Here is a 124,930-nt window from a genome sequence, read left to right as displayed (position 1 = left end):
ACACATGAATGTTTATGGCAGATTGGTTTATAATTGCCCCAAACTGGAAGCACTCAAGATGTCTTTCAATAGGTGAATGAGTGTGCAAAGTATGGTACTCAGATGATGGAAAGAGCGATAAAAAAAGAATGAGCTATCCAGCCACAAATGTATATAGATAAATCGGAAATGCATATTTCATATTAAAAGCCATCAGTTTGAAAATGCTCTATTTTACATAACTTCATTGATGTGTTATCTGGATAATGCAAAACTGTAAAGAAGGTAAATATTGTCAAGGTTTGCATGAGAAGGTTGAAAAGTGAAACACGGGATATTTCAGGGCAATGAACCTTTATTCTGCATGATATTGTAATGGTGTGTTCATTACGTTATGCTTTAGTCAAAACCCATGAAACTCACAGAATTTTATGGCAGAAAAAGTGAATTTTAATGTATGCAAATTAAAAAGATAATGAAGTCTACTCTGCAAAATGGACAAGTGTTTAGCTTGTTTAGGGTGAGTGAGAATGGGTGTGGCTCTCCTACGACATGGAGGTAGAGTAAAAATCACCATGAGGGGATACCAGGCATCTAATGAACCCCCCTACAACTATCCCATTACCTAGATTAATAGTGATGTTGAATGGATGTCCTACAAAGGCATGATTGTAGCAAACTGTGAGAAGCATCCACCACTGTTTAGAGGGATTTTTCTGGTGAAAACTTCCTGCATACCTGTGAATCAGTGTGGACTACCATGCTCTTATCTGGTGCCTACTTACTGACTTATCAGCCCAGAAAAAATGGGTGTCAAATTCATGAGACATTAGTAAGGTTTTCCCTATGGTGAACAAGTGATCACTGGTTGAATGGCTACATAAGGAAAAAAGTAACCCTTCTGCTGCTGCTTGGCAATATGACATCTTTACCTGAAAATTCTTAGTGGAATATGACAGATATAGTTATTGACAAAGAGAAAAGCCAATTCTATATTTTAATGGGTTTTGGTACCATTTCCTTTTCTGTAACAGAGATAGGAGTAAGATGCACTGATGCTGTGAAGAGAACAAAATCTTCAAAGCCTGATGTACAGCTGCCAGGAGTAGGCTAATATTACAGTCATTCAAGATGGGATAGGAAAACACCAGCACAGCACTGGTGTTAAAGGGGAAGTAAGAAAAACCCTGAATGGGTTGAAATGGCATATAGAAGAAGAATCAAATGCAACATCATCACATGTACTTCAAAGAACTACCCATCATGATGAAGAGGTCCTGTTATTCAGACCAGCAATTCATTAATAGGGACAGTAAGTAGAATTCAAAACAGACACAGACTTTCAAACTTAACTTCATTGCATGTAATTAAAATCTCAGAGGAGTATAAAGTGACCAGATATGGGGATTTTTATGCATGATTCCAGTGCTCAAAAATCACACAAAAAATCGTATTTATAGTAATACAACTTAAGACAATATCTGATATTTCAGTGCCAGTATACATTATTCAGTGATGACATCTTCAAGACGACCCCAACAGAGTTCACTCAGTTATTTGCTGTGTATGGAGTAGCACTGGGTTTTTCTATGTTGTTGAATTATGCACTAACAATGAAAAAGTAAGAAGACACTTACAGATATGTATAGTAGAAAGTACCTGTGTTTGCACAGGAAATAAACCTCAACATTGTGAGATAAATCACTGTGTGTGATGGGTTCTGAGACTGCAAATACAAATACAACTTGAATCTACCAGATGAACAAGGAACAGGATGCTTGTTTTATTTTTCACAATCACTGTGGCAAAAAAAAAAATCTTGTTTGGGGGAGCATATCACCTTCATGCCTTGGAGAAGGAAATGGCAACCCACTCCAGTGTTCTTGCCTGGAGAGCCCCAGGGATGGGGGAGCTTCGTGGGCTGCCATCTGTGGGGTCGCACAGAGTTGGACACAACTGAAGTGACTTAGTAGCAGCATGAGTATATGACTATAGTTATTAATAGCTAACACACTAAGTGTTCATCCACGCAGTTTGGAGTTCTATTTCTGCCCTTAGAAGACATAAATGAAATTTTAAATGCATTATGAAGAAGGTAGAAGAAAAATTAGATGACTTAGTGGATTATGTTTAGAAAGTATGAGTCTATGGAAGCAAGGCAGAGGCAGAAGAAGATCAAAAGCTCCAAGACTTCCACCAGAAACTTGGAATGTTTACACATCAGTATTAAATGGCAACCACAAGATGAACAACAGAAAGTTGGAATTGCAAATTTCAACAGCTGATGGTAGTTCGTCATTCTTCAATTTGGAAAAAAAAAAGGTGAATAGGAAAACAATGAAAAATGATTGCCCAGATTCTTTGTACTCACACTCGAATATGGCGACCAACAGATAACATTGTCACAAAGATGATGACAGAATCTGTGTATACAAAATTATTAACAGATACTGCAAATATAAAACCAATCACCAGGTCCGTATACACTTGAGAGCAATCACTTATTGACTTAGAAGTAACCGTGCCAAACTTCATGGCAAGAAAGTAAAAACATGAAATCCATAACTGGCAATGAATTACAATAAAAATAAGTCTAAAAACATTTCAATGAAGTTAATGTTTGTATTATTTAATGAATCATGGACCAAATGTCTCAATGGATGTTTTTGACAGGACCAAATGTCTTGGGAGGACAAAGCATGTATACTAGAATCAAAAAATTAAGGAAGTTGCTGGTGATGCTGATAACCATGATTCTCACTATTGAAGTGGGAGGTTGTAGAAATGCAAAGGACGAGATTAGCATAATCCATGTTGTAACATATTAGATTTGGCAGCATCAGCATAAACTTGTGGAGCCAACTGAAAAGCTCCCGATGGCCAAAGATTGAACCATGTGAAACAATAAAATAAAGTAACGTTAGATTGTCCCTCAAGACATAAAATGAATGTGAATAACTTTCACTGATATAAATGACTGAATGAATAAGTAAAGGGAACACTAGTCAAACATCCTCTGCAGAATAAATCTAAATAATTTATGTAGATTGTCTCTTTTGCAAAAGGTGGAGCATAAATCTCCACTGAAGTGCAGGCTGAGCATTTTGACTTCCTTCTGAAGAGTACTGTGTGGACATGGGGAAAAGCGAGTAATTTTGCAGTAGTGAAACCTGATGAACACCATTATAGTCAAATGATCAAAGTCACCCTCAATAGTTATGTTGATAAAAGTACCCTTCATCAGATGTGCTAAGAATGATTATTTATCCCTGTGGTCTTCCTCCAGAAACCTAGGTGTGTCAGTTGCTCTGTCATGTCTCTTACGACCTCACGGACTGTAGCCCACCAGGCTCCTCTGCTCCTGAGATTCTCCAGGCAAGAATACCGGAATGTTGCCATTCCCTTCTCCAGGGGATCTTCCCGACCCAGGGATCAAAACGTAGATTTCCTGCATTGCAGACAGATTCTTTACCATCTGAGCTACCAGGGAAGCCCTCTGAAAATGTATGGCCTAGTATAATGATGAGAAAAACATCAGACTACCTCAGCTTAGGAACATTTTGGAAAATATCTAATCAACATTCCTCAAAACTGTGAAAGTTTAAAAAAAAAAAAAAAAGGAAAAAAGCGAGAAACTATCACACTAGAGATATCCTAAGGAGATATCAGAACTAAATGTATTGTGGTACCCTGAATGGGATGGATCCTTGAATATAAAAAGGTCTTAGGAAATACTAAGCAAGAGGTACTGGACAAAAAGTGGATAAAGTATAGACTTTAATTAAAAACAATATATTAATATTGACTCATTAGTTCTGACAAATATACTAATGCAACATGTTAATAATAGAGGAGGTGGAGTGTTGGGTATATGGTAACATTGTAGTGATGTCACAACTCTTCTGTAAATAATGAAACCATCTTGAAATAAAACATTTATTTAAATAATGAAGTTCCTCTCACTCTTCAACCATATGCTTTGTGGTTTCACAGCTCTAGGCTTTGTTTCAGTGCCACAGCTTGTAGGCACTGACTCCTTTTGATCAAGTGATGTCTGTTTTCATCTCATTCAAAGATGGATTATCCTGTTTATAGGATGTTTGAACAGATACAAAACACAGAGGAATCAATGATGCAGAAGCCAAGGAAACATCCCTATCATTGCCAAAGTATGTGGACATGCCAAGGTAAGAATCCATAACCTTCCACGATGCCACAGATTATACAGCTAGAATTTTCTATTGGTCTTTTAGTCTTAGATTTTTAATGGGAACTTTTAAGAACTAGAATTAGAATCTATTATTCAGAAAATTCATAACCTTATCCTGAAACAATCGGTTTACATACATGTCTCCCCATTAGACTGTGCAGTTGTTTATTTCTGCAACCTTTCTATTCAGTCTAGTTTCAGGCATATAATTATATGTTTGTAAATATTGTTACATTGAAAGTAATGAATCAGATCTGACTTGACCTAGGTTGAAGATTAAGAAAGTATTTTAATGCTTACTTTGTTGAAGTAAAGTTATAAAGACTGGCATCTGAGTTTTGCTTCATGAACTGATATATAACTGTTATAATATTTCAAACAAAATTTAGGAAGATGGATGGCTATAGTACTTAATCTTACTTATGTTCCTACTTTAGAGAGTAATTTTTAATATGATTCAATTCTTTTGATACTTTTGATATATTTTGACATATTTTTCCTTTTTGGGTGTCAATTTGATATATTTTTCCTTCCTGGGTGTCAGTCTCACTGAATATTATCTGTTTCCAGCCCAGATGTACATAAAGGTAAATGACAAATTTTAGTGGAAATATTTTGACTACTTGATTGTCTAATAACCACCCACTTCATTATTATGTGAATTATACTTTTGGAACAGAAGTGTTGACATAAGAATAATATTCATTCACCAGTACTGGTGAACTGTACAGAGTACTTTGGTGGTTGGTAGTGAGAATGGGGGGAAATGTTAAAATGATTACAAAATTCTAGTGATACTAATAAGTTCTGGTGATAACAGTTCTGGGGGTATAATGTACAACATGATGACTATAGATATTAATTCTGTACCATATACTAGAAAGCAACAGTGAATGTGCATCATAAAAGTTATCACCACATCTACACACAAAATGATAACTATGTGAAATGAGGACTGCATTACTATGGTTGAACCCATGTCTCATGTACATGTCTCCTGCATCGTAGGCACATTCTTTACTGCTGAACCACCAAGGAAGCCCTAATCATAGCCCAATGTATGTGTATATTAAATCACTCTGTTATAAACCTTAAACATAGTGTGATATGTCAATTATATCTTAATCAAGCTGAAAAAAATTTAAAAAACAATGAAATAAATACTTAAAAACCAAAACAACAACAACAAAAAAAAAACCCAGAAAAATAGAAAGACATTTAATTATTAGATAAAGCATACTGGTGTCTTAGACTTCCCTGATGGCTCAGCAGTGAAGAATCCACCTGCAGTGCAGAAGATACAGATGTGAGTTCAATTCCAGGGTCAGGAAGATCCCCTGGAAAAGGAAATAGCTACGCACTCCAGTATTCTTGCCTGGAAAATTCCATGGACAGAGGAGTCTGGCGTTCTATAGTCCATAGTGTTGCAAAAAGTAAAACATGACTGGGCACATACACACAATGATTCACCTCTTATTTTGAATTGATAAAACCAATTCTCTAAAGATAACTAAATATGTGTCTGTGGTAACATAATATGTATAGAGATTGTAGATTTCTTTCCATCGCATTAAGACAATGTGTACTCTCAAAGTTTGACATTTGTATTGTCAAGTACAAGTTGGCACTTGTCGTTGGCACTTGTCATCCACCTCCACAAGAATTAAATCATGTGTTGCTGCAGCTGCTGCTTTTCAACACATCCCAAAAAGAGTTTAGGGTAGATAGCAGAGTGCACACATCTCCTCTGTGCTCGAGTGACAAGTCTTCAGATAGTTAATATTTTCACGGTCCGGTTTTCTGAGCCCAATTCTTGTATTTCTCCATAGCTAGAAAAACTCTAAAATCTGTCACGGTGAGATGACTGTTTCTGTGACTAGCAAAGCTTCACAAGAATAGCATAAGTCTTTTGGAAAAAATACATGCTTGATTGCACACATTCCACCTTCACCAAAATCATTTATGTACTGACCTTCCCCTTGCCTCTTTGGAACAAGTTTTCAGAGCCATCTGAAATGCTCTCTGCTAGGCTGCAGTCCTCATTTTGCCCCAAAGGAAACTTAACTTGTAACTCTCGAATGTAGTGCATTTTTTTTAAGTCAACAGTTTGACATAGTTTCAAGTTTGTCTTAAATGCTTAAATGTTTTGCAAAGAAAAATTAATCATTATAGATAAGCCCAAATGTCCCAAATGGCATCAGACTGCTCTGAGAGTGACCAGCATTGCTGTGGTTACACTTGTTGCCACAGTGATAGGACTAACTGTCTGGGGTGAGTAAATTAAAGCTACACATTCAACTATAGAGATTAATATGTTTCCTTTGGAGTTGTTTTTTTCTTTTTTTTGTATTTCTCTGACTTTTTCAGAATCATTGTTCACATTTACCTAATATTCTCTTTCAATATTGTTTTATTTATGTTGGTATTAAATGACAAGGTTGATAATTTCAGTAATTATTCATCATTTCCCCCTATATACAGGAGGTAATAAATGTGATTTATACTCTGCTAGAAATTTTGTAATTAATCGGCAAACTGTGGGTCTGACAGTCACAGTTTGCTGAAGTTTTATATTTTGGCAAAAACACTTTGTTGAAAAAGATTTGCACAATGTGAGAGTTGGGAATTAAGTTTTACTTGTGGCAGGAGGAAGACTGACTCCTGGCAGGCCATGATTCAGAGAGCTCTGAGAAACTGCTCCAAGGAGGAGGGGGAAGAGGAGCTAGGTTATGCAGAAGTTTGGGGACAAAGGGTGGATAATCTGAACACCAAAAGATTATTGTTAATTAAAGAAAATCAGATATCTCAATTAAGGAATTTGGCACTTGTTTATTTGTGGGAAGATGCAAGAGTCTGGGCTCACTGAAATCATTCCTTTCATATGCATCTCAGCTATGTGGGGCCAATACCCAGTGTTTTCATATCCTCAGCTTCTTTGGGGCTCACTCTCACAGGGAGTGGCTTCCATCTGATGGCAGTTAGATATCAGGCATTCTCCTTCCTGAGTTCCCTTAGAGCTCACAGGCTCACTTTGGAGGGCTACAATCACTGATGATGGTGACATCTTTGTTTACTGATAAGGAAATATTTTGTTTCTCAGTTGGTAAACAATGTAAGTTTGACAGTCCCAATTCTATGAACTGAGGTTTTATATTTTGGTGAAAGTACTTAATTTTATGAAAGCTGATTTAGGAGAATGGCATTGAAACATATATAATATCATATATGAAATGAATCACCAGTCCAGGTTTGATGCATGATACAGGATGCTTGGGGCTGGTGCATTGGGATGACCCAGAGGGATGGTATGGGGAGGGAGGAGGGAGGGGGGTTCAGGATGGGGAGTACATGTACACCCGTGGTGGATTCATGTTGATGTATGGCAAAACCAATATAATATTGTAAAGTAATTAGGCTCCAATTAAAATAAATAAATTTATAATTAAAAGAACAACTTACAGTTTACAATGATGATATTTTGAAGTTTGACAAAATTTAACAGCTGCTTGAAAATTTAAGGCTGAGTTAAATTTAAGATTTATTGTAAAATGAGCTCTATTTCAACAAGAGCTACAGTCCTACCTATTATTGATTCAATTTGCTGCATCCTATCACATGTTAGGAGTTGTGACAAATATCTTACACTCACTAACTTTTAGCCTTCCATCAACTCTAAGTTAATTAAATATTTCCCCTTTTTATATATGAAGAACCTGAGGAAAAGAGAAGCTACACCACTAGTTCAAAACCACACAAAATTCGAATCTATTATACCAAACAGAACTGTTCAACTTCAGCTTCTTCAGTGTTAATGGTTGGGGCATAGACTTGGATTACTGTGATATTGAATGGTTTGCCTTGGAAACCAACAGAGATCATTCTGTCGTGTTTGAGAGTGCATCCAAGTACTGCATTGTGGACCCTTCTGTGGACCATGATGGCTACTCCATTTCTTCTAAGGGATTCCTGCTCACAGTAGTAGATATAATGGTCATCTGAGTTAAATTCATCCATTTCAATCCATTTTAGTTCACTGATTCCTGGAATGCTGACGTTCACTCTTACCATCTCCTGTTTGACCACTTCCAATTTGCCTTGATTCATGGACCTGACATTCCAGGTTCCTATGCAATATTGCTCTTTATAGCATCAGACCTTGCTTCCATCACTAGTCATATCCACAGCTGGGTATTGTTTTTGCTTTGGCTCCATCCCTTCATTCTTTCTGGAGTTATTTCTCCACTGATCTCCAGTAGCATATTGGGCACCTACTGACCTGGGGAGTTCCTCTTTCAGTATCCTATCATTTTGCCTTTTCATACTGTTCATGGGGTTCTCAAGGCAAGAAAACTGAAGTGGTTTGCCATTCCCTTCTCCAATGGACCACATTCTGTCAGACCTCTCCACCATGACCCACCCGTCTTGGGTGGCCCCAAAGAGCGTGGCTTAGTTTCACTGAGTTAGACAAGGCTGTGGTCTGTGTGATTAGATTGACTAGTTTTCTGTGCGTATGGTTTCAGTGTGTCTGCCCTCTGATGCCCTCTTGCAACACCTACCATCTTACTTGGGTTTCTCTTACATTGGACGAGGGGTATCTCCTCACCACTGCCCCTCCTGACCTTGAACATGGAGTAGTTCCTCTCGGCCTTCCTGGGCCCATGCAGCCTGGCACTCTCAGCTACTGCTCCTGACCTCAGATGTGGGGTAGCTCCTCTCGGCTGCTGCCCCTGACCTCGGACGTGGGGTAGCTCCTCTCGGCCATGCTACTGTGAGGTCTGTCACAGCCGGCAGGCTTCTGCCGTGCAGTCCATACAAGACCTTTTAGAACTAACACCCAAAAGATGTCCTTCTCATTAGAGGAGACTGGAATGCAAAAGTAGGAAGTCAAGAAACACCTGGAGTAACAGGCAAATTTGGCCTTGAAATATGGAATGAAGCAGGGCAAGAATGAAGCATTGCCAAGAGAATGCACTGGTCACAGCAAACACCCTCTTCAAACAACACAAGTCAAGACTCTACACATGGACATCACCAGATGGTCAACACTGAAATCAGATTGATTATATTCTTTGCAGCCAAAGGTGGAGAAGCTCTATACAGTCAGCAAAAACAAGACCAGGAGCTGACTGTGGCTCAGATCATGAACTCCTTGTTGGCAAGTTCAGACTTAAATTGAAGAAAGTAGGGAAAACCACTAGACCATTCAGGTATGACCTAAATCAAATCCCTTATGATTATACAGTGAAAGTAAGAAATAGATTTAAGGGCCTAGATCTGATAGATAGAGTGCCTGATGAACTATGGACAGAGGTTCATGACATTGTACAGGAGACAGGGATGAAGATCATCCCCATGGAAAAGAAATGCAAAAATGCAAAATGGCTGTCCAGAGAGGTCTTACAAACAGCTGTGAAAAGAAGAGAAGAGAAAAGCAAAGGAAAGATATAAGCATCTGAATGCAGAGTTCCAAAGAATAGCAAGAAGAGATAAGAAAGCCTTCCTCAGCGATCAATGCAAAGAAATAGAGGAAAACAACAGAATGCGAAAGACTAGAGATCTCTTCAAGACAATTAGAGATAGCAAGGGAACATTTCATGCAAAGATGGGCTCAATAAAGGACAGAAATGATATGGACCTAACAGAAGCAGAAGATATTAAGAAGAGGTGGCAAGAATACACAGAAGAACTGTCCAAAAAAGATCTTCATGACCCAGATAATCACAATGGTGTGATCACTCATCTAGAGCCAGACATCCTGGAATATGAAGTCAAGTGGGCCTTAGAAAGCATCACTACAAACAAAGCTAGTGGAGGTGATGGAATTCCAGTTGAGCTATTTCAAATCCTGAAAGATGATGCTGTGAAAGTTCTGCACTCAATATGCCAGCAAGTTTGGAAAACTCAGCAGTGGCCACAGGACTGGAAAAGGTCAGTTTTCATTCCAATCCCAAAGAAAGACAATGCCAAAGAATGCTCAAACTACCGCACAATTGCACTCATCTCACATGCTAGTAAAGTAATACTCAAAATTCTCCAAGCCAGCCTTCAGCAATACGTGAACTATGAACTCCCTGTTGTTCAAGCTGGTTTTAGAAAAGGCAGAGGAACCAGAGATCAAATTGCCAACATCTGCTGGGTCATGGAAAAAGCAAGAGAGTTCCAGAAAAGCATCTATTTCTGCTTTATTGACTATGCCAAAGTCTTTCACTCTGTGGATGACAATAAACTGTAGAAAATTCTGAAAGAGATGGGAATACTAGACCACCTGACCTGCCTCTTGAGAAACCTATATGCAGGTCAGGAAGCAACAATTAGAACTGGACATGGAACAACAGACTGGTCCCAAATAGGAAAAGGAGTATGTCAAGGCTGTATATTGTCACCCTGCTTATTTAACTTATATGCAGAGTACATCTTGAGAAATTCTGGGCTGGAAGAAGCACAAGCTGGAATTAAGATTGTCAGGAGAAATATCAATAACCTCAGATATGCAGATGACACCACCCTTTTGGCAGAAAGTGAAGAGGAACTAAAAAGCCTCTTGGTGAAAATGAAAGAGGAGAGTGAAAAAGTTGGCTTAAAGCTTAATTTTCAGAAAACTAAGATCATGGCATCTGGTCCCATCACTCCATGGGAAATAGATGGGAAAACAGTGAAAACAGTGTCAGAGTTTATTTTGGGGGCTCCAAAATCACTGCAGATGGTGATAGCTGCCATGAAATTAAAAGACGCTTACTCCTTGGAAGAAAAGTTATGACCAACCGAGATAGTATATTCAAAAACAGAAACATTACTTTGCCAACAAAGGTACGTCTAGTCAAGGCTATGGTTTTCCAGTGGTTATGTATGGATGTGAGAGTTGGACTGTGAAGAAAGCTGAGTGCTGAAGAATTGATGCTTTTGAACTGTGGTGTTGGAGAAGACTCTTGAGAGTCCCTTGGACTGCAAGGAGATCCAACCAATCCATTCTGAAGATCAACCCTGGGATTTCTTTGGAAGGAATGATGCTGAAGCTGAAACTCCAGTACTTTGGCCACCTCATGTGAAGAGTTGACTCACTGGAAAAGACTGTGATGCTGGGAGGGATTGGGGGCAGGAGAAGAAGGGGACGACAGAGGATGAGATAGCTGGATGACATCACTGACTCGATGGACGTGAGTTTGAGTGAACTCAAGGAGTTGGTGATGGACAGGGAGGCCTGGCATGCTGCAACTCATGGAATAGCAGAGTCAGACATGACTGAACGTTTTCCTAAGTGGAAATTCTCTGAGTCCCTAAGCTTATCATCCTTTGTCAAATTATAAGGCTAAAGCACTCTAAACAGATGTCCTCTCAATCAGTATTTTGTAAATTTATTTGCAGTTTCATATTATCCAATGCAATGGACATGAACTTGGGCAAACTTTGGGAGATGGTGAGGGACAGGAAAGCCTGGCATGTTGCTGTCCATGGGGTTGCAAAGAGTAGGCAAGTGAACAACAACACTGACAAATAATTAAAAGGCCAAGGCTTATATTGTAGGAATCTAACTAGTGTTACTTCTTTTCTTCATTTCTTAGTAAGTCACCTAAGCATATATTCCTGCAGTGACAACCCCCAGTGAGAGGTTCACTAGTGAGAATGGAACCAAAGATTGCAACTGCATGAATCCCAGGAAGCCACAGAACAGTGCAAACTTCATTAAGTAAGTGGTTTTATTTCATTGTGTTTTGGGGGAGGAAAACACCAGTTAACAAGAGAAAATGGTTCATCTGTGTGCATATGAGAACTAACAGAAGAAGTGGCTAGCTAAATGGTCAAAGTTAATTGTTTATATACCTATGCTTCAATAAGGAAAAGAATTGTTGCTTAGTCACTAAGTCGTGTCCAACACTTTGTGACCTCATGGACTGTAAGCTGCCAGTCTCCTCTATCCATGGAATTTCTCAGGCAAGAATATTGGAGCAGATTGCCATTTTCTTCTCCAGGGGATCTTCCCAACCCAAGGATCAAACCCACATCTTCTGTACTGGCAGTGGACTCTTTATCACTGAGCCACCGGGGGAAAGAAAGACAGAAGAAATGACTCTGATGGGAAAAACAATATGGGTTTTTGGGAAAGACAAGCGGGTTTTTTCAGAACACATTGGAACTAACAAAGTTTGTGACAGTGTCTATTTAAGCAGGCATGAGTAGTCTTTCCCTTTTCTTCATGGCCATAAAATTTCCCCAGAAAAGGAACTTAAGGTAGGTTTCCTATCAGTCTCTTTCATGGGAGTTGTTTTTACCCTAAAGAGGGGATTCATGGCAGCCTCACTTCTCAGAAGGTAACTGAGCGGGACCCCATGGGGTCTTCCTGGGTGGGACAGAACTTTCCCCAAATCCTCTGCTTCAGCTTCTCTCTGAAGGGTCTAGCTAATAGTATTTGATACATATTTCCAGAGGTGTTTTGTAGATGTTAAAAAACCTCCCCCTCTCCAACAAATGGAAGATGCTAACTACTTGATGACCTTGAGTACAGAGCCCCAGGCCTGCTGGAGCCTAAGAACTGGTGATGTTCACCCTTGTAACACTGCCCTGTTCCCTCACTGTTAGCCATCAGAGAACTATGCATGAGCTGATCACAGACCTTGCAACCTCCCTTCCTTATCTGGCTTCCAAAAGTCCTTTGCGAAAACCCTTCAGGGAGCTGTGGTTTTTTTTTTTTTTTTTTTTTTTTAGGGCAGAAGCCACCCTTCCTTGCATGGCCTTTCAATAAACCTTGCTCTGCTCCAGACTGATGCTTTGCTTTGCTTGACACGTGAACTGGAATTAACAAGATATGTTTACTTTTTGTCTGATAAGCAAAGCTCAGAGGAGGCTTCTTCCTGCATCTGTTCAATCTCAAGTTGTCTTTCAGCTTAAAATAATTCTCATATAAAAATGGAATATTTTAGGCTGGTGAATTCAGATCCTTTTCAGTATTTTGAAGATGGTTTTCTTATTGTAATTATTCACTTTGGTTCCTGGAACGAAAATTCCAGGAACTCTGGTTCCTGTTAATCTGCTCAGGTTCACTACTTTACTATACTGTACTGCTCACTTACATTGCAGCTGCTAAAACTCTTCAATACCACTGTCTTCAGCAGTCAACTTGCTGCTACTTCGAATGTTATAATTCTTACTAGTCAACAAACATGTCACTGTCTCTTCCTACTTTTCAAATTCTTAATTTATTAATTTGACATCACATACTTATTAGGCAAATATAAAATACTTGGTAAAACTGATACAATATTGTAAAGTAAAAAAATAATAATAAAAAAAGAAAAATATACTTGGTTTAATGATGAGATGGTGAAAAGCTTAAGAAAAAGTCCCTACCCACAAGATGCATATGTGTGTATGAGAAATAGTGAAGATATAATCAAATGCCCTTTTCATGTGAGGTTTAACTGATGAAACGTTTTCCTGTCAGAGGTCTAGAGTAGCTTCTTGTGTGAGGCATTAGAAACTTGAAAGGTTAGGTGAGCCCAGGATGTGGAGTGTGGTTAAGGATGATATGATAATAGATATTGTTTTGGAGAAAAGGGTTTGCTGCCTAACACACGTAAAATTCAATACTTGGCATCAGCTTTTGAGAGAAGGAGACGCTTTATCGTGAGGTCAACCAATAAGGAGATAGCAGACATGTCTGTTTATCTGTCTTCCTAATCTGAGTTTCAATCATGCTTCCATGAATTAGGGGAGGAGGGTTTTATGTGAAATTTCTGATATGGCATGTGTTGACTAAAGAAATATTCACAATCTGAAAGTCGAGAGTTATGTTTTATTCGGTGGGGATTTTTGGAACTCTGAGCCTGAGAGGCAGCATCTCCAGTAACCCTAAGAGAATTGCTCCGGGGAGGTGATTGGAGGGTTAGGATATATAGGAGTTTTGCATCAAAGGGCAGGTAATCAGGCAGTCAAAAGATTGCTGTTAAATAAAGAAATCCAGAAATCACAAGTTAAGGAATTTAGCCCTTTTCTATGTATTTGTTGCTGTTGTTCAGTAACTCAGTCATTTCTGATTCTTTGCAATGACCTTGGACTGCAGCACCACTTCCCTGTCCTTCACTATCTCCTAGAGTTTGCTCAGACTCATGTCCTTCATGTCAATGATGCCATCTAACCATCTCATCCTCTGTCAACCCCTTCTCATAGTTTCATTTAAAAACTTAATCATACACTACTTTGTATAAAATATGTAACTAAAGAGAACTTGCTGAATAGCACATTTAGTGCTCTGTGGTGACCTACATAGGAAGGAGATCCAAAAAAAAGAAGAGATATATGTATATATGGGCTTTCCAGGTGCTGCAATGGTAAAGAATCCGCCTGCCAGTGCAGGAGGCACAAAAGACATGGATTCAATCTCTCGATTGGGAAGATCTCCAGAGTAGGAAATGGCAACCCACTCCAGTATCCTTGCCTAAAAAATTCCATGGACAAAGGAGTCTGGCAGGCTAGAGTCTGTGGGGTCACAAAGAGTCAGACAAGACTGAGCACACACACGTGTGTATGTATAGCTGATTCACGTTGCTATACAGCAGAAACGAATACATTTCAAACCAATAAAAATTGATTAAAAAACAGTCATGAATCAGTCATGAGTACAAAACTCACTATTTTTAAAAAATATAGTGGGAAAAAGTTAAATTTTAAAAAGTCTCTTTACCCCTTCCTTTCTTCCCTCCCTTAGTCTCAGGAATTAGAGATGATCTAGATAAAATATTCTTGAGAAGGGTGTTAGAATATTTACATCTCAAGGTGCACAGAGAGAAATGCACGTTTCTCCTAGAAAATTAGCTTCCACTAACTGAATATGCGGACTTCCCAGGTGGCTTAGTGGTAAAGAATTCAGCTGCCAATGCAGGAGATGCAGACTTGATCCCTGGGTCTGAAGATCCCCTGCAGAAGGAAATGGCAATCCACTCTAGTACTCTTTCTTGGAAAATTCCATGGACAGAGGAGCCTGGTCGGCTAAAGTCCATGTGATCAAAAAGAGTTGTTCATGACTTACCATTAAACAACAACAGAAACTGAATACACAAAAACCAGTTTTAGGATGCTCAACGAGTTCCATCTCGAGCATTTGGGGGGCAAGATTTCCTTCAATTTCTAAATAGCCATTCTTGTCTCCAGGGGATATTCTCAACCCAGGGATCAAGCCCCCATCTTCTGCGTTGCAGGTAGATTCTTTACTGCCTGAGCCACCAGGGGGTTATGTTTCTAAATAGCCAATTCAGTTTAAATTTGAAAGTAACATCACTCACTCACACTCACATACCTCTCCTCAGATGAACTTGAATCAGCATTCAAGTTACCATAAGGACTTGCTAAGGAAGGTCAATACCAGGACTAGAGAGCAGGATTTGGACTCTCTCTCTATCTCACGCACACCCACATGCACACAGAGAGTTCAGATTATATGTGCTAATATACTATGATAAAAGTACACATAGTTGATTTTAGTTGCTTTCTTATATAACAGAGAAATTAAATGCAAAATTGCACATATTAGATATTTTTATTTTTATTCCATAAAATGCCTGTTCATTCTCTTTGCCCTTTTTTGCAAAAAAAAAAAAAGAGTGCCTATTTTTTCTTATTTATGTTTATTGTAAAATATGAAAATTAACCTTTCTCATAAGTTATAATCATTTTCTAAGTAAAAAGCCCACCTAAAGCTATAAGCTTTTGCATAGTTAGATGCCATGAGTTATGCTAAAATATATGTATAGTCTTGATGTTGAGTTGGGACTGTTGATGGCCAAAATCCTGGCTTTCTCTGCCCACCAAAGCCTAATAAAAAATATGGAGAGTTTGGAGGAGATAGAAAGGTGGTTTTAATTCCCAACCAGTGGAGAGGGCAAAACAGTAGGCTCATGCCTCAAAGACTGTGCCCCACTTCCCATGAAGAAGTGAAAGTGTTATTCACTCAGTCTTGTCCCGCTCTTTGCAGCCCCATGGACTGAAGCCCACCAGGATTCCCTCTGTCCATGGAATCCAGGCAAGAATACTGGAGTGGGTAGCCATTTCTTTCTCCAGGGTATCTTCTAGATGCAAGGACTCAGCTTGAAGTACAAATATTACTAATTTTCTGAAAATAGAAATGAATTTCTGAATATAGATTTATTTTCTGAGTATAGATTTATTTTAATGCTTTTTTTTTTCCCCAAGTTTTTCCTTTTCATGGTGATATGTCTGGAGGTCCTTGGGGCATAGAGATATTGGGATCATGGTAAACATTTTGTTTTACAAAGTTACTGATAAAGTATGCTGTGAAATGTATTATTCTGCATCAAATGTGACTCTGAAAAGGACATTTTATTTTTCAGAGTGGTTTTCCCCTAATGCCTTTTAGATATCTAAGCTTTAGTCTCTCTGTTTAAGTTTTTCTATCTCCTATCTATTTCTAAACTGTATGACCTTTCAGCTCAGTTCAGTTCAGTCGCTCAGTCGTGTCCGACTCTTTGCAACCCAATGAATAGCAGCACACCAGGCCTCTCTGTCCATCACCATCTCCCGGAGTTCACTCAGACTCATGTCCATCGAGTCCGTGATGCCATCCAGCCATCCAATACTCGGTCGTCCCCTTCTCCTACTGCCCCCAATCGTTTCCAGCATCAGAGTCTTTTCCAATGTGTCAACTCTTCGCGTGAGGTGGTCAAAGTACTGGAGTTTCAGCTCTAGCATCATTCCCTCCAAAGAAATCCCAGGGTTGATCTCCTTCAGAATGGACTGGTTGGATCTCCTTGCAGTCCAAGGGACTCTCAAGAGTCTTCTCCAACACCACAGTTCCAATGCATCAATTCGTTGGCGCTCAGCCTTCTTCACAGTCCAACTCTCACATCCATACATGACCACAGGAAAAACCATAGCCTTGACTAGACGGACTTTAGTCGGCAAAGTAATGTCCCTGCTTTTGAATATGCTATCTAGGTTGGTCATAATTTTTCTTCCAAGCAGTAAGCGTCTTTTAATTTCATGGCTGCAGTCACCATCTGAGGTGATTTTGGAGCCCCCAAAAAGAAAGTCTGACACTGTTTCCACTGTTTCCCCATCTATTTCCCATGAAGTGATGGGACCGGATGCCATGATCTTCGTTTTCTGAATGTTGAGCTTTAAACCAACTTTTTCACTCTCCTCTTTCACTTTCATCAAGAGGCTTTTTAGCTCTTCTTCACTTTCTGCCATAAGGGTGGTGTCATCTGCATATCTGAGGTTGTTGATATTTCTCCCGGCAATCTTGATTCCAGCTTGTGTTTCTTCCAGTCCAGCCTTTCTCATGATGTACTCTGCACAGAAGTTAAATAAGCAGGGTGACAATATACAGCCTTGATGTACTCCTTTTCCTATTTGGAACCAGTCTGTTGTTCCATGTCCAGTTCTAACTATTGCTTCCTGACCTGCATACAGATTTCTCAAGAGGCAGGTCAGGTAGTCTGGTATTCCCATCTCTTTCAGAATTTTCCACAGTTTATTGTGATCCACACAGTCAAAGGCTTTGACATAGTCAATAAAGCAGAAATCGATGCTTTTCTGGCACTCTCTTGCTTTTCCCATGATCCAGCGGATGTTGGCAATTTGACCTCTGGTTCCTGTGCCTTTTCTAAAACCAGCTTGAACATCAGGGAGTTCACAGTTCACGTATTGCTGAAGCCGGCTTGGAGAATTTTGAGCATTACTTTACTAGCGTGTGAGATGAGTGCAATTGTGCAGCAGTTTTAGCATTCTCTGGCATTGCCTTTCTTTGGGATTGGAATGAAAACTGACCTTTTCCAGTCCTGTGGCCACTGCTGTGTTTTCCAAATTTGTTGGCATATTGAGTGCAGAACTTTCACAGCATCATCTTTCAGGATTTGAAATAGCTCAACTGGAATTCCATCACCTCCACTAGCTTTGTTTGTAGTGATGCTTTGTAAGGCCCACTTGACTTCACATTCCAGGATGTCTGGCTCTAGATGAGTGATCACATCATTATGATTATCTGGGTTATGAAGATGTTTTTTGTACATTTCTTCCGTGTATCCTTGCCACCTCTTCTTAATATCTTCTGCTTCTCTTCGATCCATACCATTACTGTCCTTTATCGAGCCCATCTTTGCATGAAATGTTCCCTTGCTATCTCTAATTGTCTTGAAGAGATCTCTAGTCTTTCACATTCTGTTCTTTTCCTCTATTTCTTTGCATTGATCGCTGAGGAAGGCTTTCTTATCTCTCCTTGCTATTCTTTGGAACTCTGCATTCAGATGCTTATATCTTTCCTTTTCTCCTTGGCTTTTTTGCCTCTCTCCTTTTCACAGCTATTTGTAAGGCCTCCCCAGACAGCCATTTTGCTTTTTTGCATTTCTTTTCCATGGAGATGGTCTTGATCCCTGTCTCCTGTACAATGTCACGAACCTCATTCCATAGTTCATCAGGCACTCTATCTATCAGATCTAGGCCCTTAAATCTATTTCTCACTTCCACTGTATAATCATAAGGGATTTGATTTAGGTCATACCTGAATGGTCTAGTGGTTTTCCCTACTTTCTTCAATTTCAGTCTGAATTTGGTAATAAGGAGTTCATGATCTGAGCCACAGTCAGCTCCTGGTCTTGTTTTTGTTGACTGTATACAGCTTCTCTATCTTTGGCTGCAAAAAATATAATCAATCTGATTTCGGTGTTGACCATCTGGTGATGTCCATGTGTAGAGTCTTCTCTTGTGTTGTTGGAAGAGGGTGTTTGCTATGACCATTGCGTTCTCTTGGCAAAACTCTATTAGTCTTTGCCCTGCTTCATTCCATATTTCAAGGCCAAATTTGCCTGTTACTCCAGGTGTTTCTTGACTTCCTACTTTTGCATTCCAGGCCTGTATAATGAAAAGGACATCTTTGGGGGGTGTTAGTTCTAACAGGTCTTGTAAGTCTTCATAAAACCATTCAACTTCAGCTTCTTCAGCATTACTGGTTGGGGCATAGACTTGGGTAACTGTGGTATTGAAATGTTTGCCTTGGAGACAAACAGAGATCATTCTGTCGTTTTTTAGATTGCATCCAAGTACTGCATTTTGGACTCTTTTGTTGACCATGATGGCTACTCCATTTCTTCTCAGAGATTCTTTAGTAAGTTATTTTAGTTGCCCTCTTTATTCTTTGCTTAACCTTAGCTTTAGTGCCTTTATTTATGAAATGTGGAACATGAAGTTAATAATTTTATGTCATAAATGTCATATAAAGAAAAACATTTCATACATTCATATGAATAAAGAACTCAGGAAATTACTTAATTGTAGCCCTTAATAGTCAGAGAAGGCAATGGCAACCCACTCCCAGTACTCTTGCCTGGAAAATCCCATGGACGGAGGAGCCTGGTGGCCTGCAGTCCATGGGGTCTCGAAGAGTCGGACTCGACTGAGCGACTTCACTTTCACTTTTCACTTTCATGCATTGGAGAGGGAAATGGCAACCCACTCCAGCGTTCTTGCCTGGAGAATCCCAGGGATGGTGGAGCCTGGTGGGCTGCTGTCTATGGGGTCGCACAGAGTCGGACACGGCTGAAGTGACTTCAGCAGCAGCAGCAGCCCTTAATAGTAAGGACAGGGAAGAGTGGCGGGCTGCAGTCCATGGGTTTACAAAGAGTTGGACACCACTTGTGTGCTTAGTCATGTCTTACTCTTTGTGACCCCATAGACTGTAGCCCACCAGGCTCCTCAGTCCATGGGGATTCTTCGGGCAAGAATACTGGAGTGGGTTACCATGCCCTCCTCCAGGAGATCTTCTCAATCTAAGGATTAAACCCAGGTCTCCTGCATTGCAGGCAGATTCTTTGCTGTCTGAGCCACAAGGGAAGCCCAAGAATACTGGAGTGGGTAGCCTATCCCTTCTCCAGGGGATTTTCCTGACCCAGGAATCATACTGGGGTCTCCTGCATTGCAGGTGGATTCTTTATCAGCTGAGCTACCACTTAGCTACTGAGTAACAAAAATGACTATTTCTGGCATTTATCTCTTTGTCTGCAAAGAGTCAGAGGTGACTTACCAACTGAACAACAACAACAACAATCTCTTTAAAGACTATCAGTGGAGGAGGCGTTCATCTCTTAAAAGTGAGACAAAATTTTTTTTTAAAGAAATTGTTTACAAAATTAGTGCCAAAATTGATTTTGATATTCAAACCTTGTTTTCGAGTCTACTTCTTCTTTTTTATGTTTTAGGAAACCCTAGCCAAATCTTACGCCCTAATGGCTGGGTGCAGAAGAAAGGGAAATGCTGTAACTTTTTCAAAACCTATCAATCGTGGATCGATAGCCAAAAATTCTGTTCAACAATGAAATCACATCTCTTGGTGATCCAAGATAAGGCTGAGTTGGTAAGAGCTCATTTGCCATGAAAAAGGGGGGGGGGGGAAGCCCTTTTAAAACAAAGAGAAGAGCTTCTGTGTACTCAGTGGTGTCTGACTCTTTGTGATCCCATGGACTATAGCCCACCAGGTTCATCTGTCCATGGATTTCCCAGGCGAGAATACTGGAATGGGTTGCCATTTCCTTCTCCAGGGAAATCTTCCCAACCCAGGGATCAAACCTGGGTCTCCTGCACTACAGGCAGATTCTTTACCGACTGAACCACCAGGGAAGCCCAGAGAGGTACTCATCAAAGGCACTACCCATATCTGACAATATTCCTGGTATCTTGGGTAGGACAGATGGAGGCTCCTTAGTGTTATTATTTATTTTCCCCATAAACATCAGTCTTCTTCAAGACTGCACATTGGTAGGAAAAGGATAGATATCTCTCCTTTGGAAAGACATTAATTCCCAGTTTTTGCTTCAAATTCTCTTTGCACCCCTTCATCAGTTGCTGTTTATATCATCCTCATGAATTCCATTAAGTAGCAAATACCTTTACACAATATATGCAAGAATACTTTGGAAACCTTTCCATATTAATTTCCTACCTTAAGTATGTAGAAAACCTCTTCAACCTTCTTAAGATTTTCCTGAGTAAGAGGATAAATATCAAATTTTTTAAAGTCTGAACAAAGGTCAGAAGAAGCTGTTTTAATAGTGTAAGAGTTCATTTCCTCTGGATCCCTGTCACAGGATTTCTTACAGAGCAGTATACAAGATGGAATTTACTTCTGGATTGGATTGAACATTTCTCATCCACAAAATACGTGGAGCTGGCTGGATGGCACCCCATTAAATCTAACACTGTGAGTGTTTGGCATTTGAGTGTGTGTGTATGGCCAGTCATGTCCAACTCTTTGCGACCCTATGGACTGTAGCCTGTCAGGCTGCCCTGTCCATGGAATTTTCCAGGCAGGAGTCCTGAAGTGGGTTACACTCCAGAGGATCTCCCCAGCCCAGGGATTAAACCAGAGTCTCTTGCATCTCCTTCATTAGTAGGCAGATTATTTAACACTGCATCACCTGGCATTGGAGTACTTTTGGGGGAATTTAATAGTTCAACAGCCAATCCCTACTGGGGGCTGCCTGAACCTGCAGGGAGCCAACTTGTTCCTACAGAATGAAGACTTTAATCTTTGTTAGTGTGTAAATGATCAGGAAATTTGCCTTAGAGAAACAGACTCCTAAACTAATTTATTTTCATATATTCTGCTTTCTTTTAGCTTACAGATAATGCTAGAGGTATAAATGGAAAATCATAATCAATGCAAAATTCTCTAAATTTAAATTCTTATTACATATTTCTTCAGAAAAGAGGTTTACAGAATAATTCTTATTTTTTTTTAATTGGAGTACAACTGCTTTACAATGATGCGTTAGCTCTTGCTGTAGCACAGCATGAAATGGTCACATGTATACATATATCTCCTCTCTCACAGCAAAATAAAGATCTTAGAAGACTGCTATGATCTGCATGTTTGTATTACCCAAAAATTCATGTGTTAAAATCCTAACCACGATGTATTAATACACCATGATATATTAAGAAATAGGACCTTTGAGAGATGCTTAAATCATGACAGTGGAGCTTTCACAAAGGTAGCTTCCCCACCCCAATAACTGAGAAATATTAAGGAAGAAGTTATATGTAACACAACAGACAACTATTTGACTCTTTTCAAATTCTATTATCCCAATAAACAATATCTGTATCTATTTTATGTACCTCATTCATTTCTGTTTAAATTCTATGGGTAGAGAGTACTGAATCTTCGGGGATTCTGTGCTAATCCTCAAAACACAGGCAGGTTTGGAGTGCCCAGGGCAAAAACTTCTACTCTCATTATCAAGGCTTGGGGGATCATTAAAAGTTGATTTAACTACTTGAAAATTTGAAATGTTGTGGTATCTCTTAAAGAGATGTGATGTGGAGGAAATGAAGAAAGAAAATAGAGATGTTCGAGAGTGATACAGCAGCTTTATCAGGTTGGCTGAGGGGAAGTAAAAATTGCTCAAAAGAAGAAAGTCACCCAGCAAACGAATATTCTTAACCAGAGACTATTTACAATATCTTTTGTTAAAATTCATACTCTGTACTCACATATACCGCAATTTCTGTACACCCTCCACACTAAATTAACTTAAAAAATTTATCGTTGATTATTTTTAATGGCTATCTCCCAGCATATTTTTACTAGAAAATCAGCATGACCCTTTTTTATTTTTTAAATATTTTATTTTTAAGTTTTGTTGGAGTATGTATAATTGATTTAACATGTCCTATTAGCTTCAGACAGAGAAGGTGATGGCACCCACTGCCGTACTCTTGCTTGGAAAATCCCATGGATGGAGGAGCCTGGTGGGCTGCTGTCTATGGGGTAGCAAAGCGTTGGACACGACTGAAGTGACTTAGCAGCAGCAGCACCACCACCACCAGCAGCAGCATTAGCTTCAGGTGTATAGCAAAGTGAACCAGTTCTACATATATCCACTCCTTCTACCATTATATTTTTCATATAGAATGTGATGCTCTGCCACCCAAATGTAAACCTGCTTAGAATTATTAATTTGCTAATCTGATTCTTTGTGTATTTTCTGATTTCTAAGATATTTTGCAGCTTATTTGTTTAAGACAGGAAAAGTTGGTTTGAACATCATGGAAAACAGAATTTAGGGGAAGTTTCCTTCTTTTACGTTAAGGATAAAGAATCTGGGTATATCCTTATACACCGGCATTTACAGAAATGTTCTTGTTGAGGTGTCTATGTGAGTTTACAAATTTTAAAAGGGGGTTGATCTTTTGTAGAAGCAAAGAGGCTCATTACAAACAGTGAAAAAAGATTTTTGAAAAGTGTCATTTTATTCTGGCTCCTATAACAAAATACCACAGGCTGGGTAGCTTATAAGCAACAGAAATGTATTTCCCACAGTTCTGGAGTGTGGGATTCCAAGATAAAAGTACCTGAATGATCCTGTTTTGTTAAGAGGATTCTTCTTGGTTTGCAGCCAGAGCCTTCTCAACATGTTCTCACATAGTGGAAGGGGCTCGAGATCTGTCTAGAACCTCCTTTGTAAGGAAAGAATCGCATTCGTGAAGGTTCCACCCTCATGACTTAAGCATCTCTCAAAGGTCCTAATTCCTAATATATCATTTTGAGGTTAGGATTTTAACATATGAATTTTGGGGTGATACAAACATGCAGATCCTAGTAGTCTCCTAAAATCTTTAGTTTTCACATGATGGAATGGATTGGGAAACCAATGTTTCTTACATTTTAATTTTCATTTTAATTCCACATAGTAATGATATTTACAAATGACTGTTTAGGTTAGACAACTATTTGGAGGAACTCCTTCATTAAATAAATTGCTTTTAATGTGCATTTGCTCTCTAAATATTGCAATGTCTCACACCTCCAGATTGGAGAGTACACTCTTCCTAAGAAGAGAGAAAGCACAGAATACAGAGAGTTGTGCTTTTAGCAGAGTGAGAACAGATGTCTGGGAAAGAGTCCAGCTTTCATGGCAGTCACTAGCATGTTGCGTTTTCCTCTATAGATTTCAAGTTCTTGACGAGATTGAAGATGATGCTTGTGCCTTAATAACAAAGAAGGGGTGTTGTTGTTTTTTTTTTTTTCTTCTGAAAAGTGCCTCATTTAGAATTACTGGATTTGTCAAGGTGTCATTCCTTCATCTACACACAATGACCTCTGAATTGATCACAGGTATAAATCTTCCTGTTTAAAATAATTATACATTTTTGTGGAAACACTTTGTTTCTACAACAAATATTATGTGATAGTGCTGATAATAGTGTGGATGTGGGTCACTACCCATCAAGGCAATCAGCCTTGAGTTCTTGACTCTACCTGAGGACTGAAATGACATTTTCATAGTCATCTCTCATGAACGATACTAGCTGTTTCAGACAGAAACTACTGCTTTGTCTCCTCAAGAATTCTCTTCCTACACCTTGCTTTCACCATTAATGGAAAAGATTTTACTTTTTCAAAGACAAGCCACTGGATATTACATTTTCGAATTTTCTACCATTGAATCTACACGTTTGTCTGTGTCTTGTCTGTCACTTTTTTTCTCTCCATTTCCAAAAAAACCAAAAAAAGCCACACTTCTTTCTATCTAAATCAGATCTCCAAGTCTATGGTCAGGATTGCATCCACTTAATTTTTTTCAAGGAGATCCCTTCCTTGATTCTGTCTTCTTTACCCTCTCTCTTCTTATGCCTTCCTTTACGAGAAAATTGTTCATTAACCACATGCGTCTTTTGGTTTCCACCCAGTTTTCCTCATCCCTTTTAAGTCAAATTTCCTACAAATTTTTATGCTTGCCTTCCTCTTTCTGTTTCTCAGTCCACATTCTATAATGTAGTTTCTGCTTTTCCTACTATTGCACTGAAGTGTTCTCTCCACACTTTTGACAAAATACAGTCAGGACTGTTTACTTTCACTTTATCTCTCAGCAGTGTTGCTCATTGTTGACCCGGCATTCATTTTTGAAATATTTTTTAACTTTAGCATCTATGATGCAAAGTTTTCTTGAAATTCTCTCTACCTCTCCAACTATTCCTCCTCAGTATTTTCTGCAACATCTATTCTCTCGTCTGATCTCTTAAATAATGATATTCCTCAGAGTTCTTGAGGGTCCTCTATTACATGAAAATATTGGCTGAACTCATCCAGTCTATAACTTCAATTGCTATCAATTTATTTTATTTTTAGATAATTTTTATTGACATGTAGTTGATTTACAATGTGCTAGTTTCAAGTGTACAGCAAAGTGAATCAGTTATCAGTTCAGTTCAGTTCAGTTCAGTTGCTCAGTCATGTCCGACTCTTTGTGACCCCATGGACTGAGGCATGCCAGGCTACCCTGTTCATCACCAACTCCCAAAGCTTGCTCAAACTTATGTCCATCAAGTCAGTGATGCTATACAACCGTCTCATCTTCTGTCATCCCCTTCTCCTCCTGCCTTCAATGTTTCCCAGCGTCATGATCTTTTCCAGTGAGTCAGTACTTTGCATCATGTGGCTAGAGTTTCAGCTTTATCATCAGTCCTTCCAGTGAATATTCAGGACAGATTTCCTTTAGGATTAACTGGTTTGATCTTGCAGTCCAAGGGACTCTCAAGAGTCTTCTCCAACACCACACTTAGAGTTATACATATATTCATTCTTTTTTTAAAGAGTCTTTTTACATACAGGTCATTACAGAGTATTAAGTAGAGTTCCTTGTTCTATACAGCAGATTCTTATCAGTTATACATATAAAACAACTAATTTTATATGTAGTTGTGTGTATATGTTGGGGCTTCCCTGGTAGCTCTGTCATAAAGAATTTGCCTTCAATACATGCAGATTTGACCGCTGGGTCAGGAAGATCCCCTAGAGAAAATCCAGTCCAGTATTCTTGCCTTTGAAACCCCATGGATGGAGCAGCCTGGCAGGCTACAGTCCTTGGGGTCACAAAAGAGTCGGACACGACTGATCTACTAGACAAGGGTGTATATGTCAGCCACAGTCTCCCCAATTCATTGACCACTCCCAAACCCATACTTCTAGCCCAGACCTTATTATAGAGGATTGCCCATTGGACATCTCTATATACATCTACATCTCAAGACCCGTCAACTAATGAACTTAAACAGATTAGCTTAGTGGATTGGTAGCAACATGCTCACTCTAGTTCAAGCCAGAACTTTTGGAGTCAACCATGACTTCTTCCTTCTTCTCTCTCTCAATATTCAAAAAATTCATTTAAACCCTGTCAATTTTATCACACGATTATTTCTGGAGTCTGTCTCTATATAGACTTTATTAATCACCCAATCATCTTCGATTATTGCTCTAGCTTTTCTGTCTGCTGCAGTCCATTCTCCAAGTTGTCATCATGGTTTAGATTCTTTGAACCTCACATCCCCCACATTACTCACTACCTAATTTCCTTCAGTGGCTTTTCACTGTTTAAACCTTTCACCAACTTCTCCAGCCACTCTTTATTCCTCCCCCAGCTCCATGCTGGTAATGATGCAAGCACACTAATCCTGTTTCAGTTCCTCAAATGTGGCATGCTGTCTTTTGCCTCTAATCTAATCATATGTTTGCCTCAGCTCAACAAACACTGTTCCCTTTCTCACTCTTCTGTTCAACTCTTCCTTATTTTTCAGGTCACCAGTGAAATGTCATCTGCAAGAAAATACTTCTGTGACTATTGTCCACTCCAGGCTAAACTGTAAGGATTTCATATATATTTTCGTAGTTCCCTGTGCTGATTTTAATCTTAACATTTAAAATTTTTTTTTCCTTAACCATTGTTTAATTATTCATATTTCTTCATGTGCTGTAAACTCTGTAAAGTGAATAATCCTCATCATTGTGCAAACAAGATGTGTGATTCATACTGGTAGATAAGTACTTTTTATGTTGCTGCTGCTACTGCTGCTAAGTCACATCAGTCGTGTCTGACTCTGTGTGACCCCATAGACGGCAGCCCACCACGCTCCTCTGTCCATGGGAGTTTCCAGGCAGTAGTACTGGAGTGGGGTGCCATTGCCTTCTCCAACTTTTTATGTTATCAAGTATGTATTTGCTACATGTTCCCCAGCATCATTTTAGGCAGAGCTTCCCCTAGTTTTGATAAACAAAACCTGCATACAGAGAAATAAAGTCACTGCTGGTTTTTTTTTTTTTCTTTTTTGATAAATATCAGTGTTAGATTTACAGACTAATAAATAAAAATTTCCAGGTTTCTTGCTTGTTTGTGCTTTTAACCAAGAGGCTTGGAGCTGAGAGATTACTAATGTTTGCTGATTGACTTTAAATTCACCAACAGAACTATTTTAAGATCTTGGATCCATTAACAACAAAATTTAAAGATTATAAAAAAAATTTAAAATTTTATTTTAAATTCATATGTATAAACAGAAATAATTATAGCTTTGTAGGGAAAGAAATATAAAATGTTCAACTCAAAAAATTTAAATGCAAAGAGCATAAAACCATGCTTACTTAGTATAATAAGTGCAAAAATATGTACAGTTTTATTAACATGAACATTTGAGAAATGTCAAAAAAAATGATAAACGTTACAATTGAAGGGAAGAGGAGAAAGATTAAGAGATCTGAGGATCTCTTGTTTCAGTGATTTTTGAAACACTGATTTTGATGTAAATGTTTAAACATTTAAATATTAAAATATGAAAGAATTAGTCTGCACGTTGAGTATTGCCTTGGAAAGAAAATGAAAGTCACTCAGTCGTGTCCGACTCTTTGCTGTCCGATTCTCTTTGCTGTCCGACTCTTTGTTTGTTGTCTGTCAGACTCTTTGCTGTCCATCCGACTCTTTGCTGTCCGACTCTGCGACCCCATGGATTATACAGTCCATGGAAATCTCCAGGACAGAATGCTTGAGTGGGTAGTCTTTCCCTTCTCCAAAGGATCTTCCCAACCCAGGGATTGAACCCAGGTCTCCCGCATTGTGGGCGAATTCTTTACCAGCTGAGCCACAAGGGAAACCTGAAAATACTGGAGTGGGCAGCCTATCCGTTCTCCAGCAGATCTTTTCCACCCAGGAATTGAACCAGGGTCTTCTGCACTGCAGTCTAAGTATTGTCTTCAGTTCAGTTCAGTTCAGTCGCTCAGTCGTGTCCGACTCTTTGCGACCCCATGAATTGCAGCACGCCAGGCCTCCCTGTCCATCACCAACTCCCGGAGTTCACTCAGACTCACATCCATTGAGTCAGTGATGCCATCCAGCCATCTCATCCTCTGTCATCCCCTTCTCCTCCTGCCCCCAATCCCTCCCAGCATCAGAGACTTTTGCAATGAGTCATCTCTTCGCATGAGGTGGCCAAAGTACTGGAGTTTCAGCTTTAGCATCATTCCTTCCAAAGAAATCCCAGGGCCAATCTCCTTCAGAATGGACTGGTTGGATCTGCTTGCAGTCCAAGGGACTCTCAAGAGTCTTAGATCACACCAAAAACACAACTCCAAGAAGATAAGAGAATCAATAACTAAAATCTTACTAGTAAGCTACCCATAAGTATTGACTTACTATTCTGGGAACATATGTCCATAGATACCACATATTAATGGAGTTCATATTCCCATTTCCAAGTGAGACCTCTTTTTTTTTTTTTTTCAGCAAATTGAATGATAAGGTTTGAAGATTTATTAACAACTCTTGCTGTTGAGTCACTTAAATCCTGTCTGACTCTTTGTGACCCCATGGACTGCAGCACACCAAGCTGCATGTGGTTCTCCAGGCAAGAGTACTGGAGGGGATTGCCATTTCCTTCTCCTAAGTGATTCCTCTCAAGTCAAGTGCAGTGTCACGTGTTCACCCTCATGCAATGATGAAGTTATAGTTCTCATTTTTCTCCACTTATATTCAGTAGTGTTGAACACTTTGGGTTTCCCATTAATCACTGTAAAAATTAGCATGTTACTTTCCTGCTTTGTTTATGCTTATTAGTATATAATACATATATACATGTGTATCTTTATATTTACATGCATATGCATTAAAGCATAATAAAAATTATAATCAAGGATAAAAAAGTTTTCATGCTTAGAAGTTGGCTTCTCATAATTTGAGAAATTAAATGTCCAATCCTCACCATATTTATCTATTATTGCCCCCAGTGGCCATGTGAGAGAATATTTGTGACTTTATTAAAAAAACACCAAAACTCTCAATCTGTTTTTACAAAGTAACAACTTTATTTTAATACTAATTCATACACTTAGGGCAGGCTTTTAAAAAATCTAAGTCACTAAGTAATGAAAGAGCATTAGGTCCCATAAAAGCCATGAGTCATACAAAGGGATTTTTTGACATTGTTACTCTATTGTTAGAGAAGGCTGATACAATGACCATATAATTTTTTAAATTATAACTTGAAACAGTGTGTTTTTCTATTTGATTTTGGACACTCCAGTATTAGAAGGCTTACAGGTCTAATATGTGAGTATTGCAGCATCTATATCCTAGAAAATATGCATTGTTCTCATTTTGTGCTTCTGCAAATATGCGTGAACAGATTTATGTGTCTGAAGTTAAACTGTTGCTGCACTGGTGCTCTCAGAGGCCCAGATTCAGCTCTCTGACCAAACCAAAATGACCTTAAACTTCACCTAAAAAGCAATAAGTACTATAGAAGCAAGTGATGTTTTCACTGGGCAGATAATTGTCATCTTTGCCACCACGCACTTTTCCTCGTTTTGTCATGTGAGCTTACACCTGAGGTCTGTGCACCTCTGTCTGCATCCGAGTCACATACCAGCCCAGACTCTCTCCTGAATTCTAGAACTGTACATCCCACTTCCTGTGAAGCATTTCCCCCTGGAATTCCTGCCACCTCCTAAAATTCAGTAATTCCAAAATATCCTTTTCCTGCTGTGTCAGTTAGTAACCCCACTGTTCCTCTGATTGACTTCCTAAAGGGAAACATGGAATTTATTATTTTTTTTTAACATCTATTCTTCATCTCATTGTCTGATATTTTCTGGGAGTTTATCTCTGAAAGAGTTTCTGAGTTACTTCACTCTTCTCTATTCTTCCTACCACAATTTCTGACACTGCTCTTATCATTTCTTCTTTCAATCAATTGAAAAGACTTTCAGATAATTTCTTGACCCATCAAATATCTAGTATCTTTAGAGAAATAACCTAAAGGTACTAGAAGTTTAGAGCATCAGTTCCAAACTTCATTACTTCAGTTAGTATAGCAAATAATTCCCCCTGAATCTGGCCCTGGGTCTCCTTCCCTCTCTTCTTCCCTCCCCGACCCCCTCTCTCAGCTCCAAATCTTATTCTTTCCTCTCTCATTCTGGTGCTTCCAGACAATTATAGCTTCTCAATTTTGTAGCATTTGCTATCCTCATATATGCTTTTCACTCTGCTGCCAGTGTTTTTCCTGAAAATGTTCTTCCTTGAATATCTCCACTTTCGTAACTTGTCAATTAAAAAATATCTTCTCTAGGCACCTCTTTCTCAAATTTTGGACACTTTCTTTCTTGTGCTACCAGTGAACCTTGCATACTTCATATCCATTTGATATGGTAGTTCTTACACTGTTTGGTGATTCAATGTTTGAAGGTTCATCTATTCAGTGTCTGCTTTTCTAAACAAATTATAGGCAATGCTGTTTCTTGTCCCATTTATTCTATTCTAGTTTTCAATTAAAATAATTTTATTTACTCCTGATACAGGAGAACAATGAAGTAATAATACAGCACCAGCTGTTAAAATTAAGACCTTAAGAACAAAGTCCTGAGTTTTCTAAGGAACCATGCAATGGTTGGTTTTAATTAGGAAACAGATTTTCTCTTTTTGTCTTTTATGTGACTCTGTATGGTTCTTTCCCCTATTCATGTTGAGATTGAAATAATCAAATAAACATTTATAAACAATGGGAACGAGGAGAGAACACAGAGGAGAACAAAATGAGAATGAGGGTGAGAAGAGAGCTTAGTAAGATGGAAATTGATATGGTCGATAACAGAAGATGCAACAATGAGACTCTGCTAAGTTATTTTCCTAAATTCTTAGAAGTCCAGTATGTGTTCTCTTTTTACAACTATTTAAATTTCTATCAATGAGTATACATGAAGCACCCATAGGATGCAGAACACAGATTTCACAATTATTTCAAGAAAACAATGTTTTACAAAGAGATATTGTTAACCTTGAGTAAACATGAAGATGATATCTATTTTCTCAAACAGAGAGCAGTTTGTGCAGCAAGGTTTACATCACTTCCTCACCCACCTGCCCCCCAAATTTGTACTATTCATGATGTCCATCGCAAAATAGGTCCTTGGAATTGACAAATAGCACTCTGCAAGTTCAGAATTGTTTACTCATCACCTTGATTCTGTCACATGACAGTCTGAATGTGAAATCTTTTTATTATTGTTTCATCTTTTCTTCTATGTGTTCAGTGTGTAAAAGAGATTCACTCAACGAGTAAGTCAACATGTTATGCACTATTCTTGTGTTGAACTACACTACATTACTCATGAGTGAATCTCACAAAGTTATGCAAATATTGCAAAACTAAGAGAAAATCAACTAGGACTGATAATGAAATTAACAGTAAAAATATCAGAATTCTTACCTAACAAAACAAGCAATTTTGAATGACATTAGTCAATTCATATTATTAAATCTCTTGAAATGGCATCTAAAATTTTCATACATATTTTAATGTATTTCCTATCAGATTTGATTCTAAAAGCAATTTGGAACTTTTAAATACACTGTGGCATATATATCTTGAATGCCAAGAATCTAACAGATTTATAAAAATGGACTTAGAGGTTTTGAGTGAAATATCAATGAACATTTCTAAGCATGAATTTCATGTACATTTATATTAATATATTTCTTTCTGAAGGAATAAAAATTACATTTTATGTAAAATATGTTAAATCTAGGGTGTCTTAACTTTTTGATGTGCATATGTCTGGTTTGCTGCAAATCTATTTTCTAACTAAATGGGTACTGTACACAGTTTTGTGTAAATAGGCACATTCACCAATCCCAATTATTTTAAACCTGAAACAAAACACAAAGGGGAAAAAAAGGGGGCCACAGAATGAGTGGATACTGAAGAAAATTATCGTCTGCTCTCAGATCTTATTCTAACCCAACATCATATTATTTGAATATAAAGCAAACTGAATTCATATGGTTTGCCTGTCCTAAAACATAGCTTTATAAACTGTATGGTCCACGGAATTCTCCTGACCAAAATACTGGAGTGGGTAGCCATTCCCTTCTCCAGGGGATCTTCCCAACCCAGGAATCAAACCCAGCTCTTCCACACTTGTAGGCAGATTCTTTGCCTTCTGAGCCACAAAGGAAGACCGAGAATACTGGAGTGGATAGCCTATCTCTTCTCTAGGTGATCTTCCCAACCCACTAATCGAACTGGGGTCTCCTGCATTGCAGGTGGATTCTTTACCAGCTGAGCTACCAAGGAAGCCCTTAGACACTCAAAATATCAATAATCTATATGATGAAGAAGGGAATGATCTATTGCCAAGTATATTTTAAACTTTGCATAATATTCTAATTATTTAACATCTTTGAAAACTAATTTTTTTTTCACCTGTATTATTATGGAACAATACATATTACACCTCTCACAGTTTCTGTACAGATTGGATGGTACAATGATTATATGAAGCATTGTTTGGAATATTATAGGCATTAAATAATTTGTATAATATCTTGTGTTGCCATTTTGTTTCCGGGGCTCATTTTTTCTCCATCAAAGGGAAACTTCTAGGAGAACGGTGTGTATGGATTATAACTCAAATCTCTCCATGATGGGAAAGGTTCTAAGCCCCAGTTTCAGGTGTGTCAGTTATATACTCAGGACTTACCAATCCTGATTGTATAGCATTCCATCGATCCACTTCCAAGTCTGCTCTGGTTTTCGCCTCAAACAATCCAATATTGAAAATGGTCAGAATATCTCCTCAGGAAATTCTTTAATAAAGAATATTTATAGAATAAATAGCAAATGCTGTCTTCTCCTGAAATTTGCGGTCTAAGTCATTATCAGTTCAGTTCAGGTCAGTTCAGTCGCTCAATCGTGTCTGACTCTTTGCGACCCCAAAATCGCAGCACGCCAGGCCTCTCTGTCCATCAGCAACTCCCAGAGTTCACTCAGACTCACGTCCATCACGTCAGTGATGCTATCCAGCCATCCCATTCTAGGTCGTCCCCTTCTCTTCCTTCCCCCAATCCCTCCCAGGATCAGAGTCTTTTCCAATGAGTCAACCCTTCGCATGAGGTGGCCAAAGTACTGGAGTTTCAGCTTTAGCATCATAACTTCCAAAGAAATCCCAGGGTTGATCTCCTTCAGAATGGACTAGTTGGATCACTTTGCAGTCCAAGGGACTCTCAAGCGTCTTCTCCAACACCACAGTTCAAAAGCATCAATTCTTCAGTGTTCAGCCTTCTTCACAGTCCAACTCTCATATCCGTACATGACTTCTGGAAAGACCATCGCCTTGACTAGATGGAGCTTAGTGGGCAAAATCATGTCTCTGCTTTTGAATATGCTATCTAGGTTGGTCATAACTTTTCTTCCAAGCAGTAAGTGTCTTTTAATTTCATGGCTGCAGTCACCATCTACGGTAATTTTGGAGCCCCCCAAAATAAAGTCTGACACTGTTTCTACTGTTTCCCCATCTATTTCCCATGAAGTGATGGGACTGGATGCCATGATCTTTGTTTTCTGAATGTTGAGCTTTAAGCCAACTTTTTCACTCTCCTCTTTCACTTTCATCAAGAGGCTTTTTAGTTCCTCTTCACTTTCTGCCATAAGGGTGGTGTCATCTGCATATCCGAGGTGACTGATATTTCTCCCAGCAATCTTGATTCCAGCTTGTGTTTCTTCCAGTCTAACGTTTCTCATGATGTACTCTGCACAGAAGTTAAATAAGCAGGGTGACAATATACAGCCTTGATGTACTCCTTTTCCTATTCGGAACCAGTGTGTTGTTCCATGTCCAGTTCTAACTGTTGCTTCCTGACCTGCATACAGATTCAAGACGCAGGTCAGGTGGTCTGGTATTCCCATCTCTTTCAGAATTTTCCACAGTTTATTGTGATCCACACAGTCAAAGGCTTTGGCATAGTCAATAAAGCAGAAATAGATGTTTTTCTGGAACTCTCTTGCTTTTTCCCTGATCCAGCAGATGTTGGCAATTTGATCTCTGGTTCCTCTGCCTTTTCTAAAACCAGCTTGAACATCAGGGAGTTCATGGTTCACGTATTGCTGAAGCCTGGCTTGGAGAATTTTGAGCATTACTTTACTAGCGTGTGAGATGAGTGCAATTTGTGGTAGTTTGAGCCTTCTTTGGCATTGCCTTTCTTTGGGATTGGAATGAAAACTGAACTTTTCCAGTCCTGTGGCCACTGCTGAGTTTTCCAAGTTTGCTGGCATACTGAGTGCAGCACTTTCACAGCAACATCTTTCAGGATTTGAAATAGCTCTATTGGAATTCCATCACCTTCACTAGATTTGTTCGTAGTGATGCTTTCTAAGGCCCACTTGACTTCACATTCCAGAATGTCTGGCTCTAGATGAGTGATCACACTATCGTGATTATCTGGGTCGTGAAGATCCTTTCTGTACAGTTCTTCTGTGTATTCTTGCCATCTCTTCTTAATATCTTCTGCTTCTGTTAGGTACATACCATTTCTGTCCTTTGTTGAGCCCACCTTTGCATGAAAGGTTCCCTTGGTATCTCTAATTTTCTTGAAGAGATCTCTAGTCTTTGCCATTCTGTTGTTTTCCTCTATTTTTTTGCTGAAGAAGGCTTTCTTATCTCTTCTTGCTATTCTTTGGAACTCTGCATTCAGATGCTTATATCTTTCCTTTCCTCCTTTGCTTTGCACTTCTCTTCTTTTCACAGCTATTTGTAAGGCTTCCCCGGACAGCCATGTTGCTTTTTTGCATTTCTTTTCCATGGGGATGGTCTTGATCCCTGTCTCCTGCACAATGTCATGAACCTCCACCCATAGTTCATCAGGCACTCTGTCTATCAGATCTAGGCCCTTAAATCTATTTCTCACTTCCACTGTATAATCATAAGGGATTTGATTTATGTCATACCTGAATGGTCTAGCGGTTTTCCCTACTTTCTTCAATTTCAGTCTGAATTTGGTAATAAGGAGTTCCTGATCTGAGCCACAGTCAGCTCCTGGTCTTGTTTTTATTGACTGTATAGAGCTGCTCCATCTTTGGCTGCTGAGAATAGAATCAATCTGATTTCGGTGTTGACCATCTGGTGATGTCCATGTGTAGAGTCTTCTCTCGTGTTGTTGGAAGAGGGTGTTTGCTATGACCAGTGCATTTTCTTGGCAAAGCTCTATTAGTCTTTGCCGTGCTTCATTCCATATTCCAAGGCCAAATTTTCCTGTTACTCCAGGTGTTTCTTGACTTCCTACTTTTGTATTCCAGTCCCTTATAATGAAAAGAACATCTTTTGGGGGCGTTAGTTCTACACGGTCTTGTAGGTCTTCATAGAACCGTTCAACTTCAGCTTCTTCAGCATTACTGGTTGGGGCATAGACTTGGATTACTCTGATATTGAATGGTTTGCCTTGGAAAGGAACAGAGATCATTCTGTCGTTTTTGAGATTGCATCCAAGTATTGCATTTTGAACTCTTTTGTTGACTACTATGGCTACTCCGTTTCTTCTAAGGGTTTTCCGCCCATAGTAATAGATATAATGGTCATCTGAGGTAAATTTGCCCGTTCCAGTCCATTTTAGTTCACTGATTCCTAGAATGTCAACGTTCATTCTTGCCATCTCCTGTTTGACCACTTTCAATTTGCCTTGATTCATGGACCTGACATTCCAAGTTCCTATGCAATATTGCTCTTTAGAGCATCGACTTTGCTTCTAAGGTGTGTATTGTTTTTGCTTTGGCTCCATCACTTCACTCTTTCTGGAATTATTTCTCCACTGACCTCCAGTAGCATACTGGGCACCTACTGACCTGGGGAGTACCTCTTTCAGTATCCTATTATTTTGCTTTTCATACTGTTCATGGGGTTCTCAAGGCAAGAATACTGAAGTGGTTTGCCATTCCCTTCTCCAGTGGACCACATTCTGTCAGACCTCTCCACCATGACCTGCCCGTCTTGGGTTGCCCCGTGGGCATGACTTAGTTTCATTCAGTTAGATAAGGCTATGGTCCTAGTGTAATTAGATTGACTCAATTTCTGTGAGTATGGTTTCAGTGTGTCTGCCCTCTCATGCCTTGTTGCAACACCTACCATCTTACCTGGGTTTCTCTTACCTTGGGTGTGGGGTATCCCTTCACGGCTGCTCCAGCAAAGCACAGCCACTGCTCCTTACCTTGGATGAAGGGAATCTCCTCCTGCCGCCCTTGCTGACCTTCAACATGAGATGGATCCTCTAGGCCCTCCTGCGCCCGCACAGCCACCACTCCTTGGATGTGGGGTTGCTCCTCCCAGCTGCTGCCCCTGGCCTTTGGTGTGGGGTTCCTCCTCCCAGTCACCGCCCTGGCCTCGGGACGGGGTGGCTCCTCCCAGCTGTCGCCCCTGACATCGGAAGCGGGTTGACTCCTCCTGGCCGCCTAACCTTGTTTCGGACGGGGTATCTCCTCCCGGCCATCACCCGTGACCTCGGACGCAAGTTATCTCCTCCCAGCCATCGCCCCTGACCTTGGACGCAGGGTAGCTCCTCTCGGCCATTCCTGTGCCGTCATAGCCTGGCACTCTAGGCCGCTGCCCCTGACCTCGGAAGTGGGGTAGCTCTCGGCTGTGCCTAGTGTGCCGGCCGCCACCGCCACCTGCGCCTGAGCTTAGTGCACTGGCCGCCGCTGCAGCCTGCGCCACTACTGCCGCCTGAGCTTAGTGCACCGGCCGCCGCATGCCGCCGCCTGCTCATGCGCTTAGTCCGCCAGCCGCCGCCTGCGCCTGGGCTTGGTGCCCTGGCAGCCACCGCCGCCTGCGCCTGCACTTAGTGCGCCGGCTGCCACCGCCGCCTTCGCTTAGTGCGCCGGCCACCGCACGCCGCCACCTGAGCTTAGTGTGCCGCCACCTGCACATGCGCTTAGTGCGCTGAGCGCCACACGCCTCTGCCTGTTCATGCGCTTAGTCCGCCGGCCACTGTCTGCGCCTGTGCTTGGTGCGCTGGCCGCCGCCTGCGCCTGCGCTTGGTGCGCCCCGCCACCGCCGCCGCTTGCACCTGCACTTGGTGCGCTGGCCGCCACCTGCGCCTGTGCTTAGTGCACTGGCCGCTGCTGCTGCCTGCGAAAAACACAGACTTTCATATTTGGGAATGATTTCAGGGTGACTTTGCCTTTCTCTGGTTCATGACTCAATTCACAAGTTATGTTACTTTTGTAACAGCTTTTGTAGCAAATTGCATTGGGTAGCTTTCTCTCTTATTAACTTTCTAAGAGACATTACTTTGCCAGCTAAGTTCCGTCTAGTCAAGGCTATGGTTTTTCCTGTGGTCATGTATGGATGTGAGAGTTGGACTGTGAAGAAGGCTGAGCGCCGAAGAATTGATGTGTTTGAACTGTGGTGGTGTTTTTTAAAGCCAATCTGAAAATTTTTGTCTTTTAAGAGATAAATTAAAAATATTTACATTTTGTCATGATTTGTGTTATATTTGGATTTATCAATGTTGTGTTTTATTTATTTTTCATATTTATTTTTTACTAAATTCTGTTGGATTGGTATTTTTTATGTCTTTATTTCAATACCTTTTTAAAACATTTTTTATTCTTTCATGATTACCACTGAATTCTTAAAAAAACTATATATATATTCTAATTGTTAGATTGTCTATGTCTAAAGAATTCTTTAACTGTTTGGACAATTATTCTTTTCTTCAAGGCCTTCTAACTGGGTGCCATAATTTTTTTACATCTCCATAGTTTGTAATTTTATTTCTTAGGCTGAGTAGTCTTTTCTGCTTTTCTGTAATCAATCTTGTCTATTCAGAGAACCAGTTTTCCTCCTGTATATCCTCACTTATTATTTTGTTCTACTCTTTTTCTCTTATGCTCAGTCCATTAATTTAACAAATAAATAACAAAGCTTTTGTTCTGTTTCCATATCCATCTGATATTTCTCATTTCCCCCCTGCTTTAATTTCATAATTTATTATTCTATGGAATATAATGTATAACTTTGGATTTTCCCACCATTCTAATGTATTCATTTAAATATTTTTACCAGAATTTTCTACAAAATTAATGTTAATGTGGGTCAATTCCTCTTCTGTCTATTCCTAGTAGAGCAAATTGTCAGCAAATGTTAAATATGTCCCTATGCTCCTTAAGGTCTTTACCATTCTATCGCTTATCACCTCCGAAATTCTACATCTCTACTGTTTCTGTTTCAAGGCATTTCATATAGTACACTTTTGAATTTTTCTACTTTAGGCTTTTTTGTACCCCAGAATTCCTAGATCATCTTGGCTATAACAACTCATGTACTAATTCTCTCCAGCATCTCTGACAAACTGTTATGATTCTGCTTATCATTGCTTTCATATAGTCCCACAAAAGGCAACTTTTATTTGATATAAAACAGGTAGATTAATATCAGTTCATACTGAGAATTTTATTATAACTTTTCAATGCTGAATTGTGAAAATGGTTTAGTTTTTCTGAGTTTCATTGCTATAAATCCTTTTGAAAATGCTGTTGTTCCTATTGTTATTTAGTCACTAATTGGTTTCCAACTCTTTGTGATCCCCATAGTCTGTTGCCCTCCAGCTCCTCTATCCATGGGATTTCCCAGGCAAGAATACTGGAGTGAGTTGCCACTTCCTTCTCCAGGGGGTCTTTCCAACCCAGGCATTGAACCTATGTCTCCCACATTGGCAGGCACATTCTTTACCACTGAGCCACTAAGGAAGCCCTTGAAAGATACAGCCTAGGTGCTTATGTGGTTGAACTTCTTTGAAGAACAGCTGTGGTCTTTCTCATGGGCAGTAGTATTTAAATTGCTTTACATGGGGCCAAGGGAAAATGCCTCAGAGTGTAACTTGTTTCTAAATAGGAAGGGAAAGTCATCTCCTAAATGTTGCCTGATAACTTACCATGAGGGGTCATCTGAGGTGACCTGTGACATGAATGAGATCTGACTTGATATGAACTCTTTCTACGGTTTGAGTAAATATGAAAGCAGGACTCCCCTCTCTGCTTATCAGAGGGTCTTTTCTGGACCATTCTTATTCTCCACACCAGCTATAAGCTCTGAATATATAATTATGGTTCAAAAGCATTGGCTTACCAGTTCTTTCGTGGTGTTGAATACAGCAAGAGCTGCAGCATGAGAGGCACCGAAGTTCTGGCTTGCTTCCCAGGTGGTTGTGTTTTCAGAAAAACAGAAGCACTTTCCTAGGAAACCAATCCAGCCTTCCAGGCATGATATGTGTTCAGTGGAAGATTTTTATTTTTCAAATAAAAATGATTGAATAATATATTAAGTACTGAAGGGGTGGAAATCCCTTAATTTCAAACAGTTGTTCATTTGAATAAAATTCACCAGGTTAGCCTTCTGTCTGAAGGTATTAGACTTCATCATGCCTAAATATCTATACTCCTATTTTGCTAGGTTGAAAGAAAATTTGATGAATGCCCTTTAAGTAGATGCTGTTATTGCTCAAACTGGGGCTTGATGTACTTCTCAAGTGATATTTCTTTCGAGGAAGTCACTCTCATTTTCATGAACTTAACTATTATATATGTACTGATATTAGCAAACTGATATGTCCAACCCAGGCCTCTCATCAGGCATCTCCTCCATATAACAACCTAATAGATACTCATTCTCTCAACAACAAATATTCAGGAATACACATTATTTAGTATGGCCATTATATTAGATGCATATTTTTAAAAGCATATTAAAAGTGTATAAAAAAAGCATATTAAAAAGCAGAGACATCACTTTGCCAAGTGGTGTCTACAAAGGTCTGTATAGTCAAAGCTATGGTTTTTCACTAGTCATGTAAGGATGTAAGAGTTGGACCATTGAAAAGACTGAGCACCAAAGAACTGATGTTTCAAATTGTGGTGCTGGAGAAGACTCTTGAGAGTCCCTTGGATTGCAAGGAAGTCAAACCAGTCAATCCGAAAGGACATCAAACCTGAATATCAATTGGAAGGACTGTTGCTGAAGCTCCAATACTTTGACCACCTGATGTGAAGAGCTGACTCATTGAAAAGGACTCTGATGCCAGGAAAGACTGAAGGCAAAAGGAGAGGGGGTGGCAGAGGATGAGGCGATCAGATAGCATCACCAACTCAATGGACATGAATTTGAGCAAACAGTGCCAAAGAATGCTCAAACTACCGCAGAACTGCACTCATCTCACATGCTAGTAAAGTAATGCTCAAAATTCTCCAAGCCAGGCTTCAGCAATACGTGAACCTTGAACTCCCTGATGTTCAAGCTGGTTTTAGAAAAGGCAGAGGAACCAGAGATCAAATTGCCAACATCTGCTGGATCATGGAAAAAGCAAGAGAGTTCCAGAAAAACATCTATTTCTGCTTTATTGACTATGCCAAAGCCTTTGACTGTGTGGATCACAATAAACTGTGGAAAATTCTGAGAGAGATGGGAATACCAGACCACCTGACCTGCCTCTTGAGAAATCTGTATGCAGGTCAGGAAGCGACAGTTAGAACTGGCCATGGAACAACAGACTGGTTCCAAATAGGAAAAGGAGTACATCAAGGCTGTATATTGTCACCCTGCTTATTTAACTTCTATGCAGAGTACGTCATAAGAAACGCTGGACTGGAAGAAACAAGCTGGAATGAAGATTGCCGGGAGAAATATCAATAACCTCAGATATGCAGATGACACCACTCTTATGGCAGAAAGTGAAGAGGAACTAAAAAGCCTCTTGATGAAAGTGAAAGAGGAGAGTGAAAAAGTTGGCTTAAAGCTCAACATTCAGAAAACAAAGATCATGGCATCCGGTCCCATCACTCCATGGAAAATAGATGGGGAAACAGTGGAAACAGTGTCAGATTTTATTTTGGGGGGCTCCAAAACCACTGCAGATGGTGATTGCAGCCATGAAATTAAAAGACGTTTACTCCTTGGAAGGAAAGTTATGACCAACTTAGATAGTATATTCAAAAGCAGGGACATTACTTTGCTGACTAAGGTCCGTCTAGTCAAGGCTATGGTTTTTCCTGTGGTCATGTATGGATGTGAGAGTTGGACTGTGAAGAAGGCTGAACACTGAAGAATTGATGCTTTTGAACTGTGGTGTTGGAGAAGACTCTTGAGAATCCCTTGGACTGCAAGGAGATCCAACCAATCCATTCTGAAGGAGATCAGCCCTGGGATTTCTTTGGAAGGAATGATGCTAAAGCTGAAACTCCAGTACTTTGGCCACCTCATGCGAAGAGTTGACTCACTGGAAAAGACTCTGATGTTGGGAGGGATTGGGGGCAGGAGGAGAAGGGGACGACCGAGGATGACATGGCTCGATGGCATCACGGACTCTATGAACGTGAGTCTGAGTGAACTCTGGGAGTTGCTGATGGACAGGGAGGCCTGGAGTGCTGCGATTCATGGGGTCGCAAAGAGTCGGTCATGACTGCACGACTGAACTGAACTGAACTGGGCAGATAGTGAAGGACAGAGGAACCTGGCATGCTACAGTCCATGGGGTTGCAAAGAGTCAGACATTACTTAGGGACTAAAAAATAACAACAACAAAGTTATTCTCATGTTATATAGGAGGAAACATAGGATTATTTCATGTAAGATGTCTGAAATTACCCTTAATTCTGAGCTAAAGTGTGGAAGGCACAAGTACTATGAAACATTTTAGAGGAGAGTTAATATGAACATATTTGGGAAATGGACCATGACCTGCTAAAATTGTGGCCAGTGTAATTATTAGGATCACCAGAAAGATGATGTCTGTGATCATTTTAGAGATCAAAATTTCTTTTTATTTTCTTTTGAGTGTTCTTGTGATTCTATAATAAGATTGGAACAGATAACATCTCCTATAGAAAAATTATTCAGTTCTTTATTACTTAGAATTTGAGATTAATGTATACAAAGCAACCACATTTCTATATACTAGCATTTATCAATAGGATATTAAAATATAGCTTACCATTTACAATAGCATAAAATATTGAATGCTTATGGATTTATGTCTGACAGAAGACATATAAAACTTGTACATTAAAGATACAAAACATTACTGAAAGAAACTGAAGACATAAATAAATGGAAAGATATTGTCTTCATGATTCAGAACACACAGTAATGTTATGATGTCAATCTGCTCAAACTAATCTATACATTATCACAATCATACACAAAGTTCTCAGCGTGGTTTTTTTTTTTTTTTTTTTTGAGTAGAAGTAGGTAAGCTGTTGTTAAAATTCCTATTGAAATGTAAAAAGAACTAGAATAACCATGTTTGAAAGAGAACTAAATTTGAGCACAAGTATTACCTGGCTTAAAGACTTATGATAAAAACTACAGTTGTCAATATAGCAGGAGCAGCAGCAGAAATATACCCACACGTGTGCAGACACCAAATTTTTGGCAAAGATGCAAAGGAGGATAGTCATTTTGATAAAAAGTACTGGAAATATTGGATATCCACATACAACAAAAGACTTTTTAATTCGTACCACCTCCCATATGTAAAAACTAATTCAAAAAGGATCATATAAATAAATGTAAAAGCTGAAGCTATAAAAAGTTTCAGAGAAAACAGGAATTTTTGTTGTTGTTGTTGTTATTTTGGACTAGAGAAAGATTCAATCGAACCAAAAAACATGATGTCAAAAAATAATAAATAAATTGGACTTGTAGTAAAATTCTGCTCCTCAAAAAACAGTTTTAACAAAATGAAAAGTCAAATCAGAGACTGGAAGAAATATTTTCAAATTCAAAGTCTGATAAAGGTCTTGGGTCCAGAATATATAAAGAACTTGGTACTTAAGAAAACACACAACATAACAAAAATACAAACAAGGTGTAACAGACATTTCATGAAATAAGAAATATATAGATGAAATATATAGATGGCAAATTACCACATAAAAAGATGCTCAGCATTATTAGTCATAAAGAAAGTGCAAATTAAAGCTAGATTCAGAAACTACTACATATCTATTAGAATAATTAAAGTTAAAATGTCTGACCATAGCCAAGTATTAGTGAGAATATAGAAGAACTGGAACTCTCTCATTCATTGTTGGTGAAAACAGCAAGACCATTTTGGAAGGCACTGTAAAAATCTCTTGAAAAGATAAATATATACCTAGGATATGATCCATTATTTCTGCACATAGGTACTCCCCCAAGAGAAATGGAAGAGTATGTCCATACAGAGATAGGTACCTAAATTTTTATAGAAGCTTAATTTTAATAACCCCAAACTGTGGCTGAATAAATAAATAGTGTTTTATCTATATGGGGAACACTAGTCAGCAACAAAAAAGAAATGAACTACTGATACAAACAATGACATGGGTGAATTTTATAATAGTTATACTGAACAAAACAAGCCAAACTGAAATGAGTATATACTGTGTGATTCCATCTATATAAAATTCCATAAAATGCAAATCTATCTATAGTGTCAGAAATTTGATGTGTGATTCTTTCAAGGAATGCATGCTGAAACTAGCAAGAGAAAAATATAATAACGGGAAATGAGAAAATTTTTGGTGTTAATAAATATTTCAGTATCTTGAATGCATTTACGGTTTCTTGGATATTGTCATGTACATCAAAATCTATCGGGTTGTACACTTTATGTGCATTTTAATGTAATGTCAGTTTTCTCTCAATAAAGCTGTTAAAATAATATAAAAATCAGGTATCTTTAATTCACAGTATGTGTGTGTTTATAGTGTTTATAATCTCCCTTAGATACACAGCTGGAAAAAATTTGGCACAGGTAGGAGAAATGAAATGCTGACTCCCTCTGGAGGGTTAGGATTCAGAATTGAAAGCAGAAACTCACAAACTGTAAATTTGTTTATTTCACAAATAGAGCATAGCGCCTGTCACACCTGTGCTTCTTACCTGAAGATTGGAAATCTCCTACACTAGTCAGCCTTTCGTGGTCATTCATGTTTCTTTCTGAGTAAGACATACACACACACACACACACACACACACACACACACACACACACACACAGGCTGGAGTGAACAGGATTCAAGATTCCAGCTAGTATCTGAACTTGCTTCAGTAATCTGATGGAGGACAATCTCAAATGAGAATGCAAGTTAAGGCAATCTAAGATGAGAATATCATGTTAGGGAAATCTCAAATGAGAATACAACGGTAGTGTTTCAGTTCAGTTCACTCAGTCGTGTCCGACACTTTGCGACCCCATGAACTGCAGCACGCCAGGGCGCCCTGTTCATCACCAACTCCCAGAGTTCACTCAGACTCACATCCATCGAGTCCGTGATGCCATCGAGCCATGTCATCCTCGGTCGTCCCCTTCTCCTTCTGCCCCTAATCCCTCCCAGAATCAGAGTCTTTTCCAATGAGTCAACTCTTCGCATGAGGTGGCCAAAGTACTGGAGTTTCAGCTTTAGCATCATTCCTTCCAAAGAAATCCCAGGGCTGATCTCCTTCAGAATGGATTGGTTGGATCTCCTTGCAGTCTAAGGGACTCTTAAGAGTCTTCTCCAGCACCACAGTTCAAAAGCATCAATTCTTCGGCGCTCAGCGTTCTTCACAGTCCAACTCTCACATCCATACATAACCACAGGAAAAACCATAGCCTTGACTAGACTGACCTTAGTCGGCAAAGTAATGTCTCTGCTTTTGAATATACTATCTCGGTTGGTCATAACTTTTCTTCCAAGGAGTAAGCGTCTTTCAATTTCATGGCTGCAGTCACCATCTGCAGTGATTTTGGAGCCCCCCAAAATAAAATCTGACACTTTTTCCACTGTTTCCCCATCTATTTCCCATGAAGTGATGGGACCGGATGTCATGATCTTCGTTTTCTGAATGTTGAGTTTTAAGCCAACTTTTTCACTCTTCTCTTTCACTTTCATCAAGAGGCTTTTTAGTTCCTCTTCACTTTCTGCCATAAGAGTGGTGTCATCTGCATATCTGAGGTTATTGATATTCCTCCATTTCAGAAGAAATGTAGTAGCCATCATGGTCAACAAAAGAGTCCGAAATGCAGTACTTGGATGCAGTCTCAAAAATGACAGAATGATCTCTGTTCGTCTCCAAGGCAAACCATTCAATATCACAGTTACCCAAGTCTATGCCCCAACCAGTAATGCTGAAGAAGCTGAAGTTGAATGGTGTTATGAAGACCTACAAGACCTTTTAGAACTAACACCCAAAAAATATGTCCTTTTCATTATAGGGGCCTGGAATGCAAAAGTAGGAAGTCAAGAAACACCTGGAGTAACAGGCAAATTTGGCCTTGAAATGAGGAACGAAGCAGGGCAAAGACTAATAGAGTTTTCCCAAAAAAATGCACTGGTCATAGCAAACACCCTCTTCCAACAACACAAGAGAAGACTCTACACATGGTCAAGACCGAAATCAGATTGATTATATTCTCTGCAGCCAAGATGGAACAGCTCTATACAGTCAACAAAAACAAGACCAGGAGCTGACTGTGGCTCAGATCAGGAACTCCTTATTACCAAATTCAGACTGAAATTGAAGAAAGTATGGAAAACTGCTAGACCATTCAGGTATGACCTAAATCAAATCCCTTATGATTACACAGGGGAAGTGAGAAATAGATTTAAGGGCCTAGATCTGATAGATAGAGTGCCTGATGAACTATGGAATGAGGTTCATGACATTGTACAGGAGACAGGGATCAAGACCATCCCCATGGAAAAGAAATGCAAAAAAGCAAAATGGCTGTCTGGGGAGGCCTTACACATAGCTGTGAAAAGGAGAGAGGCAAAAAGCAAAGGAGAAAAAGAAAGATATAAACATCTGAATGCAGAGTTCCAAAGAATAGCAAGACGAGATAAGAAAGCCTTCCACAGCAATCAATGCAAAGAAATAGAGGAAAAGAACAGAATGTGAAAGATTAGAGATCTCTTCAAGAAAATTAGAGATACCAAGGGAACATTTCATGCAAAGGTGGGCTTGATAAAGGACAGGAATGGTATGGACCTAACAGAAGCAGATATTAAGAAGAGGTGGCAAGAATACACAGAAGAACTGTACTATATATATATATATATATATATATATATATATATATATATATATATATATATCTTCATGACGGTAGTGTATAAATTATTATAAAAGTTCCTCAGAATCAACTGCTTCCTTTTTAGCACATTCTATCCACAAATCATTATCAGCGCAGCTTGAGAAGCTACTAGAGAGGGCTGGCAGCTGAAATAATTCTTCCAATGGCTGGATTCAGTGTGAAGGAAGTGAGGTTCACTGGTTTATGAAGCCAGCAGGTTACGCCTTCATACCATGACCCTGACCTTCACATACTTTTAGTTAATTTGACCACTATAGCATCTTAAAAAGCAGAGACATTACTTTGCCAACAAAGGCCCATGTAGTCAAAGCTATGGTTTTTCCAGTAGTCATGTATGGATGTGAGAGTTGAACTATAAAGCTGAGCACCGAAGAATTGATGCTTTTGAACTGTGGTATTGGAGAAGACTCTTGAGAGTCCCGTGGACTGCAAGGAGATCCAACCTGTCCATCCTAAAGTAAATAAGTCCTGAATATTCATTGGAAGGATGCTGAAGCTGAAACTCCGACACTTTGGCCACCTGTTGCAAGGAGCTGACTCATTTGAAAAGACCCTGATGCTGGAAAAGATTGAAGGCAGGAGGAGAAAGGGACAACAGAGGAGGAGATGGTTGGGTGGCATCACCAACTCAATGGATATGAGTTAGAGTAAACTCCGGGATTTGGTGATGGATGGGGAGGCCTGGTGTGCTGCAGTCCGTGGGGTCACAAAGAGTGGGACATGACTGAGCGACTGAACTGATTATGGATCCCAGCTGCAGATCCAAGCCCCAAAGTTTTAAGGGCAAAATAGCAAGTTGTGAAACTGAAAGTTGCTCAGTCGTGTCTGATTCTTTGCGACACCATGGACTTAGTCCAAAGAATTCTCCAGGCCAGAATACTGGAGTGGGTAGCCTTTCCTTTCTCCAGGGGATCTTCCCAACCCAGGGATAAACCCAGGTCTCCCACATTACAGGTGGATTTTTTTACCAGCTGAGCCACAAAATAGCAATTCAGACTTCTTGAAAAGAACATGATTTTGCTTTAGTAATAATAATAATAACAGGAAAAAAATCTAATATTTATTGTGTTTCCTTGACAGTAAGTCTAGGTCTAAGCTTTTAACTTTTATGAAGTAATTTAAACTCACCATAACATCAAATAAGAGCTTATTATTATTGTTAATTTATAGATGAGATAACTTCTTTAATGCAGCAGAGAGGTTAAAACGTTTTCTTGAACTAACATAGCCAATTCCAGTTGAGCTCTTTCAAATCCTGAAAGATGATGCTGTGAAGGTGCTGCACTCAATATGCCAGCAAATTTGGAAAACTCAGCAGTGGCCATAGGACTGGAAAAAGTCAGTTTTCATTCCAATCCCAAAAGAAGGAAATGCAACAGAATGCTCAAACTACCACACAATTGCACTCATCTCACATGCTAGTAAAGTAATGCTCAAAATTCTCCAAGCCAGGCTTCAGCAATACGTGAACCATGAACTCCCTGATGTTCAAGCTGGTTTTAGAAAAGGCAGAGGAACCAGAGATCAAATTGCCAACATCTGCTGGATCATGGAAGAAGCAAGATAGTTCCAGAAAAACATCTACTTCTGCTTTATTGACTATGTCAAAGCCTTTGACTGTGTGGATCACAATAAACTGTGGAAAATTCTGAGAGAGATGGGAATACCAGACCACCTGACCTGCCTCTTGAGAAATCTGTATGCAGGTCAGGAAGCAACAGTTAGAACTGGCCATGGAACAACAGACTGGTTCCAAATAGGAAAAGGAGTACATCAAGGCTGTATATTGTCATCCTGCTTATTTAACTTCTATGCAGGGTACAGCATGAGAAACGTTGGACTGGAAGAAACACAAGCTGGAATCAAGATTGCCAGGAGAAATATCAATAAACTCAGATATGCAGATGACACCACCCTCGTGGCAGAAAGTGAAGAGGAACTAAAAAGTCTCTTGATGAAAGTGAAAGAGGAGAGAAAAAAAGTTGGCTTAAAGCTCAGCATTCAGAAAACAAAGATCATGGCATCCAGTCCCATCACTTCATGGGAAATAGATGGGGAAACAGTGGAAACAGTGTCAGATTTTTTTGGGGGGTGGGGGGGCTCCAAAATCACTGTAGATGGTGACTGCAGCCATGAAATTAAAAGACTCTTACTCTTTGAAGGAAAAATTATGACCAACCTAGATAGCATATTCAAAAGCAGAGACATTATTTTGCCAAGAAAGGTCCGTCTCGTCCACGCTATGGTTTTTCTTGTGGTCATGTATGGATGCGAGAGTTGGACTGTGAAGAAAGCTGAACGCTGAAGAATTGATGCTTTTGAACTGTGGTGTTGGAGAAGACTCTTGAGAGTCCCTTGGACTGCAAGGAAATCCAATCAGTCCGTTCTGAAGGAGATCAGCCCTGGGATTTCTTTGGAAGGAATGATGCTAAAGCTGAAACTCCAGTACTTTGGCCACCTCATGTGAAGATTTGATTCACTGGAAAAGACTCTGGGAGTTGGTGATGGACATGGAGGCCTGGTGTGCTGCGATTCGTGAGGTCGCAAAGAGTCGGACACGACTGAGCGACTGAACTGAACTGAGCATAGTATGGGGCAGAGGTTGGCTCTGATCATTTAACCATTTTGCTCTCTTCTATTGCTTCTCTCTGTTTAGGAGTGTTGCCACGAATGTGCTGATGTGCTAAGCTTCTCCTTCCAGATTTAGAAAGCACACCTCCCTCAGGTTCAACAACAACAAAAGTACTATGCTGTGAGAATTTTGCTCAGATAATGATCACCAAGTTATATTATTTGACAGAAGTGAGGATGAAATCATGGCAACCTGGATTTCAAAGTCACCTCCTGGAGAGGCAAGCAAACAGTAATGGGTTGGCATTTTTTCAAAGTTGGATTGTAAGGCATAGAGATCCCTCTAATTTTGTATGTTAAACTTTTTAATGTGTGAACATTATTTTGCATCCCCCAAACAATTATTTCAGGAGCTGGGCAGACTTTGTGTTTGTGTGCACATGTATTTGCATTAAAGAGAGAGAGAGATTGGGGAAACTGATGGCTAGATTATTTCAATCAAGACTTTACCTGGAGCACAAATTATTCCTAAACTTTACATGCTGTCTTATAACTTTATGTTTTGCTGGAGCACCACTCAGCTATTGCCACATTAGTGCTCTATTATAAATCACACCCTAAACCCTAAGCACTTACCAGCCTGCGCTGCATTGGTTGAGTACTGTCCCACAGAAGCTGGCAACCCTGCGGCTCTGCCTCATACTGCAGCTTGTCTCTTGTTATCTTTGTTATCCTCCTGTGCAGGTTGAGGCAGCAACAGCTGCTCCAGAAGCACTTCTCCTGGAGATGTCAGAGGTACAAGACACTAATCCTAGCCGCTCACCAAATTATGTCACTTGTTACTATCCCATTGGCTGGTGCTCCTTTCTGGCTGACCGCAAACCCATGGGAAGTACCCTTGACTTCTAGTGAAAGTCATACCACATGTTTACAAGGGCTTTTTGGGGGACACTTGTGCATGCTAGGTCGCTTCAGTTGTGCCTGACTCTGTGAGACCCTATGGCTCTTCTGTCCATGGGATTCTCCAGGCAGGAATACTAGGGTGGGTTACCATGCCCTCCTCCAGGGGATCTTCCCGACCCAGGGATCGAACCCATGTCTCTTACATCTCCTGCATTGTCAGACAGGTTCTTTACCACTAGCAATATCTGGGAAGCCCTTCTTGGGGACAGTAATCCATACAATGCAGCTCGCTGGAGCACTTACGGGGCTCTCCTGCTCAAATCTGCTTTATCTGCCATTGGTCTGCATTTGTGTTTTAAATCAGTCTTGAAACTTTTTTGTTTGTTTTTAAATTAAGGAGTTTACCTAAAGGATGAGGTGGTTGGATGGCATCACTGACTCAATGGACATGAGTTTGCGTAAACTCCGGGAGTTGGTGATGGACAGGGAGGCCTGGCATGCTGGTCCATGGGTTCAAAGAGTTGGACACGACTGAGCAACTGAAATGAACTTACATAAGAAAGCTGTTTTCAGCCTGTTGGCATCCTTTAGGGACAATAGTTATAGGCAGTTACTTATATAAGGTAAGGTTCATCTTTTTTCAAAATGATTTGCATATAAACTTTTCACATTTCTCCTGTATATTATCAATTTCCTTTCAAATTTATCTTTTGTTAAACAAAGAGTGACCAGAAACACTTAATAATGGACAGATCATAAGCTTAACTTTATCACAGAATCATCCCATTACATCCATCTGGTTATATAATTTTGTGTATGCTCATTTTGGAGAAGGCAATGGCAACCCACTCCAGTACTCTTGCCGGGAAGGTCCCATGGATGGAGGAGCCTGGTAGGCTGCAGTCAACAGGATCGCTAGGAGTCGGACACGACTTCACTTTCACTTTCATGCATTGGAGAAGGAAATGGCAATCCACTCCAGTATTCTTGCCTGGAGAATCCCAGGGACGGGAGAGCCGGGTGGGCTGCCGTCTATGGGGTCGCACAGAGTCGGACACGACTGAAGCGACCTAGCAGCAGCAGTATGCTCATTTGCTTCAGTCATATCTAAGTCATTGTGACCCTATGGGCTGTAGCCTGCCAGGCTCCTCTGTCCCTGGGGATTCTCCAGACAGTGAGTTGCCATCCTCCAGGGGATCTTCCTGACCCAGGGATCGAACCTGAGTCTCCTAAGTCTCCGGCACTGTAGGCAGATTCTTTACCCTCTGAGCCATCAGGGAAGCCCATATAATTTTGAAATTATTCCTTATTTTAACTTTGAAATTGTTTGCTATATTGTCTTTAAACTTATTCAATCAACTCAGCAATCACTATTCTACAGGCAATTTAGGAGAAAACTAAGAGAACTCTTTTCTTTCCAAGTCCATTTCTTGCCTTCTGGGCTCATATAGTCACAGATATTCTCTTTGTGGTCCTCTCAAGTGCTATTCAAACTATTTGTAGCTCAGTGATACTTTTACAGGTATTTGACATGTATTGGATAAGTTTCAGAGCACTCTCCCTACAGAGGCAGGATGGGGAATCATAAAAATATTATGTTAGCTCTCCAATTTAATTCTCAGGGTTTCCCGTTCCAAGGTCTTACTGAAGCAATAATTAAAACAACAACAACAACAACAAAAAAAAAACCCTCCCATTTACAGCTGTATGAGGGAAAGAGAGGCTTGGGACAATTACGAGCAGCCAAGAACCTCAGAGCCTAAATGCAATCAAACCTAACCATGGGTCTATATACTTGAGGATAAACAAAAAAGCAAACACATAATCTCCCAAAGAAAAAAGGCAAATGCATGGGTGAGAAGTGCGGACACCGTAGGGGCTGAGCAAACTGGAAATACCTGGAAAAGTCAAGCACAGACCTTAACTCTCTTCCATATCCTCAGGAATGGCTTTCTCCTTATTTGCTCACATTCTAATCTGCCTTTAAGATACTTATTATCCCTTCTCAAAGTGCTGATAAAACTTACTTTGTTCTTGTTATTTAGCCACTCAGTCTTGTCCAACTATTTGCCACCTCATAGACTGTAGTCCGCCAGGCTTCTGTGTCCATGGGACTTCCCAAGGCAAGAATACCAGAGTGGGTTTCCGTTTCCTTCTCCAGGGGCTATTCTCCACCTAGGGGTCAAACTCGTATCTCCTGCATTGGCAGGCAGATTCTTTACCACTGAGTCACCAGGGAAGCCCTAAAACTTATTTGGAACTTTTCATGTATACATTTTATGAGCTTTGTTTTTATATGTGTATTCCTTCTTTCTTTTAATAAATATTGTTAGAAAGAATCAATGTATAAAATCCTCCAGGATAAAGAATTTTGTTACATGCCAAAAGAAAGGAAAGATCAGTGCTTCTCAAGTTCTTCATTGCCACCCACCTTCCTCTTAATGTTAAGTGAAGTGTACTTGCTACTGCAGATGAGATGTATATTATAAAATGATAGAGGGGGTAGTTTTGCCACTTAAATTACATCACTTTTCATATTTTTAAAATAAATAATGTGAAAACTCACCATGACCAGTCATTGTTATGTGAGATATCTTTTTTCTCATGGAGAAAAAGTATTATTTATTTTAATACTTCTTATTTATTGAATTAATTATTCCATTTGTGCTTTTCTTTACTTCTTTCCCAAAAGGGAAAGTGAAGCGTGAGGTTAAAAGTGTGGTATATAACCCATGGCCTAAAATAATTTGTCCAAGTTTTGGAAAAAATAAATTTAGCTTGTTTTTCTCTTTTTAGAAATTATTCTCCGGGGATTTCCCTAGTGGTCCAGGGGTTAAGACTTCGTCTTCCAATGCAGGAGGTGTGGGTTTGATCCTAGTCAGGGGCCTAAGATCTCATATGCCTCTCGAAGATCTCACATTCCTCTCACCAAAGAAACAAATGTAAAACAGAAGCAAAGTTGTAACAGATTCAATAAAGGCTTTAAAAATGGTCCACATCAAAGTAGAAAGAAAGAAAGAGAACCACAACAAAAGAACAAAAGAAAAAGAAAAAAATTATTCTCCAAGTCTCATATCATGGGCTTTCAGCTACTTTTTTTCTTTGTGGGCATTTCTAACAGTAACTAACTGTTACTCTTTGCTACATAGTAATTTTTCATGCACAATCTTTGAAGCCACTTCTTTAATTTCTCTCTGCCCTATCTACTTAATTTTCTTATTTTTTCCACAAGCATGTTTTGTCTGGGAATAGCTTCCAGCATTTTAATTTTCCTTTGAAGCAAATTCTCTCCAAGATCTAATCTGCACCCATTGGAATTGCCACATATGGGGCTCCCCTACCTGCCAAGGGTTATGCATATAAACTAGACTGATCTGTTAGAGTTTTTCATCTCTCCTAAACAGAAACTATTTCAGAAATAGATATTGTCCTAAACTAAGTCTTTCTTAATTAACTTTTGTGTGTGTGCTTAGTTGCTCAGTCATGTCCAGCTCTCTGGGATCCCACAGACTATAGCCCTCCAGGCTCTTGTGTCAATGGAATTCTCCAGACAGGAATACTGGAGTGGGTTGCCACTTCCTCCTCCAGGGGATCTTTCAGACCCAGGAATCAAACTTCTGTCTCCTGCATTGCAGGCAGATTCTTCACTAGCCCTCTTAATTAACTTACCTGATATTTAACATATGAACTCTGGGAGAGGAAAGGCATCTCTCTTCCTCTAGGATTAGGAAACATAAAGAGTTAAAATGCAGAAGTTATTTTCCAGTTTCATGGAGAAAGCAATGTACAAATGAAGTCCAGATACATGGGATAAAAAACAAAAATATAGAGGTAAGTGCAGATCCCTGGAGAAACCAGTTGAGTTCCCACATCCAGCCAGAAGACAGAGTGGTGAAACAATATGCTTTCTTAGGTATGGCAGAGTTGATGTAACTCCTATGTTTTATAGGTAGGCCATATTTTAGTATATGCATTTTACAGATCAGAAATCAAAAGACTGAATAAGTTAGTTTCATACAGCTAAAAATAGGATATCTGTACCCATCTTATGTGTAACGAAGTGAAGCCTCTTTTTCCAAATTAAAAAAAAATCGCACTTGTATGTTTATTATAGTAAGTGTGTACTGGATAGATATCTAGTTCCTGTTTTACTTAAGAAAGAAAATAATGTCTTTGTAGATTGATCTAACCATCCAATCCTAGAGCAGTAGAATATAGTAGCGGAAATTAGAGATTTTTGAAGGAAGTGACTTTATTTCTACCAAACCAGAAAGCTGATTCATAATGAAAACAAATAGTGAGAAGAGATGGAATGTTTTGGAAATAGGTTTCTAACCTCAATTCTCAATATCGAAAGACAAACTTCTGGTTTCACTTCTTACATGGAAATGTGTGATACTGCAATTTTCTTCCTGGGAAGTCCCTGTTCTACTGCCAGAAAGGAGTTGGAGGTTTGACTGGTTTCTGAGCACCTTAAGGTTGAGGATATTCACTTTATTCATTGACTTATTAGTTAATTTATTTGAATGCCTCCTTTGTTCATAGCTTTGTGCTTAGTGCTATAGGAGATGCAAAATATACAGTTCCTCAGGGGAGAGTAATAAATCAGGCTTCTTGTATTCAGTAATCTACTGTCAAAACATTCTGGAAGTACTCAGGTATAAATCCCAATCTAGATATCTGCTAATAGGAGAAATATCCTGGAGCTGACTTAAAAAAAGAAATAAAACAAATCAATCCCCACATTTATATCCACAAAATTTTATTTTAAAAGTTTTTGAGTTGATTTGAAAAAAACATATATACTTAGAGAAATAGTTATTAATTATCAGGACCAAAGAATGCAGTTCGGTATACTGCCATTTAAAAAGCTAAGCAAACTTGTGATTAGTAAGTAAGGATTAAGTTTCAAGGTTTCAGATGGTCAGATCTGAGAGGAAAACATGATTATTTCTATAGCTCTCATTGAAAACATTGAATATGTCAATTCCTTAGGGTTGAGAAATTTAGTTTTCTAATATCTGAAAGTATATTTCTTACATGGAATTTTCTGTATTGAGATATAATAACATTAGACCACAAACTTTTATTTTGTTGTCATTCTGTCACCAAAATGCAAATGGTTCCTCCAGGACTAAAATAATTGTTAATAATTGATGCTGTTAAGATTTGTGGATTAAGATGTATATATGATACATGTGATGAATTTGTGCAATGCTGGTCCAAGGCAGACTGCATACCAAGAATGGCCAGGATGTTTGATTTACAGGAACAGGGGTTTTGTCCTACAGGGGTTCAAGTAGAAAACAGCAATATTGAGTTTGAATATCCTGCACAAGTTCACCACTGTTCCCCAAACTCTCATCTTCTCTCAACTAAATTTGCCGTCTGGCCATTAAGCACGATATAATCAAATAGCTAAGGATAGACTCTGAAACCAGGCAATTTGAGTTTAAATTTCAGGTCTGACACTTTCTAGATGTGAGACCTTGTAAAGTTTACTCCAATTCTCCAGAATGTTTCCTTATCTTTAAAATGAAAATAATAGGAACTTTGCTGGTGGTCCAGTGATTAAGACCCTCCACTTTCACTGCAGGGGGAGTGGGTTCAATCCCTGGTTGGGAAACTGAGATCCCATAAGCCCGGTAGCCAAAAAATTGAAAAAATAATTGAAAATGAGAATAATAACAATGTCCCTTTAGTAGTCTCCCCCCCCCCCCATGAGGTTCAAATATATTTAAGATTTTTAAAGCTCTTAGAACTATGCTAAACAAATACTAAGTGCTATTGTAAGTGGTGATTTTTCAGTATTTGAGCTTGGGACCCCAGAGAGTGAGTTGTTTACAGCAAATATGGGATTATTTGAGTATTAATCTTCTATTTGTTCAGTTAACATCTGAATTACTGTTTATTTCAACTCTTCCAAGTATTCTGTAAAAATGAATTTCTACTTCATATTTCTGTGGTCGATTCTTTTTCCAAAAAGCATCAGTTTCTAGTAGCCATGTTGATTTTTTAATATCCTGGTCTTTCTGTCCTTTAGTTGGCATAGCTCTGACTCTCAATCCTCTTTCTGCTGCCACGATTCTTATTATAACAACCTAATTCTCACCTTCTGTGTGTCAGTTTTATAGTCCATGTCTGTATTTAGAGTCAGGTAATATAATTAATTTCTGGTTAATGATAACTGTAGAACTGTGATGAAAGACTAGCTTACCTACATGTTTTCACCGCTTTTTTTTTTTTTCTTCAAAATTTAAGACTAATTCAACTGTTTGATTGGCCTGTACAAGGAGTTAGGAGATTGGGTAGATGGACAAATGGTAATCTAACTAGTGGCGAATGAGCTCTATGTTCTCAACACTTCTGCTATTTGGGAACTCAGGATTACCTCCCTCTGTAAATCCTTCACTTGAATTTTAAAACTTGTAAATTGGCCTCAAATTTACTGAGGGATTGATGAGTATGGATGTCCATAGTGATGTACGTTGATGTATATGGATTACATATAAATGATAATGACACAAATGGTGACATTTGTACCAAATTTGAGAAAAAGATTCTAATCTAATTGAACGAAAATTCCTTCAGAACTTCAAATTTTGTTGCTTTTGATTTATTCCACTAGATATTTGATGAATGTTCAGTTGATCGTTTCCTAACATAAAAATCACATTGCCACTGGGAGATTATAATTTATAAGCTTCTATAAATGCTTGACTCCTTCCATGCATTTATTTATTTTTCTACTCATTCTGCCAAGCATATTCAGTGTATACAGTACTTGAGATGAAATTCATAATATTTGATTAAGCAGATCCTATTCTAAAGCTAATCTTTAGTTCAGTCAGTTTGGTCACTCAGTCATGTCTGACTCTTTGTGACTCCATGGACTAGCACCTCCATGGACTGTCAGGCTTCCCTGTCCAGAACCAACTCCCAAAACTTACTAAAACTCATGTCTTTTGAGTTGGTGATGCCATCCAACTATCTCATCCTCTGTCATCCACTTCTCTTCCCGCCTTCAATCTTTCCCAGCATCAGGGTCTTTTCCAATGCGCCAGGTCTTCACATCAGGTGGCCAAAGTAATGGAGTTTCAGCTTCAGCATCAGTCCTTCCTATTAATATTTAGGACTTATTTCCTTTCAGATGGACTGGTTGGATCTCCTTGCAGTCCAAGGAACTCTCAAGGTTCTTCTCCAACACTACAGTTCAAAAGTATCAATTCTTCAGAGCTTAGCTTTCTTTACAGTCCAAATGTTACATCCATACATGAATACTGGAAAAACTATAGCTTTGACAAGATGGACCTTTGTTGCCAAAGTAATGTCTCTGCTTTTTAATATGCTGTCTAGGTTGGTCATGATTTTCATTCAAGGAGCAAGTGTCTTTTAATTTCATGGCTGCAATTACCATCTGCAGTGATTTTGGAGCCCAGGAAAATAAAATCTGTCACTGTTTCCAGTGTTTCCCCATCTATTTGCCATGAAAGTGATGGGACCAGATACCATGACCTTAGTTTTCTGAATGTTGAGTTTTAAGTCAACTTTTTCACTCTCCTCTTTCACTTTCATCAAGAGGTTCTTTAATTCTTCTTCACTTTCTGCCATAATGGTGGTGTCATCTGCATATCTGAGGTGATTGATATTTCTCCTGGCAATCTTGATTCCAGCTTGTGCTTCATCCAGTCTGGCATCTCATGATATATTCTGCATATAAGTTAAATAAGCAGAGTGACAATATACAGCCTTGACGTACTCCTTTTCCTATTTGGAACCAGTCTGTTGTTCCATGTCCAGTTCTAACCGTTGCTTCCTGACCTGCATTCAGATTTCTTAAGAGGCAGGTCGGGTGATCTAGTTCTGCCATCAATTGTAGGATTTTCCAGCTTGTTGTGATCCACATAGTCAAAGGCTTAAGCATAGTCAATACAGCAAAAGTAGATGTTTTTCAGGAACTCTCTTGCTTTTTCGATGATCCAGTGGATGTCGGCAATTTGATCTCAGGTTCCTCTGCCATTTGTAAATCAAGCTTGACCATCCAGAATTTCACAGTTAACATAATGTTGAAGCCTGGCTTGGAGAATTTTGAGCATTACTTTGCTAGTGTGTGAGATGAGTGCAACTGTGTGGTAGTTGGAACATTCTTTTGCATTGACTTCCTTTGGGATTAGAATGAAAACTGACCTTTTCCAGTCCTGTGGCCACTGCTCAGTTCAGTTCAGTTCAGTTCAGTCGCTCCATCATGTCTGACTCTGCGAACCCATGAATCGCAGCACGCCAGGCCTCCCTGTCCATCACCAACTCCCGGAGTTCACCCAGACTCACGTCCATCGAGTCCGTGATGCCATCCAGCCATCTCATCCTCGGTCGTCCCCTTCTCGTCCTGCCCCCAATCCCTCCCAGCATCAGAGTCTTTTCCAATGAGTCAACTCCTCGCATGAGGTGGCCAAAGTACTGGAGTTAGTTTTCCAAATTTGCTGGCATATTGAGTGAAGCACTTTCACAGCATCATCTTTCAGGATTTGAAATAGCTCAGCTGGAATTCCATCATCTCCATTAGCTCTGTTCATAGTGAGTCCTCCTAAGACACATTTGACTTCACATTCCAAAATGTCTGGCTCTAGGTGAGTGATTATACCATCGTGGTTATCTGGGTCATGAAGATCTTTTTGTATAGTCCTTCTGTGTATTCTTGCCGCCTCTTCTTAATATCTTCTGCTTCTGTTAGGTCCATACCATTTATGTCCTTTATCGAGCCCATCTTTGCATGAAATGTTCCATTGGTATCTCTAATTTTCTTAAAGAGATCTCTAATCCTTCACATTCTATTGTTTTCTTATATTCCTTTGCACTGATCACCAAGGAAGGCTTTCTTATCTCTCCTTGCTATTCTTTGGAACTCTGCATTCAGATGGGTATATCTTTCCTTTTCTCCTTTGCCTTTTGCTTCCCTTCTTTTCACAGCTATCTGTAAGGCCTCCTCAGGCAAGCATTTTGCCTTTTTGCATTTATTTTTCTTGGGGATGGTCTTGATCACTGCCTCCTGCACAATGTCAAAAACCTCCATCCATAGTTCATCAGGCACTCTGTCTATCAGATCTAATCCCTTGAATCTATTTGTCACTTCCACTGTATAGTGGAGTGGATAAGGAGTTCATGATCTGAGCCACAGCCAGCTCCTGGTCTTGTTTTTCCTGACTGTGTAGATCCTCTCCATCTTTGGCTGCAAAAATATAATCAGTCTGATTTCGATATTGACCATCTGGTGACTTCCATGTGTAGAGTCTTCTCTTGTGTTGTTGGAAGAGGGTGTTTACTATGACCAATGTGTTCTCTTGGCAAAACTCTATTAGTCTTTGCCCTGCTTCATTCTGTACTCCAAGCCCAAATTTGCCTGTCACTCCAGGTATCTCTTGACTAATCTTATAATCTCTTTTTATCTCACAGACTCACGTGTCTGTTTAGGCCATAAAATCAAGTCAGTTTTCTTCTTGGAGGTATTGGATAGAAATCATTTATGTTAGAAAACATGAAATTGAGAGATTAATAAACTCATTGTTGTTAATAATGGAGGGACATGTATTTTGTTTTAGTTTCAATTCTGTTTGTGGTACAAAAAATTAGTATCAAACAATGTATCCAAAATAAATAAAGGGTAATATAAAGTTTGATCATTGTTCAGATAAGTATCTGATCTGATCAATATTCACTAAATCATGTTTGATTCTTTTGTGACCTCATGGACTGTAGCCCATCAGGTCCTCTGTCCATGGGCTTTCCCAGTCAAGAATACCATGCTGGGTAGCTATTTCCTTCTCCAGAGAATCTTCTCCCAGAGATCGAACCCAGGTCTCCTGCATTGGCAGGCAGATTCTTTACTACTGAGCCACCAATGAAGCTCCCAGAGAATATAATATAGCTCTAAGATTGCAAATACTGACACTGTATTTTATAGCATGTATAGCAACATAGAATAGGTCTATGAATGTTGGGAAGTAAAGCACAGAACACAGAATTGTGTAGAAACACTGTTATTCTTCCACTGCATTGTCTGGGTATCATGGTGAATCCTCATATTTCCCAGTTTTTACAGTTTCTGGATTTAGGTATTGTTTCAGGAATACCAACAGTTTGCCTGACTGCCCGGGCCTTAATATCCCCTCTGTCCCTCTCCCTTCCCCAGTCTCTGGAAAATCCAGATATACTTTCTTTATTTCTGGAAATCACCAGAGATGTTTTCCAGTGTGTGGAATCACACAGTGTATGGCCAAGCTCTGAAGACAGATTAGGGCACACTCTTATGCTCTTGTCTCCATATCCATGTGCCTCTCTTGAGGTGAGAGTTTTTTAAAGGTTCCCCCCCCCCTTATTTCTTAACCTTCTTATAGGGTATCAACTCATTGCCTTTCCCCTCTTTTCCTTTCTTATTACTCAGCTCTAGTAAGGAAGTCAGTTACCGATTGTTTTTAAATTTTCTGTTTTTGAAAATCGAGGTATTCTTGATGTACAACAGGATATTTGTTTCAAGTATATAGTATAGTGATTTGTTATTCATATTAAGAGAGTCATTTCCTAGGCAGGTTGATAAGAAGTCTAAGGGTCTCCAAGGAGAGAGGGGTCTGGACTTCTCAAGGAGGAAGACAGGACAAACGTTTTCTCCTCTACATTCCTTAGGATTATGTAACAATAATGTATCCTGCCTGAGGACAGTCTCTGGATTAAACCTTCTGGCTAATCCTGTTATCTTAAAATGTAAATTATGGGAGTAGGTCTGGTCTTTAAAGTGAAGTCACTCAGTCGTGTCCGACTCTTTGCTACCCCATGGACTGTAGCCCACCAGGCTCCTCTCTCCATGGGATTTTCCAGGCAAGAATACGGGTGGGGTTGCCATTTCCTTCTCCAGGGGATCTTCTCAACCCAGGGATCGAACCCAGGTCTCCTGCATTGTAGGCAGATGCTTTAACCTCTGCACCACCAGGGTCTTTACAAGGACTATATAATAATAATGTATCCTGTATGAGGACAGTCTCTGGATGAAACCTTCTGGCTAATTATGTTATCTTAAAGTGTAAATTATGGAAGCAGGTCTGGTGAGGTCTTTACAACCTCCAGACATTCTTTGGATTCATTGGAGAGTATATGACTCCATTGCTAACACTAGCAAGGGGGTACTCTTTCTACCCCTTTCTGATGACTATGTCAGAAGCTTTCTCTATCTCCTTTATACTTTAATAAAAGTTTATTACACAAAAGCTCTGAGCAATCAAGCCTCATCTCTGGCCTGGATTGAATTCTTCTCCAGAGGCCAAGAATCTCAGCGTTTTTGCGTGGTTCAGCTACAACCTTTCAATACGCACCATGAAACAATCACAAGTCTAGTTCACATCTGTTAGCACACAGAGTACTTTCTCTTGTGATGAGAAATTTTAAGATCCACTCTCTCAGCAACTTTCAAATATGCAACACAGTGTTATTAACTAGAGTTCCTATGCTTTATATGACAGCTATGGGATTTACAGAATGTATTTGCTTTATAACTGGAAGTTTGTATCCTTGACTTCTTTTATCCTTCAACTTCTTTTGCCCACCATCCACCCTCTGCCCATGGTAGCCACCAATGTGATTTCTGTATCCGTATCCAGGAAATTTTGTTTTTTAGATTTTACATATGAGTGAGATCATATGGTATTTGTCTTTCTCTGCTCTGTCTGATTCATTTCACTTAGCACGATACTCTCAAGGTCGATCCAGTTTGTCACAAATGGTAGTTTCATCCCTTTTTATGGCTGAATTATAGTCTATTGTGTATATACTGCATTTTCTTTATCCATTCAGACATCAGTGGACACTTAGGTCATTTCCATATCTTGCCTGTTGCAAATAATTCAGCAGTGAGTATGAAGGTGCATATATCTTTTCAAGTTTCTATTTTCTTTTTCTTTTTTTTTCAGTTGCACTGCAAGGCTTGTGGCATCTTAGTTCCCTGATCAAACATGGGCCTGTGGCAGTGAACATGCAGAGTCCTAACTACTGGACCACCAGGGAGTTCCCTCAAATTGGTGTTTTCATTTTCTTTGAAGTGGGGTTGCAGGATGGCATGGCAGTTCTATTTTTAACTCTTTTTTAAAAAGCTTTCTCTTGACTCTTTGATTTTATTTTTAATTTTTTATCTCAGTGTTCTAAGCCTTAGGAAACTAATTTCTGATATTAAAGTTCTAGGAGTTTTTTTTTTTTTCTTTTTTTTTTTCTTTTTTTTTTTTTTTTCCCCTGAAGGATAGTTGCTTTACAGAATTTTGTTGCTTTCTGTCAAATCTCAGCATGAACCAGTCATAGGTTATATATATCCCCTCCTTTTTGAACCTCCCTCCCATCTCCCTCCCCATCCCATTCCTCTAGGTTGATACAGATCCCCTGTTTGAGTTTCCTGAGCCATATAGCAAGTTCCTATTGCCGATCTGTTATACACATGGTAATGTAAGTTTCCATGTTACTCTTTCCATATATCCCACTCTCTACTCCCCTCCCCATATCCATAAGTCAATTCTCTATGTCTGTTTCTCCATTGCTGTAAATAAATTCTACAGTACCATTTTTGTAGATTCCATATATGTGTGTTAGAATATGATATTTATCTTTCTCTTTCTGACTCACTTCATGCTGTATAATAGGTTCTAGGTTCATCTACCTCATCAAAACTGACTCAGTTGTGTTCCTTTTTATGGCTGAGTTAATATTCCATTTTGTATATGTACCATAACTTCTTTATCCACTCATCTGTCGATGGACATCTAGATTGCTTCCATGTTCTAGCTATTATAAATAGTGCTGCAATGAACAGTGGGTATGTGTGTCTGTTTCAACCCTAGTTTCCTCAGGGAATATGCCTAGGAGTGAGATTGCTGGGTCATATGGTGCTTTTATTCCTAGTTTTTTAAGGAATCTCCATTCTGTCTTCCATAGTGGTTGTATCAATTTACATTTCCACCAACAGTGCAAGAGCATTTCCTTTTCTCCACACCATCTCCAGCATTTATTGTTTGTAGATTTTTTGATGATGGCCATTCTGACTGGTATGAGGTGATATCGCATTGTGGTTTTGATTTGCATTTGTCTAACAATGAGCAATGTTGGGCATCTTTTCATATGTTTGTTAGCCATCTGTATGTTTTCTTTGGAGAAACGTCTGTTTAGGTCTTTTCCCCACTTTTTGATTGGGTAGTTTGTTTTTCTGACATTGAGTTGTATGAGCTGCTTGTATATTTTGGAAATTTATCCTTTGTCAGTTGTTTTATTAGCTATTATTTTCTCCCATTCAGTGGGTTGTCTTTTCACTTTGCTTATAGTTTCCTTTGCTGTGCAAAAGCTTTTAAGTTTAATCGGGTCCCACTTGTTTACTTTTGTTTTTATTTTTGTTACTCTAGGAAGTGGGTCATAGAGGATCTTGTTTTGATTTATATAATCGAGTGTTCTGCCTATGTTTTCCTCTAAGAGTTTCATAGTTTCTGGTCTTACATTTAGGTATTTAATCCATTTTGAGTTTATCCTTGTGTGTGGTGTTAGGAAGTGTTCTAGTTTCATTCTTTTATGTATAGCTGTCCAGTTTTCCCAGCACCATTTATTGAAGAGGCTGTCTTTCCCTGGTGGCTCAGACGGTAAAGCATCTGTCTACAGTGCGGGAGACCCAGGTTCAATCCCTGGGTTGGGAAGATCCCCTGGAGAAGGAAATGGTAATCCACTCCAGGACTATTGCTTGGAAAATCCCATGGACAGAGGAGTCTGGTAGGCTACAGTCCATGAGGTCACAAAGAGTCAGACACGACTGAGCGACTTCATTTTGTCTTTGCCCCATTGTATATTCTTGTCTTCTTTGTCAAAAACAGGCTACCCATAGGTGCATGGATTTATGTCTGGGCTTTCTATCTTGTTCCATTGTTCTATATTTCTGTTTTTATGCCAGTACCATACTGTCTTGATGACTGTAGCTTTGTAGTATAATCTGAAGTCAGGAAGGTTGATTCCTCCAGCTCCATTCTACTTTCTCAAGACTGCTTTGGCTATTCAGGGTCTTTTCTGTTTCCATATGAATTGTGAAACTTTTTGTTCTAGTTCTGTGAAAAAAAAATGCCATTGGTAATTTGATAGGGACCACATTGAATCTGTGGATTGCATTTGATAGTATAGTCATTTTCACAATATTGATTCTTCCTACCCAGGAACATGGAATATCTCTCCATCTGTTTATATTGTCTATGATTTCTTTCCTGAGTGTCTTATAATTTTCTGTGTCCAGTTCTCTTGTCTCCTTAGGTAAGTTTATTCCTAGATATTTAATTCTTTTTGTTGCAATGGTGAATGGGATTGATTCTTTAATTTTTCTTTCTGATTTTCCATTGTTAGTATATAGAAATACAAGTGATTTCTGTGTATTGATTTTGCATCCTGCAAATTTGCTAAATTCACTGTTTGGCTTTAGTAATTTTCTGATAATATCTTTAGGATATTCTATGTACAGTATCATGTCATGTGCAAACAGTGAGAGCTTTACTTCTTCTTTTTCTATCTGGATTCCTTTTATTTCTTTTTCTTTTCTCATTGCTATAGCTAGGACTTCTAGGACTATGTTGAATAATAATGATGACAGTGGGCACCCATGTCTTGTTCCTGATCTTAGGTGGAATGGTTTCCATTTTTCACCATTGAGAATAATGTTTGCTAGAGGCTTATCATATACGGCCTTTACAATGTTGAGGTAGGTTCCTTCTTTTTTTTTTTTTTTTCAAATTTTATTTTTTTACTTTACAATACTGTATTGGTTTGCCATACATTGACATGAATCCACCACAGGTGTACATGAGTTCCCAACCCTGAACCCCCCCCTCCCACCACCCTCCCCATAACATCTCTCTGGGTCAGCCCAGTGCACCAGCCCCAAGCATCCTGTATCCTATATCGAACCTAGACTAGTGATTCGTTTCTTACATGATAGTATAAATGTTTCAATGCCATTCTCCCAAATCATCCCACCCTCTCCCTCTCACACAGAGTCCAACAGTCTATTCTATAGATCTGTGTCTCTTTTGCTGTCTCGCATATAGGGTTATTATTACCATCTTTCTAAATTCCATATATATGTGTTAGTATACTGTATTGGTGTTTTTCTTTCTGGCTTACTTCACTCTGTATAATCGGCTCCAGTTTCATCCACCTCATTAGAACTGATTCAAATGCATTCTTTTTAATGGCTGAGTAATATTCCATAGTGTATATGTACCACAGCTTTCTTATCCATTCGTCTGTTGATGGACATCTAGATTGCTTCCATGTCCTGGCTATTGTAAACAGTGCTGTGATGAACATTGGGGTACATGTGTCTCTTTCAATTCTGGTTTCCTCAGTGTGTGTGCCCAGCAGGGGGATTGCTGGGTCATAAGGTAGTTCTATTTGCAACTTTTTAAGGAATCTCCACACTGTTCTCCATAGTGGCTGTACTAGTTTGCATTCCCACCAACAGTGTAAGAGGGTTCCCTTTTCTCCACACCCTCTCCAGCATTTATTGCTTGTGGACTTTTGGATCACAGCCATTCTGACTGGTGTGAAATAGTACCTCATTGTGGTCTTGATTTGCATTTCTCTGATTATGAGTGATGTTGAGCATCTTTTCTTGTGTTTGTTAGCCATCTGTATTTTTTCTTTGGAGAAATGACTATTTAGTTCTTTGGCCCATTTTTTGATTGGGTCGTTTACTTTTCTGGAATTTAGTTGCATGAGTTGCTTGTATATTTTTGAGATTCGTTGTTTGTCATTTGCTTCATTTGCTATTATTTTCTCCCATTCCAAAGGCTGTCTTTTCACCTTGCTTATATTTTCCTTTGTTGTGCAGAAGCTTTTAATTTTAATTAGATCCCATTTGTTTATTTTTGCTTTTATTTCCAGTATTCTGGGAGTTGGATCATAGAGGATCCTGCTGTGATTTATGTCAGAGAGTGTTTTACCTATGTTCTCCTATAGGAGTTTTATAGTTTCTGGTCTTACATCTAGATCTTTAATCCATTTTGAGTTTATTTTTGTGACTCCACCAGAAAATTACTAGGACTAATCAATGAATATAGTAAATTTGCGGGATACAAAATCAACACACAGAAATCCCTTGCATTCCTATACACTAATAATGAGAAAGCAGAAAAAGAAATTAAGGAAACAATTCCATTCACCATTGCAACGAAAAGAATAAAATACTTGGGAACATATCTACCTAAAGAAACTAAAGACCTATATAGAGAAAACTATAAAACACTGATGAAAGAAATCAAAGAGGAGACTAATAGATAGAGAACTATACCGTGTCCATGGATCGGAAGAATCAATATAGTGAAAATGAGTATACTACCCAAAGCAATCTACAGATTCAATGCAATCCCTATCAATCTACCAGCAGTATTTTTCACAGAGCTAGAACAAATAATTTCACAATATGTATGGAAATACAAAAAAACCTCGAATAGCCAAAGCAGTCTTGAGAAAGAAGAATGGAACTGGAGGAATCAACCTGCCTGACTTCAGGCTCTACTACAAAGCCACAATCATCAAGACAGTATGGTACTGGCACAAAGACAGAAATATAGATCAATGGAACAAAATAGAAAGCCCAGAGATAAATCCACACACCTATGGACACCTTATCTTCGACAAAGGAGGCAAGAATATACAATGGAGTAAAGACAATCTCTTTAACAAGTGGTCCTGGGAAAACTGGTCAACCACTTGTAAAAGAATGATACTGAGGTAGGTTCCTTCTATGCTCGTTTTTTGAAGAGTTTTAATCATAAATGAGTGTTAGCTTTGTCAAGGGCTTTTTCTGCATCTATTGAGATTATCATATGGTTTTTAATCTTTCAATTTGTTAATGTGGTGTATCACATTGATTGATTTGCATATCTTGAAGAATCCTTGCATTCCTGGAATAAACCCAACTTGATCATGGTGTATGAGCTTTTGATGTGTTACTGAATTCTGTTTGCTAAAATTTTATTGAGGATTTTTGCATCTATGTTCATCAGTGATATTGGCCTGTAGTTTCCTTTTTTTGTGTTGTCTTTGTCTGATCTTGGTATCAGGGTGATGGTGGCCTCTTGGAAGGAGTTTGGAAGTGTTCCTTCCTCTGCAATTTTTTGAAATACTTTTAGAAAGATAGGCCTTAAATCTTTTAATGGAATTCTCCTGTGAACCCATCTGGTCTTGGGTTTTTGTTTTTGGGGAGAATCTTGATCACAGCTTCAATTTCAGTGCTTATAGTTGGATTGTTCATAATTTCTACTTCTTACTGGTTCAGTCCTGGAAGATTGAACTTTTCTAAGAATCTGTCCATTACTTCTAGGTTATCTATTTTATTGCCACATAGTTGTTCATATTAGTCTCATAATCCTCTGTATTTCTGCATTGTCTGATGTAACCTCTCCTTTTTCATTTCTTATTTTGTTGATTTGATTCTTCTCTCTTTTTTCCTCAATGAGTCTGGCTAAACGTTTGTCAATTTTATCTTCTCAAAGAACCAGCTTTTAGTTTTATTAATCTTTACTATTTTTTCTGTCATTTCTTTTCCATTTATATCTGCTCAGAGCTTTATGATTTCTTTCCTTCTACTATTTTTTTTTTTTTTTGGTTGTTGTTCTTTTTCCAGTTGTTTTAGGTGTAAAGTTAGGTTGTCTATTCAATGTTTTTCTTATTTCTTGAGGTAGGATTGTGTGGTTATAAACTTCCCTCTTAGGACTGCTTTTGCTGCATCCCATAGGTTTTGAGTTGTCATGGTTTCATTGTCATCTGTTTCTAGAATTTTTTAAAATTTCCCTTTTAATTTCATCAGTAACCTGTTGGTTATTTAGAAACGTGTTGTTTAATCTCCATGTGTTTGAGTTTCTTACAATGTTTTTCTTGTAATTGATATCTAGTCTCATAGTTGTGGTTGAAGAAAATGCTTGATATGATTTCAATTTTCTTAAATTTACTGAGGTTTGATTTGTGACCCAATGTGGTCTATCCTAGAGAATGTTCCATGTGCATTTGAGAAGGTGTATTCTTCTGCATTTGGATGGAATGTCCTGAAGATATCAATGAGATCCATCTCATCTAATGTATCATTTAAGACTTGCATTTCCTTATTAATTTTATGTTTTTATGGACTGTCTATTGGTGTGAGTGGGGTGTTAAAGCCTCCTACTATTATTGTGTTACTGTCAATTTCTCCTTTTATGTCTGTTATTGTTTGTCTTATGCATTGAAGTGCTCCTATGTTGGGTGCATAGATATTTACAATTGTTATATCCTCCTCTTGGATTGATCCTTTGATCACTATGTAGTGTCCTTTCTTATCTCTTATAATCTTCTTTATTTTAAGGTCTATTTTGTCTGATATGAGGATTCCTACTCCAGCTTTTTTTTTGCTTCCCACTTGCATGGAATATATTTTTCCATCCTTCACTTTCCATCTATATGTGTCTTTAGGTCTGAGGTGGGTTTCTTGTAGACAGCATATATAGGGTTCTTGTTTTTGTATCCATTCAGCTAGTCTGTGTCTTTTGGTTGGAATATTTAATCAATTTACATTTAAAGTAATTATTGATATATATGTTCCTATTGCCATTTTCTTAATTGTTTGGGGTCAGTTATGTAGATCTTTTTTCTTCTCTTGTATTTCTTGACTATATAAGTTCATTTAACATTTGTTGTAAAGCTGGTTTGGTGGTACTGAATTCTCTTAACTTTTGCTTGTCTGAAAAGCTTTTTATTTTTCCATCAATTTTGAAGGAGATCCTTGCCAGGTACAGTAAGTAATCTTGGTTGTAGATTTCTCCCTTTCAGTACTTTAAATATATCCTGCCATTCCCTTCTGGACTGCAGAGTTTCTGGTGAAAGATCAGCTGTTAAGTGTATGGGGTCTCCCTTGTATGTTACTTGTTCCTTCTCCCTTGCTGCTTCTTATATTCTTTCATTGTGTTTAGTCTTTGTTAGTTTGATTAGTATGTGTCTTGGTGTGTTTCTCCTTGGGTTTTTCCTGTACGGAACTCTTCATGCCTCTTGAACTTGATTGACTATTTCCTTTTCCATGTTGGGGAAATTTTCAACTATAATCTTTTCAAAAATTTTCTCATACGTTTTCTTTTTCTCTTCTCCTTCTGAGACCCCTATTATTTGAATGTTGGTGCATTTGGTATTGTCCCAGAGGTCTCTGAGACTATCCTTGTGGAAGAGCTGGAAGGCTTTGAGCAAATACTGAAAATGTATTTGCTCCACTCATGACGAAGGTTGGAAGCTGGAACGAGCATAACAAAGGGTTATGAGCATTCACCGAGTGCCTGAGGCTGCGAATGGATAACGAAGGGTTATACGCCTGGCTGTGAGGCGTTCAATGGCTTCCTTCTGACCACCCGTTTCTGAGAGCAAAGACTGCTGTTTCATGATAAGACTCCCTTCAGAGTTTCGCCAAAGCTATGTTATGTCTTGGGCGGTGGGAACTGTATTTTATGCTTGAATACTTTAATGTTTATCTGGAATGGCTATGTGCAAGTCTGCCTTATGCTCTATTCCCTGAGAATTACAAAACTGCGCAGTTAGATAATCAACTTTGTCAGTCCACTAGAGGCTGTCCCTGAGTGTCCTTTTCAGAGTGTGGTTCTCTGAGCTTTACATATCCTCAGTTCTTTTCACTCTTTTTACTTTATTCTGCTCCTCAGAAGTTATTTCCACCATTTTTTCTTTCATCTCACTGATTCGTTCTTCTGCTTCAGATATTTTGCTTTTGATTCCTTCTAGAGTATTTTTAATTTCAGCAATTGTGTTGTTTGTCTCTGCATGTGTATTCTTTAATTCTTCTAGGTTTTGTTAATTGATTCTTGCATTTTCTCCATTTTGGTTTCAAGTTTTTGATCATCTTTACTATCATTATTCTGAATTCTTTTTCGGGTAGTTTGGCTATTTCCTTTTCATTTATTTGGATTTCTTTGTTTCTAGTTTGTTCCTTCCTTTTTGTAGTATTTATCTGCCTTTTCATTATTTTTTTAAACTTACTGTGCTTGAGATATCTTTCTCCCAGGCTTCAAGGTTGAATTCTTTCTTCTTTTGATTTCTGCCCTCTAAGATTGGTCCAGTGCTTTGTGTAAGCTTCTGTTAGGGTGAGATTTTTGCTGAATTTTGTTTGTTTGTTTGTTTTTCCTCTGATGGGCAAGGCTGAGTGAGGTGGTGATCCTGTCTGCTGATGATTGAGTTTGTATTTTTGTTTTACTTGTTGTTTAGATGAGGTGTCCTGCACCAGGATGGTATTGGTGGTTGGGTGATGCTGGGTCTTGTATTCTAGTGGTTTCCTTTGTGTGAGTTCTTACTATTTGATACCCCCAAGGGTTAGTCCTCTGGAGTCAGTGCTCCCACTCCAAAGGCTCAGGGGTTGATCTCTGGTAAGGAACGAAGATTTCACAACTGGCTTGTTATGATATTAAGTGAGATTAAAACAAATATCCAAAAATGAGAAACCAAATATGAACCCCAGAAAAATGGCAGTTACAAAATGCAAATAATAATTAAATTAATGGAATATACACATATACATAAACACCAATAAGCAAAATCAAAACAGTTCAACAAAAATAAAGTGCAATAGATTGACCCAGTGAACAAAGGAAAGCAAAAATTATATTTTCTAGTTAAGAACAAAACTAACTAAAGCACAAACTGGAAAACAATACTAAAGCAAGGTGCCAAATGGGGAATAAAGCGATGAAAACAAAACTAACAAATATGTTGAGAGGAAAGGAAAGAAAGAAAAGAAAGAATGGATATGCAAAGCTAATAGAGGTAGATGAAGAAGATTTACATACATTAAAGATGAACTGCAAAGGGGAAAGAATATTAGGAAAGGCAAACAAAGGAATAAATGTAGAAAAAATATAATAGGTTAAAAAAAACTAGAACCTAAAATTATGAAAAAGAGAAAAGAAAAGAAAAATAAACAGAAGAAGATAGAAGAAAGGAAAAAAGGGAAACTCAACAGAACTGCAAAAGTCCAACATAGAGGCAGAGGTTTATAACAACAATAAAAAATGTGACTGAATAAACACATATATACCCATAAGCAAAATCAAAACAGTCCAACAACAAAAAAACGTACAATAGAATGACCTGGTGAATAAGGGGGACCAAAAATTATGTTTACCAGAACAAAAATAGCTAAAGTACAAATTGGAAAACAAAACTAAAGCAAGGTGCCAATAGTGGAATAAAACAGTGAAAATAAAACTAACAAATATGTTGAGAGGAAAGGAAAGAAAGAAAAGAAATAAAAAAAACAGATATGCAAAGTTAAATAGAGGTAGATAAAGAAGATTTATATACATTAACGATTAACTGCAAGGGGAACAAAATTGTAGGAAAGGGGAACAAAATTGTAGGAAAAGCAAACAAAGGAATAAATGTAGAAAAAAAATAATAGGTTTAAAAACTTATAATTAAAAAAAGAGAGGCAAAAAAAAAAAGGCGGGGGGGAAACTCCCCAGAGCTGCAAAAGCCCAATGTAGAGGCAGAGGTTTATAACAGCAATAAACATGTGATTGAGAAAAAAAGAAAAAGAAAAAAAAAATCTCAAAAGCTTAATTAGATTTCATAGTGCCAATAAAATCAATAACTATAATTGGGGGGAGGGTGGGAGAGGGAAAAAAAAAAGAAAAAAAATCCAAAAGAATCTACAGAACAAGTCAAAACATAAGAATAATGAATGTTTTTCTTGAGTCACAGCTGTCAGAGTCCTTTCCCTCACTGGGAGTCACAGTCCACCCCACCTCCCTAGGATGCCCTCCAACACTGTCCTTGATCTCTGAACCTGCTGTAGGGGCAGCTCAGATTCTAATCTGGTCCTACTCCTGTGTGTTCTTGCCTCCAATGTCCACAGCTATCAGAACTAGTGCATTTTCTTTTGTGGGAGTTCTCAATGACCTTTTATATATTCCATAGACACAGGGTCTGCCTAGTTGATCATGTGGATTTAATGTACAACTTGTACAGCTGGTGGGAAGGTTTTTGGGTCTTCTTCCTTAGCTGCACTGCCCCTGGGTTTCAATTGTGGCTTTATTTCCACCTCTGCATGTGGGTCGTCCACTGGGGTTTGCTCCAGAGGCTGCCCTGGAGGACTCAGGCTTGCCTCTGTGAGGGCCAGGTGTAGAGGTGGTGCAGCTGCTTGGATCACAGGGGTTCTGGCAGTGCCAGGTAGTCAGGGAAGTCGGCAGCTAAGGCAGCAGGAAACACAGTGCTTTAGAAGGGTATGGCAACCAGTATTGGCCAATGCACTCCAGTATTTTTGCCTGGAGAACCCCCCTCCCTGACAGAGAAGCCTAATAGGCAACAGTGTACAGGGTCACAAAGGATTGGACACAACCGAAGTGACCCTGCGCGAATAGGCACAATACTTTTTTGCCTGTGGCAGCTCTGCCCCAGTGAGAGTTGAGTCTGAAGGTGGCGCAGTTGCTTAGCTTGCAGGGGTTCTGGCAACGACAAGTGTACAGGGACATGGGCTGCCTCCACCACGGGAGTTATGGCCCTATCAGTGTTTTTTATCTGAGCCTCTTGTGGCTGGCTATCAGAAGGCCTCTTTGGCTAGTCTTTCTCTGTAGCTCAACCCATTTAGGCACCTAGAAGTTTTCCTTGCTTGGGGTCCTTTTTTGTTGTTTGGCGAGTCAGGCACATAGAGGGTCCCCACCCCTGGCTGGGGTCCTACTCTGCAGACTGGCAAGTCAGGCACTTAAGGGGCACCCAGGGTGGGGTCCTACTCTGTAGTACAGTGCATCAGGTGTTTGATGGGCCTACCTCTCTATTGCTCAGCTGCTGATGCTGGTGTGTGGGGGAAGAGAGGCTATGGTGATGGCTCCATGCCCTATGATTGACTCAGTGGTATTACCTTGCTTCCATGGCTGCCTGGCTTTCCTCCACAGGCATTTCCCACACATTTCCCACCACAACCTCCTCCCTCACATCGCCTCCATCCATTTCTCCACTGCTACAGCAGTCCTCACCCTGGGATTGCTCCATGATCCCTAAACTCCAGCTCCCAGCCACCGCACCTCCCAGGGGATCTGCGGCCCTGTCTGCAGCAAGGACGGTCTGATTCTCATTCTATTTAGGCTGCTACAGATCAGCTGTTTCACTCTCGGCCTTAAATGTTTTTCCTCTGACTCAGACAATTGCCCAAGTGTAGAGATTGGACACCCTGCTTCAGTTCCCCCACCTGCTGAGGGCAGGTCCAGTCCTACTAACACTCCTGTCACCCCCCCCACCCCCCCCCCACCACCACTTCCTTAGTCCTACCCAGTTTTGTGTGGTTCTATATATTCTTTTCCCCTGGTCAGGTACTCCTGTCCACTTTCAGCTGGTGTTCTGCATACACGTCCATGTCTGAAGGTGTATTCCTAATGTATCCGTGGAGAGAGATGTACTCCATGTCTACCTTCTCCTTGCCATCTTGCTCTCTCCTATTTTTAATTTTTTGGGGAACTTCTATAGTGTTTTCCACAGTGACTGCAATCATGTACATTCCCACCAATAGTGCACAAGGATTTTCTTTTCTCTACAGCCTTTCCTGCACTTGTCAGTTCTTGTCTTTTTGATAATAGTCAGTCTAACATGTGTAGATGATATTTCCTCATGGTATTGATTTGCCTTTTCCCTGATGATTAGTGATGTTGAACATCTTCTATTGTACCCATTGACTATCTATCTGTATATCTTTCTTGAAAGATGTCTATGTAGATTCTCTGCCCATTTTAAAATCAGATTTGAATTTTTATTTTATTTTGTTGCTATTCAGTTGTATGTATTCTTTATATATTTTAGATATTAACCTCATATAAGACACAAAATTTGAAAATATTTTCTCCCATTCAGTAGGTTGCCTTTTAGTTTTGTTGATGGTTTTCTTTGCTGTTCAGAGGCTTTTTAGTTTGATGTAGTCTTACTTGTTTATTGTTCACTTTTACCTTCTTTGCTTTGGGTGTCAAATCCAAGAAATCATCACCAAGACTGATGCTAAGGAAATTATTACTTATTTTTTCTTTTAAGAGATTTTTGGTTTCAGGTCTTACACTCACATCTTTAATTCACTTCGCACTAACTTTGTTTATGAAGTAAGGCAGTGGTTCAGCTTCACTACCTTTCATGTGACTGTCCACTTATCTCCACACCATTTACTGAAGAGATTGTCCCTTCCTTTTGGTTATTCCTCGTTCCTCTGTCATGAATTAATTGACCATATACATGTGGCTTTATTTCTGAGATCTCTATTGTGTTCCATTGATCTATATGTCTGTTTTTATGCCAGTATGATACTATTTTGATTATTATAACTTTGTAATGCATTTTGAAATCAGAGAGCATCATGCCTTCAGTTCTGTTCTTTCTCAGTTTCTTTGGCTAAACTACGTCTTCTGTGTTTCCATACCAATTTTAGGATTTTTTGGTTCTATTTCTGAAAAATACCATTGCAATTTTAACAGAAGTTACATTGAATCTCCAGATGGCTTTGAGTAGGAGGGACATTTTAACAATATTTATTCTTTCAATGTATAAGCATGGAATGTCTTTCCTTTTATTTGTGTTATTTTATTTCTTTCATCAATGTCTTATAGTTTTCAGTGTATAGGTCTTTCAGCTCCTTGGTTAAATTTATTCCTAGGTATTTTATTCTTTATGATACAATTATAAATGTGATTGTTTTCTTAATTTCTCTTCCTGATTGTTATTAGCATATAGAAATGCAACATATTTCTGTATATGGATTTTATGTTCTACAACTGTACTGAATTCATTTATTAGTCCTACAGCTTTTTTGGTGGAATCTTTAGGGTTTTCTGTATATAATATCATGTCATCTTCAATAGTGTAAGTTTTACTTCTTCCTTTCCAATATTAACGCATTTTCTTTCTTATCAGTTGGGCTTTCCAGATGGCTCAGTGGTAAAGAGTCTGCCCACCAAAGCAGGAAGCGTGGGTTTGATCCCTGGTGGGGAAGATCCCCTAAAGAAGGAAATAGTAACCTACTCCAGTATTCTTGCCTAGGAAATCCTGTGGACAGAGGAGCCTGGTGGGCTACAGTACATGGGGTTGCAAAAAGAGTTGCAACTAAACAACTTAGCAACTAAACAATAACAACACATTTATTAATTATTAATGTTGAGTTGCTCTCCATATCCTGAAAACGATGGAGAAACTGGAAACCTTTCTTAATAACACCCAAGAATACCTTTGTTGAATGGCTCCCTCTGCTGGCCAGAGTCTGCACTGCTTATTGTTGTCAGACAATGCTGGGACAATCTAGGCACAGCACAAGCAAGTTCCTAAAAATATCTGGAATTTTCTGGGAAATAAGATTTCCTGAAACCACTGTTAGCTGCGTTGTGAGGGGGAGTGCAGAGAGGGTTGTTCTGTATTCCCAACACTGCAGACCTCTTCTGTTAACATTTCAACAGTAATTAGAAAGGAATGAGGTCTTGAAAACTAGAATGGGGACATGGGAAGATTCCAAACAAACTAGGGATATGGAACTCTAACTCCTATCGAGCTCTTTTACCATTAGAAGTATCCCTGTGACCCGTGTGTCAGCAGGTTAACCTTATTTTGCCTGAAGAGACTGTAAATGGCCTCCCTTAAGTGGAAGAGTCCTGGGTGAGTGAACAGAATGATAACTTGAATCAACAAAACATCGTCCCCTCAGTCAACTCCTAGACACCAGCCGGCTTATAGAGCCAGAACGTCCTTAATTAAGAGTGAGGGGCACGTCCCTTGAGGAAGTGCCCTGCTAAACTAATAGACTTCTTATAGTTAATCTTTTCCCCATGTTTCCCCAAAGAGATCTGTGACCATTTACCTACGTGACTATGATTTGAAGAATCAGACTTTGGGAGAGTTATGGAAACACCGACTCTGACTAACATTAATTTCAGGAGACCCAAGACAGCACTAGCCAGAATAAGTCAGTAGGTCAGTATAAGAAGTGAGTTCTGTGACCGACTAGACATTGAGTCCAACGGGTTGTAGAATCAATCATGTGGTTTTCCTCCTAGTTCTTAGTAGGGACCTGAGAAAGAGGGACCAGAAAAGTGTGGGATCCAGCATGGATGGAGACGGGAGACTTGAGACCATTAAAGGCAGAGTCCAAAAGAGCCTTGGGCAAGAAAAAAATCACACCTGGAGTGTGATGCACATTTATTTCTCTAGATGTTACCATTCCAGTATCAGTTTTTGCTAATATTCACGAAAGACATCAATTAGATAAGGGCTCTGCCTCTAGCAGATTCTATATTGGTCCTGCAGTCTTCACACTTTTCTACCTCCATTACGTAAACTGAGAGAGACAACGAAGATGGGAACTCTTAGAAAATAGTAGGATATCATTCTTCTCAGAGGACAGATTGCACAAAAAAGGAGCAGTATGGATAGAAGCTCTCAGACCTTCAAGCTAGGTATGGTTTTGAGCTCCAGAATAAAATCCTAAACACAGTGACTCAATGGCTATTATTTATTATAAGAATTCAAAATACTTGAAGAATGAGAGGACTTTATCAATGTTAATCAGTCACTCACCCATATCAAGTATAATCAAAGGTAGAATATTGGCTTGGAATATTGACTTGGAATATTGGCACAAGTGGTTTAATTTTATATCTTTGATTCCTAATTGGGAAAAAAACAAAAACTGGACTCCATACAGAATTACTGTGAGTTTCACATAGGATACTAGATATGTGTATGATTTCTTTGTGTTGTATTAAGCAACTCATACACACATTGTATACACATCTTACTACTTTGATGTGGATCATTTGACCTTGTATACTAAAGACTGGAGATACTAAAGTCTAATCTCTCAAGGGTTTTCCCCTAAGACTATGTTCTACTCAGCCTCACATAAGACAGTCTTGAACACTTGTAATAGAGTCTCTTCATTTCCAGTCTTTGAGAGCTTGACCCAAGATTGGCTTTCTTTTCTGAAAAGGTAACGAACTGACTTTCATTCTTTCCTGTATCCTTCTTCAACACACAAGGTATGAAGTTCCAGAGGCCCAGCACAGTTTGCATTGACACTGAGTAGGGGAAACCACAGGCCAGGCCATATGAAGAAAATCATCAGCTGAGAGTAAAAGGGATGAGGGAAGTCAGGGATATGGGGCAAATGACCAGATCCCTCCTGTTCCTGTTCTGCTTCTGGCTGGAGCCTGTATCTTCTGTTTCTTGCAGCCACCAGAACAAACTCTATCTTAAGGGACACTGTCAGCAACTCTGCTGTAGCAATGGTGGCAGCTGGCTGCTGCGTGAGGAACTTGTGGGGAATGTGTCTTCCTCTTTGTTCTCTTTAGTTTCCTTAGCTCCATGGTTTTAGCCTTCTGTAGCTCTGGTGTCCTCTTTTTTTGGGCAAACACCCCATAGTCACCTTTCCAACCACTAACCACGAGTCCACTAACTCCAGTCGCTAACCATGCCCTGCTGAGCACTGTCTAGTTCTGGTCTTTTTGTCCCCTCTTTCCCTGAGAGCTCTAAAAAAGCTCTTCTTATTGGTTCTGATCTATTCTCCCTCACATCTCCCATCTTCTTATTTTTGTCACAACTTCACACTGGGTTCCAATGATGTGAGTAGAAGGACCTATTGTCGCTTCTTTCCCTGAGACCTCTATACAGGCTCTTCTCATTGGTTCCTATCTCAGTTCTGATCTATTCTTTATCACATCTCCCATCTATTTATTTTGTCATAGCTTCACACTGGATCCTTTTACTCACATCATTGAGTGTCTCCCTGCTACCAGACACCATTCTGACGTTGGTCAACATGTATTAACACATCAATTTCTTCACGTCCAACCAACGGTCTTATATCCTGTCTTGAGTCTTCTTGGCCACTGTGTTCTGCTAATCTTTCAAGTGTTCTTTGTTGACTTTTATCCTTGTCTTATGAACACTATTGTGTCCCTAAAATGAAACAATTTTTTTTTGTTGCGATATAGTGCCAACATGTTATTGTTAAGTCATGTCTGACCCTTTGCGACCTCATGAACTGCAGCGCACAAGGCTTCTCTTCCTTTACTATCTCCCTTAGTTTGCTCAAACTCATGTCCATTGAGTGAGTGATGCCATCCAACCATCAAATCCTCTGTTGCCCCCTTTTCCTCTTGCCTCAGTTTTTCCCAGCATCAGTGCCAACATGCCACAGTTTAAATGCTTTGCTCACCAGTTTATGCACAATGTTCAACTCAGCACATACAAGGTGGTTTGTGTTACACATGATATGCAAAAAACTTGTACAAATATCATCACCTGTGAGCATAAACATCACAAGAAAGTTTGTCTCTGAAGCACTTAAAGTCCTTTGGTATTTATAAGATTCTCTTTCCATATCAGTCACACAAGCAGACAAATACTTGGATTTTCAGTTGGCTTTTAATGATGTAGCAATTAAACTTCTGTTAACTCAGTCTGCTTCTTTTACACCCCTTCCCCCCAACCACCTATCGGCATTTTTACTTCTGTGGTCTCTTAGGGAAAACTCAATATGAAAAATTTTTTTTTTTTGTAGTTATTATGTAGTAGGTAATTTAAGAGGCAGTAGAAATATAAAAACAGTGATTGGACCCTCATGTTATTTACAGTCAAGTGAGGGCAGAGGATAGTAATCAAATATTCACTCAAAAAACTGGTATAATTAAGAGTAAAAATGTAATATGTGCTGGGGAGGGGAATGTAATGTCAGGATATTCAACCTTGTCCTGGAGCTGAAGGGAAAACTCTTAAAAACTGAGCAGAGATGCAGAGAAGTTTGGGAGGTAACTTGATGGTGAAGAGAGGAAAGACTTCCAGGTTGAGAGAGCCATTTCTGTCAAGGCAAAGTGGTGAAATGTATTATGAGTTCCAAACGCTAGTTAGATGAAGTTGTTTTCCTGAGAGTTTGGATAAGTTTGGTGTGCATGCTCAGTCATGTCTAAATCTTTGAGACCACATGGACTGTAGCCCACCAGGCTCCTCTGTCCATGGAATTTTCCAGGCAAGAATACTGGGGTGTGCTGGGGGCCAGTGTGAGGAACTCCGCCCATGGTAAAGGTCATGAGGAAGGAGGCTTGGCATACGCAAAGGCGTGATCAAGCCTCAGGAAACCCCCTGTTCCCGAGCATCTAACCCCCAAACCAGAGTCTGTTTTATGCTCTCACCTACACCTCTGACTTTACGGGGGGCTCTCCCCCATAACCGTTTCTCTCTGAGAAGGAGTAAACGTGCAGCTCCAAGGCAATAAAAATTCCTGGGCGTGACAAGAGTGTTTCAGCTTACAGACTCCTCTGAAGGTTATCTAGCCCACCTGTATAGATTCGTCCGGCCACATGTGATTGTTTACAACCTCCCAATCTGAGAGGCACGAGATATTTTAGACTTACTAAAGGCAATTTCTTTGGGGGAGTTATAAATTATTAGTATAGTGGGTTGGTTAGGAATTATATTGGTGAAGGGTTTTTCATTTGTTGTGTCAATAATTGCTGCTAATTCCCTGCTCTGGGTGGGACCAGGATGTCTCAGGTCAAACCTCTCTGCTGACAGACTAGCTTGTGTGACAGGATTATCCATACTCCTGCTATTACGCACATGATTGTTTACTACCTCTCAACCATAAACAGCACAGAGAGTTTTGGACTATTTTGAGAGTCTTAATTAGCATAGGGCTTTTCTCATTGTTGGGTCAATGATTGCCACCAGGCCTCCATATCCTTAGGCACCTGGGAATATATTAATCAATGTATTTGGAATATAGAAAAGGAAATACAGTAGTTTTTGATGTTAGCAATACTAGACTTTTTGAGTTAATGAATTTTCTCTTTTGTAATAGATCACTGTACTTTGTTATAAATCACTGTGTCCTTGCTATGTAAAAATGTAACTTTATCACTATCTTAAGACTAAATAGATCTTAAGGGGAGCATTGGTGAAAGGATTTTCATTTGTTGGGCTGATGTTTGCTGCTAAATCTCCATATTCCCTGCCCTTATAATGAATATAACTAGCATATAGGAGAAATAAGCATTAACCTTTAAGCATATAGGAGAAATAAGTATTAACCTTTAAGATTAATCATATTAACCTTGGGTTAAATAAATTCCTTTCTTGATTGTAACTCACTACACCCTCACCCTATAGGAATGTAACTTTATTTGGAGGGTGGTGCCTGGTTTAAGAAAAAACACCCTTGGAAAAAATAAGTTTTTGGTTATCAGAAAGAAAGCATCATAAAGCCTCCTTTTCTCCACTAATCTTCCTACTACACTATCCGTTTCTAATCTCTCTATATATCTGTAATTAAATATGTATTTTTCCAAGGACACTGACGCTGTCCCCACCTTCGAATTCCCTGGATTCACCGGGGCTGGACCCCGGCAGGGGTGGGCTACCGTTTCCTACTCCAAGGAATCTTCCTGACCCAAGAATCAAACCCATGTCTTTTGCATCTCCCCTATTGTGAGGCAGATTCTTTACCACTGGGCTACCTGGGAAGCCCAAGTGGAGGAAGAGACAATAAAGATTAGACCTGATAGGGATTGCTAGGCTTTGTTATGGAATTTGGTATTATTATAAGGAAAATAGAGGTGTTTTTTAAAGAGAAAAATTGCATTGTCAGTATTTATTTTTAAAATGTCACAGAATTAATGGCAGAGAATGATTGAAATGGAGTGAAGATGTTGTTATTACAGCTATTTAATATTTTAGAGTCTTTGTGTTAAGATCATGAAAGTGGTGATAAAGAGAGGAGGACATGTTTGAGAGATATTTCTGCTGTTTTTCAGCTACTCAGTAGTGTCCCACTCTTTGTGACCCCATTGACTACAGCATGACAGGCATTCCTGTACTTCACCAGAGATATTTAGTTAAAAATAAATAAAACCTGGAATTTTCCCTGGTGGCTCAGAGGGTAAAGAGTCTGTCTGCAATGCGGGACACCTGGGTTCAATCCCTGGGTTGAGGAGAGCCTCTGGAGAAGGAAAAGGCAACCCACTCCAATATTCTTGCCTGGAAAATCCCATGGACAGAGGAGCCCCATGGGCAATGATCCGTGGGGTCGCAAAGAGTCAGACATGACTGAGCGACTAACACACACACAAATAAAACTTGGTGATATGAGATGAAGGTGGAGAGCAGCCTAGAGGTAAGCATATGAGAGAGAGTAATATCAAGATGAGATGGTTGGATAGCATCACTGATTCAAGAGACATGATTTTGAACAAACTCCAGGAGATAGTGAAGGGCAGGGATGCCTGGTATGCTGCAGTTCATGGGGTTGCAGATTCGGACATGATTTAGTAACTGAACAACAACTGGTTTATAGATGGCATAATTGTCTTGTATGGCATATCCTTTACTGAGATATGGAGTGCTGGAAGATGGTTCCTTTTATGTTGAATTTAGTAGACTATTTTTGTAAGTTGGGTTGGAAGTACCTTTGAGGTTTTAGACCTGCTGTGTTAAATGGCCAGTAGGGTATATAGGTCTGGTGATTAGAGAATGATCTGAATGGCAGATATGACTTTGTTATGCATTGCTTTGTATGTGGTAGTTGAAACTGTGAGAATGTAAGAAATTAACTAAGGATATCAAGTTAAGCTAAGTGAAAGTGTGAATCACTCAGTCTGAAGATACAGAAAAGATAAAGGCTAAAGTTCAAAAAATACTGGCAAGATAAGATGGATGATTGAATCACCACATCATTCAGAGGTAAAAATATATTCATCATACACACTCATTTTCTAAAACATTTTATTTTGTGTATCTCCCTTTCTACACTTCTGAGAATAGTACTATAAAAAACTCACATACACAGCCCTCTGAGCTTTCTTATGATCTGAGCTCAAACTTCATGTGGTGTCTCTTAGTCAGAAAAATAGAGACTTATTTTCTGCCAAGTGGATTATAGTTGACAAATCCATGGATAATTTTTCTGACAACTTTCTTTGGTTATCTTGGTAGAAGATACCCAAGCACATTTCATACTCCGGGTCTCTCGTTCATTTGAAAACCTACAGAAATAAAGCAGATTGTTTTCTTTACATCAGCCATGAGTATATGCATATGGCCAGAGGCTTACAAGGACTTCAGAAAATGTTTTCTATATTTTTTTTAATAAAGAATAAACTCATTAAAACTATTTAAATGCACAACAATATGATAGGCAAAGCAATTCTTCTCACTTTATGTTTTATTTCTCAAACGTCTCTCCAGAGAAGTTAATAGTTCATTTTTGTTGTTTAGTCTCTTAGTCGTGTCTGACTCTTTGTGACCATATAGACCATAACCTGCCAGACTCCTCTGTCCATGGATTCTTCAGGCAAGAATACTGCAGTAGGTTGCCATTTCATTCTCCAGGGGATCTTCCTAACCCAGGGATTGAACCTGCATCTCTTGCATTGGCAGGCCGATTCTTTACCACTGAGCCACCAAGGAAGCCCTAATAGTGCATTAAAGAGAGCTAAAATATCACCTCTGACTTTTTTTTAGTCCACTCTGAGCAGTGTGTGGGATCCTAGTTCCCCGTGATAGGAGATGGGTTTGAATCCATGTCCCCTGCATTGGGAATGCAGAGTCTTAACCACTAGAACGTCAGGGAAGTCCCTCAGCTCTGAAATTTTTATTGCTTAAAAATTGATCACTGTAAGAAGTGAGCAGAAAGTTATGCTCTGTAAAACAAACATGTGCACTCATAAAAGAATTTATACCTGCTAATTTACCTTTTATATAAAAAGGTAAAATCAGGCAGCAGGGCAATCCTGTTTAATACATAAGTTTTCTGAGTAGATGGAGGGAGATTTCTTTCTCAACTTTCTGTGTGAACCATTTTATAGAAATATTTATCAAACTGTAGCAGTCAGGAAAATAATACTCATTAGATCACTTCAAAGCAATGATGTCATATGTCTCTTTCTTGTCACATATAACATGGGATTAAAAACCACAAAAAGAAAAAATGCAAAAGACTTACAGCTGAGTGTCAAAAGTGCTGTTGTCCAACCAGGTCCATAATTTCCCTCCAGGAGGAATCCTCAAACCAACCCAAAATGAATCATGTATATTTTGCCATATGAAAGTCTAAAAAGAATAGGAAATGTATGAATTCAAGTGATTCTTACAGATGCAAGATAAAATACCACAGGAGCACCTTCTATGTGGCTGGCACTGCACTAGAAGCTAGGAATGAACAGGTAAGACATGCTTCATGTTTGCAAATAGATCACAGTGGAGAGGAAATCCATAGTAATGCAATGGGATAAAAGCTAAAGAAAAATTACTAAGTGTCTATCGACAAATGAATGGATAAAGATGTGCCACATATGTACAGTGGAATATTACTCAGCCACAAAAAGAATGAAATTTTATCATGTGTCATACAGAGTGAAGTAAGGCAGAAAGAGAAAAACAAATATCATATGTTAACACACACATATATATAAGGGATCTAAACACAAATTTAAAAAAATCTAAATGTACCTATTTGCAAGGCAGGAATGCAGACATAGAGAAAGCACATGCGGACACAAGACAGGGAGAGTGGGAAAAACTGGGAGATTGGGATATATATATATATATTACCGTGTGCAAAATAGGTAGCTAATGGGAAGCTGTTGCATAGCACAGGGAGCTCAGCTCAGTGCTGTGATGACCTAAAGGGATATTATGGCAGAGTGGAAGGGAGGTTCAAGAGGGAGGGAATATATGTATACCAATTATACTCCAATATAAAAACATAAACTGAGGCTGCGAAGAAAAAAAGAACTATTATGGACAGTGTTAGTAGACACCAAGGCTGTGGAATCAGGCTGCAGCTACTATTACTACTACACATCTTTGCACAGTTATTCATTCTCTTTATTTCTGTATTTTTCCAGTCACTAAAACTCTGACTGTGATAATAGTCATACCTATCTCAAAGAACTGTTATTGTTTTGTTAATAAGTAATATTAAACACTGTTTAGCACATAATGAATGCTTCTTGCCTAAATAATAGTGATTACTACTAAATACAAGTATTAAACAATAATCTAGAAGCAAGAAAACACACAGGAAGAGTTACAGAAAGAAAACAATCTCTGAGCTGATGGAGCACATATTGTTCAAAAGTTTTTTGTTTTATTTATTTATTTTTAATTGGAGGACGATTGCTTTACAATATTGTGTTGGTTTCTGCTATACATCAACATGAATCACCCATAGGTATACATGTGTCCCCTCCCTCTTTAATCTCCGTCCCACCTCCTATCCTATCCCACCTCTCTAGGTTGTCAAAGAACACCTAATTTGAGCTCCTTCTATTACATATAGAAAATTTCTACTGGACATGGTAATCTATGTGCGTGCATGCTACTCTCTCAATTCCTCCCACCCTCTCCTTTCCCGACTATGTCCACCAATCTGTTCTGTATGTCTGCATCTCCATTGCTGAAAATAGGATCATCAGTACCATCTTTCTAGATTCCATATATATGCATTAATATATGATATTCATTTTTCTCTTTCTGCCTTAACTTTACTTTGTATAACAGGCTCTAGGTTCATCCACCTTATTAGAACCGACTCAAATGTGTTCTATTTACGGCTGAGTAATATTCCATTGTATATACATACCATAACTTCTTTATCCATTCATCTACTGATGGACATCTAGGTTGCTTCCTTATCTTAGCTATTGTAAATAGTGCTGCAACAAACATTGAGGTACATGTGTCTCTTTCAATTATGGTTTTCTCAGCATATATGCCCAGTAGTGGGATTGTTGGGTTATATGGTAGTTTTATTCCTATTTTTTTAAAGTAATCTTCATACTGTTCTCCACAGTGGCTGTATTAATTGACATTTCCACCAACAGCGAAAGAGCATTCTCTTTTCTCTACACCCTCTCCAACATTTATTGTTTATAGAGATTTTGATGATGGCCATTCTGACCCTTGTGAGTTGATACCTTATTGTAGTTTTGATTTGCATTTCTCTAATGATGAGCGATGCTGAGCACCTCTTCATGTGTTTATTAGCCATCTGTATGTCTTTGGAGAAATGTCTGATTAGGTCCTCTGCCCATTTTTCTCTTTGGGCTGTTTGTTTTCCTGATATTGAGCTGCATGAGCTGCTTATATATCCTGGAGATTAATCCTTTGTCAGTTTTTTCCTTTGCTATTATTTTCTCCTATTCTGAGGGTTGTCTTTTAATCTTGTTTCTTTTGCTGTGCAAAAGCTTTTAAGTTTAATTAAGTCCCATTTGTTTATTTTTGTTTTTATGTCCATTACTCTAGGAGGTGGGTAATATCTCCTTTTTGTACAATACCATAACCCCTGATACAAAGTATATGGCTGGCCATAATGTGCTAAGTTGCTGAAGTTTTATCTGACTCTTTGTGACTCTAGCCTGCAAGACTCCTCTGTCCATGGGATTTCCAAGGCAAGAATACTGGAGTGAGTTGCCATCTCCTCCTCTAGGAGGTCTTCCCAGCCCAGGTATCGACCCCGTGTCTCTTGTATCTCCTGCATTGGTAGGTAGATTCTTTACCACTGCCCAATTCACATGTATGCCATGCCGTGCTCAGTTGCTTCACATGTACGATTGACCCCTATTACAGGCTTCAGGGGCCAGAGGATAGAATATTATGGGCTCAACTATGTCTCTTCAAAATGTATGCATTTGAAGCTCTAACCCCTAGTGCTCCAAAATGTGGCTACCTTTGGAGACACAGCTTTTAGAGAGGTGACTAAGCAGAAATGAGGCTGTTAGGGTAGATCTTAATCCACTCTGATTATTGTCCTTATAAGGAGCGGAAATTTGGACATACAGAGAGACACAGATGCATGCATACAGAGGAAAGACCATGTGAGGACAGAGCAAGCAGGGGGCCATCTAGAAACTAAGGAGCGAGGCCTTGGAAGGAACCACATCTGCCAACACCTCGATCTTGAACTTCTAGCCTTCAGAGCGGTGAGTAAGAAATTTCTGATGCTTAAGCCGCCAAGTCCATGGTACTTTGTTATGTTAGCTCTGACAAACTCATACAACCCCTTTGAGTGCTTGCATGCTAAGTCACTTCAGTTGTGTCTGACTCTTTGTAACCTCATGGACTGTAGCCACCCAGCTCCTCTATCCATAGGATTCTCCAGGCCAGAATTCTGGAGGGGCTGCCATGCCCTCCTTCGGGAGATCTTCCTGACCCAAGGATCAAACTTGCATGTCCTGCTTCGGCAGGCAGGTTCTTTACCACTAGCACCACCTGGAAAGCCTTACAGCCCCTTTATTATTCTGTTGGTGGCTCAGATGGTAAAGAAACTGCTTGCAGTGTGAGAGATCTGGGTTTAATTCCTGGATAGAAACAGACAATAAATCACTGCATGGAGAAACAGTGCAATGAAGACTTCCCTAAAAACCTTATCTTTTTCCTGCTCATCATCAAATGGAAAAAATGTTGAAATGCAGAAAAGACATGTTTTCTGAGCAACAAGAAACCTAACCCATCACTTAAAAATGAACTGAAACTCCACATTAAAGACCTAGGAGGAACTGTGTGTTCATTTCCAACCACAAAGCTATGTAACTCAGTCTCTTCTTATTAGATGCTTTCTTATTAGCTCCTTTCAAGTTGATACCTTCTTCCCCTTTGTTTTAAGCTGACTTCTAAGAGAAGAAAAAAGTCTCTTTTTAGTTCTTCACCCATTCTGGATTTGGTTCATATTCAAACCAACTTGGACTGGATCTGACAAAAAGTTTTACAGTTTAATATTTGGGGTTACATTGCTTACACTGAAGATAACTTACTTTCCATTTTGATTTTCTTGTTGTTGTGGATTTCTATGAAACTCAGAGGAATTTTTTCTTCCCCATACAAAAGTTTCAACAGCTGCCCTTATATAAGCACTCCAGACTTAACCAGGCTTGTAAAGCCCTGTTTGTCATTGAGTTTTCTAAAACTGAGCCTTTGACATCACTGGTAATTTCAAAATACTAATTCTTATGCTGAGAATCCTTATTTGATGTTTGCCAACTAATATCTATACTGGCCTTATTAAGGTTTAGTGTCCAACCTTTGTGTAAGAAAATTTCAATTTAAATTAAGCCAGAGTTAGAAAAATATTGGCTTTCTTCAACAAAAAACAAAGTTTAATGAGAAGGGCTATACTGTATTTCCTTTCTCTGAACATTATTTTTAATTTCAGCTGCCATGCTGTCTGACTACAAACTTTCTGAGCAATGATGGATTAAATATGGGCGATGAGACTGATGTCATACATTTAAAATGCAATCTGGGAAATGGATCCCTTATAGAGAAGAACTTAGGTATATATTACTAAAAGGATTTCTCCTATCTCTAGCTAAGTGAATGTGAAAGTAAATGTTGCTCAGTCGTGTTTGACTCTTTGCGACCCCATGGGCTATACAGTTCATGGAATTCTCCAGGCCAGAATACTGGAGTGGGTAGCCTTTCCCTTTTCCAGGGGATCTTCCCAACCCAGGGATCGAACCCAGATCTCCCGCATGGCAGGCAGATTCTTTACCAGCTGAGCCACAAAGGAAGAAAACGAAGTTTAAAATAATACTATAGTTTCAAGTATTCATTCAACCAATAATTGTGCAGTTAATATCAATGAGGTTTAATTTTTTTTTCACCGAAATTTTCAAATTTGTAGCACAAAGAAGTACTGAAGTTGTGAAGGATGCTATAATCTTAAAATTTTATACCTTACCATATCACTGAAGTCTCGGACCACCATGAGATGTGATTCTTTCATGACACAGTCATTTTTACTTTCATTCCAAGATTTCTTATTTCCATGTTCAGCAACCCAGTAGCATTTCCCCCCATGTAGCTTCCAATCTTTGCTGGGGCATGATGTATAAACAGTGGAAGAATTGAAAGGAACTGGAAAGAAAAAGGACAAGAAATTAAAAGAAACATGAGAATGCACCCCTAATATTGTATAATAATTAAAGCCTCTCAAAATTTGTTAAATCAGGGCCTAAGCTGTGGTCATGTATGGATGTGAGAGTTGGACTGTGAAGAAGGCTGAATGCCAAAGAATTGATGCTTTTGAACTGTGGTGTTGGAGAAGACCCTTGAGAGTCCCTTGGACTGCAAGGAGATCCAACCAGTCCATTCTGAAGGAGATCAACCCTGGGATTTCTTTGAAAGGAATGATGCTAAAGCTGAAGCTCCAGTACTTTGGCCACCTCATGCAAAGAGTTGACTCATTGGAAAAGACTTTGATGCTGGGAGGCATTGGGGGCAGGAGGAGAAGGAGACGACCCAGGATGAGATGGCTGGATGGCATCACAGACTCGATGGAGGTGAGTCTGAGTGAACTCTGGGAGATGGTGATGGACAGGGAGGCCTGGTGTGCTGCGATTCATGGGGTCCCAAAGAGTTGGACACGACTGAGCAACTGAACTGAACTGAACTGAACTGAACTGAACTGAACTGAACTGAAGCTTTCTTTAACAAAAGTATGGGCTTTTCTCAGGATGGATTTAGAAGAAAATAAAACCTAACAGAATTTCAATCGTGTATTTATTTCTTTCTCTCTTTTCTTCTTTCTCCCATTTAATTTATTCTCTTTAAAATATGTTATGTTTTCCATAAACTAGGCAATGCACAGACACTAGGATAAAGTGATCAGCATCCAAACTTCAGGAAGACAAAAATTTTGGAGGAAAACTAGAAATTAGAGATTTCAACTAGTGATCCATCAAAAAACCAGACATTTTGAGAATTATATATCACTATAATTTTGAGAATTAGAAAATCATGAGAAGAATTTTCATTGGGCAAAATTTGTATGATAGGTGGTCTCTAAAACTCAGGTAGATTGATCTTTCTATGTATAAAAGGGTCTGGACAGAATTTAAAGCAATTTTATTCAATACCATGTTATCACCTCTATCAAGGGTAGGAGGACTATTATGTGCTTTTGTATTGGGAATAATGTCCCAGAAAATTTGCTATCATAGTCTCAATAGTTTAAAAAAATTAAAGTTTTTGGAAAGAGGTTGAAGAGACTTTGAAAAATTAAAATCCATTTTAAAGTTTTAATGATTTCCCGGAAGTCAAAATCACTCTATAACATGGACTGGTAAGTCTTAATATTAACATTATATATGCAGGTTCAAAAAAAGAAAGGAATATAGTTTTTCAATATAGAATACAAACTTAACAGATTTAGTTCAGTTCAGCACAGTTCAGTGCAGTTGCTCAGTTGTGTCTGACTCTTTGTGACCCCAGGAATCACAGCACGCCAGGCCTCCCTGTACATCACCAACTCCCGGAGTTCATTCAGACTCACATCCTTCGAGTCAGTGATGCCACCAGCCATCTCATTCTCCATTGCCCCCTTCTCTTCCTGCTCCGAATTCCTCCCAGCATCAGAGTCTTTTCCAATGAGTCAACTCTTCACATGAGGTGGCCAAAGTACTGGAATTTCAGCTTCAGCATCATTCCTTGCAAAGAAATCCCAGGGCTGATCTCCTTCAGAATAAGCTGGTTGGATCTCCTTGTAGTCCAAGGGACTCTTAAAAGTCTTCTCCAACACCACAGTTCAAAAGCATCAATTCTTCGGTGCTCAGCCTTCTTCACAGTGCAACTCTCACATCCATATATGACCACTGGAAAAAACCATAGCCTTGACTAGATGGACATTTGTTGGCAAAGTAAGTCTCTGCTTTTCAATATGCTATCTAGGTTGGTCATAACTTTTCTTCCAAGGAGTAAGTTTCTTTTAATTTCATGGCTGCAATCACCATCTGCAGTGATTTTGGAGCCCCCGAAAATAAAGTCTGACACTGTTTCCACTGTTTGCGCATCTATTTCTTATGAAGTGATGGGACCAGATGCCATGATCTTAATTTTCTGAATGTTGAGCTTTAAGCTAACTTTTTCACTCTCCACTTTAAATTAATAAAGAAAACAGAAAGAAAAATAAAACAGAAAATCTAAATAATTGAGTGTTTTCTTGACTTTTAAAAGTATATAAATACATTCATATGTGAAAGATAAAAACTTGCATAAAGTGATCATTTATAATATTTTTCATTTCAGTTCAGTCGCTCAGTTGTGTCCGACTCTTTGCGACCGCATGAATCGCAGCACGCCAGGCCTCCCTGTCCATCACCAACTCCCAAAGTTCACTCAAACTCACGTCCATCGAGTCAGTGATGCCATCCAGCCATCTCATCCTGGGTCGTCCCCTTCTCCTCCTGCCCCCAATCCCTCCCAGCATCAGAAGTTTATCCAATGAGTCAACTCTTCTCATGAGGTGGCCAAAGTATTGGAGTTTCAGCTTTAGCATCATTCCTTTCAAAGAAATCCCAGGGTTGATCTCCTTCAGAATGGACAGGTTGGATCTCCTTGCAGTCCAAGGGACTCCAAGAGTCTTCCTCAACACCACAGTTCAAAAGCATCAATTCTTCAGTGCTCAGCCTTCTTCACAGTCCAACTCTCACATCCATACATGACAACAGGAAAAACCATAGCCTTGACTAGATGGACCTTAGTTGGCAAAGTAATGTCTCTGCTTTTGAATACACTATCTAGGTTGATCAAAACTTTTCTTCCAAGAAGTAAGCGTCTTTTAATTTCATGGCTGCAGTCACCATCTGCAGTGATTCTGGAGCCCCCAAAAATAAAGTCTGACACTGTTTCTACTGTTTCCCCATCTATTTCCCATGAAGTGATGGTACTGGATGCCATGATCTTCGTTTTCTGAATGTTGAGCTTTAGGCCAACTTTTTCGCTCTCCTCTTTACTTATATCAAGAGGCTTTGAATCATTTAGTACCATTGAAAATTCACCCATTCCAGTCCATTTTAGTTCACTGATTCCTAGAATGTCGACGTTCACTCTTGCCATCTCTTGTTTGAACACTTCCAATTTGCCTTGATTCATGGACCTGACATTCCAGGTTCCTATGCAATATTGCTCTTTACAGCATCAGACCTTGGTTCTATCACCAATCACATCCACAGCTGGCTATTGTTTTTGCTTTGGTTCCATCCCTTCATTCTTTCTAGAGTTATTTCTCCACTGATCTCCAGTAGCATATTGGGCACCTACTGACCTGGGGAGTTCCTCATTCAGTATCCTATCATTTTGCCTTTTCGTACTGTTCATGGGGTTCTCAAGGCAAGAATATTGAAGTGGTTTGCCATTCCCTTCTCTAGTGGACCACATTCTATCAGACATCTCCACCATGACCCGCCTGTCTTGAGTTGCCCCGCAGGCATGGCTTGGTTTCATTGAGTTAGACAAGGCTGTGGTCCCAGTGTGATTAGATTGACTAGTGTTCTGTGAGTATGGTTTCAGTGTGTCTGCCCTCTGATGCCCTCTTGCAACACCTACCATCTTACTTGGGTTTCTCATTCCTTGGGCATGGGGTATTGCTTCACGGTTGCCCCAGCAAAGCGCAGCTGCTGCTTCTTACCTTGGATAAGGGGTATCTCCTCACCACCGCCAGATGACCATTATATCTACTACTGTGGGCAGGAATCCCTCAGAAGAAATGGAGTAGCCATCATGGTCAACAAAAGATTCTGAAATACAGTACCTGGATGCAATCTCAAAAACGACAGAATGATCTCTGTTCGTCTCCAAGGCAAACAATTCAATGTCACGGTAATCCAAGTCTATGCCCCAACCACTAATGCTGAAGAAGCTGAAGTTCAATGGTTCTATGAAGACCTACAAGACCTTTTAGAACTAACACTCCCCAAAATATGTTCTTTTCATTATAGGGGACTGGAATGCAAAAGTAGGAAGCCAAGAAACACCTGGAGTAACAGGCAAATTTGGCCTTGGAATTCAGAATGAAGTAGGGCAAAGACTAATAGAGTTTTGCCAAGAAAATGCACTGGTCATAGCAAACACCCTCTTCCAACAACAGAAGAGAAGACTCTACACATGGACATCACCAGATGGTCAACACTGAAATCAGATTGATTATATTCTTTGCAGCCAAAGATGGAGAAGCCCTATACAGTCAACAAAAACAAGACCAGAAACTGACTGTGGCTCAGATCATGAACTCCTTATTACCAAATTCAGACTGAAATTGAAGAAAGCAGGGAAAACCGCTAGACCACTCAGGTATGACCTAAATCAAATCCATTATGATTATACAGTGGAAGTGAGAAATAGATTTAAGGGCCTAGATCTGATATATAGAGTGCCTGATGAACTATGGAGTGAAGTTCATGACATTGTACAGGAGACAGGGATCAAGACCACCCCATGGAAAAGAAATGCAAAAAAGCAAAATGGCTGTCTGGGGAGGCCTTACAAATAGCTGCAAAGAGAAGATAAGTGAAAAGCCAAGGAGAAAAGGAAAGATATAAACATTTGAATGCAGAGTTCCAAAGAATAACAAGAAGAGGTAAGGACATTTTTCAGTCATCAGTGCAAAGAAATAGAGGAAAACAACAGAATGGGAAAAACTAGAGATCTCTTCAAGAAAATGAGAGATAGCAAGGGAACATTTCATGCAAAGATGGGCTCAATAAAGGACAGAAATGGTCTGGACCTAACAGAAGAAGAAGATATTAAGAAGAGGTGGCAAGAATACATAGAAGAACTGTACAAAAAAGATCTTCACAACACAGATGATCAAAATGGTGTGATCACTCACATAGAGCCAGACATCCTGAAATGTGAGGTCAAGTGGGCCTTAGAAAGCATCACTACGAACAAAGTTAGTGGAGGTGATGGAATTCCAGTTGAGCTGTTTCAAATCCTGAAAGATGATGCTGTGAAAGTTCTGCACTCAATATGCCAGCAAATTTGGACAACTCAGCAGTGGCGACAGGACTGGAAAAGGTCAGTTTTCATTCCAATCCCAAAGAAAGGCAATGTCAAAGAATGCTCAAACTACCGCACAATTGCACTCATCACACATGCTAGTAATGTAATGCTCAAAATTCTCCAAGCCAGGCTTCAGCAATATGTGAATCATGAACTTCCTGATGTTCAAGCTGGTTTTAGAAAAGGCAGAGGAACCAGAGATCAAATTGTCAACATCCCCTGGATCATCGAAAAAGCAAGAGAGTTCCAAAAAAGCATCTGCTTTATTGGCTATGCCAAAGCCTTTGACTGTGTGGATCACAATAAACTGTGGAAAATTCTGAAAGAGATGGGAATACCAGACCACCTGACCTGCCTCTTGAGAAATCTATATGCAGGCCAGGAAGCAACTGTTAGAACTGGACATGGAACAACAGACTGGTTCCAAATAGGAAAAGGAGTACATCAAGGCTGAATATTGTCACCCTGCTTATTTAACTTCTATGCAGAGTACATCATGAGAAATGCTGGACTGGAAGATACACAAGCTGGAATCAAGTTTGCTGGGAGAAATATCAATAACCTCAGATATGCAGATGACACTACTCTTATGGCAGAAAGTGAAGAGGAGCTAAAAAGCCTCTTGATGAAAGTGAAAGAGGAGAGTGAAAAAGTTGGCTTAAAGCTCAGCATTCAGAAATTGAAAATCATGGCATTTGGTCCGATCACTTCATGGGAAATAGATGGGGAAACAGTGGAAACAGTGGCAGACTTTATTTTGGGGGGAGGCTCCAAAACCACTGCAGATGGTGATTGCAGCCATGAAATTAAAAGATACTTACTCCTTGGAAGAAAAGGTATGACCAACTTAGTTAGTATATTCAAAAGCAGAGACATTACTTTGCCAACTAAGGTCCGTCTAGTCAAGGCTATGGTTTTTCCTGTGGTCATGTATGGATGTGAGAGTCTGACTGTGAAGAAGGCTGAGCACTGAAGAATTGATGCTTTTGAACTGTGGTATCGGGGAAGACTCTTGAGAGTCCCTTGGACTGCAAGGAGATCCAACCTGTCCATTCTGAAGGAGATCAACCGTGGGATGTCTTTGGAAGTAATGATGCTAAAGCTGAAACTCCAGTACTTTGGCCACCTCATGTGAAGTGTTGACTCATTGGAAAAAACTCTGATGCTGGGAGGGATTGGGGGCAGGAGGAGAAGGGGACGACAGAGGATGAGATGGCTGGATGGCATCACGGACTTGATGGACGTGAGTCTGAGTGAACTCCGGGAGTTGGTGATGGACAGGGAGGCCTGGTATACTGCGATTCATGGGGTCACAAAGAGTCGGACACGACTGAGTGACTGAACTGAACTGAACTGAACCATTAAACAACTGACAAAAACTATGTGGTGTTGATCATGAATTTTAGGAAAGGAAATATTTTGACCAGCATTCTACACCTGCCATGTCCCAGTAGAATTAAAAATACTAATAAAATGCAACAATTTCAACATAGTACCTTTAAATTCATTTAAAACACAGAGAAGTTTATTTTTCTCATTTGTCTTCAATCTTTAAATACTTTTGTCAAGGACTGTAATAGGCCCATGAAAAACAATGGCCTAAACCATCCCTCTGTACAGGTAGAGGAATTTCCCCTTTATTCAGATATACCCGAGTAAAATACATGCTACTGTCCACACTTGCTTTTTCAGGAATTCAGTTCAGTTCAGTTCAGTCATTCAGTCATGTCTGACTTTGCAATCCCATGGACTGCAACACACTAGGCTTGCCTGTCCATTACCAACACCTGGAGTTGACTCAAACTCATGTCCATTGAATTGGTGATGTCGTCCAACCATCTTATCCTCTATTGTCCCCTTCTTCTCCTGCCTTCAATCTTTCCCAGCATCAGAGTTTTTTTCCAGTGAGTCAGTTCTTCACATCAGGTGGGCAAAATATTGGAGTTTCAGCTTCAGTATTAGTCCTTTCAATGAATATTCAGAACTGATTTCCTTTAGGATAGACTGGTTGGATCTTGCAGTCCAAGGGACTCTCAAGAGTCTTCTCCAACACCACACTTCAAAAGCATCAATTCTTTGGCGCTTAGCTTTCTTTATGGTCCAACTCTCGCATCCATACATGACTACTGGAAAAACAATAGCTTTGACTAGATGGATCTTTGATGGCAAAGTAATGTCTCCACTTTTTAATACGCTCTCTAGATTGGCCATAACGTTTCTTCCAAGGAGCAAGCGTCTGTTAATTTCAGGGCTGCAGTCACCCTATACAGTGATTTTGGAGACCGAAATAATAAAGTCTGTCACTGTTTCCATTGTTTCCCCATCTATTTGCCATGAAGTGATGGGACGGGATGCCATGACGTTAGTTTTCTGAACGTTGAGCTTTAAGCCAACTTTTTCACTCTCCTCTTTCACTTTTATCAAGAGGCTCTTTAGTTCTTCTTCACTTTCTACTATAAGGGTGGTGTCATCTGCATATCTGAGGCTATTGATATTTCTCCCGGCAATCTTGATTCCAACTTGTGCTTCATCCAGCCTGGCATTTCTCATGATGCACTCGGCATATAAGTTAAATAAGCAGGGTGACGGTATACAGCCTTGACATACTCCTTTCCCGATTTGGAACCAGTCTGTTGTTTCAACAGAAAATTGGATTAAAGATTTAGTGCACATGACCCTGCCCATCAGAACAATACCCAGTTTCCCCCTCAGTCAGTCTCTCCCATCAGGAAGCTTCCATAAGCCTCTTATCCTTCTCCATTAGAGGACAGACAGAATGAAAACCACAATCACAGAAAAGTAACCCATCTGATCATATGGACCTCAGCTTTGTCTAACTCAGTGAAACTATGAGCCATGCTGTGTAGGGCCACCCAGCACGGATGGGTGATAGTGGAGAGTCCTGACAAAATGTGGTCCACTGGAGAAAGGAATGGCAGACCACTTCAGTATTCTTGCCTTGAGAGTCTCATGAACAGTATGAAAAGGCAAAAAGATAGGACACCGAAAGATGAACTCCCCTGGTCGGTAGGTGCCCAATATGCTACTGGAGATCAGTGGACAAATAACTCCAGACAGTATGAAGAGACAGAGCCAAAGCAAAAACAACACCCAGTTGTAGATGTGACTGGTGATAGAAGCAAGGTCCGATGCTGTAAAGAGCAATATTGCATAGGATCCTGGAATGTTAGGTCCATGAATCAAGGCAAATTGAAAGTGATCAAACAGGAGATGGCAAGAGTGAACATCGACATTTCAGGAATCAGCAAACTAAAATGGACTGGAATGGGTGACTTTAACTCAGATGACCATTATGTCTACTACTGTGGGCAAGAATCCCTTACAAGAAATGGAGTAGCCATCACAGTCAACTCAGGAATTAGGCAATATAAAATAACATTACCTATTGAGCTACTTGCTTCAGATTTATCTTGCTCAGTACAATATTTCTTCTTTGATTCATTATCCACTTCAGTTTGTCTTGCAGATTTGAACTGAATAACTAGTGAAAGAAGACACATCTTTTCATAATTAAATATAAAGCAGAAAACGGTCAAGTTGTAGTAACTCAGTGAAGTTGATTAATGTGGAAACTCCAGAGCAATTAAAGTGATTAAAATTTATGGGAAAAAATTCCTTTTTCCAAGATTGGACCTTCTTTTGCACATAGTCCTGTTAATTTTATTAATATCAAATTTAGGGAAATTGGTAAAATATGATCTGGGACCAGAAGGAAACTCACTTGATTTTTTCTGGAGTTTTCATATTTATTTTAATAAACACAAAATAACCAGCTTTGAATGTAAGCTTCATTTGGAGAATTTGTGTTTGGTAAGTTCCTATTAACTGTACCAGGTGTCACCTGATTGATGGAAAGAGCTTTATGTGTTTTGATTTCAGTTCATGATTCTGTTCCTTTTGAGGTTGTCCATTTAAAGTCTACAAATGGAAGGACAGGGTGAGCCCAGAGTATTTTTCTACCATGAGGAAGACATTTGTCTTTCTGATGGCCATTTCACTAAAATTACTTTGGGTTATTTATAATCTCACAATAGTTTGTATTAAACAGTTAAGTCTTTAAAATCTATTGTAGTAACAAATCTGTTACTAACAAACTACTGTTTTGATAACAAGCAAATTGATTAGCCTATACCAAAAAGAAACATAGCAGAGAGGGTACTTTTTTTTTTTTTTTAATGGTCATGCCCCATGGCATGTGGGATCATAGTTCTCTGACCAGGGATCAAACCTGCACCCTCTACAGTGGAAATGCAGAGTCGTTTTAACCATTGGACTGCCAGGGAAGTCCCAGCAGAGGTGTTGAATGTTAAGTATTTTTTGCTTCATTCCCTCAATGCTAAAGTCCCAATTTGGCCACTGCCTAGTTATATTAAACTAGTCAAACCACTTATCAGTCTGGGCTGTAGACAGTTCACCTCAACTGGAGGCTTGAACTTGTTGATTTCTAGGGCCCCATCCAGTTCTAGAATTCTGATTCTGCCCCTTGACCTCTAGTAACAAATGACATGCATAATTACTAATATCCTTCACAAGGACAATACAGGCAGATACTGCCTTGATCTGTTCTAGGGTTTGGTTCAACCTGGAAACCTGAATTCCTTAGAGTATACATCATCTGGAAGTTTTTCTCCAAGCATTTGCTTAATGAACTATTAAAATAATTGCCATATAAAGTTGGACTATATTTCACTACATCCATGGCATATGAGTATAATTTTAAAGTGCCTGATTGAATTGATTGGTTTTAGACAAAATTTTCACCCATGGATGCAAGATTGAGGATGCCCCTGAGTAGTTAATGGGGCTTCCTTTGTGGCTCAGCTGGTAAAGAATCCACCTGCAATGCAGGAGGCCCTGTTCAATTCCTGGGTTGGGAAGATCCCCTGAGGGAGGGAAAGGCTACCCACTCCAGTATTCTGGCCTGGAGAATTCCACAGACTGTATAGTCTATGGGGTAACAAAGAGCTGAACACGACTGAGTGACTTTCACTTCACTTTCAGGATGCCGTGATTTTAGTAAGCTTGAATAAGATCTTGAATAAACTTAAACAGAAATACGCTTCATAGTTTAGTTTGCTTTCCAGAACATGGTTCAGAAAAGCTGATTTTGATCATAAAATATAAACCTAGCATCCTTCATATATCAATGAAATGAATCCATAATATATGTAATATCACATGATGAAGTTCTATGGAAAATCTCTAATTTTATTTGTGTATCAAATTTCTTTCTTTTTGTGAAATTGTACTGAATTGTGTAGAAACCACTTTAACAGCAAACACAATTACAACAGGTCATGATAAAATAATACTTTGGGGTAAATAAAGGTTATTGGTAATTACTTACCAAGCATGCTCAGCACAATTACTATTACAAGAAGAATGATAATCATTGCACATCCAACTTTCAGGAAAATTCCATGGTGGTGAGAATCTATAAAATTGGATAAATTTCACTAATAAGCCCAGTAAGTACTTCCTTAGGTGGTAAGGAAGGGCTGAATAAACTTTGTCAGTTATGCTCTTGAGGTACTTGCCTTTGAAATATGCAGACCTAACTTCCTCTTACATACAAATTTGGTCCCCTGATTTGTGAAGAAGGCGGAATTTATAAAACTGAATGAATATATTTTTTTCCTTTTGATTCACAATTCATAATCTTAAATTATGATCTACTCTGCATCCCTAAGTTTTTATATAAGACTGAAATTCTCAAGATTCTCTAATAAACATACTGACAGCCCTCACTCATTTGGGTCAATCCATTCTTTTATGAAAAACGCAGAGGAACCAGAGATCAAATTGTCAACATCCGCTGGATCATCGAAAAAGCAAGAGAGTTCCAGAAAAACATGTATTTCTGCTTTATTGACTATGCCAAGTCCTTTGACTGTGTGGATCACAATCAACTGTGGAAAATTCTGAAAGAGATGGGAATACCAGACCACCTGACCTGCCTCTTGAGAAACTTATATGCAGGTCAGGAAGCAACAGTTAGAACTGGACATGGAACAACAAACTGGTTCCAAATAGGAAAAGGAGTACATCAAGGCTGTATGTTGTATATTGTCACCCTGCTTATTTAACTTCTATGCAGAGTACATCATGAGAAATGCTGGACTGGAAGAAACACAAGCTGGAATCAAGATTGCTGGGAAAGATATCAATAACCTCAGATATGCAGATGACACCACCCTTATGGCAGAAAGTGAAGAGGAACTAAAAAGCCACTTGATGAAAGTGAAAGAGGAGAGTGAAAAAGTTGGCTTAAAGTTCAGCATTCAGAAAACGAAGATCATGGCATCCAGTCCCTTCACTTCATGGGAAATAGATGGGGAAACAGTGGAAACAGTGGCAGACTTTATTTTTTTGAGCTCCAAAATCACTGCGGACGGTGACTGCAGACATGAAATTAACAGACGCTTACTCCTTGGAAGAAAAGGTATGACCGACTTAGATAGCATATTGAAAAGCAGAGACATTACTTTACCAACAAAAGTCCATCTTGTCAAGGCTATGGTTTTTCCTGTGGTCATGTATGGATGCGAGAGTTGGACTGTGAAGAACGCTGAGCACCGAAGACTTGATGCTTTTGAACTGTGGTGTTGGAGAAGACTCTTGAGAGTCCCTTGGACTGCAAGGAGATCCAACCAGTTCATCCTGAAGGAGATCAACCGTGGGATGTCTTTGGAAGTAATGATGCTAAAGCTGAAACTCCAGTCCTTTGGCCACCTCATGAGAAGAGTTGACTCATTGGAAAAGACTTTGATGCTGGGAGAGATTGGGGGCAGGAGGAGAAGGGGACGACAGAGGATGAGATGGCTGGATGGCATCACGGACTCGATGGACATGAGTCTGAGTGAACTCCGGGAGTTGGTGATGGACAGGGAGGCCTGGCGTGCCGCCCTGTCCATGGGGTTGCAAAGAGTTGGACACGACTGAGCAACTGAACTTACTGATTCTTTTATGCTTTCTTATACAATAAATCTATTTCCTGTTATATGTAATCGCAGTTTCATAAAATTATACGTTTTAAAATAAAAGTAATTTAGAGATAATCTTGTGCAATATTTGAATGTTAAAATGGGGATTTTAAGTCCACAAAACACAGTACTTGATAGCAGAGTTGAGATCATACCTCAGGTTTCTTGACTACCAAATTAGACCTTTGTTCACTATCCATTCTATCACTTGTAATCAGATAAATAAGTCATAAAAAGAAAATGACATTTTTAGCTCTGGGCTGATTGATGACTAAAACCAAGAGGCTCTTATCCAAAGTAGTTCAGTTCAGTTCAGTTCAGTTCAGTCACTCAGGCGTGTCCGACTCTTTGCAACCCCATGAATGGCAACACGCCAAGCTTCCCAGTCCATTACCAACTGCCAGAGTTCACCCAGACTCACCTCCATCGAGTCAATGATGCCATCCAGCCATCTCATCCTCTGTCGTCCCCTTCTCCTCCTGCCCCCAATTCCTCCCAGCATCAAAGTCTTTTCCAATGAGTCAACTCTTCTCATGAGGTGGCCAAAGGACTGGAGTTTCAGCTTTAGCATCATTCCTTCCAAAGAAATCCCACGGTTGATCTCCTTCAGGATGAACTGGTTGGATCTCCTTGCAGTCCAAGGGACTCTCAAGAGTCTTCTCCAACACCACAGTTCAAAAGCATCAATTCTTCAGTGCTCAGCCTTCTTCACAGTCCAACTCTCGCACCCATACATGACCACAGGAAAAACCGTAGCCTTGACTAGGCGGACCTTAGTTGGTAAAGTAATGTCTCTGCTTTTCAATATGCTATCTAAGTCGGTCATAACTTTTCTTCCAAGGAGTAAGCGTCTTTTAATTTCATGGCTGCAATCACTATCTGCAGTGATTTTGGAGCCCCAAAAAGTAAAGTCTGACACTGTTTCTACTGTTTCCCCATCTATTTCCCATGAAGTGATGGGACCGGATGCCATGATCTTCACTTTCTGAATGTTGAGCTTTAAGCCAACTTTTTCATTCTCCTCTTTCACTTTCATCAAGAGGCTTTTTAGTTCCTCTTCACTTTCTGCCATAAGGGTGGTGTCATCTGCATATCTGAGGTTATTGATATTTCTCCCAGCAATCTTGATTCCAACTTGTGTTTCTTCCAGTCCAGCGTTCCTCATGGTATACTCTACATATTATCTTTTACAAATTAATTTTTATTGGAATATAGCTGATTTGCATGCTTAGTCACTTAGTTGTGTCCGACCCTTCATGACCCTTTGGACTGTAGCCTGACAGCCTCCTCTGTCCATGGGATTCTCCAGGCAAGAATACTGGAGTGGGTTGCCATTTCCTTCTCCAGGGGATCTTCCCAACCCAAGGATCAAACCCATGTCTCCTGCATTCGTAGGCTGATTCTTTGCCACTGAGCCACCAGAGAAGTCCATTTGATAAATTTGTATGTCAATCCCAATCTCCCAATTTTTCCCTTCCTTCTTTTCCCCTTGGTAACCATAAATTTGTTTACTAAGTCTGTGACTCTGTATCTGTTTTGTAAATGGGTTCATTTATACCATTTTCTTTCTTTCTTTTTTTGACCAGGAAAAAAGTAATGTTCTTTCCATGAACAGACAAAATTAAATCCTGGTATGCAGAATCAAAAATATTGATCTTGTAGCTTGAAGTGAGTTAAAATACCCTCAGGAAAAATCGACCAATTATATGAGATTTGTGGAAAACAGAGGAATAAGAATACAGGTTTCATCCATATTACTTCTCAAACTAAGTTCCATTAGCGCACACAAAATGAAAGCTCCCAGTCTGTCAAGAAAAGAAAGCAGATAAGCCCATATTGAGCAAGTTGTGCTGTGCTGTGTTAAGTCGCTTCAGTCATGTCTAACTCTTTATGATGCTATGGACTGTAGCCCAGCAGGTTCCTCTGTCTCTGGGATTCTCTAGACAGGAATACTGGAGTGGTTTGCCATGCCCTCCTCTAAATCTGCCTGACCCAGGGACCAAACCCACGTCTCTTACATCTCCTGCATTGGCAGGTAGGTTCTTTATTACTAATACCACCTGGGAAGCCCCATTGAGCAAGTTAGAGAGAGAGCATTTAAACACAGGAAATTTCTTTCAACTGGAGAAAACCATACATAAGATCCACTTGAAAACTGCAAACTTAAAGATATGAAAGAAGAAATGGATTCTTGGGAATAAAAGGAAAGTAAGACATCAGTTTTGCTCCACAAGGACAAGCTTGTGGAGACTTTAGACATTTTATGTAACCTTTACAATACAAAAATTCTTACCCTAGAGGATATAATATAAATGCAACATGGAATTTTCCCTAAAGCTTCATTTGTATAGAATGTATGTAGAACATACATTGGATTTGAAAAAGCTATTGGTTTTGAGGTGATTTGTGATTAAGGTACAATCTTATCTTTAGCTGTATGCCTATCTACTTGTGCTCCAAAAATATTCTATTACTCAGATAATCATTAATTCTAAACTTCAGGAAATAAGATATTAACACTTTATGTCTTTTTATTTTAGTTTAACATTTTTATCCTACCAATACACAACTTCCAAAAGGCTAGATAACAATGTGAATAATTGCCAGAGATATTTTCCTCAGTGTGAATGAGTTTATTATATTATTTTCAAAGGGCAGATTCGGATGAGTAAAATTATAGAACAGAAAGAGGTTATGAGTATCAGTGTTACCACAGGAATATAATAAATGTCCGCCACAAGAAATATAAGGAATAGAGTTCATAGAAGCCAAAAGCAAAGGTCTACATATTAAGACTAAAGTTACAATTAACTTCACAAACACTTTGTGTCATTAAAATCCTTCACTTTCTCCCTGGCATTCAGTAGATTTTGCTTTGAATCCAGTCTCCTATTTCCAGTAAATCTCCTGGAGAAGGAAGTGGCAACCAAACTCCAGGATTCTTGCCTAGAGAATCCCACGGACAGAGGAGACTGGTGGGCTACAGTCCACAAGGTCACAAAGAGTTGGACACGATGAAGTGACTTAGCACATTTTTAGTAAGACTAATGTAAACACAGGACAGAAACAAGGGAGATTTAAAGTAAAACATTAATTTTAACAGGAGTTCTAGATCCAGCTTACCAGATCTCTGAAGTGAAGATGAATGTTCTGAAGATGTACGTTTGATATCAGCATAGACTATCTCTTCAGCCATTGCATAAATTAAAAAGAATCCTATATTTTTTCAAACTTCCTATAAATGAGATATATTGAGACAGATAATTTCCTTCCTCTCTCCCAAGTTTGGTAGATTCCCTCAATGAATAAATAAAAACAATGTGCTCAGCCTTATCAATCACGGCAATAGATTATTGAACACTTGCATGATCTGGAAGAAAACTACTATCCACGCAGTAGTTTCTTGCACTTCAGTTAGTTTTCTGCCCTCAGTTGGAATGATTTTGACCTTTATTAGTACCAGAAAAGAGATTGCATCACTTTCTTCTATAAACCACTTCCTCTTTTAGGTTAGACATATTTTCAGGCAGAAACCCTTTGACCTTCTAGCATTTTCTCCAAAGTGGAATAGCAACTTGGAAGGATGGACAAGAAAAGGAGGATTTTTTTTTTTTTTTAATGAAAGTAGTAGAAAGAATTGACAGAATCCTCATCTTTGAAATGCATTGTAATTACTTAGGCAATACTTTAAAATGCCCTTAAAGCTATTTCTTCTCTTGTACACTTTATAATATTAACAGCAAGCTAAGTTGAAGCATAGATTATGCAGAGGATTTCCAAACTGAAAAATAATCTATATGAAATAGAAATAACTCTATGTCAAAATATCTCGAGGTTTTGTCATAAAAGAAAATAAATCTTATTTTTTAAATGAAGTTCACAGAAATTTAACACTGAATGCAATGTATTAAGCATAGATTTTAATTTCCCATTTCTTCTGTGCTGTGCTGTGCTCAGTCTCTCAGTTGTGTTCAACTCTTTTGTGAATCCCATGGATTGTAATCTGTCAGGCTCCTCTGTTCATGGGATTTCCCAGGCAAAAATACCAGAGTGGGTTGTTGTTTTCTTCTCCAGGAACCACAAATTTTTTAATTGACTATGTCTAATTCTTGTTATTCCATTGTGGCTGATAGTATTTACATTTTAAACCCATTTTCATTCATATTGTATTCTGTAAACAAAAGTTAGAAAAGTTGAATATTATAAGGCTAAATTGTTTTAGTTTCATTTTTTTCAATATTATTTGATTATAAGTTTCCATCTCGGTCTATTGTAAGCTAGATTTGGAACTCTAAAAGCCTGGGCCTAAATCTTGACTTCAAAATGTAACAGCTAAACCCCTTTGGACAAATTTATCTTTTCAATGCCAAAGTTCTAATCTATAACAGATATAATGAGAGTACTATTATTGAACATTGCAATGTATAATAAACTATATGATATAGTTTAATAAACTATAAATAAAGTATACAAATATTCCTACTTTTTCTTGTACACCACTGGCTTCCTTTGCCAGTATTTTTCTAACTTCTTCCTTATCCTTTTGTGGTACTTTACTTTTCCTCTACTTACCTCTGAAAGAGGTACCTTTGTGTTTAGAAAAAGAGACTAAAAATAGTAATGCTTAAGGAAGACTGATTATTTAACAATAGCTTGCATGCATCCTTAAGAATTTAGAAAGTCCCTTTTTCTACCAACATTGTTAAAGTGCAGTGAAGAAAAATAAGATGCAACAGCATAATAAAAAAAAAATGAAGGTCTGTAATGGTTAACGTCCAAGACATAGATAATACAGTGGGTTGAGTAATTAACCACATTTTGGGGAGTTGTAAGAAAAGGAAAGTGTGCAAATCAGGAATGTGAGATGGTTACAAAAACAGGAAATACGTTCTAAGATGAAGAGTGAAATTTTACATTAAAAGAAAAAAATAGAATCTTTAACTTCAAGTACACGAAATGAGATTAAGGTTTAAACAAAAATGAACAGACCAGTAGTCTCTAACTAGTAATTGATTTAAAATACCTAAGACATCTTTTATTTATCAGCACAGAAATTTGTTCAAAATAGTGAGATTGTTGCTGAACCACAAAAGATGCCGGGATTCTTGGCCTCTGGAGAAGGATTCAATCCGGGTTCAGAGACGAGGCTTGATTGCTCAGAGCTTTTGTGTAATAAAGTCTTATGAAAGTATAAAAAAGATAGAGAAAGCTTCTGACATAGACATCAGAAGGGGGCAGAAAGAGTGCCCCCTCACCAGCATTAGAAATGGAGTTATATACTTTCAATTAGTTATTACAGTGAATCAAAAGAATGTCTGGAGGTTGTAAAGACCTCACTAGACCCACTCCCATAATTTACATTTTAAGATAACAGGATTTGCCAGAAGGTTTTTTTTTCCCCAGAAACTGTTTTCAAGCAGGAAACATTATTATTATGTAATCCTAAGGAATGTAGAGGGGAAAAAAATGTTCTTTTTCTCTTCCTTGAGAATTCCAGACCCCTCTCTCCTTGGGGACCCCCAGACTTCTTATCAACCTGCCTAGGAATTGACTCTCTCAATCGAATAAAAAGATTTTTGTCAACAAATACAACATAAATGTTGTCAGAGAAATGACAATTTTCAGTAATTTGAATAGGTTTTTATATTGTGAACTTAAAATGTAGTTTGAAAGTTTAGATGGATTGTCACAATTCCCCTGTATTTTAGTGGCACTTTCTGTCAGATGACACATTGTTGTTAAAATATACAGAATCATTCCAATTTATTTTCCTGTGCCTGCCTGGATTTATTTATATGTTGTGAGGTATGCATCAAAAGAGAAAGAGCTCTCCAAATATTTTCTGTTCAGGGAAACATTGGGTGTATTTCCATTAGTAGATCAATTTTCATGAAATATATATAAAGCTTATAATATTTTATAAAATTTTCACAAGTTTAATCTAAAGATATTCTCATAAAGACAGTAAAGTCAATTTGCATTAAATCTGTAAATATATACTGGAGATTGCACTAGCTAAAAATTAACATTTATTAAGATCATCATGTGTTTCAGATATTAGCTCATTTAAACCTCACATATTGCAACAAATATAAAAAGCTAGGTGACTTATTATCCCTATTTATTGATGAGGAAGCAAAGTAACTTACCTAAAATCATACAGGATAGGAGCTGATCAGAAATCTGAAAGATTATTTGACACCAACACATATAAACTCACTGGGTAAACTCAATGGCTTCTCTTGGAACCAGAAGCTGAGATTCAAAAGAATATCCTCTCCCCAGGGAGCTGAGTTTTTAGTGGGTTAGACAAACCATTTACTTAATATATGAATAAAAAAATTATCCAGCAGAGCAAGCACGAGGTTCTACTGCAGCCTAGCAGTTCATCAGAGAGAAACTTGAAATGAGATGTGAATATCAAAGAAAAAAACGAATTTAGTTTTAGTAACAAATAAGGCTGATGAACAAATGGACCAGCCGGACAGAAAGGTACCTTAAAGAAGTACCTTCAGTATTTGGAGCAACCCTTGTTACTCCAGGGTTTCAAAGAGCTTCATAAAAATAGAATTGCACAGTTTGTAGTCTTTTTATAAAGTAATTAGCCTCCAGTTAAAATGAATAAATTTATATTAAAAAAATAGAATCGCACAGTTTGTAGTCTTTTATTTCAAGCTACTCCGCTCATCAGATTTTCAGTCCTTATTTGTGCTGTCACAGATACAGAGCATCATAGTACCATTGCACCACAACTGATCTGTTTTACAGCTGCTGGACATCTGTGTTGTTTCCAGTTCAGGGCTGTGATGAATAAAACTGCTGTGAATTTTTTTGCACCATTCTTCAAGTGGAGAAGGAAATGGCAACCCACGCCAATATTCTTGCCTGGAGAATCCCATGGATGGAGGAGCGTGGTGGGATACAGTCCGTGGGGTTGCAAGGAGTCGGACATGACTGAGTAACTTCATTTAGCCTCATATGCATACCACATTTATTTTTGTTAGCAAATAAGTCAAATTTCTGGATCCTGAGCTACCTGCACGTTCAGTTATAGTATATATTGTCAAACCGAGGGTGTCCTCCTCAATTTACACTCCCTTTAGAAGTTTTTCTTCCTTTTTCCAACTAGAACAAATTCTCACTAACACTTGGTATTCTCTTTTTATTCTTGTTCGTTTTTTAATTAAAATTTTGATACTGTAGTAGATGTGCAGTCACTTCTTTTAGTTTTCGTGTCATTTCTCTGATGACAATTTTGAGGGTTTGAGAAAGCTGATGTGTCATTTTGATGTCTATTTTTTGTGCAACTCCCTTTCAAGTCTTTTGCCCCCTTAAAAATTTGCATTTTCTTGTCTGTCTCTTTCTTATTGATTTTTCGGTTTTTTTTTAAGGTGTAAATCTCAGTCTTTGTTAAGAGAATCTGGGCGGCTATGGAGACAGCTTCATCACTTACACAGACACCTAAAAACTTCCCTTGGCCTTCAATTCCTATTCGTACAGCATCTCAAGGTCAGTCAGAAGTGAGAGTTTTGAGCTTTTTGAAATCATTCTTGGACATGCATACTCTAAATGTGCATGACCTTCCAGATTACTAGGAATAGGTTCAAAGTCCACTTTTCAAAATCCACACGCAACAAGCAGCACAATAAGTATCAAAAACTTACCAATGAGCAAAATTTTTCCTTTTAAATTTTGGTCAGCTTTTTGTCTCCACGGATAGTATTGCTGCTTTAGAAAATGAAGCAGTTGTCGCTGATGTTTTTGACAGACACCTATAGGAATTATGGAAAGAGTTGTTGTTGTGTTAGTCACTCAATCATCTCTGACTCTGTAAACCCATGGACTGTTGCCCACCAGGCTCCTCTGTCCATGGGAATCTCCAGGCAAGAATACTGGAGTAGGTTGCCATTCCCTTCTCCAGGGGACCTTCCCAACCCAGGGATCAAACCTAGGTTTCCTGCATTGCAGGCAGATTCTTTACCGTTTGAGCCACTAGAGAAGCCTAGGAAAAGAGTAGATGGTTTTAAAAGGATCTCAACTGAAGAGCTCCTTCCCTGGTGGCTCAGACAGTAAGGGTTCATCCCTGGGTCAGGAAGATCTCTTGGAGAAGGAAATGACAACCCACTCCAGTATTCCTGCTTGGAAAATCCCATGGATGGAGGAGCCTGGTAGGCTACAGTCCATAGGGTTGCAAAGAGTCGTACACGACTGAGTGACTTCACTTACACTTTCACACCTGAAGAACTGAAAGTTTTAGAAAGTGGAAACTGCGGCGGAAAAAACCTCCTACCAGCAGAGGGTGCTGTGAGATTGTGGTTACCATAAACAATAACAGCAATCTGCGACCCCATGAGCTATAGCCTGCCAGGCTCCTCAGTCCATGGGATTTCACTCAGTTTTAAGTATTCCTTGGGGCTGGTGCACTGGGATGACCCGGAGGGATGGTGTGTGTGGGGGAGGGGGCGGTGGGTGGTTCTGGATTGGGAACACGTGTACACCCGTGATGGATTCATGTTGATGTGTGGCAAAACCAATACAATATTATAAAGTAAAAAATAATAATAATAATAAATTTTTCAAAATTATAAATATTCCATATTTTTATATGCCTAAATAAGCCAAATTTCCCCCAGTCTGGCTATGGGTCCTAGATCTGAAATGTAAAGACTTGGGCAAAGTACTTAATTCCCTTGTGACTTAGTTTCCTTTTACATAAAACGCAATAGCAGTAACACTGAAGTCAGAGTTGTGAGAATTAAGTAAATTGATCATATTTATTTAGTCACTGATATATATAATAGTTAGTTGCTCAGTCATGTCTGACTCTTTGCGACTCCATAGCTGTAGCTCGCCAGGCTCCTCTGTCCATGGAATCCTCCAGGCAAGAATACCGGAGAGACGCACCAAATAGAGCTGCTATAATTATTGCCATTTAAAAATTATGTTTATTGGAACAATATCATCATTCAGTGTGAACTTTTGTCACTTTTATATTTTTGGTGCTTTGGATAATATAAGGAACAGATGTCCTCAAACTTAGTCAGGTAGTGTGAACTGAAACTTGCGCCACATGGAATCTGGTATAATTCAGCAAAATGTGACTAAGGAAAGCCTGGAACAACAGTTCAGTGTCAGAGATAGAAAATAACCAACAAGTGTCTAAGCACTCTCCAATAAGTTTGAGAGTTATTCAGAAGAAATTTCTTAGAGGCAGCATGAGACTTCAAGTAGTCTTATTTGGCTAATCATAAAAGGCATGGATAATCATTCAATAGGTCATACTAAGCCTGTCCCTACTGAGGGCAACTTATAAAGTAGGTAAAATATTTTAAACCATATTAAAGGCATCAGTGAGATGGCAAAGTAATGAAAACTGGCATAATGCAAACCTAGAAGAAGCTGAAACCAGGAAAGAAGAGCTCCTTTATCTATAGAAGATTTTCAAAGACGGACAAAAGAAACTGAGCTCCTGAACAAGGCTTTGGTGTCTTAGAAGTGAGAATAATTCTGGTCTTCGAGTGGGAATGAGGGACTGAAAAATCAGTATATCTGGCTGGGTTGGTTCACCAAAATCTACACCCAAGGACATGAGTTTGCAGTCTGGAAACTACTGACAGTTTAAGTCAGATGATTCTTTGTTGTTGCGGGATGTTCAGAAGCTTCCTTTACTTCTACCTTCTGGATGCCAGGAGCAAACCTCTTCCTGATTTTACTCCGTACCATGTTGAAGAATCAAAAATATCTCTAGACATGGCTAAATATCCTCTGAGAAACAAAATCCTCTCAGGTTGAAAAACACCACTCTAGGAGGAAGACTGATCTGAAAGCAGGCTCATCTTTGAAGGAGACCAAGCTCAACTTCAAGTCCCTTCAGTGTCTAAAGTTAAAGGAAGGGATCCTAGATTGTTCATGACTGATGATTTGCTAGAAGCAAATTTAACTTCTGCCAGATGCCAAAGAAAAATTATACTGAATGAGTTGTATAGGAGAGGAAGAGTTTATTGAAGCCTATTTTAGTAAGTGAAGAAATTGAAATCAATTCTACTGAAACAAAAGGCAAGAGGATTTCTGAGTGTTGGAGTCAGAAGGTGCTGGAGAATGTTAGAAGGTAGTCAATGTACTTAGGCCATTTGTGTTGGCTAATTGGTGCTTATTTACTCAACAGTATTTTAGCCACATTGTTTTATGGTGGTTCCATGGTTTAAAAAATCTGCCAGCAATGGGAAAGACCTGGGTTTGATCCCTGGGTGGAGAAGACCCCCTGGGGAAGGAAATGGCAACCCACTCCTGTATTCTTGCCTGGGAGATACCATAGACAGAGGAGCTTGTGGGCTACAATCTCTGGGGTCAGAAAAAGTTGAATACAACTGAGCACAGCACATACATTTTGCTCTTAGGTTAGATTCCTACCCTTCTATTGAGACTGAGAGGCAGCGGTGCTCTCTCCTTGGTGATCATACTTCAAAGGGATGGCTCACAGGTGCTTGAGAAAAGTATTTCTTGGCTGCCAAACTTGCAAGAGGCTGGAAGAAAATTTATATCTCAAAGCAACAGAGAAAGAAATTTCAATTACAAAATTTTTTTAAATAAATGCTCTAAGAAGAGGGAGGTCAGGAGTCTGCAGTCAGGAAGAAACCTAAGATTTAGTTACTGTAAGAGGAATGCTAAGTCTCGCTTGGTCACAGGATATAATATTATTTTAGCTCTAAGACATTTATTACAGTTTTTCATAGACAAAAGCTAGTACTCCACAACAGTGGTACAAAATGGGTATTTGAGTAAATAAGGTAACATGAAAAATAACAATTAGAAATAATAGTGGTTAAAGACCTCCAAGGGCTCTAAGTAAAGTAAGTGAAGGTCACTCAGTCATGTCCAGCTCTTTGTGACCCCATGGACAGTAATCCATGGAATTCTTCAGGCCAAAATACTGGATTGGGTAGCCTTTCCCTTCTCCAGGGATCTTCTCAACTCAGGGATCGAACCCAGGTCTACCACATTGCAGGTGGATTCTTTGCCAGCTGAGCCACAAGTATTAGTAATCTTGAAAGTATTAATACAAATTCAAGCAGACCTTGACATAGGAAAATCCAAATATAATTTAAAGATAATTAGACTTGCATATAATTATTTCTTAAATATACATATTTTGTATTTTTAAAAGAAATACAAATAGTTGAAATAATAGCATACTTAAAATGAGTTCAAGGAAATAAAATACATTAGAATTTAGGCTGAAACTTGGAAATTACAAAAAAATGATGAAAATGGAATTTTAGAACTAAAAGCTATAAAGACAAAATTAATATCTCAGAAGAAAAAGAATTTTTTCTTAGTTTGATAATATGTATCACTACCACCACCCCTCCAAAAAGAACAAACAACCAAACAAGCAAATAATACTATATTAAACATCATGTTAAAGGTAATTGTTGAAAACTTTCTCTTTGAGATTGAGAACAAGACAAAATATTCACTGTCATCACATTTACTTAACATGATTACTGATGGCTTTAGCAAATACAATAAGGTTTTCAAAGTTATAAAGATTTGAAAGGAAGAAACACAGCACACATCAGCCATAGATGCAATCCCACTTACAGAAAATCCAAGTAACCCTACTAATAAATTATTAGAATTAATAAGTGAGTTGAGAGGTCCCTGCATATGCAAAATGAATATAAAAAATCAATTGTATTTTTATTCAACAGAAACTAGCTGAAAATGAAAATTATTAGTTTTCTGTTGGTGCCATAACAAACTCCTACAAATCCTGCATTTTAAAACTACACATATTTATTATCTGCCATTTCTATAACTCAGAAGTTCAGGCTCAGTGTGACTCAGTTCTCTCTGTTTAGGGTTTATGAGGCCAAAATCAAGGTGTCAGCAGGGTTTCCCTTCCCTGTGGAGAACCTCAGAAAGAAACACTTTGAAGCTTGTGTAAGCAGTTGGGAATGCCAGTTTCTTTGGCTGAAGTGGTTTAATTTTCACTTACTTGCTGACTGCCCATCTCTCATCTTCTTAAGGCTAATGGCCTCCTTTATCCTGCTGCCTGCTCCATCATCAAGCCAGCAAAAATGCTTCTAACCTCTCTGACCTCTCCTTCAGGCCAGTCTTTCGTAACTCTAGCCAGAGACATTTCTCTGCTTTTAAAGTCTCATACACAGGCAGAGTTCAGAGATAGTACAGGTTTGTTTTCAGACCACCACAATAAAGGATATACCACAAGGAAAAAAGCCAGGCAGAATTTTTGGTTTCCTGATGTATATAAAAGTTATATTCACATCATACTGTAGTCTATTAAGTGAGCAATAGTATTGTGTCTAAAGAAAAAAAATCAATGAACATACCTTAATTTAAAAATATTTTACTTTTGGGACTTCCCTGCCACTCCAGTGGTTAGGACTTTGCCTTCCAGGGCAGAGGATGTGAGTTCCATCCCTGGTTGGGGAGCCAAGATCACACATGCCTTGAGGCAATAAATAAATAAATAAGTAAAACAGAGACAAATTCAACAAAGACTTTAAAAATGGTCCACAGCAAAAGAAAAATCTTAAATAAATACTGCTGATAAATTCTAGTCATCATCTGGACAATCAGTGAGTCAAAATCTTTTTGCAATAGAAACACCCGGGATCACTGACCCCAGATCATCATAATAAATATAAAGAAATATTGTTAGAATTACTAAAAAGTGACACAGAGACATGAAATGAGAAAATTCTGTTGAAAATATGGCACTGATAAGTTTGTTTGATGCAGAGTTGCCAAAAGACTTCAAGATGTGAAAAATGCAGTAGTCAAAGCACAATAAAACGAAGTATGTTTGTAATTAGTTTGGGGCTACCTAGACAATTCAGGGTAATCTATCTGACAGTTTATAACATTAACTCCGTCAGAATTTCTTGCTTGTAATATGAAGCAGGGCAAAGGCTAATAGAGTTTTACCAAGAAAATGCACTGGTCATAGCAAACACCCTCTTCCAACAACAAAAGAGAAGACTCTACAAATGGACATCACCATATGGTCAACACCGAAATCAGATTGATTATATTCTTTGCAACAAAAGATGGAGAAGCTCTATACAGTCAACAAAAACAAGACCAGGAGCTGACTGTGGCTCAGATCATGAACTCCCTATTGCCAAATTCAGACTTAGATTGAAGAAAGCAGGGAAAACCGCTAGACCATTCAGGTATGACCTAAATCAAATCCCTTATGATTGTACAGTGGAAGAGAGAAATAGATTTCAGGGCCTAGATCTGATAGATAGAGTGCCTGATGAACTATGGTATGATGTTCGTGACACTGTACAGGAGACAGGGATCAAGACCATCCCCATGGAAAAGAAATGCAAAAAAGCAAAATGGCTGTCTGGCGAGGCCTTACAAATAGCTGTGAAAAGAAGAGAAGCGAAAAGCCAAGGAGAAAAGGAAAGATATAAGCATCTGAATGCAGGGTTCCAAAGAATAGCAAGAAGAAATAAGAAAGTCTTCAGTGATCGGCGCAAAGAAATAGAGGAAAACAACAGAATGGGAAAAACTAGAGATCTCTTCAAGAAAATTAGAGATACCAAAGAAACATTTCATGCAAAGATGGGCTCGATAAAGGACAGACATGGTATGGACCTAACAGAAGCAGAGGATATTAAGAAGAGATGGCAAGAATACACAGAAGAACTGTACAAAAAAGATCTTCACAACCCGGATAATCACAATGGTATGATCACTCACCTAGAGCCAGACATCCTGAAATGTGAAGTCAAGTAGGCCTTAGGAAGCATCACTATGAACAAAGCTAGTGGAGGTGATGGAATTCCAGTTGAGCTGTTTCAAATCCTGAAAGATGATGCTGTGAACGTGCTGCACTCAATTTGCCAGCACATTTGGACAACTCAGCAGTGGCCACAGGACTGGAAAAGGGCCGTTTTCATTCCAATCCCAAAGAAAGGCAAAGCCCAAGAATGCTCAAACTACCGCACATTTGCACTCATCTCACATGCTAGCAAAGTAATGCTCAAAATTCTCCAAGCCAGGCTTCAGCAATACGTGAACCGTGAACTTCCTGATGTTCAAGCTGGTTTTAGAAGAGGCAGAGGAACCAGAGATCAAATGGCCAACATCCACTGGATCATCCAAAAAGCAAGAGAGTTCCAGAAAAACATCTATTTCTGCTTTATTGACTATGTCAAAGCCTTTGACTGTGTGGATCACAATAAACTGTGGAAAATTCTGAAAGAGATGGGAATATCAGATCACCTAACCTACCTCTTCAGAAATCTGTATGCAGGCCAAGAAGCAACAGTTAGAACTGGACATGGAACAACAGACTGGTTCCAAATAGGAAAAGGAGTACATCAAGGCTGTATATTGTTACCCTGCTTATTTAACTTCTATGCAGAGTACATCATGAGAAATGCTGGAGTGGAAGAAGCACAAGCTGGAATCAAGATTGCTGGGAGAAATATCAATAACCTCAGATATGCAGATGACACCACCCTCATGGCAGAAAGTGAAGAGGAGCTGAAAAGCCTCTGGATGAAAATGAAAGAGGAGAGTGAAAAAGTTGGCTTAAAGCTCAACATTCAGAAAACGAAGATCATGGCCTCCACTTCCATCACTCCATGGGAAATAGATGGAGTGACAGTGGAAACAGTGTCATACTTTATTTTTGGGGCTCCAAAATCACTGCAGATGGTGACTGCAGCCATGAAATTAAAAGACATTTACTCCTTGGAAGAAAAGTTATGACCAACCTAGATAGCATATTCAAAAGCAGAGAAATCACTTTGCCGACTAAGGTTCGTCTAGTCAAGGCTATGGTTTTTCCAGCAGTCATGTATGGATGTAAGAGTTGGACTGTGAAGAAGGCTGAGCACCGAAGAATTGATGCTTTTAAACTGTGGTGTTGGAGAAGACACTTGAGAGTCCCTTGGACTGCAAGGAGATCCAACCTGTCCATTCTGAAGGCGATCAGCCCTGGGATTCCTTTGGAAGGACTGATGCTAAAGCTGAAAGTCCAGTACTTTGACCACCTCATGCGAAGAGTTGACTCATTGGAAAAGACTCTGATGCTGGGAGGGATTTGGGACAGGAGATGAAGCGGACAATCGAGGATGAGATGGCTGGATGGCATCACAGACTTGATGGACGTGAGTCTGAGTGAAGTCCAGGAGTTGGTGATGGACAGGGAAGCCTGGCGTGCTGCGATTCATGGGGTCACAAAGAGTCGGACATGACTGAGCGACTGAACTGAACTGAATATGACATATTCATATTTTCCAAAATCATTAATTTTTTGGGGGGGTGGGGAATTATCTTGCCTAATGTAAGGGTGTGTGCTAAGCTACTTCAGTTATACCTGGCTCTTTGCAACCCTGTGGGCCATATAATTATTGCCAAATTCAGACTTAAATTGAAGTAAGTTGGGAAAACCACAAGACCTTTCAGGTATGACCTAAATCAAATCTCTTATGGTTATAAGTGGAAGCGACAAATAGATTCAAGGGATTAGATCTGATAGACAGAGTGCCTGAAGAAACTATGAATGGAGGTTTGTGATGTACAGGAAGCAGTGATCAAGACCAACCCCAATAAAAAGAAATGCAAAAATATGAAAAGGTTGTCTGAGGAGGCCTTACAAATAGCTGAGAAAAGAAGAGAAGTGAAAGGCAAAGAAGAAAAGGAAAGATATACCCATTTGGATGCAGAGTTCCAAAAAATAGCAAGGAGAGATAAGAAAGCCTTCCTCAATGATCAATACAAATAAATAGAGGAAAACAATAGAATGGGAAAGCCTAGAGATCTCTTTAAGAAAACTACAGTTGCCAAGGGAACATTTCATGCAAAGGTGGGCACAATAAAGGACAGAAATGGTATGGACCTAACAGAAGCAGAAGATATCAAGAAGATATGGCAAGAATATCAGATTTAATCCCTTGAATCTATTTGTCACTTCCACTTATAACCGTAAAAGATTTGATTTAGATCAACCCAAATCCAAGGAGCGGTGGCTGCGCTGGCACAGGAGGGCTTAGAGGGGGTATCCCACGTTGAAGGACAGGAAGGACGGTGGTGAAGATATACCCCTCATCCAAGATAAGAAGCAGTGGCTGCAATTTGCTGGGGCAGCTGTGAAGCGATACCCCACACCCAAGGTAAGAGAAACTCAAGTAAAATGGTAGGTGTTGCAAGAGGGAACAGAGGGCAGACACATTGAAACCATACTCACAGAAAACTAGTCAATCTAATCACACTGGGATCACAGCCTTGTCTAACTCAATGAAACCAAGCCATGCCCATGGGGCAACCTAAGACGGGAGGGTCATGGTGGAGAGGTCTGACAGAATGTGGTCCACTGGAGAAGGGAATGGCAAACCACTTCAGTATTCTTGCCTTGAGAACCCCATGAACAGTATGAAAAGGCAAAATAATAGGATACTGAATAAGGAACTCCCCAGGTCAGTAGGTGCCCAATATGCTACTGGAGATCAGTGGAGAAATAACTCTAGAAAGAATGAAGGGATGGAACCAAAGCAAAAACAATACCAGCTGTGGATGTGAATGGTGATAGAAACAAAGTCCAATGCTGTAAAGAGCAATATTGCATAGGAACCTGGAATGTCAGGTACATGAATCAAGGCAAATTGGAAGTGGTCGAACAAGAGATGGCAAGAGTGAATGTCGACATTCTAGGAATCAGTGAACTAAAATGGACTGGAATGGGTGAAGTTAACTCAGATGACCATTATATCTACTACTGTGGGCAGGAATCCCCCAGAAGAAACGGAGTAGCCATCCTGGTCAGCAAAAGAGTCCGAAATGCAGTACTTGGATGCAGTCTCAAAAATGACAGAATGATCTCTGTTCGTTTCCAAGGCAAACCATTCAATATCACCACAATCCAAGTCTATGCCCCAACTAGTAATGCTGAAGAAGCTGAAGTCGAATGGTTCTATGAAGGCCTACAAGACCTTTTAGAACTAACACCCAAAAGAGATGTCCTTTTCAGTATAGGGGACTGGAATGCAAAAGTAGGAAGTCAGAAACACCTGGAATAATGGGCAAATTTGGCCTTGGAATGCAGAATGAAGCAGGGCAAAGACTAATAGAGTTTTACCAAGAAAATGCACTGGTCATAGCAAACACCCTCTTCCAACAACAAAAGAGAAGACTATGCACATGGAAATCACCAGATGGTCAACACCGAAATCAGATTGATTATATTTTCAGCAGCCAAAGATGGAGAAGCTCTATACAGTCAGCAAAAACAAGACCGGGAGCTGACTGTGGCTCAGATCATGAACTCCCTATTGCCGAATTCAGACTTAAATTGAAGAAAGTAGGGAAAACCGCTAGACCATTCAGGTATGACCTAAATCAAATCCCTTATGATTGTACAGTGGAAGAGAGATTTAGAATTAAGGGCCTAGATCTGATAGATAGAGTGCCTGATGAACTATGGAGTGAGGTTCGTGACATTGTACAGGAGACAGGGATCAAGACCATCCCCATGGAAAAGAAATGCAAAAAAGCAAAATGGCTGTCTGGTGAGGACTTACAAATAGCTGTGAAAAGAAGAGAAGCGAAAAGCCAAGGAGAAAAGGAAAATATAAGCATCTGAATGCAAAGTTTCAAAGAATAGCAAGAAGAAATAAGAAAATCTTACTCAGAGATCAATGCAAAGAAATAGAGGAAAACAACAGAATGGGAAAAACTAGAGATCTCTTCAAGAAAATTAGAGATACCAAAGGAAAATTTCGTGCAAAGATGGGCTCGATAAAGGACAGAAATGGTCTGGACCTAACAGAAGCAGAGGATATTAAGAAGAGATGGCAAGAATACACAGAAGAACTGTACAAAAAAGATCTTCACAACCCGGATAATCACAATGGTGTGATCACTCACCTAGAGCCAGACATCCTGAAATGTGAAGTCAAGTGGGCCTTAGGAAGCATCACTATGAACAAAGCTAGTGGAGGTGATGGAATTCCAGTTGAGCTGTTTCAAATCCTGAAAGATGATGCTGTGAACGTGCTGCACTCAATTTGCCAGCACATTTGGACAACTCAGCAGTGGCCACAGGGCTGGAAAAGGGCCCAATCCCAAAGAAAGGCAAAGCCCAAGAATGCTCAAACTACCGCACATTTGCACTCATCTCACACGCTAGTAAAGTAGTGCTGAAAATTCTCCAAGCCAGGCTTCAGCAATACGTGAACTGTGAACTTCCTGATGTTCAAGCTGGTTTTAGAAGAGGCAGAGGAACCAGAGATCAAATGGCCAACATCCACTGGATCATCCAAAAAGCAAGAGAGTTCCAGAAAAACATCTATTTCTGTTTTATTGACTATGCCAAAGCCTTTGACTCTGTGGATCACAATAAACTGTGGAAAATTCTGAGAGAGATGGGAATACCAAACCACCTTACCTCCTGAGAAATCTGTGCGCAGGTCAAGAAGCAACAGTTAGAACTAGACATGGAGCAACACACTGGTTCCAAATAGGAAAAGGAGTACATCAAGGCTGTATATTGTCACTCTGCTTTTTTAACTTCTATGCAGAGTACATCATGAGAAATGCCAGGCTGAATGAAGCACAAGCTGGAATCAAGATTGCTGGGAGAAATATCAATAACCTCAGATATGCAGTTGACACCACCCTTGTGGCAGAAAGTGAAGAACTAAAGAGCCTCTTGATGAAAGTGAAAGAAGAGAGTGAATAAGTTGGTTTAGAACCCAACATTCAGAAAAGTAAGATCATGGCACCCAGTCCCATCATTTCATGGCGAATAGATGGGGAAGCAATGGAAACAGTGACAGACTTTATTTTGGGGGAGCTCCAAAATCACTGCAGATGATGACTGCAGCCATGAAATTAAAAGACGCTTGCTCCTTGAAGAAAAGCTATGACCATCCTAGACAGCATATTAAAAAGCAGAGACATTACTTTGCCAACAAATATCCATCCAGTCAAAGCTATGGTTTTTCCAATAGTCATGCATGGATGTGAGAGTTGGACTATAAACAAAGCTGAGCGCTAAAAAAATGGATACTTTTGATCTGTGATATTGGAGAAGACTCTTGAGAGTCCCTTGGACTGAAAGGAGATCAATCGCTCTATCCTAAAGAAATCAGCCCTGAATATTCATTGGAAGGACTGATGCTGAAGCTGAAACTCCAATACTTTGGCCAGCTGATGTGAAGAACTGACTCATTTGAAAAAACCCTGATGCTGGGAAAGATTGAAGGCAGGGGGAAAAGGGGATGACAGAGGATGAGCTGGTTGAATGGCATCACCGATTCAATGGACATGAGTTTGAGCAAGCTCCAGGTGTTGGTGATGGACAGGACAGCCTGGTGTGCTGTAGTCCATGTGGTCCAAAGTGTCGGATATGACTGAGAGACTGAACTGAACTAGGATTCAGTTTGAGCTAAGTACTGCTCTAAGTCCATTTTCTTGTATTAGTTAACTTAATTTCTAGCTAATAATAAAATTTCTACCAAATTCTAAATAAACAGCTGGTCAACTAGAGAGGTAGAGATGAAACTCATGAAAGGTTGTTGTTGAACCACTCAAAGATGCCAGGATCCTTGGCCCCTAGAGGAGAAGAATTCAATCCTGGGCCAGAAATGAGGCTTGATTGCTCAGAGCTTTTGTGTAATAAAGTTTTATTAAAGTATAAAGGAGATAGAGAAAGCTTCTGACATAGACATCAGAAGGGGGTAGAAAGAGTACCCCCTTGCTAGTGTTAGCAATGGAGTTATATACTCTCCAATGACTCCAAAGAGTGTCTGGAAGTTGTAAAGATCTCACCAGACCTACTCTCATAACATACATTATAAGATAACAGAATTAGCCAGAAGGTTTAATCCAGAGACTGTCCTCAGGCAGGATACATAATCCTAAGGAATGTAGAGGGGAAAAAAATGTTAGTCCTTTCTTCCTCCTTGAGAATTCCAGACCCTTGTCTCCTTGAGAACCCCTAGACTTCTTATCAATCTGTCTAGGAAATGACTCTCTCACTTGGACAACATTTGCATCAACATGTACAGGCTACTATATTTAAAATGGATAACCAGCAAGGGCCTACTGTGTAACACAGGGAACTGTGCTCAAAGTTATGTGGCATTCTTAATGGGAGGAGATTTTGGGGAAGGAGAGATGCATATATAGGTATGGCTGAGTCCCTTTGTTATTCATCTGAAACTATCACATTATTAATCATCTATCAGTTCAGTTCAGTCGCTCAGTCGTGTCCGACTCTTTGCGACCCCAGGGAGGTGCAGCACGCCAGGCCTCGCTGTCCATCACCAACCCCCTTAGTTCACTCAGGCTCATGTCCATTGAGTCAGTGATACCATCCAGCCATCTCATCCTCTGTTGTCGCCTTCTCCTCCTGCCCCCAATCCCTCCCAGCATCAGAGTCTTTTCCAATGAGTCAACACTTCGCATGAGGTGGCCAAAGTACTGGACTTTCAGCTTTAGCATCAGCCCTTCCAAAGGAATCCCAGGGCTGATCTTCTTCAGAATGGACAGGTTGGATCTCCTTGCAGTCCAAGGGACTCTCAAGAGTCTTCTCCAACAGCACAGTTCAAAAGCATCAATTCTTCGGCACTCAGCCTTCTTCACAGTCCAACTCTCACATCCATACACAACTACTGGAAACCATAGCCTTGACTAGATGGACCTTAGTCGGCAAAGTAACGTCTCTGCTTTTGAATATGCTATCTAGGTTGGTCATAACTTTTCTTCCAAGGAGTTAGTATCTTTAATTTCATGGCTGCAGTCACCATCTGCAGTGATTTTGGAGCCCCCAAAAATAAAGTCTCACACTGTTTCCACTGTTTCCCCATCTATTTCCCATGGAGTGATGGAACTGGAGGCCATGATCTTCGTTTTCTGAATGTTGAGCTTTAAGCCAACTTTTTCACTCTCCTCTTTCACTTCCATCAAGAGGCTTTTTAGTTTCTCTTCACTTTCTGCCATAAGGGTGGTGGCATCTGCATATTTGAGGTTATTGATATTTTTCCTGACAATCTTGACTCCAGCTTGTGTTTCAAAGTCCAGCATTTCTCATGATGTGCCCTGCATAGAAGTTAAATAAGCAGGTGACAATATACAGCCTTGACGTACTCCTTTTCCTATTTGGAACCAGTCTGTTGTTCCATGTTCAGTTCTAACTGTTGCTTCCTGGCCTGCATACAGATTTCTCAAGAGGCAGGTCAGGTGGTCTGGTATTCCCATCTCTCTCAGAATTTTCCACAGTTGATTGTGATCCACACAGTCAAAGGCTTTGGAATAGTCAATAAAGCAGAAATTGATGTTTTTCTGGAACTCTCTTTATTCCAATACAAGATAAAAAAGTTTAAAAAAAGAAAAAATGAAGTTATAGAGTAAAAAATTTTTAACTGACATAAATTCCTCTCAATCCAATTAGACTATTTACTGAAATTTTTCTGTATAGACCTTCTGAAAACACACATGAAAACAACTTCCCAGGTACAAATCATTATAAAGTTAAGGTTTTATAATAGGTATGTCTTCCAAAAAATGTTATATTATTCTGTTTCTTCCTTTCTAGTATGAGATGTAAGTTTTAATGTATTTTGTAAGAATCACCACGTCTTAGAAACCATTTTGCTTATTTTACTTTTATTTTAACATATATAAAAGCAGCTTATAATTGCACTGGATACAAAAGACAAACAAATAAACACACTTTATTGCACTTAGGAAATATTTCACATGAAGTATTGCACATGATATAATTGTGTCAGGAAAGCCACAAATTGATAAGCAATAGAACTATTATTATTCCAGATTTGAACAATACAGACCTTCCTGATAGAGATTTGCCACACCATATATTGCACAGTTTCCAACACTTTTATCTGTTTTACAAATATTCCTCATATTCTTTTTGTCCTTATCTTTGTGAGAGACTGTATATAAGGCAATACTTTATATACCTTTGAAAAAGACAGGCTTACAGTGAAGAAGTGAAAAGAATAACATAAATACCTAACCATCCCTTTCTTTGTGGGAGAAATTACAAAAAAAAAAAAAAGAAAGAAAGAAAACGACAAACTTTTTTAAAAAGAGAGAAATATTACAAAGCTTCATTTCATAAACATTTGTCCGTTTGCTAATGTCCTTGGAGTTAGTAAAATGCATTTAGACTAAATCTCTGCACTACCAGTTAAAATTTTCTTTGCTTACATTCAGTTTTAATACCACCATCGAATTCCTTCATACAGTACAAATGCATGAAGGGCATATATTGTTTGTAGTCATTCAACAATAAATAATAACTCTAAACCTAGTTATTTTATTATCTCTGAATCAAAAAAATATAAAGTGCACTCAAAAGCTTTGCAGTCATTTATCTCATCCTTGGACAAGATTTATCAGTCAACCTGTGACACTTTCAGATCATGGCAGGAGTACTCCGTAATGCATACATGCCTGGAATTTTTCTCCGTTTTTTCTAGTCTTGTGTGGAAGAAAGTTTCCCAAATAATACGAAGGTTTGTTTGTTTGCTTGTTTTCACAAAGTCTTAATGGGAAACTTCTGACCAGAGAGAGGCATTTGCCCACACTTGTCACATTTCCTAGAGTTCCATGTTAAAATGTCTACAAGCAAATATGATTCCTCTTTATTTGGAGGATTTGCTACATATCCAGTGTAAATTCTTGTCACATTCTCTGCTGCTGACCTCTGCACTGTTCAGAACTGCACAGTTCTCAGACCCCGTAAGGTTGAACCTGTCAAACAGCAAAGAAACCGGAATTAGTTTCAGCCCATCATTTCCGTTCAGTTATATGAAAATCAACTTTGTGGTGGTGGTGATGGCTTCTGCTTTTTTTTTTTTTTTTAAGCTGGAATGCATGAGGCAAGTACGCCAGTCAAATGATCACAGAACAATCTGTAGAGACAGTAGACAATGATGGAAAAGAATAGTATGTGGAGAGAAGATACAAACATAAGAGTAAAGGGCTCCATTCATTTGGCTGGTGTGTCACTACAGGAGTGACTCTTGTTCATTTTTGAGTGCACAAACCCTTCAAGAAACTTCCCAGAAAGTGCACACATTCAACAATCATGCATATTAGTTCATACAATTTTGGGGGGTAACAGCCCCTGGTGCCCATTTGTGGATGTGGGGCATACTAAAGATTCTTTTTCTAGAGATTTAAACTAGTTCTCTGAATCTCTCATTTTCATGAAACTAGAGACCTAGCAATTCATTCACATCTGAGTGACAAAGATTAACACTAAACTTATACAGCGTCCTTCAAACTTGAAAATGTACAGGTAATGGAAATAAAGTCAGCATCTTTAATTTTGGGGCAATTTTTCTCTCAGATCCACAGAAGCTTCTAATTACCAATAGGTATTGGAAATATTGTTTTTTATCCCTGTGAATATGAGAACTGGGAAAGTTAAAAGTTAGTTCCCAAAACTAACTTGTCAATAAAATACAAATATTAGATTGGAACTTTTTTTTTACATCATCATAATTATACCTGGAATATTTGAATCTTATTTCACTAGAATTTACTGAGATCAAATTATTAGAAGTACTTATTGTATGAACTCCAAGCAGATAAAAAAGGATAATATTACTATTAAAGCCCTTCTTTAAGAATTCCATAATTTAGCTGTCCTCAACTATTTTGGTACCAGGGACAAGTTTCATGGAAGATAATTTCTCCATGGACTGGGGCAGGGGGATGGTTTTGGGATGATTTGAGCACATTACATTTATGGTACACTTTATTTTATATATATATATATTTTTTATCAACTCCACTTGGAATCATTGGGCATTAGATCCTGGAGGTTGGAGACCCTTCCCACAGAGTATAACATACAAAAGAGAATATTAAAGCTCTGCTTCTAAGAGCACAATCCTCATAAAGAACAACACTTTAAAAAAAAAAAAAAAAAACAGAACAAGAAAGCTGCCAGCTTTGGGAGCTGGCAGCCTTGGGAGCATAAAGAGATATCTTGAAACTCACCAGTTGTTAAATTCTTGGCCATTTGACCATTTCCACGTCTGGCCAGCTTCATTTCTCAGCCCGATCCAGTGTTCAGCTCTACCCATATATTGTTTTAAAAAGTTCTTGAAGGAAGAACAAAGGAAGTGTATGTTAAACCACTCCTCCTGATAAGTATGTAATAAATTCTGTTTCTCAAATCTGCAACTAGTAAGCAGTATAGCTCAGTTAATCTTTTGTATTAACTCGATGAACAGGGAGGCCTGGAGTGCTGCAATTCATGGGGTCGCAAAGAGTCGGACACGACTGAGCGACTGAACTGAACTGAACTGAACGATTAATAGTGCTATATGAGTTCAGCTCATTTGGATTTCTGATCTTTGAAGCTAAACACATCACACTTAAAGACTACACTGGACTCTCATTTGGACCTCAGACTGATCATGTGGTTTTTTGTGACTAAGTTTTCCCGGGTCAGAGACAGACAGAATATCTACACTTAGAAGGAAACAGAAGAAAATCACAGATTAGCTATATAAAATAAAAAAGAATAGCAATACTTTATGGAATTCTTTTTGAATGCTATCTTACCATGTCCTCTTTAGAATCAATGACAGCAAGAGTGGCATCGTGTTTGGAGCAAGAGTTTTGGGCCAAGGTCCAGTTCTTTGTTTTCTTGGAAATAAGATAGCATTTCCCCTTGTGTCCAATCCAATCATCTGAGCATGGAAACACATGGGTGTTTGGTGGCGCTGATGACACATGTTGTCCTGGACAGTTGTACTGGCCCACTGTGAACATAAAAATTGTTTGTTTTAGCAACACATGGAACCACATACCCATAGGGTACAAAGTAGTTCAGGGATACTCTACTAGGTGACAAAGGAAGAGACAAAAGAAGATGAACTAAAAAAAAATTTATGGAAGTATAGTTGACATACACTATATTAGCTTCAGGTGTACAGCACATTGATTCAGAATTTTTTTAGGTTATGCTCCATTTAAAGATTTTTTTTTTTAAAAAAGGAAAGTAAATTCCGTAAAGAGCAAGAAGGCAGTTTTTCACTTTATCTGATCTCTTATTGTACCTCATCATCATTGTATAAGTTCTAAGAAATAAGAGGGAGTCAGTTTGGTCAGAAAGTGGAGGGGAAGTTTAAAAATCTTGAAAATAGTCTTTTGATTCTAGTTGA

General features: G+C 39.1%; 3 protein-coding genes across 30 annotated transcripts in view; 1 reads left to right on the top strand and 2 right to left on the bottom strand.

Moving 5' to 3' along the window:
- Positions 1–3,951: 3,951 nt before the first annotated feature.
- On the top strand, positions 3,952–99,809 carry LOC138437827 (killer cell lectin-like receptor subfamily F member 1). 27 transcript variants are annotated; one of them, XR_011256162.1, is made up of 11 exons: positions 3,989–4,166; positions 11,749–11,873; positions 20,389–20,543; positions 21,274–21,386; positions 24,139–24,305; positions 26,765–26,829; positions 83,045–83,114; positions 84,746–84,857; positions 85,310–85,399; positions 85,712–85,874; positions 87,902–88,442. XR_011256162.1 is itself a non-coding variant. In XM_069585767.1 (8 exons), exons 4-8 carry the CDS (start codon positions 20,160–20,162, stop codon positions 26,773–26,775), a joined length of 567 nt encoding a protein of 188 aa, XP_069441868.1. In that variant the 5' UTR covers positions 3,989–4,166; positions 11,749–11,873; positions 19,223–19,298; positions 20,112–20,159; the 3' UTR covers positions 26,776–27,485. The 27 variants fall into 27 exon arrangements, 4 of the variants coding, with proteins under 4 accessions (XP_069441872.1, XP_069441870.1, XP_069441868.1 ...); XR_011256164.1 differs by lacking the exons at positions 84,746–84,857; positions 87,902–88,442 and adding an exon at positions 98,537–99,809; XR_011256165.1 differs by lacking the exons at positions 84,746–84,857; positions 87,902–88,442 and adding an exon at positions 89,977–92,290.
- LOC138437826 (killer cell lectin-like receptor subfamily B member 1B allele A) lies at positions 81,662–103,189 on the bottom strand. Of its 2 annotated transcripts, XM_069585765.1 has the most exons (6): positions 102,858–103,189; positions 98,099–98,185; positions 96,134–96,232; positions 87,632–87,807; positions 82,895–83,001; positions 81,662–81,935 (listed from the first exon to the last, which is right to left on the bottom strand). In XM_069585765.1, the coding sequence occupies exons 1-6, from the start codon at positions 102,928–102,930 to the stop codon at positions 81,827–81,829; spliced, it is 651 nt and encodes a 216-aa protein (XP_069441866.1). In that variant the 5' UTR covers positions 102,931–103,189; the 3' UTR covers positions 81,662–81,826. The 2 variants fall into 2 exon arrangements, with proteins under 2 accessions (XP_069441866.1, XP_069441867.1); XM_069585766.1 differs by lacking the exon at positions 98,099–98,185.
- An 18,182-nt stretch (positions 103,190–121,371) lies between these two features.
- CD69 (CD69 molecule) overlaps positions 121,372–124,930 on the bottom strand; it is a 7,384-nt gene continuing 3,825 nt past the window's right edge. The window contains exons 3-5 of the mRNA XM_069585764.1: positions 124,329–124,528; positions 123,759–123,862; positions 121,372–122,501 (exon numbers count right to left, since the gene is read on the bottom strand). Coding sequence (XP_069441865.1) covers positions 122,393–122,501; positions 123,759–123,862; positions 124,329–124,528 — 413 coding nt within the window. The 3' untranslated portion in view covers positions 121,372–122,392. The remainder of the gene's footprint in view (positions 122,502–123,758; positions 123,863–124,328; positions 124,529–124,930) is intronic.

The sequence above is a fragment of the Ovis canadensis genome, chromosome 3 (assembly GCF_042477335.2).
Source record: "Ovis canadensis isolate MfBH-ARS-UI-01 breed Bighorn chromosome 3, ARS-UI_OviCan_v2, whole genome shotgun sequence".
Taxonomy (NCBI): domain Eukaryota; kingdom Metazoa; phylum Chordata; class Mammalia; order Artiodactyla; family Bovidae; genus Ovis; species Ovis canadensis.
Note: the sequence above shows the minus strand (reverse complement) of the source record. Positions and strands in the feature narration are given on the sequence as shown.

Excerpts from the sequence above, each read along its gene's own strand:
- LOC138437827 (XM_069585767.1), top strand. The coding sequence starts at position 20,160 with ATGACTATTTCTGGCATTTATCTCTTTGTCTGCAAAGAGTCAGAGGTG. Across the intron at positions 20,281-20,388 it reads GAGGCGTTCATCTCTTAAAA|GAAACCCTAGCCAAATCTTA; the intron begins GTGAGACAAAAT and ends TTTATGTTTTAG. Across the intron at positions 21,387-24,138 it reads ACCCCATTAAATCTAACACT|ATTTCAAGTTCTTGACGAGA; the intron begins GTGAGTGTTTGG and ends TTTCCTCTATAG.
- LOC138437826 (XM_069585765.1), bottom strand. The coding sequence starts at position 102,930 with ATGGCTGAAGAGATAGTCTATGCTGATATCAAACGTACATCTTCAGAA. Across the intron at positions 87,808-96,133 it reads TGAAGCAAGTAGCTCAATAG|TTCCTTTCAATTCTTCCACT; the intron begins GTAATGTTATTT and ends TTTTCTTTCCAG. Across the intron at positions 83,002-87,631 it reads TCCGAGACTTCAGTGATATG|ACTTTCATATGGCAAAATAT; the intron begins GTAAGGTATAAA and ends TATTCTTTTTAG.